General features: G+C 34.7%; 9 protein-coding genes across 13 annotated transcripts; 7 read left to right on the top strand and 2 right to left on the bottom strand.

The window, feature by feature from the left end:
* Nucleotides 1-782: 782 nt before the first annotated feature.
* On the bottom strand, nucleotides 783-6,087 carry LOC131134432 (post-GPI attachment to proteins factor 2-like). 4 transcript variants are annotated; one of them, XM_058079716.1, is made up of 7 exons: nucleotides 5,840-6,087; nucleotides 5,712-5,761; nucleotides 4,031-4,204; nucleotides 3,704-3,953; nucleotides 2,850-2,956; nucleotides 1,275-1,383; nucleotides 783-1,190 (listed from the first exon to the last, which is right to left on the bottom strand). In XM_058079716.1, exons 3-7 carry the CDS (start codon nucleotides 4,190-4,192, stop codon nucleotides 1,060-1,062), a joined length of 759 nt encoding a protein of 252 aa, XP_057935699.1. In that variant the 5' UTR covers nucleotides 4,193-4,204; nucleotides 5,712-5,761; nucleotides 5,840-6,087; the 3' UTR covers nucleotides 783-1,059. The 4 variants fall into 4 exon arrangements, with proteins under 4 accessions (XP_057935699.1, XP_057935700.1, XP_057935697.1 ...); XM_058079717.1 differs by lacking the exon at nucleotides 5,712-5,761; XM_058079714.1 differs by lacking the exon at nucleotides 5,712-5,761 and having other exon boundaries at nucleotides 5,836-6,087.
* Nucleotides 6,088-6,130: 43 nt separating this feature from the next.
* On the top strand, nucleotides 6,131-17,428 carry LOC131134431 (neuronal acetylcholine receptor subunit alpha-10-like). Of its 2 annotated transcripts, none has more exons than XM_058079712.1 (5): nucleotides 6,131-6,272; nucleotides 8,969-9,114; nucleotides 10,792-10,946; nucleotides 12,401-12,933; nucleotides 15,781-17,428. In XM_058079712.1, the coding sequence occupies exons 1-5, from the start codon at nucleotides 6,194-6,196 to the stop codon at nucleotides 16,404-16,406; spliced, it is 1,539 nt and encodes a 512-aa protein (XP_057935695.1). In that variant the 5' UTR covers nucleotides 6,131-6,193; the 3' UTR covers nucleotides 16,407-17,428. The 2 variants fall into 2 exon arrangements, with proteins under 2 accessions (XP_057935695.1, XP_057935696.1); XM_058079713.1 differs by having other exon boundaries at nucleotides 8,969-9,087.
* Nucleotides 17,429-19,964: 2,536 nt separating this feature from the next.
* Nucleotides 19,965-21,181, top strand: LOC131134902 (olfactory receptor 3A3-like). Its single transcript, XM_058080588.1, is given in 2 exon segments — nucleotides 19,965-21,009; nucleotides 21,156-21,181. Coding segments are annotated over 2 exon segments (1,071 nt in total).
* Nucleotides 21,182-23,768: 2,587 nt separating this feature from the next.
* LOC131134903 (olfactory receptor 6N1-like) lies at nucleotides 23,769-24,713 on the top strand. The gene has a single exon (XM_058080590.1). It carries the CDS (start codon nucleotides 23,769-23,771, stop codon nucleotides 24,711-24,713), a length of 945 nt encoding a protein of 314 aa, XP_057936573.1.
* Nucleotides 24,714-27,839: 3,126 nt separating this feature from the next.
* Nucleotides 27,840-28,830, top strand: LOC131134523 (olfactory receptor 52E8-like). Its single transcript, XM_058079910.1, has one exon. It carries the CDS (start codon nucleotides 27,840-27,842, stop codon nucleotides 28,803-28,805), a length of 966 nt encoding a protein of 321 aa, XP_057935893.1. The 3' UTR covers nucleotides 28,806-28,830.
* Nucleotides 28,831-37,026: 8,196 nt separating this feature from the next.
* On the top strand, nucleotides 37,027-37,977 carry LOC131134904 (olfactory receptor 52K1-like). The gene has a single exon (XM_058080591.1). The coding sequence runs from the start codon at nucleotides 37,027-37,029 to the stop codon at nucleotides 37,975-37,977; it is 951 nt and encodes a 316-aa protein (XP_057936574.1).
* A 1,742-nt stretch (nucleotides 37,978-39,719) lies between these two features.
* On the bottom strand, nucleotides 39,720-44,800 carry hmgb1b (high mobility group box 1b). Its single transcript, XM_058080582.1, has 5 exons — nucleotides 44,590-44,800; nucleotides 43,329-43,484; nucleotides 43,098-43,243; nucleotides 41,669-41,843; nucleotides 39,720-40,289 (listed from the first exon to the last, which is right to left on the bottom strand). Exons 2-5 carry the CDS (start codon nucleotides 43,473-43,475, stop codon nucleotides 40,146-40,148), a joined length of 612 nt encoding a protein of 203 aa, XP_057936565.1. The 5' UTR covers nucleotides 43,476-43,484; nucleotides 44,590-44,800; the 3' UTR covers nucleotides 39,720-40,145.
* wdr95 (WD40 repeat domain 95) lies at nucleotides 43,637-63,652 on the top strand. The gene is given in 18 exon segments (XM_058080592.1): nucleotides 43,637-44,461; nucleotides 46,565-46,633; nucleotides 47,811-47,952; nucleotides 49,800-49,853; nucleotides 52,021-52,098; nucleotides 53,196-53,261; nucleotides 54,511-54,744; nucleotides 54,804-54,877; nucleotides 55,000-55,092; nucleotides 55,156-55,201; nucleotides 55,422-55,468; nucleotides 57,547-57,664; nucleotides 57,741-57,810; nucleotides 57,876-58,116; nucleotides 58,379-58,484; nucleotides 59,147-59,229; nucleotides 59,231-59,293; nucleotides 63,481-63,652. Coding segments are annotated over 17 exon segments (1,755 nt in total). The 5' UTR covers nucleotides 43,637-44,461; nucleotide 46,565.
* b3glcta (beta 3-glucosyltransferase a) lies at nucleotides 63,539-120,047 on the top strand. The gene is made up of 15 exons (XM_058079025.1): nucleotides 63,539-63,771; nucleotides 73,678-73,721; nucleotides 82,648-82,687; nucleotides 96,892-97,001; nucleotides 99,050-99,126; nucleotides 99,479-99,590; nucleotides 101,298-101,434; nucleotides 101,523-101,586; nucleotides 103,235-103,366; nucleotides 105,155-105,224; nucleotides 106,872-106,985; nucleotides 115,847-115,946; nucleotides 116,227-116,346; nucleotides 118,538-118,682; nucleotides 119,610-120,047. Exons 1-15 carry the CDS (start codon nucleotides 63,711-63,713, stop codon nucleotides 119,769-119,771), a joined length of 1,488 nt encoding a protein of 495 aa, XP_057935008.1. The 5' UTR covers nucleotides 63,539-63,710; the 3' UTR covers nucleotides 119,772-120,047.
* The last annotated feature ends 3,585 nt before the right edge of the window (nucleotides 120,048-123,632 follow it).

Raw genomic sequence — 123,632 nt, forward strand, 5'->3', positions numbered from 1 at the left:
AATACTATTATATTTAATTATATCATATCATATTATATGATATTATAATATAAAATAATATAATATATAATTATATTATATTATATTATAATTTATATTATTATATTATATTGTATTATATAATTATATTATATTATAATATTATAATATTATAATATATAATATTATATAATTATATTATATTATAATATTATAATATATAATATTATATAATTATATTATAATTTATTATTATAATAATAATAATATGTATACCTTGTATTTAATAATATTATATTATTATAATAATAATAATATGTATACCTTGTATTTAATAATATTATATTATATTATATTTAATAATATATTATATTATATTATATTATAATAATAATATATATACATTATATTTAATAATATTGTATTTAATTATATCATATCATATCATATGTTATCATATCATATAATATAATATAATATTATATAATATAATATTATATAATATTATATTATATTATATTATATTATATTATATTATATTATATTATATTATATTATATTATATTATATTATATTATATTATATTATATTATATTATATTATATTATATTATATTATATTATATTATATTATATTATATTATATTATATTATATTATATATTATTATATTATATTATATTATATTATATTATATATTATTATATTATATATTATTATATTATATTATATATTATTATTATTATAACATATTATTATCCAGTTTCAACAAGGATTACATTTAAAACAAGAGAAATCCCAATAAATAATGTGTGCTCTCCATTCTGCAATATGTATGTATTTATTGAAGTTTTTGATAATACTGCCAAGAACGGTCACTGTGGTACAAAAGTTGACATTTACATTGACGTGACACACTGTAATGTAAACCAACAAGCGGGACATGGAACCTCGCCTCACATCCACGTTGTTGTCTGGATTTCATCATAGAAACACGGAGCAAAAAGGCCTTCCATGTCCAAACCTTTGGCACCAGGCAGAAGGTCCATCTTGATACCTCCTACTCTTTTATGAGTCTCTAGTCAGAAAGCGTTGTCTTCTGAAGACGAAATGACCATCATCTCACGACCCCCGAAGTCCCAAACGGCCGTCAGGTGGAAGGCCATGTTGGAGAAGACAATGAGATACTCAAACAGAGCGAAGAACGTGTAGACTGTGGAGAGATTAATCGCTTGTCATTTTTAATCGTCTTTAACCTTTAATAATAATAATAATACTTATTTAATTTAATACTTACTCCCTGACTGACAGTACAGGTTGTGTTTGATGTAAAAGAAGCCGGCGAAAGCGCAGAAGCAAACGTTGAGAAGTAAAAAACGGACTTTCCAATGATGAGATTTAGCATCCTGGGACACAAAAAGGAAAACAACTGTAAAATAATTTTTTTAGCTTTTAGTTCTGTCAACATTTTGTGCGTCAGGTCAACAAAATTTTGCCAAAAGTTGCTGATACGTTCTGTAAAAAAATCCAAGTTGACTCAACTTAAAAAAAAAATTTCAACCCCGCTGCCTTAAAATTTGGATTAAATCTAACAAATTATTTCACGTTATTTCAACACACAATTAAGTTTCTCCAACTTAAAAGACCAAGTTCACGTGACTTATTGATTTGTATAAAAATTAAATTAAATTAAGTCAAGTCAAGTCAAGTCAAGTCAAGTCAAATCAAGTCAAACTAAACTAAACTAAACTAAACTAAACTAAACTAAACTAAACTAAACTAAACTAAACTAAACTAAACTAAACTAAACTAAACTAAACTAAACTAAACTAAACTAAACTAAACTAAACTAAACTAAACTAAACTAAACTAAACTAAACTAAACTAAACTAAACCAAACCAAATTAAATTAAATTAAATTAAATTAAATTAAATTAAATTAAATTAAATTAAATTAAATTAAATTAAATTAAATTAAATTAAATTAAATTAAATTAAATTAAATTAAATTAAATTAAATTAAATTAAATTAAATTAAATTAAATTAAATTAAATTAAATTAAATTAAATTAAATTAAATTAAATTAAATTAAATTAAATTAAATTAAATTAAATTAAATTAAATTAAATTAAATTAAATTAAATTAAATTAAATTAAATAAATAAATAATAATAATGGTCAAATAAATAAATATTTTTGTTGTAAAGAAGAAGGTGATACGTTCTGTAAAAAATTCCAAGTTGACCCAACTTAAAAAAATTTTAACCTCGCTGCCTTAAAATTTGGATTAAATCCAGCAAATTATTTCACGTTATTTCAACACACAACTAAGTTTCTCCAAATTAAAAGACCAAGTTCACAAGATCTTTTAATTTGGAGAAACTTAATTGTGAGTTGAAATTACCTGAATTAGACGAATTAGAAAAAGTGAGTTGAGATGACTTGAGTTCTATTGTTCATACAACAAAATATGTATTTGACCTAATAAAGATGTTAAAATTTAATTTAATTTAATTTAATTTAGTTTAGTTTAGTTTAGTTTAGTTTAGTTTAGTTTAGTTTAGTTTAGTTTAGTTTAGTTTAGTTTAGTTTAGTTTAGTTTTAATTTAATTTAATTTAATTTAATTTAATTTAATTTAATTTTATTTAATTTAATTTTATTTTATTTTATTTTATTTTATTTTATTTTATTTTATTTTATTTTATTTTATTTTATTTTATTTTATTTTATTTTATTTTATTTTATTTTATTTTATTTAAAAAGAAAGTTCCAAAAATTTTTAAGTTGAGTCAACTTGGATTTTTTTTACAGTGCACACATAAGAAATAATATAAACAATCAGAGAGGGGGGGAGGGGGGTGGTTGCTTACCTCAGGATTTAACGAGTACTTCTTAATGGCCTTCCATAAACGACACGTTATCAGCATGTTGATCAGCGAGCTTAAAATGAAGAGGATGAATCCTTCCTTGTGGACAACTTAGATATGAAAGATATGAAAACATGAAGTATCAACATAATTCCATAACATTTTCTTTAGCTTTTAATGTATGCATACTTTATATGATAGAAGCACTCAACTGCATGGGTGTACAAAGTGTGGCACAAAAGCTGTTTTTGGTTCTCGCTCATTTTCTAGCGGCTCTGCATATTCTAAAAATAACATAAATGAAGTATTATTGAGATATGTTATTAGACAGAGCTGCACGTTGGACGAGTGGTCGGCATGTTGGAGACACCGGGATCGAATCTCAGCTCTGTGTGGAGTTTGCATGCGTGGCTTTTCTCCCCCCGTTCCAAAAACATGCTAAGTTAATTAGCCACTCCAAATTGTCCATAGGTATGAATGTGAGTGTGAATGGTTGTTTGGTTGTTATATGTGCCCTGTGATTGGCTGGCCACCAGTCCGGGGTTGACCCCGCCTCTTGTTCAGCTAACCCTAATGGATGATATTTGCATTAGCTAGGCTAATGTGTTGAGGTTTTCAGCATATCCTGTAATGTCCATACAACAACAACAACATGCTAACTGTAGCTAAGTAAATAGCATGAAGCTAAAAGTATAATTTGACTAAAGACTAGGGAAGCTATACTTTGTTTTAGTAGTATTTTGTTTCTTTACAGTGAAAATGTTACTGTCGTGTACATTGTACTGGCAACAGTTTGACCCTGGAACAGACTAATTCAGTGTTTTTGACTTTCCATTTGTAATTGTGTAACTACTCACAGTACGTCTCTCTGGATGACACGTATGAAAGGAGCAGAAGTCCCAGGTTTTCCAAAACGGAGAAAGCCAGACTCAAGTAAGCGAGCGACCTTTCGGGGAACCTGGAAGTGAATCGCATCTTGTAGAACTTGAAGTAAATAAACGCCACCAGGAACCTCGGCGCTGAGTGCAGGCCAATGCAGAAACGCCATATGTGGCATTCGGGGCTCTGACTGATGGAGGCACTGATGGACGGCAGGTAGTTCTGAACCTGAAGAAACACCCAAAGATGATACTTCATCAGCAAACAACACGGACGTACGCCATTTTTTTAGTTGAAGTTCTTACGTGGCAGTGTGTGTACGTGGATTCATCGAAGTGATAAACAGAGGAAATAAGGACACAGGTGATAAGGCCCAGCAGTGGGAGGCACACGGTACACAGGACAAACGTGGTGAAGGAGATCCTGATGATGAGCGGCCTCTCGTGGTCGTAGGAGCCTGGTATCATCTTGATGTGGTTCTGGAACAACGACAACATCTGATTTATTATTATAATTATTATATCAAGTAATTATTACTCCGCTACGCTACTTGAGTGAGTTTTGGGAGTTTGTATTCGGAACCCCTGAAATACCAGCATTGTAAAAAAAAATTCAAGTTGACTCAACTTAAAAAAAATTGTAACCTTGTTGCCTTAAAATTTGGATTAAATCTAGAAAATTATGTCAGGTAATTTGAACTCACAACTAAGTTTCTTAAAAGATCAAGTTCACGTGATTTATTGCTTTTTCTTTTTCTTTTTAAATTAAATAAAATTAAATAAAATTAAATATAAAAAACTAAACTTAACTAAACTAAACCAAACCAAACCAAACCAAACCAAACCCAACCCAACCAAAATCAAATCAAATCAAATCAAATCAAATCAAATCAAATCAAATCAAATCAAATCAAATCAAATCAAATCAAATCAGATTAAATTAAATTAAATTCTAACATGGAAAATTTAATTTAATTTAATTAATTAATAAAATTTTAACATGGCAAATTTAATTTAATTTAATTTAATTTAATTTAATTTAATTTAATTTAATTTAATTTAATTTAATTTAATTTAATTTAATTTAATTTAATTTAATTTAATTTAATTTAATTTAATTTAATTTAATTTAATTTATTCATTCATTCATTTGCTACCACTTTTCCTCACGAGGGTCGCGGGGAGTGCTGGAGCCTATCCCAGCTGTCTTTGGGCGAGAGGCGGGGTACACCCTGGACTGGTGGCCAGCCAATCACAGGGCACATTAATTTAATTTAATTTAATTTAATGCTTTTCCTCACAAGGACCGAGGGTGGAATTGAACCCTGCTCTCCTAGCTGTGAGTTCTGCGCGCTAACCACTGATTTTGTCTAATTAGCTCAATTTCAATTACATTGAAATTAATTGAAAACGACTTGATGACTTGATTTACATTGTTGATACAACCAAAATATTTGGTTATTTTATTTTATTTTATTTTATTTTATTTTATTTTATTTTATTTTATTTTATTTTATTTTATTTTATTTTATTTTATTTTATTTTATTTTATTTTATTTTATTTTATTAGGAAGTGAACAAATGTAACAGTTAGTGATTGTAAAAGTACCAGATGGAGGGGTAGGATTTAATAAGCTTTGCTTCTTCCTACTCCTTTTGGACATGTGGAACTGGGAACTGATTATGGGATGCACTCAATTGGAATCTGATGCATGTTCAAATGAAATAAAACCATTACCAAATATATAAATACCTTATTAGTAAATAAATGAATATATATACAAACTATAACAGGCTATGACTATGATACAGTATGGATATATACAGGGATATAAATGACTATAGTATGGCTATTGCAGATTATACACATTATAAACAGTATGAACTATGAATATGACAAGCTATAATAACAGTAATATGTACAGTTAATGAATATTAATGCACATATTGTCAAAAACTGAGCCTTCTTGCATTGGATCTCGTGTACCTAATGAAGTGGCCTTGTAAAGATGGCTTCCATTGCGCTGATGGAGCTGACTGATGCAGGAAAAAAGACACGCACATTCTAAGGCATCACACGAAGAGACAAGAACAGAAGAACACGTTCGCACCCACTAGATGAGAGTCCAGTAATCCCAGTAGAGACGAGGCGCCAGTGGAATCCTTTGCAGCAAACCAGCAGCCTAAAGGAGGATGCGCTCAGGTCACGTGATAATAATACACGCGTGACCGAAGACTTATCCCATTCAAATGTGGCAACAAGATGAGTGGTTTTGATTTGAGGAGGCGCGGGAGCTGTCCTCGGTGCTGAAGCCAACAATCGATGGTGGCGGTGAGGCTACCCGTGACGTTCTTGCAGGCTTCCTGCCCCGCCTCTCCGGGCGCTGCGAGTTCACACACAAAACGCACCTCCGTGTGATGTTGCGCTGCTGTTTTTTGGCTTCTATGTTATTATTGTTATTTTAGTGAATGTCACATGGTTTCATCATGAAACGACTGGATTCCTCTACTTTATTTTGCTTGTTGCTTTGTGTCACAGGGTTGCCAGGTAAGTTTTAAAGCCGTTTTATCCTACAATGATACAATTAATGGAGATTTGTCCAAAACAACTAAAGAAAATATAATACAAATAATTATTTTCGTAATATTTTCTACATATATATACATATAATAAGCCTGCTCAGGCTTGCTCATATGTGAAAAACAGTAATTTATCATATATAAATAAATATTATACAAATAATAATTATATAATATAATATGAAATGCGTGTACTCACAAAAATATTTTTACTTAAACATTTTTTTTTTACAAAAATCAGACCTTCATAATGAACAAGCGTTTTTAAGACAAAAATAGAATGTAAATTCTACTTATATATATACGTATATATTATATTAATTATGTATTATATATATATATATTAATATTATATATATAAATAAAGGCTTGCTCATATGTGAAAAACAGTAATATATCATATATAAATAAATATTATACAAATAATAATTACATGATATAATATGAAATGCGTGTACTCACAAAAATGTTTTTACTTAATTTTTTTTTTTTACAAAAATCAGACCTTCCTAATGAACAAGCGTTTTTAAGACAAAAATAGAATATAATTTCTACTTATATATATTATATTATATTATATTATATTACTTTATATTATATTTCTTTATAAATTACATGAATTTATAAAATTTTTTCTTTAAAACGCTTGTTTATTAGGAAGGTCTGATTTTTGTTTTAAAAAATTATGTAAAAACATTTTTGTGAGTACACACATTTGATCATTAATACATTGCATTCAATTGATGGAAAACATAAAAATATTAGGTAAGTTTTAAAGCCGTTTTATCCAATAATGATACAATTAATGGAGACATTTGTCAAAAACAAATAAATAAAATGTAATACAAATATTTATTTTTGTAGTATTTTCTATGTGTGGATTATATGTAGATTTAATGCCCAATCTAATTTAAAAAAAAGTGCAATTAATTAATTTATGCGATATTTACTTTAATTTCTGTAGCTTTAAAAAAAATACCCACAATAATTTTCTTGATAATAATTTCACAATCTTTCTCAAAGAGTCCAGTCCTATCCAATGCATCTGCAGACTTGCATCCATCTGTTGAGGGATTTCAACGCCATCATAATCCCTACTGTGGGCCTTCTTTGCATCTCACTCGGAGCTTTTAGCGCATCTGCGATTCACAGAAAACATCTGGCTCATCCACATGTCCGAATCCAACCTCTAGTCCATGTGCTCTCATTGTTTTATTTTTATTTTATAGTTTACATTCATATTTAAAACAGCATCTTTTTATGTGTCATTTGGAATTGATATGAGATGTATCATTTAATATAAATAACATGCTGAAGGCACTTTAGATACTCCTTGGCAAGCTCCGGGAAAAGTCTGCTACTTTGTTGTAAATGTCTGATCACTTCCTGGTTATCCTGGGAATATCATCCTTCATCTTGTCGGGCAAATTCCTAAATCCATTCATTCATTCAGCACAGCATAAAAGTATGCTGTATACGTAAGTAAGTCTATAAGTAAGAAGTGCGTTTTATTGTCGAATTGGCAGAAATAATAACATCACATTTTTTACATAATTTCCGATGTACTTTTTTGTTAAATTTTGAACGTTGTAACTAATTTATGACTGTGTTATAATCTTGTATTACTTCAGAAATACTACTTATTTTCATGAGTTCAAGGCAATGAATAATGTATTATGGGAAGAACTTAGTTCAGTTACTTATTGGTATTGTATATTTCTTAGCTACCTTTGAGTGTTAAGTCGCTGTGTGATGATTAAGTATTTTAGTAATAATAATAATACATTTTATTTGTATAGCGCTTTTCAAAATACTCAAAGACACTTTACAGAAGAATGGAGTTGAATAAAAGCAAGTAAACGTAAAGTAAAAGATACATTAAAATACAACATTAATTCGTTAATACACAGTTAAAACATGAGAAAAGTGGGGCGGGGCACTTTTATCTTACAGGAGTGAGTCAGACTATTATTTTGAGTAACGTTAGTTCAGGTACTTATTGGTATTGTATATTTCTTAGCTACCTTTGAGTGTTAAGTCACATTGCAACTAATTTATGACTGCGTCATAATCTTGTATTACTTCAGAAATACTACTTATTTTCGTGAGGTCAAGGCAGGGAATAACGCATTATGGGAAGAAGTTAGTTCAGGTACTTATTGGTATTGTATATTTCTTAGCTACCTTTGAGTGTTAAGTCGCTGTGTGATGATTTAGACTTTTAATAATAATAATAATAATAATACATTTTATTTGTATAGCGCTTTTCAAAATACTCAAAGACACTTTACAGAGGAATGGAGTTGAATAAAAGCAAGTAAATGGAGTAAAATATACATTAAAATACAACATGAATTTGTTAATACACAGTTAAAACATGAGAAAAGTGGGGCGGGGCACTTTTATGTTACAGGAGTGAGTCAGACTATTATTTTGAGTAATCCCCATTATGTCGACAAACAGTGAAAAACTACTAGCATGAGGCGGCTATCTAACTCAGAAAACAGAGAGACTTCAAGAGTTCTTGTATAACATTCAGATTGATTTGCAAAATTTCAAAAAGTTCAGTTTTCCTTTAAAATTACGTACTTTTTAATCATTAAATTCAATGCAAATGTACAAATACTTTTTGTATAACATGTTTTATTTATCGTGTTCTCACAGCTAGCCGGTGCGCTCACAGCAAATATGCACAGAAGCTCCTGACCGATCTGTTCGCCAACTACACGAGTGCGCTGAGGCCGGTGCAGGACACCGACGACATACTGAACGTCACGCTGCAGGTCACGCTATCGCAAATTATCGACATGGTAAAATCCAAAAAGGGTACACAGTAGAATTAGTAGAAAAAACCCACTAAACTACACATAATTGACAGAAAAATATTCAAGACTGAACAGCACCTCTGGTGGTTGGAACCTAGTACTGCACTCATTTTGCTATACATGCTTTAATTATAGCTAAGGGACATTTATTTACCGAAGCCATTGTTGTGTTATTTGGTGACTTTATTTGAGGAAATTCTTAGTTAATAGACTAGGCCAGGGGTCGGCAACCTGCGGCTTCAGAGCCACATGAGGCTCTTTGGTTATTTTCTGCATGAATACATTACATTGTTTATGGGAGCTCTATGGGCAATTTTACTTTACATATTATGTACTGTTTATTGGCTGTTGGAAGATAAGGTAGCTAGCTAGCAAGCTACACTTCCAAGTCCTCAATGGAGCATCGCTGGATATTCTTCCAGGTGGCTCCATTTTACAGTTTTGAGTTGCAACAATGTTTTTTTTTTTTTAATATTTTTTTATTTCGAACATGAAAAACATCCAAAGCACAAAAAACAACCAAAATCATTCATTCATTTATATATTTGGGATTGGTTTAATTTCATTTGAACATGCATCAGATTTCAATTGAGTGCATCCCATAATAAGTTCCCAGTTCCACATGTCCAAAAGGAGTAGGAAGAAGCAAAGCTTATTAAATCCTACCCCTCCATCTGGTACTTTTACAATCACTAACTGTTACATTTGTTCACTTCCTGCTTTTATTTTATTTTATTTTATTTTATTTTATTTTATTTTATTTTATTTTATTTTATTTTATTTTATTTTATTTTATTTTATTTTATTTTATTTTATTTATTTATTTTTTATTTTTTTAATTTAATTTAATTTAATTTAATTTAATTTAATTTAATTTAATTTAATTTAATTTAATTTAATTTAATTTAATTTAATTTAATTTAATTTAATTTAATTTTTCATTCATTCATTTTCTACCGCTTTTTCCTCACGAGGGTCGCGGGGGGTGCTGGAGCCTATCCCAGCTGTCTTCGGGCGTAAGGCGGGGTACACCCTGGACTGGTGACCAGCCAATCACAGGGCACATATAGACAAACAACCATTCACACTCACATTCATACCTATGGACAATTTGGAGTGGCTAATTAACCTAGCATGTTTTTGGAATGTGGGAGGAAACCGGAGTACCCGGAGAAAACCCACGCATGCACGGGGAGAACATGCAAACTCCACACAGAGATGACCGAGGGTGGAATTAAACCTGGGTCTCCTAGTTGTGTGGCCTGCGTGCTAACCACTCGGACGCAATGCAGCCTAACCAGTAATATTGTTGATCTAAATGCCCTTACATGCTAAACAGATTTATTTAATTTTATTTAATTTTATTTTTTATTTATTTTTAATTTAATTTTATTTTTTTAATTTTATTTTTTTAATTTAATTTTATTATTTTATTTTATTTTATTTTATTTTATTTTATTTTATTTTATTTTATTTTATTTTATTTTATTTTATTTTATTTTATTTTATTTCATTTTATTTCATTTTATTTCATTTTATTTTATTTTATTTTATTTTATTTACTATGGGTACCATAGTAAGTGTCAATATAATGATAGGCCCACTCCTAACTGGTCAATGTGTTTTTCCGTTTAATCCCATCAAATGAACAATGTCTTGCAGGACGAGCGAAACCAAATTCTGACCGCTTACTTGTGGATAAGGCAAGTCTGGCTGGATGCACATCTTAAATGGAGTAGAGACGACTACGATGGCCTCGATACCATCCGTATACCTAGCAGTTATGTATGGAGACCTGATATTGTCCTATATAACAAGTAGGTCGGACTGGTGTCGAGTTACCATGTTGTTGTCAGTACAAAAAAGGCACAAGATGGACATTGAAGGAATTATTCATGGGAGTCTGTTTTTATGGCACCGGTAAATGTCATGATAAAAAAAACAAAAATACAAAAAAAACACAATAATAGTAATATGTTGATTTTATGTAGAGATGACATAGCGGGCCGAAATGGAAGCGTCCTGATGCTTATTATTATTATTCTTCTCCTCTGTGTTCTTTTCACATATTGGTAATGGTAATGGTTTTATTATTAATAAGCAAAGCTTATTAAATCCTACCCCTCCATCTGGTACTTTTACAATCAGTAACTGTTACATTTGTTCACTTCCTGCTTTCCTAATATAATTTAAGTTTTTATTTAATTTTAATTTTAATTTTAATTTTAATTTTAATTTTAATTTTAATTTTAATTTTAATTTTAATTTTAATTTTAATTTTAATTTTAATTTTAATTTTAATTTTAATTTTAATTTTAATTTTAATTTTAATTTTAATTTTAATTTTAATTTTAATTTTGAGCTAGGCTCTGGGCAAGGCTGGGCCACATCAGGTTTTCCAAAAAAAAAAAAATAACACATTTATTAAAAACAGAAAAATATACAAACTTTTTCAGTGCTTTGGTTCCGATTTTCCACAATAAAAGCTCTGATAAAACATTCCACTGTTCTCAAATATCTTAATTTTTATTTTTCTGCACAAAATAAGATGAAAAATAAATAAACAAATCAAGAATAAAGAAAATCAATCAATCAGTAATAAATAAATATAATAATAATAAAAGCCCTAATAGAGCCGTGTAGACATGACAAAACACGACTATAGTCACATTTATACTCTTTTTATTTACAACATATTGCGCAACTGCAGGGTCTTGAGACACATGCTAACTCGCAAACTAGAGAGCTAGCGACCTAAACGGTAGCCTTCAAGTTATTTCCTTTCAACTTAAATAGCCAAAAACTTACCACTTCCACACGGATAGGGAGGATAACTATTAACAGTTATTTAACCTTTAACATGAACATTAATCAAACGTAATAATTTTTTCTGGGTACATGATACCATACAGCATCCATATCAAACTTTAACATTAAACTTTCATATCAAGGCGGGGGCCTCAAACTAGTGTCCTGCGGGCCACATTTGGCCCACGTGTTTGAGACCCCTGATCTACTTCCTGTGTTCTGAGGAGCTCCATTTTAGAAGAAAAAGTTATTTTTTGCTTCTTTGGACTTGATTAGAATCAGACGTGCATTACCGGGTTGTCATAAAACAGATGCAGAAGCTGAGGAACGAGTTCAATCCCCCGAAAGAGTGTGGACCCGTCCCTCAGTGGGTGCACTTGTGCCTTTTTACACAATCCCAAATATTCAAAAGTGCCGTGAAATTGAACTGTCTTCTACTTGATGGATATTTCTTGACTTCTAGCGCTGATGACCACTTCACGGGTTCCATGGACACCAACGTGGTGATCCGCCATGACGGTCAGATCACATGGGACTCGCCGGCCATCACCAAAAGCTCCTGCAAAGTGGACGTGTCTTTTTTTCCCTTTGATGCTCAGCAGTGCAGGTTCACATACGGTTCCTGGACCTACAACGGCAACCACTTGGACATCCTGAACGCAATGGAGAGCGCCGACCTTGCAGACTTGGTGGACAACGTGGAATGGGAGGTGCTGGGAATGCCGGCCAAGCGGAATGTGATTCTTTACGGATGCTGCGCCGACCCGTACCCGGATATCACCTACACCTTGAAACTCAAAAGAAGGGCGTCATTTTATGTCTTCAACTTATTGATACCCTGCGTCATGATCTCGTTCCTGGCTCCTCTGGGTTTCTACTTACCTGCTGACTCCGGAGAGAAGGTGTCGTTGGGTGTTACGGTGATGCTGGCGCTGACTGTGTTTCAGCTGTTGGTTGCGGAGATCATGCCGCCATCGGAGAATGTACCGCTCATTGGTAGGCAAAAGAGTCATTACTGTTGTGTAGTAATAATAATAATAATAATAATAATAATAATAACTGGAAAATTCCAGCGGAAATTTTGATGGGCTTGCCACCTGTGCTGTGAACCTCGGGCCCGGTGCGCCAACGGCTACCGTGCTAGCACCTAGCAAGACAGCCTCAAGTACCGAAAAGGTTGATGCAGTCCCATAGTGTCCCCACATCATGCCATTGTCTATCTGCCTTTAGAAATTAGTAAATTAGCTAAAATGCTAACATGCTAACGGCTACCATGCTAGCACCTAGCAAGAGGGCCTCAAGTTTAGAAACTGCCAAGGTTGTCCTATAACCTCCCTGCATCATGCCATGTGTGTATTTGCCTTTAAACATGAGTAAATTAGCTTAAATGCTAACATGCTAACAGTCATCATGCTAGCACCTAGCAAGAGGGCCTCAAGTTTAGAAAGTGCCAAGGTTGTCCTATAACCTTCCTACATCATGCCATGTGTCTATTTGCCTTTAGAAATGAGTAAATTAGCTAAAATGCTAACACACTAACAGTCATCATGCTAGCACCTAGCAAGAGAGCCTCAAGTTTAGAAACTGCCAAGGTTGTCCTATAACCTTCCTACATCATGCCATGTGTGTATTTGCCTTTAAACATGAGTAAATTAGCTTAAATGCTAATATGCTAACAATTAGCATTTAGCCACAGGGAGAGTTGAGAAGTTTATCTCAAAAACGAGCCGTTAATCACGTTTCTACGTGGTCGTATGGCTGAGCTACAAGACTGTGCAAGCAGCAGTCTATGGGCTTGCATTACTGAGCAAGCCCATAATAATAGCTAAACATCACAAGGAATAACAATATGGGCTTGCTCGGTAATGCAAGCCCATAGACAACTGAGCAAGCCCATAATAATAACTAAACATCACAAGGAATAACAATATGGGCTTGCTCGGTAATGCAAGCCCATAGACAACTGAGCAAGCCCATAATAATAACTAAACATCACAAGGAATAACAATATGGGCTTGCTCAGTAATGCAAGCCCATAGACAACTGAGCAAGCCCGTAATAATAACTAAACATCACAAGGAATAACAATATGGGCTTGCTCAGTAATGCAAGCCCATAGACAACTGAGCAAGTCCATAATAATAACTAAACATCACAAGGAATAACAATATGGGCTTGCTCGGTAATGCAAGCCCATAGACAACTGAGCAAGCCCATAATAATAGCTAAACATCACAAGGAATAACAATATGGGCTTGCTCGGTAATGCAAGCCCATAGACAACTGAGCAAGCCCGTAATAATAACTAAACATCACAAGGAATAACAATATGGGCTTGCTCAGTAATGCAAGCCCATAGACAACTGAGCAAGCCCATAATAATAACTAAACATCACAAGGAATAACAATATGGGCTTGCTCAGTAATGCAAGCCCATAGACAACTGAGCAAGCCCATAATAATAACTAAACATCACAAGGAATAACAATATGGGCTTGCTCAGTAATGCAAGCCCATAGACAACTGAGCAAGCCCGTAATAATAGCTAAACATCACAAGGAATAACAATATGGGCTTGCTCGGTAATGCAAGCCCATAGACAACTGAGCAAGCCCATAATAATAACCAAACATCACAAGGAATAACAATATGGGCTTGCTCGGTAATGCAAGCCCATAGACAACTGAGCAAGCCCATAATAATAACTAAACATCGTAAGGAATAACAATATGGGCTTGCTCGGTAATGCAAGCCCATAGACAACTGAGCAAGCCCATAATAATAACTAAACATCGTAAGGAATAACAATATGGGCTTGCTCGGTAATGCAAGCCCATAGACAACTGAGCAAGCCTGTAATAATAACTAAACATCACAAGGAATAACAATATGGGCTTGCTCAGTAATGCAAGCCCATAGACAACTGAGCAAGCCCGTAATAATAACTAAACATCACAAGGAATAACAATATGGGCTTGCTCAGTAATGCAAGCCCATAGACAACTGAGCAAGTCCATAATAATAACTAAACATCACAAGGAATAACAATATGGGCTTGCTCGGTAATGCAAGCCCATAGACAACTGAGCAAGCCCATAATAATAGCTAAACATCACAAGGAATAACAATATGGGCTTGCTCGGTAATGCAAGCCCATAGACAACTGAGCAAGCCCATAATAATAACTAAACATCACAAGGAATAACAATATGGGCTTGCTCAGTAATGCAAACCCATAGACAACTGAGCAAGCCCATAATAATAACTAAACATCACAAGGAATAACAATATGGGCTTGCTCGGTAATGCAAGCCCATAGACAACTGAGCAAGCCCGTAATAATAACTAAACATCACAAGGAATAACAATATGGGCTTGCTCAGTAATGCAAGCCCATAGACAACTGAGCAAGCCCGTAATAATAACTAAACATCACAAGGAATAACAATATGGGCTTGCTCAGTAATGCAAGCCCATAGACAACTGAGCAAGCCCGTAATAATAACTAAACATCACAAGGAATAACAATATGGGCTTGCTCAGTAATGCAAGCCCATAGACAACTGAGCAAGCCCGTAATAATAACTAAACATCACAAGGAATAACAATATGGGCTTGCTCAGTAATGCAAGCCCATAGACAACTGAGCAAGCCCATAATAATAACTAAACATCACAAGGAATAACAATATGGGATTGCTCAGTAATGCAAGTCCCATAGACTGCTGCTTAGCAGCAAGCCCCATAGACTGCTGCTTAGCAGCTTAAATAGACTTTTCTATTTATGGGCTTGCATTACTGAGCAAGCCCATAAATAGAAAAGTCCTGTTTCTTGTGTCTACAGGAAAGTACTACATCGCCACCATGACCATGATCACAGCCTCCACGGCTTTGACTATCTTCATCATGAATATCCACCACTGCGGCCCGGACGCCAAACCAGTCCCCATGTGGGCCAAGAAGGTCATTCTACAGTACTTGGCGAGAATATGTTTCGTTTATGAAGTCGGCGAGAACTGCTTGTCTACTCGGGATGCTTCAGTAGTGAACCGCAACATGAACGGCCGAGTGGGGGCCTCCATGGAGGACCGTACGTTTGTAACGGAAAGGGGGCACGAGGAAGCCGGCTTGGATCAACTCATGAGTCCTGATGAGTCCTCGATGGGCGTCAACCCTACTAATCACTTCAACTTCTGGAAAAATGGTGCGTTTGTGAGTCCTGATTGTGAGGATTCGGCCGCCGGGATGAGATACCGGAAAGGCGGAGTCAGCGAAGTCAATAAAGACGAGAGATTGCTGATTCTGCCCAACGTTGAGTACATCGCCAACTACTACAAAGAGCAGAGGGCCACCCAGAAGAGGACTGGGGAGTGGAAGAAGGTGGCCAAGGTTTTAGATCGCTTCTTCATGTGGTTGTTCTTCATTATGGTCTTTTTCATGAGTCTTCTCATCATCGGGAAAGCCGTCTGAATCCCAGTTATTCATAATCCCGAAAAATCCTTTCCAGATGCTGGAACTGCTCCAATGAACGCCACGAATTCTCCGATTCACGAGTCTCCAGATGCATGGTTTCCAAAAGCACTCAGGAGCTTCATCTACCTCACTTATGTATATTTGTTGTCTTAATGCTGACTGAGCAATTTACCGCTACTAACCTTTCCACTTTCTCATGCATACTACATTATTATTATTATTAAAGTCATTCCAATCGCCCGCTTCCAATTAATGTCTCTTGTATTTGAGCATTTATGGTATTTTTTTCTATAGAGGACAATGGACGGCTTTCACCATCTTTAATGTTTAACCCTTGGATGCATAAGTGGGTCAAAAATGACCCGGTCAGGTTGTTTTCTTGAAATATCTTCATAATGAAAATTTTTTATCATTTCATATTCCTAGTATTCCTCAAAAAACATGTTTTTAATATCATGCCTAACACATTTTAACTTAACTTTTATGCATTTTAAGAAATTTTAAGAAATCTTAAATAAGTGGGTCAAAAATGACCCGGTCAGTTTGTTTTCTTGAAATATCTTCATAATGAAAATTTGTTATCATTTCATATTCCAGGTATTCCTCAAAAAACATGTTTTTGATATCATGCCATTCATATTTTTAACTTATCTTTTATACATTTTAAGAAATTTTCGTTTTTGTGTTACTACCCCAACCTTCCATAAGTGGGTCAAAAATGACCTGGTCAGGTTGTTTTCTTGAAATATCTTCGTAATGAACATTTCTTTATCATTTCATATTCCTAGTATTCCTCAAAAAACATATTTTTGATATCATGCCATTCACATTTTTAACTTAACTTTTATGCATTTTAAGAAATTTTAAGAAATCTTCCTTAAGTGGGTCAAAAATGACCCGGTCAGGTTGTTTTCTTGAAATATCTTCGTAATGAAAATTTTTTATCATTTCATATTCCAGGTATTCCTCAAAAAACCTATTTTTGATATCATGCCATTGACATTTTTAACTTCCCTTTATGCAACACACAATGGATCCTCCCATTTTCTATTGTTGTACGGGGTCATTTTCTTTTTCAAAGATGTAAAAAAGTGAAAAATGAAGATGTTTCTAACATGAAATCATTCTTGTGTGGTCCTAAATATAATACTAAATATCATACAAGTGATTATTCCTAACCAAAATGGCAAAATTGTCCTAAAAAGGCATTGATTCTAGTATGGGTGATTTTTGATCCACTTATGGAAGAGTGGAGGGTCCAGTCACTCGTGCATTTAAGACTTAAGTGGGCGTCTTGCGTGTCCTTGGGTCCAAAGGTAATTTCCAGCAGCAATTAGAAGGTCAAATCAATTATGGAAGCCACTTAGGGTCCATGATGTCCATACTGAGCCTCCTGGGAGGTACTATTAATTTTAAACTGGCCTTTTATGGGTATTCACTCTGTGTCCGTTGACACCGCGTATATTGACCTTGTGTTCTTTTCCAACTGTTATTTTGTTGTTGTTATGATCAATGCTCAAGCCAAGGGGCTAATTTAAAGTGTCATTTAAGGTTGACAAAACATGTTGTGACGCTCGGATGTCGACTTCCTTCCTCGGGGGTGTTGTTAAACAGTTGCCAAATAACAACGTCATTAACCACCAGAGGTTTGACAAGCGTACGGGGGAATAATTACAAACGCGAGACACTTAATAACAATAACAATATTTACTTCAATCCCACAGGGGCTCATTAATAAAGATGATGTTTTGACCAAGTAATGAGGCTGATGTCATAATCTCTTGAGTATAATAGTTGGCAGTGTAATATAGCCATATTATATATTTCAGTAAATGCATATCATCATTATAAAAGTGTTTTTTTTACACTTATTATATTGACAGCACATTATTTTTGATTTTTCTAGCAATATTTTTTAACATCAATTGATGGAATTATGTAATCGACGGTGCTTTTTACACATATTGCATGCAGTTTGACACATTAACAACAAACGTAACAACGTTTGTTGTTAAAAAAAAAAGGTGACTTTACCAATAGTTTTACATAATTAGATTGCACTAGTAATTTTTTTTTATCATTTTTTAAGAATATAGAAATATTATTATTATATATCCCATAATCAGTTCCCAGTTCCACATGTCCAAAAGGAGTAGGAAGAAGCAAAGTTTATTAAATCCTACCCCTCCATCTGGTACTTTTACAATCACTAACTGTTACATTTGTTCACTTCCTGCTTTCCTAATATAGTTTAAGCCTATTTTTGTGAAAAAAAAGTTATGATTTTTATTTTAAAAAATATTTTTTTTGTCAACTTCCTACTTTCCTAATATAGTTTTAAGTTGTTTTTTTAAATTTTTATCTATTTTTTATTTTATTTTTTCACGTACCAAAGTAGGAGGTGATATGACCATCCAATGACATAATGGGTACCATAGTAACTGTAAAATGTAAAAATGAGTACGTTTACAATCAGTAACTGTTACATTTGTTCACTTCCTGCTTTCCTGATAAAGTTTAAGTCTATTTTACATTTTTTTTAATGTTTTTAATTAAAAAACATTTTTTTATTTTATTTTTGTCAACTTCCTGCTTTCCTAATATAGTTTTAAGTTGTTTTGTATATATATATATTTTTTTCACATACAGAAGTAAGAGGTACTTCCTGCTTTCCTTCCTGCTTTCCTAATATAGTTTAGTATATATATATATATATATATATATTTTTTTTTTTATTTTTATTTTTATTTTTATTTTTATTTTTATTTTTATTTTTATTTTTATTTTTATTTTTATTTTTATTTTTATTTTTATTTTTATTTTTATTTTTATTTTTATTTTTATTTTTATTTTTATTTTTATTTTTATTTTAAAACCTACCCCTCCATCTGGTACTTTTACAATCAGTAACTGTTACATTTGTTCACTTCCTGCTTTCCTAATATAGTTTTTATTTTGTTTTTTGTTTTTATTTTAGTCACGTACCGAATTGCATAGAGAAGTATTGGATGACATTTTTAGCTAATTGCTTATTTTTAGCCTTATGCATTATTTTAGCTGTTTGAAGATGAACTATATCAGCAAGTTGAAGTATTTGTGATTTTAGAAATAAGGAGTTAGTATGTTCTCTGTAGGCGGCATTATGAATTATCCTTACTGACCTTTTTTGCAGTACATTTAGCGAGTGAAGATTGCTTTTATAGTTATTAGCCCATATTTCCACACAATAAGTAAGATATGGTAGAACCAGAGAGCAATAAAGAGTGTGGAGTGATTTCTGATTGAGAACAAATTTTGCTTTGTTCAATATTGAAATATTTCTGGCCACATTTATGTTGTATATTTGTAATATGAGGTTCATGTTCAGCTCATATTTTCATCTATTGTGATCCCCAGAAATGTATTTTCGTTCACTCTTTCAATGTCTTTCAATGAGACACACTCTTCTCATGTAACTAATATGATAATATTAATATATTATAATTTTTGATACGAGTGAGTGCTCACTAAAGTGCCAATGTTCCCATAGGAGGACGCTGACGTCAACATAACATTATGACGGCTTTAAAAGCACGCCACTGCTTCAGACTGACTGATTGTTTGTACTGCATTAGAATCTCGAATCATCTGAAAATGCTTAATGAATCTTTGGCGTTCGGCCCCTACGTGAGCCTGGACACCTTCGCCATTCCGCACGGAGGCAGGTACCCCATCTTTTTTCTTGGACTCTTCATTTATCTGTTTTGCGTCTTTTGCAACGTGACGTTGCTGAGCTTGATCATCCTGCGGCGAAACCTCCACAAGCCCATGTACTTCATCCTCTTCAGCCTCCCCCTCAACGACCTGATGGGCATCACCGCCATGCTCCCGAAGGTCCTGTCGGACATCGTCACCGAGACCAACCAGATCTCCTACAATCTGTGCGTGTTCCAAGCTTTTCTCCTGCACTTGTACGGCGGCGGGATTCTCTTCATCCTGGCGGCCATGTCTTTGGATCGCTACATCGCCATCTGCATGCCTTTACGCTACAGCGCCATCATGACCCCCAAAACGGTCGTATGCGTCGTCGCGCTCACGTGGGGTCTGGACTTCATCCTCATCGCCGCGCTCTTCTCGCTTCAAACCAGACTCCCTCGCTGCAAATCCGTTATCAAAAACGTCTTCTGCGATAATCCATCGCTTGTGAAGCTACGGTGCGGAAACGCCACCGTCAACAACGTCATCGGTCTCTTCGCCACGACGCTCATGCAAGCGATAAGCGTGTCGATTCAGGCTTTTTCATACGTGAAGATTCTGATCACTTGCTTGGTTACGAGGAGATCCGATGCCAAGAAGAAGGCCATCAACACGTGCGTGGCGCAGCTGGTGATTATTATCATATTCGAGGTTGTGGGCACTTTTACTATTTTGTCTCATCGATTCCAAAACGTGTCGAGTGATCTGCAAAAGATTATGGGCGTGTTGATATTTCTCATATCGCCGTTTTTGAACCCGTTGGTGTACGGGCTGTACACCAGCGAGATACGACAAACGATGCTCAGGGTCTTACAAAATAGACCCTCTTTCTAAAAAAAACAGGTTTCACTTTTGGGGCTGAGAGGTGGCCTCAAAATTTTTTTTTTTAAATATTGTTCGCATCTAAAAAAATTTTTTTTGTTGCGTTACTGATATTTTCTTTAATGCTTTCATTTACTTTAATGTATTTTTTTATTATGTGTTTGATTTATTCATCTGTTATTCAAACAGCCCTGCTCTTGTTAGAATCATCATAGTAACCATGTGATGTAGGTTCATGTAACTGGTCAAGCATAAGGAATAAACCACTATAACACTATGTAGGGAGGGGAAGGGATAAAAAATACAATAAAAAAAATGTAATAAATAAATAAAAAAATAAAAGAATATTGGAAGTGCAAGTGAAAAACACTGTAGTTGAAATAGCATAATTTGAGGTATTTTAACTCTTAGATGCATAAGTGGGTCAAAAATGACCCGGTCAGGTTGTTTTCTTGAAATATCTTTGTAATGAAATTTTTTTTATCATTTCATATTCCAGGCAGTCCTAAAAAAAACATGTTTTTAATATCATGCCATTCACATTTTTAACTTAACTTTTATACATTTTAAGACATTTTAAGAAATCTTCCATAAGTGGGTCAAAAATGACCCGGTCAGGTTGTTTTCGTGAAATATCTTCGTAATTAAATTTTTTTTATCATTTCATATTCCAGGTATTCCTCAAAAAACATGTTTTTGATATCATGCCTTTCACATTTTTAACTTATCTTTTATACATTTTAAGAAATCTTCCATAAGTGGGTCAAAAATGACCCGGTCAGGTTGTTTTCTTGAAATATCTTTGTAATGAAAAATTGTTATCATTTCATATTCCAGGTATTCCTCAAAAAACATGTTTTTGATATCATGCCATTCACATTTTTAACTTATACATTTTAAGAAATTTTAAGAAATCTTCCATAAGTGGGTCAAAAATGACCCGGTCAGGTTGTTTTCTTGAAATATCTTTGTAATGAAATTTTTTTTATCATTTCATATTCCAGGTATTCCTAAAAAAAAACATGTTTTTGATATCATGCCTTTCACATTTTTAACTTACCTTTTATACATTTTAAGAAATTTTAAGAAATCTTCCATAAGTGGGTCAAAAATGACCTGGTCAGGTTGTTTTCTTGAAATATCTTCGTAATGAAAAATTGTTATCATTTCATATTCCAGGTATTCCTCAAAAAACATATTTTTGATATCATGCCATTCCCATTTTTAACTTCCCTTTATGCAACACACAATGGATCCTCCCATTTTCTATTGTTGTACGGGGTCATTTTCTTTTTCAAAGATGTAAAAAAGTGAACAATGAAGATGTTTCTAACATGAAATCATTCTTGTGTGGTCCTAAATATAATACTAAATATCATACAAGTGATTATTCCTAACCAAAATGGCAAAATTGTCCTAAAAAGGCATTGATTCTAGTATGGGTGATTTTTGATCCACTTATGGAAGAGTGGCGGGTCCAGTCACTCGTGCATCGAAGGGTTAAAGAATATTTTTCAATTTTTCTCTCACATACTTTTATTTTTCAAACAGTGATGTTTTTATATCCTTGTTAGCTTGTGATGACTGGTGTGGTTTCTTCTTTTGTACTGGACTATGTACATAGGATGACTCGTAATGAATTGGGACTAGATAAGTCTTGACTTCTTCCCACTCCTTTTCGAACATGTGTACGTTTATATAAACATAGGTATTTTTATTTGTATTTATTTTGGTTGGTTTGTTGTGCTTTGGATGTTTTTCATGTTTGAAATAAAGAAGAAAAAAAGTGTGATATTTTTTTTAAATTTTCCAATGAGTGTATTATGAAATACTTCATCTTTAAGTACCTGAATATGGACTCAATTGAGAATTATATCATTGTAGATATCAAGTATTTGTTTGTTTTTGAGAGTAATTACTTTTATTGTTTTATGAGTTCTTATTGCACATTCTTGCACATTCTTTAACATGAACATTTGCAGGGTCGCTGTTGGAGCATCCGGGCACCTCCAGGACCTGGCGGGGGGGGGGGGGCGCTGGGGGGTCTCTGATCGGGGTCACCGGAACCTTCTTCAGCACATTCAAACACTTTCTATAGTCTAAGAAAATGGATATAAGGGTGATAACTAACATTATTTTCATTCTGTTTACATTTTGACATGCCACTCCACTCTGAGTATGCAGTTTATTTTTATTCTCTTTCAGGGGGGTCCCTACTACATGGTCGTGCAACTCTAAAAGGGGGGGGCTGTATTTGTTTGTTTTTGAGAGTAATTACTTTTATTGTTTTATGAGTTCTTATTGCACATTCTGGCATATTCTTGAACATGAACATTTGCAGGGTCGCTGTTGGGGCATCCGGGCACCTCCAGGACCTGGGGGGGTTGCTGGGGGGTCTCTGATCGGGGTCACCGGAACCTTCTTCAGCACATTCAAACACTTTTTTATAGTCTAAGAAATAATAATAATGGATATAAGGGTGATAACTAACATTATGTTCATTCTGTTTACATTTTATTCTAACACCAGAACACAGCTGGGATAGGCTCCAGCATACCCTTGTGAGGATGCTACAGAAAACGGATGGCGGTTGCTTAGAAACCAGATTGCATCACAAACAGAAGAGGTTGTGTTGGTTAATCTCATGGGTTAGCATCTGCGAATAAAAGACGCTAAGGCGGTCGCGGTGTCTTACCAACTGCGGTGCAGTTGAGGATAGGCCAGGTGAGGCGTTTGAGGAACCAATTCCCTGCATGATGATGAATCTTGCACATTGCTAACGAGTCGATTTTTTTTACAGGCATGACGGACACCAACGCGTCTTCTCAGTGGTTGTTGCTGCAATCGCTGGAATTGTCTTGGATTCAAGTCTATCCATCGTTTGTGTTTGGCGCTTTAACTTATCTAATTATTGTCGTTTGCAACTTGCTGGTGACGGCGACCATCGCCATGAACAAGAAGCTCCACAAGCCCATGTTCATCCTGCTCTTCAACTTGCCTCTAAGCGACCTGCTGGGAGCTACGGCTTTCTTCCCGCAATTTTTATTCAGCATCCTCTCGCACAATAGACTCATTTCTACCGACGCGTGTATGCTACAAGCGTTTCTTATTCACGTCTACGGCACGGCAAATTTGTTAACTTTAACCGCCATGGCGTACGACCGATATATCGCTATATGTTCGCCTTTGAGGTACCACGTTATTATGAGTCCAAAGAAGCTCGTTAAAATTATATTTTTTATCTGGTTCATCGATTTATCCATGATGGCCGTCCTGTTTGCGTTGTTCGCACGGCTCACGTTTTGCAGTCGTAAAATCGTGGATTTGTTTTGTAACAATCCGTCGCTGCTGAAGCTGACTTGCGAGGACAATACCGTGAACAACATTTACGGTTTGGCCGGCGTGGTTTTTCTGCAAGGCGGCACTTTATCGATAGTGATATACACCTACGCGCAAATACTTCGAGTGTGCGTTATGACTAATAATACGGACACGCGCAAAAAGGCGATACAGACGTGCGGAACGCATTTGACCGTTTTTGTCATCCTGCAAGTCAATACCGTTTTCACGCTGCTGGCGCACAGGATTGAAAGCGTCTCGCCGCCAATGAGGAGGCTGCTCGGTTTGTCTGTTTTAGTCTTTCCGCCTTTTTTGGACCCCATGATTTACGGGCTGAAACTCACTGAGCTGAAGGAAAGCATTCACTTCGTTCTAAGAAAGACGCTAAGCAAATTGCGTCGGAAGTGAATAATTCAGTGTATATACACAAATATCCATATATATGCATACTTATTATATGTATGAATTAGTGATATGTCGCCATCATGAATGAGCCATCGTGTTTATCATCTGATGTGTCGACACGAAGCAAAAGTGTCACGGGAAGGTTTACACCAGGGGTGGGCAAACTACGGCACGGGGGCCACATCCGGCCCACCAAGTGTTTGAATACGGCCCGCCCAATCTTTCCAAAGTATTTAATTTAAACTCAACATACAAGCTGGCATCATGGCCTGAGCCAACCTTTTGATGGTTGTATCAATTTCGTTGTTTGACATGGTCTGTTGTTTACAAAGTGCTCCTGAAAAACGAGACACAAGCACATAATAATAAAAAAAATTAAAATAATAATTATTATATTATTATTATAACTATTATGATTATTATATTTATTATATTAATGCTAATTATTATATTAATTATATATAATAATATTGTTATATTTGCATATTTTACATAATAATAATATAATAATTATTATTTTAATTTTATTTTAATTATTATAATATTTTATTATTTTTAAAATATTTTAATATAAATATAAAATAATAAATTATAATAGCAGATTGCATGACAATTTTACAGATACAATAATACCAGGTGGACTGTTACGTGTAAAATATATAGTCTGCCCCCCCCCCCCCCCCCCCCCAATCATATCAATGCAGCCCGCGAGTCAAAAGGTTTGCCCACCCCTGGTTTACACGCATAATTAAGCTGGAAATGTACGGTGCGCTGTACTTATATTATATACTTATATTATAAGTACTTATATTATATTTATACTGTATTTACTTATGTGATTATTTTTAATTTATTATTGTTTATTTATATCACAAGTAAGGAAAATTTTGGCATTTACAATTTCTTATCTTCCTCTCTAAAAAGAAAGAAACGTGTTAATATAACAAATAATAAAATCCCTAATAATAATAATAATAATAATAACCCTAACTATAAATAAAACTCTTAAGAAGCACATGGGAGTTAAAAATAATGAGACTCTAAAGCAGGGGTCTCAAACACGCCAAATGTGACCCCGCACAGTGGAGTTCCTCAATCCACCTTTACCTCAGAGACCCATCAACCAGTTCATCATACCAGATACGTGACAAAGACAAAGACAAAGGTTGCTGTGATCTTCTGTTTGTGAATATTTGATTTTGGTGGTCCCCCCCCCCCCCCACCCCATTTACAATATATAATCTGACTGGAAAGCTCCTGTGGTTCTGTTTCATTCACACCAGTTCAGACTCTTAAGAACCTTAAGAACTATTCTTCTGTATTTAGTCAGCCTAAGATAACCCCGCACCACATATCCTTCCATCCATACATCCATTTATCCATCCTTTCATCCTTCCATCATCCTTTCATCATCCATCCATCCTTCAATTATCCATCCATCATCCTTCCATCCATCCTTCCTTCCTTCCTTCCATTATCCGTCCATCCTTCAATTATCCATCCATCCATCCTTCCTTCCTTCCTTCCATTATCCATCCATCCATCCTTCCTTCCATCCATCCTTTTATCCATCCTTCCACCATCCATCCTTCCATCCATCCATCATCATCCATTCTTCCATCATCCATTCTTCCATCATCCATCCGTTCATCAACCCTTCCATCCTTCTATCTATCCATTCTTCCATCCATCATCCTTCCATCCGTTCATCAATCCTTCCATCCTTCTATCTATCCATTCTTCCATCCATCATCCTTCCATCCATCCTTTCACCATCCAGCCATCCTTTCTTCCATCATCCATTTATCCATCCATCCTTCCATCATCCATCCATCCTATCATCCATCCTTCCATTATCCATCCATCGATCAATCCTTCAATCTATCCATCCATCCATCCATCCATCCATTCTTCCATCCATCCATCCTTTCATCTATCTATCATCCATCCATCCATTCATCCATCCTTTCATCCATCTATCCTTTCATCCTTCCATCAATCCATCCATTCATCCTTTCATTTATCTATCCACCCATCCATTCATCAATCCTTTCATCCATCCATCAGTCCTTTCATCCATCCATCAGTCCTTTCATCCTTCCATCCATCCTTCTATCATCCATCCATCCTTCTATTATCCATCCATCCATCCTTTCATCTATCTATCTATCAATCCATCCATCCTTTCATCTATCTATCTATCAATCCATCCATCCTTTCATCTATCAATCCATCCATCCATCCTTTCATCTATCTATCCATCCATCAATCCTTTCATCCATCCATCCATCTATCCTTCCATCATCCATCCTTTTATCCATCCTTCCATTATCCATCCATCCATCAATCCTTTCATCCTTTCATCTATCTATCCATCCATCCATCCATTCATCAATCCTTTCATCTATCTATCCATCCATCCATTCATTCACCAATCCTTTCATCCATCCATCAGTCCTTTCATCCATCCATCTATCCTTCCATCCATCCTTCCATTATCCTTCTATCTTCCATCATCCATCCATCCATCCAAGTGAAGATTGAAACCCAAATCTTCCTGATGTCCTGACCGTGTGTCCAACATTTATTTATTTTCTGCTATTTATTTTACAGTGCATGTAAAGGTACTGAGTGTGTGTGTGTGGGGGGGGGGGGGGACATGGGGGGGTCTCTCCAGGAGTGCTATGAATAACAATAATCACAATTATCAACAAAAAAATCAAACATTATAAAATTAAGTTTATTGTATCTTATTTTCTACTTGAAATAAGAACCCATAATAATTCACATAATAATTCATTTGACTTTATTTTATTTTCTACTTGAAATAAGAACCTTTAATAATTCACATAATAATTCATTTGACTGTATTTTATTTTCTACTTGAAATAAGAACCTTTAATAATTCACATAATAATTCACCCTTTGCCTCTTTGCCCCATGTGGGTGGCCATAGTGAAAAATATCTTCCCCTTGGAGGCCCCTGGAGCCTTCATGGGTGTCACTCACCTCATCTCCTCTTATTATATAAAGCAGACGGTCTTAGTCGGTGTTTGATCTGTGTGGCGATGACATATCCGATATATTCTATATATTCTATATATTCTATATCCTATATATTCTATATCTATGGAGAGCCTGCACAACGTATCTTCTGCTGTAACGTTGGAGAGCTTCAACATACCGCCCCAGGGCGTCATACCCGCCTTCCTCTTCGCCAGCCTCAGCTACATGATCATCCTCCTCTGCAACCTCATCCTCATCTTCACCATCGTCCTGAGCAAAAACCTGCACCAGGCCAAGAACCTTCTCCTGCTCAACATGCCCATCAACGACCTGATTGGCTCGTCGGCCTTCTTCCTGCAACTCATCAAAGAGATCCTGACCGACAGCAGGAGCATCCAATACTCGCCGTGCGTCACGCAGGCTTTCTTCATCCACGTCTACGCCGCCGCCACCGTGCTCATCCTCGCCGCCATGGCGTACGACCGCTACGTCGCCATATGTTTGCCTCTGAAATACAACGCCATCATGACGCACGCGCACATTACGAGAATAATCGCCGCCGTCTGGGTGACTTGTCTGCTGATGATGGCGGCGATCTTCTACTTGCTGCTTCGTTTGCCTCGTTGCCGCTCCAAGATCTCGCAACTGTACTGCGACAACCCCAGCCTCCTGAGTCTCGTCTGCGCCAGCACGGCCGTTAATAACATTTTCGGGCTCTGCACGGTGGCGTTCACTCAGTTGTTCGTCAACGGTATGATTTTATACACGTATCTCCACATCCTGGTGGCGTGTTTCCGGTCCAAGCGCTCGGACACGAAAGCCAAAGCTCTGCAGACGTGCGCCACGCATTTGTTTGTCTTTCTGCTGCTGGAGTGTCTCGGACTTTTCACTATCATCTCGTACCGAGTGAAGGAGATGACGCCGAATTTGCGGAGATTCATGGGGTCTTTGACTTTGATTTTCCCGCCAACGCTCAACCCCATCGTTTACGGACTGAAAACTCGAGAGATCCGTGAAAATGTCGTGCGTTTTTTTAGAACAGTCACCTCATCCCGGTGCAGGAATAGGATGTTACATCCCTCATGTTGAACCCTGAACGCATCACTTAAATGTACTTCCATTGTACAGTATTTATTTGATTTTTTTTTAATTATTTATACATATTTTTGTCATTTTAATTTTTTTTACTTTGTTGTCAAACTCACTGATTTTCATTTATTAATCATTTTGTGCAAATATTATGTCATTGTCAACTGTTCCTGCTGTAAAGCCTGGCAGAGACAAAAAGTCCTCGGTTTGTTTTTCTCCAACCTTTTGTTTGAAAAATACAAAACGAAAAAAATTAAAATAAAATAAAAAACATAAAAATAATAAATAAAAAAATAAAATAAAAATATAAACTATATTAGGAAAGCAGGAAGTGAACAAATGTATAAGGAGAAATATGATCTCAGGAAAAATAAAAATAAATAACTTCAATTATTATAGGAAAGCAGGAAGTGAACAAATATTTCAATACTGAACAAAGCAAAATTAGTTCTCAATCAGAAATCACTCCACACTCTTTATTGCTCTCTGGTTCTACCATATCTTACTTATTGTGTGGAAATATGGGCTAATAACTATAAAAGCAATCTTCACTGGCTAAATGTACTGCAAAAAAGGTCAGTAAGGATAATTCATAATGCCGCCTACAGAGAACATACTAACTCCTTATTTCTAAAATCACAAATACTTCAACTTGCTGATATAGTTCATCTTCAAACAGCTAAAATAATGCATAAGGCTAAAAAATAAGCAATTAGCTAAAAATGTCATCCAATACTTCTCTATGCAATTCGGTATGTGACAAAAACAAATTTTTAAAAAATAATAAAATAAAATTAAAAAAACAATTTAAAAGTAAAAATTATATTAGGCATACAATGACATAATGGGTACCATAGTAACTGTAAAATGTAAAAACTATTACTTTTACAATCAGTAACTGTTACATTTGTTCACTTCCTGCTTTCCTAATATAGTCTTAAGTTGTTTTTTTATTTATATATATTTTTTTCACGTACCGAAGTAGGAGGTCATATGACCATACAATGACTTAGTAACTGTAAAATGTAAAAAATTATTACTTTTACAATCAGTACCTGTTACATTTGTTCACTTCCTGCTTTCCTAATATAGTTTAAGTCTATTTTTAATTTTTTTTAAATGTTTTTAAATTTTTTAAATGTTATTTTTGTCAACTTCCTTCACCCTTTCAATGTCTTCACAGTCTATTTGTATCGAATACCAAAATGACCTCAACTACAAACAAACAAGTTTGCTTTTAAACTTTAATAATGATATGGAGTGCATGATAAAGTAAAGAAGAAAACCAACTTTGACCACGGGGTCACTTATTAGCAAGGAAGCAACAGAACCAATGTTGTAATGGCGCTATGGAGGATGATGCCATCTTTTGGTGTTGATAGCAAAACTACATCGGAGGTTGCCTACAGCCACAGTTTTTTGTTTTTTTTTTACTTTTTATGTCTTTTAACACACTCATCGACATAAAATGGAAATGGTCTTATTTCTACAATGTAGCCTTCATAAAGATTTACAGAATACTATGAAATTTATGTTTTTATTAGGAAAATTCCATATTCACAAATCCAAAGTCATGTTATGTAAGCCAAATATAATCAAAAACAGAAAAGCAGTGAAAACATTTCATACATTGGAGAACGTTCTAAAAACAATTCATATGAAGAACAAGCTTAAGTGACATGTTTTCTATTTTTATTTTGTTCTTTTTATTTTCATGCAATATCCCTCGTACATTCCTTTCTTTATTTACTTTTTCTTATGTTATTGTTGTATAGAATTGCACTTTTATCTTCCTATAATTCTGCTTATATTGTTTTAAACTGTTTCGTAATTGAAGTTTGTAATAAAATATATATTTAACCCTTTAAAAAAAAGCCTAGCAGAGCAATGTAATATTGGTCCGTGTGGCAACACGTCGCTGATTGCCTGGTTCCTGTATTATTATTCCGCTAAGATTTTTCCAATGTAAAAAAATCGTGCTGTTGCTCAAAAAAGGTTGAAAATCACTGCTTTAACTTATGGTGGACTTATTGGGGGACTGCATGAATAGAATTAACCACTAGATGGAGCCAAAGTCAAAACGATATGATTATGAAATCTTCATTTGGATGTTTTGCTTCCCCCTTTTGGCCGTTTGCGGAAGGAGAGGTATCGAGTGTAAACTTTGGTATAAAAATAAAGTTTCTTAATGAAACTCGGTATGAGTCCATACGTATAAATGACACGACTGTGGTCGATAACAAGCTTTTTATTGCACAACAATAATGGCTACTGTCGGTAGTAACCACACCGCTAAAACTACAGCCGGCAACTCAATCGTACTTCCTCAACAACGACATGGTGCATTCACAGTCACCCGGAACAGTCAGACACTCAAGAGCACAGCATGTCAACATGAACACGTCAGTATATTTAACTACTTCATTCTTGTAATACTGCTGTATATTCGTGTGCTTTTCAGGGTTAAAACATAGTAATCAGGATTGCATGCGTGCACATCTGAATCCGGATTGAATCACTGAAATGAACATGAATTATGAAGTGAATTTGGAAATGAGCGGTAAAAAAACGGATTGTAGTGCTTGGTTACCGGTACATAATTCATCCCGGAACCATTGATAGGGAGTGGTTTCCACCCGGAGGGGTGTACGCGAGGCACAGGAGTTTTCCATCTTCTTCCTGTTGTGTTTGCGAATGTTTGTGAAGAAAATAAAGTTTTCTCCCAAATTCGACACTCCGCCTTTTTCAGGATTTTATTTTCTATGAGTGTAATGACTAAATGTGTCCTTGTGGAAACGGCGATTTTACACAAAATTGGTTCCGCCTCGTTAACCTATATGCAGCTAGGTAGGAACCAAAAACGAACATAGGGAGGAACTTTAAACTGACATTAAACGCTCACTGAGAGGCAGTTACAATCTTGAAAAATGCACTTTTGACATGACGTGTTGAAACAACCCAGTGGGCGCCCAAATGTAATTAAAAAATAGTCTTTGGACATGTTGTTGTCATATTTAGCACCATAAGGGTAAATATGTTATTGATATATTATTGTTATTAATTATTACTTTACAAAAAATAGTAATAATGGACAGCAAGACATCATTGCTTGATGATCATTGCAATGAAGTCTGTAAAATTAAATCATTTAAAAAAATGGTTAATTATAATGATGAGAATGGTAATATTAATGATGGTAATAATGATAAAGATTATAACAATAATGATAATAATATTACAAAGATAATAATAAGAGGGGAAAACAAGACTGTGGCATGAACATGATTATATCTTACAAAAAGGGGTAGGCATTTATAAGCTTTTGCTTCTACCTACTCCTTTTGGGCTTGTGATCAGATAGTTGAATACAAATGTAAATAATGGAAAATAATAAAATAAATAAATAATAATAATAAAAAAAATAATAAAAAAACATGATTATATCTTGCAAAAAGGGGTAGGCATTTATAATCTTTTGCTTCATCCTACTCCTTTTGGGCTTGTGATCAGATAGTTGAATACAAATGGAAATAATGGGAAAAAAATAATAATAAAAAAATAAATAATTACAAAAATAATAAATAATAATTACAAAAATTAAAAAAAACATGATTATATCTTGCAAAAAGGGGTAGGCATTTATAAGCTTTTGCTTCTGCCTACTCATTTTGGGCTTGTGATCAGATAGTTGAATACAAATGGAAATAATGGAAAATAATAATAAAATAAATAAATAATAATAATAAAAAAATAATAAAAAAACATGATTATATCTTGCAAAAAGGGGTAGGCATTTATACGCTTTTGCTTCAGCCTACTCCTTTTGGGCTTGTGATCAGATAGTTGAATACAAATGGAAATAATGGAAAATAATAATAATAATAAAAATAAATAATAATAAATTTAAAAAAATAATAAAAAAAACATGATTATATCTTGCAAAAAGGGGTATGCATTTATAAGCTTTTGCTTCAGCCTACTCCTTTTGGGCTTGGGATCAGATAGTTGAATACAAATGGAAATAATGGAAAATAATAATAATAATAAAAAAATAATAAATAATAATAAAAAACATGATTATATCTTGCAAAAAGGGGTAGGCATTTATAAGCTTTTGCTTCATCCTACTCCTTTTGGGCTTGTGATCAGATAGTTGAATACAAATGGAAATAATGGAAAGTTATATTTTCATTCATGTAAGAAATGCACTGTAATGTTTCATATATTTGCCCTAATAAAATAAAAAAATAAAAAACATGCATGTCTATGTAGTTGTTGTCTCGTTTTCCCTATTGGGCCTTGAGTGGAACAACACTGTGCCCCGCATGCGTCATATCTTAGTAAATGTTTGTCTTCCTCTTTGCTCATTATGGTAATGACTTGTTTGTTTGTGAGCTGTTGCTGTTACATAGGAAAGACATGTCAAACTCAAGACTCCAGAGGCGACACTAAAGTCTGTTAATGAATCTCAGGGGACGGAGCCGAGCTTCCTCGCGGAGTAAACAGCTACCGGTGTGTTTTGCAACACTTTCAACACCATCCAAGTGATCTCGATTACATCTCAGATACAAAATGGAGCACACTTGACGTTAATAGGAAAATAACCGCATGGAAATGAGTGATAGCACTAAAAAGATGCTTTGATGATAATAGATTGTCCTTGAACTTAAATAAAACTAAAATCATGCTGTTTGCTAACAGCAGAAAGGACACGCACCAGCAAATACAAATAGACGCTGTAGACATTGAAAGGGTGAAGGAAAATACATTTCTGGGGATCACAATACATGAAAATATGACCTGAACATGAACCTCATATTACAAATATACAACATAAATGTGGCCAGAAATATTTCAATATCGAACAAAGCAAAATTAGTTCTCAATCAGAAATCACTCCACACTCTTTATTGCTCTCTGGTTCTACCATATCTTACTTATTGTGTGGAAATATGGGCTAATAACTATAAAAGCAATCTTCACTGGCTAAATGTACTGCAAAAAAGGTCAGTAAGGATAATTCATAATGCCGCCTACAGAGAACATACTAACTCCTTATTTCTAAAATCACAAATACTTCAACTTGCTGATATAGTTCATCTACTGCTTTGGTACGGGACAAAAATTAAATTAAAATTAATAAATTATTTAAAAAATTAAAAAATAAATAACTAACTAATAACTAATAACCTAACCCAATTATAACCCAAAATTAAAATTAAAATTAAAATTAAAATTAAAATTAAAATTAAAATTAAAATTAAAATTAAAATTAAAATTAAAATTAAAATTAAAATTAAAATTAAAATTAAAATTAAAATTAAAATTAAAATTAAAATTACTTAAATTATATCAGGAAAGCAGGAAGTGAACAAATGTAATTGAAAGGGTGAAGGAAGTTGACAAAAATAAAATTTAAAAACATTAAAAAAATTTAAAAAAACACTTCAACAACTTAAAACAACTTAAAAACAACTTAAAACTATATTAGGAAAGCAGGAAGTTGACAAAAATAAAATTATTATTTAAAAAAAATAAAAAACATTTTAAAAAAAAATTAAAAATTGACTTAAACTATATTAGGAAAGCAGGAAGTGAACAAATGTAACAGTTACTGATTGTAAAAGTACCAGATGGAGGGGTAGGATTTAATAAGCTTTGCTTCTTCCTACTCCTTTTGGACATGGGGAACTGGGAACTGATTATGGGATGCACTCAATTGGAATCTGATGCATGTTTAAATGAAATTAAACCATTACCATTACCATTACCATTCCAGTAGTACTTCACTGCCAGGGAGTATCAAACACGGGACATTGAAGGGTGGAAAAAATATTTATTATCTGATAAGAAAAAAAAATGTACCTTGACGGTCCAGATGGCTTCCAACATAACTGGCATTCAAGTAGATCCCACCTGAGATGTTTTCTACCCGGTACCGTAGAGGGGGGTTCCGTGGAACACTGGAGCTTCGGGTGGTGCAGGGTCGTCAAACGGTGGCTGGTTACATGCAGATGTTGCAGAGGGTATCCCTCACGACTGAGGGTCCTGGTCTGTGTGGTAACAGCTGTGTTTTTCACCGGGACAATGCTGCAATTCTCAATGCTCTCTTAACTCTGAACCCCATGACGCCACTTCCTGTCCACACCCCCGGAACACATTGACAGCAAAACACACAAGCACGAGTCGTTAAGTCTTAAATGGCTTATTTTCAGTTATTTTGTCGACAATATTGGGTAATAGGAGACTGAAATGTGACTATAGGGGTGTTATTTCATGTCTGGGGTCTCTATTTAGGAGGTCATCAACAGGTTTTCTATGCTTTGACTACTAAAATATTCATATTAAAAGTAGGGCATCCTCAGTGGAAATTCTGTCTGGACCCACTGAATATAAACATAAACAAGGGATTACTATATACTATGTACTATATATTATATACTATATATTATATACACATGTACTCATCCTGTGCTGCAGTAGTCAGTGACAATACTGTGATGGCGCACACGCCTACTGTATTAAAGGCCCAGTACCAAGAGACCAGCATTAAACACAAGGGATAACACCACCAATCAATTTCAATACACAGTGGGGGGGGGGTCCTCAACACTTCTTCACGTCACCCCTGGGGGGTTTATAATTCATTAGGATAATTAAATCAGTGTTTGAATGCTTTTACTGTACTGCTTCTTTCATTCCTTCTTTATCTTGAGCATCACCAACTCTAATGGTTTATAAAAAAATACATCAAATATACTCTAAATATGTTTTTGTTAGCGTATCAGTTACATGCAGTGGTATTATCTTATTAGGATAATTACAAATGAACAGTAAAATAAATGAATGGTAATGGTAATGGTTTAATTTCATTTGAACATGCATCAGATTCCAATTGAGTGCATCCCATAATCAGTTCCCAGTTCCACATGTCCAAAAGGAGTAGGAAGAAGCAAAGCTTATTAAATCCTACCCCTCCATCTGGTACTTTTACAATCACTAACTGTTACATTTGTTCACTTCCTGCTTTCCATAATATAGTTTAAGTCTATTATTTTTTTTAATTTAAATGTTTTTTATTTAATTTTTTTATTTTTGTCAACTTCCTGCTTTCCTGTTTTTTTTTTTATTTTTATATATTTTTTTATTATATTTTTTTCACATACCAAAGTAGGAGGTGATATGACCATACAATGACATAATGGGTACCATAGTAACTGTAAAATGTAAAAATGAGTACTTTTACAATCAGTAACTGTTACATTTGTTCACTTCCTACTTTCCTAATATAGTTTAAGTTATTTTTTTATTACATTTTTTTTATTTTATTTTTGTCAACTTCCTGCTTTCCTAATATAGTTTTAATATATATTTTTATTTTTTTATTTTATTTTTTTCATGTACTGAAGTAGGAGGTGATATGTAAAAATAGGTAAAATGTAAAAATGAGTACTTTTACAATCAGTAACTGTTACATTTGTTCACTTCCTGCTTTCCTAATATAGTTTAAGTCTATTTAAAAAAAAATTTTTAATGTTTTTAATTAAAACAATTTTTTTTGTCAACTTCCTGCTTTCCTAATATAGTTTTAAGTTGTTTTTTTTTTATTTTTATACATATTTTTAATTTTTTTATTTTATTTTTTTCACGTACCAAAGTAGGAGGTGACATGACCATACAATGACATAATGGGTACCATAGTAACTGTAAAATGTAAAATATAAAAATGAGTACTTTTACAATCAGTAACTGTTACATTTGTTCACTTCCTGCTTTCCTAATATAGTTTAAGTCTACTTTTTTTAATGTTTTAAATTTAAAAAAAATTTTTTTATTTTTGTCAACTTCCTGCTTTCCTAATGTAGTTTTAAGTTGTTTTTTGTTGTTGTTTTGGTGTCAACAACAACAGGTGTATAAAAAAAAAATCTAATATACTCTAAATATGTTTTTTGTCAGCATATCAGTTACATGCAATGTGTCAACATCAAGAAACGTCAATCCACCGGGTGGAGGTGGGTGGGGTGGGGGGGTGGGGGGGGTGCTCACATAAAATAAGGTATCAACGGAGGGTTTGAGCAGGTGAGGCGACACTCAGGTGAGATGTTGCAGGATGAGCCTGACAAGGTGTGGCACGTTTTGTCGCTTTGGTTTGAAACACGCGACGACGACGACGTATGTTCTCTTTGCAGATCCAGATCCAGATCTTGAAGATCCAGGGAAGATGCTGTCCACCAACGTGACCAGGATTAGACACTTCATTCTCCTTGGATTTCCAGGCCTTCCTGCAATGTATTACACTCCCGTGTCCATCTTGCTTCTGGTTGTCTTCCTCGCCATCGCCGTGGGGAATATCTTCATTTTAGTCATCATTAAGATGGACCGGATGCTTCAAAAGCCGACTTATTTGATCTTCTGCCACTTGGCTCTCTCCGATTTAGCATTCGGGACCGTTACCCTGCCGAAGATCATATGGAAGTACTGGTTAGGCGATGGCGTCATCGCTTTTTCCACTTGTTTTGTTCAGATGTACTTTGTTCACTTCCTGGGCGCCACGCACTCCTTCATCTTGATGGTGATGGCGTTGGATCGCTTCTTGGCCGTTTGTCTCCCGTTACGCTACGCCACCGTCTTCACCAACGCCGCCGTGACCGTGCTGTGCGGGGCGTCCTGGGTGATGCCCATTTCCTGGATGGTGGGCATCGTATTGGACGCGCTGACTTTGCCGTACTGCGACTCCAACTTAATCGTTCAGTGCTACTGCGACCATATCGCTATCACGGCGTTGGCGTGCGAGAACGTGTACAAGGTTCAGATCGTCGCTTTCGGGCTCGCTATGTTCAGCCTGCTTTTCCCGCTTGCGTTTGTTATCTTTTCCTACTTTTTTATCATCGTGACCGTAATGAGGATGTCCAGCGGCGTCGGGCGCAGGAAGACGCTGTCCACGTGCACACCGCAGCTGCTCGTCACGTGTCTTTACTACATGCCCAGGTGCTTCGTGTACGTGGCCAATAACGTGGGCTTCACCTTCAGCGCGCCCATTCGGATCATCATGGTCATGACGTACAGTCTCTTGCCCGCCGCCATCAACCCGGTCATCTACTGCTTCAAAACGCAGGAAATTAAGGAGAAGCTGAAAAGGAAGTTCTACAGAAGGAAAACAGGAGCACAGTAATGGCTAATTATAATTCTAATTTATATTCTTTCTTTTATTATTAGCTTTGTTAATCATTTGATTTTAGGTAATTTTTAGGTAATTTTTAGGTAATTTTTAGGTAATTTTGCTCGCTTTTTTACTTGAATGTTAATCAGCTACGATGCACTTTTTTTAATGTAATTTAACGTTTTAACGTAACATGGCAATAATATTCTTTCTTTTATTATTAGCTTTGCTAATCATTTGATTTTAGGTAATTTTTAGGTAATTTTTAGGTAATTTTTAGGTAATTTTTGGGTAATTTTTAGGTAATTTTTTAGGTAATTTTGCTCGCTTTTTTTACTTGAATGTTAATCAGCTATGATGCACTTTTTTAAATGTAATTTAATGTTTTAACATAACATGGCAATAATATTCTTTATTTTATTATTAGCTTTGCTAATCATTTGATTTTAGGTAATTTTTAGGTAATCTTTAGGTAATTTTTAGGTAATTTTGCTCGCTTTTTTACTTGAATGTTAATCAGCTACGATGCACTTTTTTTTAATGTAATTTAACGTTTTAACGTAACATGGCAATAATATTCTTTCTTTTATTATTAGCTTTGCTAATCATTTGATTTTAGGTAATTTTTGGGTAATTTTTAGGTATTTTTAGGTAATTTTTAGGTAATTTTTCTCGCTTTTTTTACTTGAATGTTAATCAGCTATGATGCACTTTTTTAAATGTAATTTAATGTTTTAACGTAACATGGCAATAATATTCTTTATTTTATTATTAGCTTTGCTAATAATTTGATTTTAGGTCATTTCTAGGTAATTTTTAGGTAATTTTGCTCGCTTTTTTACTTGAATGTTAATCAGCTGCGATGCACTTTTTTTAATGTAATTTAACGTTTTAACGTAACATAGCAATAATATTCTTTTATTATTAGCTTTGCTAATCATTTGATTTTAGGGAATTTTTAGGGAATTTTTAGGGAATTTTTGGGTAATTTTTAGGTATTTTTAGGTCATTTTTAGGTCATTTTTTAGGTAATTTTGCTCGCTTTTTTTACTTGAATGTTAATCAGCTATGATGCACTTTTAAAAATTTAATTTAATGTTTTAACGTAACATGGCAATAATATTCTTTATTTTATTATTAGCTTTGCTAATCATTTGATTTTAAGTAATTTTTGGTAATTTTGCTCGCTTTTTTTACTTGAATGTTAATCAGCTACGATGCACTTTTTTTTAATGTAATTTAACGTTTTAACGTAACATGGCAATAATATTCTTTCTTTTATTATTAGCTTTGCTAATCATTTGATTTTAGGTAATTTTTAGGTAACTTTGCTCGCTTTTTTACTTGAATGTTTATCAGAGCTTTTCTTGTAGAAAATTGGAACAAAAGCGAAGATTTTTTAAATTTTTTTGTTTTTCATAAATGCGTTTTTTTTTTTTTTTTTTTGGGAAAACCTGAGCCTAGCTCCAGTGGCCCCCCATGTAAATTGAGTTTGAGACCCCTGAACTAAATGCATGGCAACACTTGCTTTAATCTAATTTTCAAGGTTTTTAAAATAATATATAGTATATTAAATATAAACTCTATTCAGCAGAAAGGACAATGAAGTAGCGGAGGGAAGCCATGCATCCATTTTTATGCGTCTTATCCTTATTAGCGTATGATTGACTTCACCGTAAAAAACATTCGCCACAACATTAACCTAGCATGTTTTTGAAACGCGGGATTCCAACGAATGACTTCTTAAAAGAACAAAAAAACAGAAAAACATTTATTCAATGAAATAGGACATTCTGGAATGTCGACAGCTGCACTTCATAGTGGTGTGGTATTCAAATGACAATAAAAATACAGGATGGCACATGAAAAAAGTGACAAATAAAAAAAAAACAATACCTTACAATCAACTCAGAAGTCTCATTTTTGAGTGGAAACACCTAAAGACTAATACTGTCCTGCCCACGGAGACGGCAGTGATAAAGAAGGACCACCAGAGAAGTCCCAAAAGGGAAGATATGTGGTTTTGTTTTTGTTTTTTTGTTTTTTAACACTGTACAGTACATCGTAAAAACATTAAATATACACATTATTGACGTCAACGTGGTGGCTGGAGTACATTGTGGTTGGTTATACGGCATCGACCAATCTCAGGCCCCCGCCCCTCCCTCCCTCCCTGACAACTACTCATCCTCCTCGTCGTCTTCATCGTCGTCTTCACCCTCTTCGTCTTCATCCTCCTCGTCTTCTTCATCGTCATCTGCCGCGGCGGCGGCTGCAGCAGAGCCGGAGTCTACTTTGCCCTTAGTGCGGTAGGCCACGATGTCCTGTGGGAACGCAGTTTTTTTTTTTTTACTTCGAAAAGTAATGGTAATGGTAATGGTTTTATTTCATTTGAACATGCATCAGATTCCAATTGAGTGCATCCCATAATCAGTTCCCAGTTCCACATGTCCAAAAGGAGTAGGAAGAAGCAAAGCTTATTAAATCCTACCCCTCCATCTGGTACTTTTACAATCACTAACTGTTACATTTGTTCACTTCCTGCTTTCCTCATTTAATTTAAGTTTTCTTTTGTTTTCATTTTATTTTTTTTTACAATCAGTAACTGTTACATTTGTTCACTTCCTGCTTTCCTAATATAATTTAAGTTTTTTTTGTTTTGTTTTTTGATTAATTAATTTTACAAATTTTTATGTTATAAATTTATTTATTTTCATTTAAAAAAATTTTTTTTAGTTTATTTTAGTCCCGTACCAAAGTAGGAGGTGATATGAGCATCCATTACTTTTACAATCAGTAACTGTCACATTTGTTCACTTCCTGCTTTCCTAATATAGTTTAAGGTTTTTTTTTGGTTTTTATTTTATTTTTTACAATCAGTAACTGTTACATTTGTTCACTTCCTGCTTTCCTAATATAATTTAAGTTTTGTTTTTATTTTATTTTTTTACAATCAGTAACTGTTACATTTGTTCACTTCCTGCTTTCCTAATATAATTTAAGTTTTTTTTTTGTTTTGTTCTTAATTTGTTTTACTAATTTTTATGTTATAAATTTATTTATTTTATTTTATTTTTTATTTTAGTCCCATACCAAAGTATGAGGTGATATGAGCATCCAATGCCATAATGAGTACCATATTAAGTGTCAATATACTTCTTCTCTTAGCTAATTGCTTATTTTTAGCCTTATGCATTATTGTAGCTGTTTGAAGATGAACTATATTTGTGATTTTAGAAATAAGGAGTTTGTATATATTTGTAATATGAGGTTCATGTTCAGCTCATATTTTCATCTATTGTGATCCCCAGAAATGTATTTTCCTTCACCCTTTCAATGTCTACAGCGTCTATTTGTATTTGCTGGTGCGTGTCCTTTCTGCTGTTAGCAAACAGCATGATTTTAGTTTTATTTAGGTTCAAGGACAATCTATTATCATCAAAGCATCTTTTTAGTGGGACCATTTCTTCTCTGACCTTTCTAATGATTTTGTCTGTACTCCCTACGGAACAAAAAGCAGTGGTATCATCCGCAAATAATACCAAATAATACCAGCTTTAAGTCTTTGGTAACTTTGGAGATATCATTGATGTACAAGTTGAACAGTTTTGGCCCCAGTATTGACCCCTGGGGAACTCTGCGTAATATTTATAATATAGATTTCCCACAACAAGCGCACCCAAACCCTTCGCTCTGCGCTCACCTTGTCGTATTTCTCCTTCAACTTGGCCGCCTTCTTCTCGTACGGCTGCTTGTCCTCCATGGACGAGCCGTTCCACATCTCTCCCAGCTTCTTAGCTGTGTCGCCGATGGACAGCCCCGGATTCTCGCCCTTGACCTTGGGGCGGAAGTCGGCGCAGAAGAGGAAGAACGCGGACCTGCGTGGCGGCACAGAAGAGACGCTGAGTGAGCGTTCTGGGATCAGAGTCAAACAGAGGTGCTGTTGAGTCTCAACTAGATTGATAACGGCAAAGGCGGGAACGAGCTGTGTGAAGGAAGCTTCCGTTTAGGATCAGTTCCAAGTGTTACTTTTCCAATATTCCCAACAGATGTTAAAAAAACATTAAAAAAATAAATCTATACTATAAAAATACACTCTTTTAACCTCTGCACCACTTTAAACACCAAAGGAGAGCATTTCAGTAGCAGGGCAGGAAACAGTAAATAGGCGTTAGCTGCATGCTTTCAATGAAGGTAAAATAGTGACATCTGGTGGACAAATTGAAAAATACATACTTAAGGCAAGCAGTCAAATAAAAAATTTAATTTAAAATCATTAGCCTCTGGCAAATTTGACCTGTATTTTCAAAAAGGCACACACAGAATTCTAAAAATCACATTATTATTATAAAAGCCACATTTTTTAAGTTTAAACTCACAAAAATGGAAATATCTGGTCCACAAGGAAAATATTTCATATGTGATTTTTTTTCTATTATTCTTTTATATTTTATGAATGGAAAATGTATGTAAGTATGTCAGAGCATATTGCAAATCACAGCTACGACAAATTTATTTTTACATACATATTTTAAAATTGCAAAAAAAAAGAATATTTATTGTCATTGTTATGATACAACAAAATTAAAGTGCATACCAAAACACGCAATAAAAGTGCAATCATGAATCCAATAGATGTTTGTAAAAACATATTTGTAATTATCTTTTAATTAATCTTAATTCTAAATGATATTTATTATATTCATTATTTTTTTTATTTTTTTTTTAAGTTTTAAACTTAAACTTAAGTTAAACTTAAACTAAAAAATGGAAATATCTGGTCCACAAGGAAAATATGTAATATGATTTTTTTATATTATTCTTTTATATTTTATGAATGGAAAATGCGTGTATGTATGTCAGAAGCGACGGCTCGTATTTCACTCTCTTGGGTTTGTTAGTGACTTCTTAGAATTGTAAAAATGTCTAAAAACAAAAAAAAAATACTGTGAAAAAAATAAAAACAACGACACAGGACCGTGTCCCCAAGGTCACTTAAAGCAAATGTGTCCCAAGTGTTACCCACGGCCATTTGCGGCCTGCAACTTTGTGGAAATATAATTTAAGCAAAAGGGCACATGTCAACCCCCGGGGTACCGTTTGTGGACTTGCTGTTAATGAAGTGTACTCACGGTGGTCTCTTAGGGGCATTGGGGTCCTTAAACCGCTTCATCTTCTGCCCCTTAGGCGGGATGTAATTCTTCATCTCCGCCTCATAACGCACCTTGTCCTGCTTGGCCATATCTTCAAATTTACCTTTCTCCTTCGGGGACATCGTCTGATAACATTTAAAAACGAAATATCAGTTTTGCAACAATATAAATGTTAACATAAAAGATGTAATATGGAATAGACGCCTCTACCTTCCATCGCTCTGAGCATTTCTTGGAGAACTCTGCAAAGTTGACGCTGGCCTCGGGGTGCTTCTTCTTGTGCTCCTCTCGGCATGTTTGCACAAAGTACGCGTAGGAGGACATCTTGCCCCGGGGCTTCTTTGGATCCTTGCCCATCTTTTTATGCTGAACACAAAAAGAATAAAAAGGATTGTGATTCAAATGCACGTCTACCTAGACCGGAGGGGCACAGGCAATATGTAAATGTGGGCCATCGTCTGGTCTTTGTCTATTGTTTAATGCGGATGGAGAGGGAGGAGTTGGTGGGGGCTGACTGATTATCCTTTGTACATAACGGACCACCATGATGCTGCAATATTAATCACAATTTACACATTTTTATAATTTAAAAGCAACGTTGCTACTTAATAGACATCATGCGTGTAGGTGCGTTTTAGAAGGACGTGAAAAAAAAATGTTGCCGGTATTATTAGTAGTTAATGAAGACATTAGCATTAGCTCCGCCTTACGCTTAAGCGCTGGCTTTGTGTCCTCCAGCTTTATTAGCATCGGTGCTAGCTGTTAGCACACAAGCTAACCAACCTGTGATTAAAATGGCCTCCGGCGTATTAGCATCGGTGATAGCAGACATGCTAACACTAAGCGGCGACTAAAATGGCCTCCGGCGTATTAGCATAGGTGCTAGCAGACATGCTAACACCAAGCGGCGATTAAAATGGAGAATAAACCGCTTTAATTCGCCGTGTTCACACTATAGAAGGTGGAAACGACAGCAGAGCCTGTAATAAGCGGTTTACTACGGTCACATCCTTGTTGGCGTCACTGCTAACATCAAAAAGCCATTACTGCCGGGCTAGGCTAGGCTAATATAGCATGCTATGTTAGCGCTCGCTCGCTCGCTAGCATGCTATATTAGCCTAGCGAGCGCTCCATAGTGACACAATGACGGACGTTACGCTGACCCACAGCGTGTGTTGACATTGTGAGGGAGGAGTCACTCCCTTTCCCCTCACTTGAGTCCACGCTCCCGTGGACCATATAAATGTCGCGGACATCCGCAAAGACAAGTGACAAACACGCACGCATGCAGATGTGCGACGCTCCTTGCTAGCATCCTTCCTATCCTGTCGCTGTCATTCAAAGTAAGCCCGTTCATTCACACACAACTTAACCTTGTATGTGCGGCACAACGCATTGCGGGTTCGCACACGTACGCTCACTTTTGCACACAAAACCCGCAACAAAACCCAAGTTGTCAAATGACGCTTACCGCTGGAGGACAGCTGCCGTGTCGCTACGTCTCAAGACAATGGGACAAAAAAAAAAGCACGGTGAGTGCGCAGGGGTGCTTGTGTGTGTTTATCCTGATTGTTAGGAGCCTGACTGGCGGACATTGGCTGCAGCCGAGCGCCGGTAGTGTCTAATTGGGCAAGCACACGCTTCCACTGATGGGACGGTTGGTTGTCTGCAGCTGGACAGTATGGCGCTAAACTTGAATGGCAAACAGCGGCAAGGCTATAGTCAACTTTTAGGGCTGCAAAACGCGTGCAAACCAAAAGAGAGTAGTAAGAGTATGATCGTAAACCGAGTAAATCACGTGGTATTATTGTGATACGATTGAAGAAATTGCGCCGGTAAAGCAAACTATAATTTATTTCAATTTCCCTCAGAAATGCCAAAAAAGGATACAGAAAAAGCAACAGAGGAGGGAAGAAATTAATTAAAAATGTGGGTAAGTACGTCACAGCACCCCTAGTGGCTATGGATGACATCACAGCAATTACACTTTAAAAATAGAAAAGAACAGAAGAATAGAATATTTATTGTCATTGTTACAACGAAATTAAAGTGCATACCAAAACACACAATAAAGTTCAATCATGAATCCAACATATTTAACATATATTACATATTTTCCTTGTGGACCAGATATTTCAATTTTTGTGAGTTTAAAACGTAAATTAAAAAACTTAAAAAATTAAATTATGAATATAATAAAAATAGAATTATTTAGAAATAAGGTTAATTAAAAGATAATTACCTTAAAAATTATGAATATAATAAAAATAGAATTATTTAGAAATAAGATTAATTAAAAGATAATTACCTTAATCTTAAAAATTATGAATATAATAAAAATAGAATTATTTAGAAATAAGATTAATTAAAAGATAATTACCTTAAAAGATAATTAATTAATTAATTAATCTTATTTCTAAATAATTCTATTTTTATTATATTCATAATTTTTTTAATTTTTTAGTTTTAAACTCACAAAAATGGCAATATTTGGTCCATAAGGAAAATATGTAATACATGATTGTTTTTCTATTATTCTTTTATATTTTAATGACAGGAAAATGTATGTAAGTATGTCAGAGCATATTGCAAATCACATCTATGACACAAATTTATTTTTACATATATATTTTAAAATCGCAAAAAAAAGAATAGAATATTTATTGTCATTGATATGTTACAATGAAATTAAAGTACATACCAGTGCATACCAAAAAACACAATAAAGTTTAATTATGATTCAATAGATGTTTGTAAAAACATATTTGTAATTATCTTGTAATTAATCTTATTTCTAAATAATTATATTTTTATTATATTATTTTTTTTATTTAAAAAAAGTTTTAAACTCACAAAAATGGAAATATCTGGTCCAGAAGAAAAATAAGTAATATATGATTTTTTTCTATTATTCTTTTATATTTTATGAATGGAAAATGTATGTAAGTATCTCAGAGCTTATTGCAAATCACAGCTACGACACAAATTTATTTTTACATACATATTTTAAAATTGCAAAAAACCTAATTATTTAAAATCATGTTTTAATTTTTTTATATTTTTGTTTTTTCCCCTAAAGTATTAAAATCTTAAAATGTTCACGAAAGTAATAACCTTAAAACATTTCATACAATAGGCTCCAGCATACGCTCACAATCCTAATGAAAATAAGTGTCACAGAAAATGGATGGATGGAACATTTCATACTCTCCTATCAGTAGCTTGTGAGCAGCCTTGATGTGGAAGCGACTTGCGTCTTGCAAGTGACGGCTTGTATTTCACTCTCTTAGGTTTCTTAGTGACCACCTGCTCCTCTCAGGTGTAACATGACGAGCGTCCACATGTGACGTCTGCTGTGGTTGACACGACAACGAAGGACATTTGCTAACACAACTCAACTGTTATTCTTCTTACATTCGTTTTTTACATTTTTTTGTAACCACTAGGATGCCCTTGAGGGGAACGACTCGCTCTTCATCCGCATCAGGAAGATTGCAAAGCCAAAAAGTTCCCAGGTAATCTTCTTTTCTACTGTCCTCGATTATTTAGTTCATTTGCATCTCCTGTCATTGCTCTGTATTATTTATAATCTCTCAGGACGCGATGTTGCGCAGCAAATTGGAGTCCAGATTAGATGTTTACTGTTGTCATGACGACACCGTGGCTACCTGTGGCAACTAGTATTGCAGCTACTGCCATCTTGTAGCGCGAATGAAAACCACATCCGGAGGTTGCCCACAGCCACAGCTGCTACTGGCTGTTAATGACAGACCCTGGTGGTTATTTTATGGACTATGCACCCGGCAACTACTGCGGTTAATTGAATAGAGGTGTTAATTATTATTATAATAATACCCTTTTTTGTTCATTTGTGGATGTATTAATTTATTATTTTAAACAAATCTTTAAATTTTATTTTTGTGATTTTTTTTCTCGTAATATTTTATGTAATATTATGACTTCACCCCAAAATATTTTGACTTTATTTTTATAATATATCCCCCAACCTAACACCCTTATTGTACATTTATTATTTTTGTTTTCCAATTTTTGAAAAAAAAAAATTTCCCCCAAAAATTTTGATTTTTTTTTTCCCCTCATAATATAACGACTTTCCTTGTAAGACTACCTTTTTTATTTGTTATTGTGATAATTTTTTTCCCAAACAAAGTTTTCCAATTAAAAAAAAAATGAAAAAAAAATTAATTTTTTTTCCACATTTTTTTTAATAATAATATATAACGACTTTCCTTGTAAGACTACCTTTATTCATTTGTTATTGTGATAACTTTTTTCTCTTCATATTTTGACCTTATTCTTGTAAAATTACTGCTCGTCTATATTTTCTGCAGTTTTTTGTTTTCCTATTTAATTGTATCAGAATAAAAAAAACTGCTGTCCAAATGGCCCCTGGGCCGCAGTTTGGACACCCCAGCATTAGCCCATCTATGTTCGTCACTCCTCCACATTTTGTGTCTTTGCACATTGCTTGCTACTTTGCGTTATGTTGACAATCACTGAATATTGATTAATCTATTGATTAATAGACAATCACTGAATATTGATTAATCTATTGATTAATAGACAATCACTGAATATTGATTAATCTACTGGTTAATAGACAATCTCTGTTACTGTGCAGGACAATCTCTTCGTGTCACAGTAACCCACACAACCTTTACATTCTCCCAGCATTCCCTCCGAATTCGGGCGCTTGGGGTGCTCATGCTACCCGGGTGACGACGATAAGGAGGAGCGGCTGGGGCAGAACCGGCGAAGACGCTCGCTCTCCGGGGTGCAACACCGAGCCATCGATCCCGCTCTCAGCTTCAAGGTTCAGACTCGATAGAAGCCAGTGTGACCCTTTTAAATGTCAACTAAACTGACCTTCTCTTGACAAGGCCTCCATTATGTAACGCTATTGATTGACAGTGCCTGTTTTAGCCTCAAGGTGTCACTAACGTCACAGTCTTCTACCTGAGCAGTAGGGCGAACATGAAGCCAGAGTGATTCAATAAATCTCCCTGGTGATCTGTTTTACTTTCAGTTTTACTTTCAGAACAATACATCCCCAGGATGAGGATCATTATGTTTTGCACCAAAGATTTAACCTTCCTCTTGTGTTAGCTTTCTGGTATCATGTCTTATGTTAACAGGTCGGTTTTGACCCGTGTATTAAATCAGCTATAAAATACACTAAAAACAATAAGTTACCATCAAATTTGCTTCTCATGTCTTGGTTACCTTCCTAGGCTTCCTCATCCATGAAAATGTTGCTTTTAATACTTTTGGTGTGGGCATGTAGGCCTTTTTTTGTCCTTTTTTTTTTTACCCCTCCATTTCTATTTCCAAAATCGTACTTCGGTATGAGGTGCATTATTTAAAAAAAAAACAAAAAACCTTAAACTGTATTATGGAAAGCAGGAAGTGAACAAATGTAACAGTTAGTGATTGTAAAAGTACCAGATGGAGGGGTAGGATTTAATAAGCTTTGCTTCTTCCTACTCCTTTTGGACAAAAAAAACCCCAAAAAACTTAAAGCTATATTAGGAAAGCAGGAAGTGAACAAATGTAACAGTTAGTGATTGTAAAAGTACCAGATGGAGGGGTAGGATTTAATAAGCTTTGCTTCTTCCTACTCCTTTTGGACAAAAAAAACAAAAAAAACTTAAAGCTATATTAGGAAAGCAGGAAGTGAACAAATATAACAGTTACTGATTGTAAAAGTACCAGATGGAGGGGTAGGATTTAATAAGCTTTGCTTCTTCCTACTCCTTTTGGACAAAAAAACCCCAAAAAACTTAAAGCTATATTAGGAAAGCAGGAAGTGAACAAATGTAACAGTTACTGATTGTAAAAGTATGGTCATATCACCTTGTACTTAAAAATAAAATTACACTTTTTTTTTTAAAAAAAAACAACTTAAAACTATATTAGGAAAGCAGGAAGTGAACAAATGTAACAGTTACTGATTGTAAAAGTACCAGATGGAGGGGTAGGATTTAATAAGCTTTGCTTCTTCCTACTCCTTTTGGACACGTGGAACTGGGAACTGATTATGGGATGCATTCAATTGGAATCTGATGATTTTTCAAATTAAAAACATTTAAAAAAAATGTAAAAATAGACTTAAACTATATTAGGAAAGCAGGAAGTGAACAAACAAACAGTGTTTGAGACCCCTGAAATAGAGTTTCCTGTCAAAGTCAAAAAGCCTTGTTGCATTAAACAAATGTTATGTGATTCTTTTTATGCATTAAAATGTAAAACGGGTCGGTGCCGACCCAAACACAAGAGGAGGGTTAAACATCACAAGATTTAAACATGGCGATACTGCAAATATTGGATATCAAGTGAATACAGGGCATTAATGCTAGTACTGTACTGATTTTAGGCAAAATACATATTTTTATTCAAGAGCAAATATAAACACAAGTTGCATTAAAACTACATTAAAACTAAAGGTGTTTTAATTTGTGTTTTTAAGCACTCAGACATTGCAGTCAACTGCGTGGTGAGTAGATGGAGTGGAGTGGAAATGTAATTTTCCAAATGTAATTTAGATATTAGTTCTACCGTGCCGCTCAAGCATGTAACTAGAAATGATTCCACATGCATGATGGATAATGTCCAATGTTATCTCCTAATGACTTTTTTTTTTTAATCCCTCCCCACGGCAAGATTGATGAAAGCATATCGCTTGATTGCCTCCAGAAGATGAAACTGGCATTTGAGGTATGCATCTTGTAAATACGCTGCAGTTTATTTGTTTTATAAAAAGTACATTTGATTTTTTTTTTTACTTTTTAAAAGGAATTCGAAAAAGACGGATTGAAGTCCATTGATGTGAAGAGTTTTGTCCACATCGTAAAGAAATGTTTGCCAACCATGGTAAGACTCTGGTATTGTAATTTCCCCTTCAGTATCTGTACCCAATCGCGGTCATCCAAGACAAGGTCAAGGTAGAATGGAGCGTGAGGTTGACAGATGGATCTGCAGTAATCCGGACCGTCGAGCTTGATGGCAAAGTTCTCAATTTAAAAGGAATTCGAAAAAGACGGATTGAAGTCCATTGATGTGACGAGTTGTGTCCACATCGTAAGGAAATGTTTACCAACCATGGTAAGACTCTGGTATTGTAATTTCCCCTTCGGTATCTGTACCCAATCGCGGTCATCCAAGACTAGGTTGAGGTTGAATGGCTGGCGGGTATATCTGCAGTAATCCGGACCGTCGTAATGAAGATAGAGCTGAGCTTGATGGCAAAGTTCTCAATTTAAAAGGAATTCGAAAAAGACGGCTTGAAGTCCATTGATGTGACGAGTTTTGTCCAAATGTTTGCCAACCATGGTAAGACTCTCGGTATTGTAATTTCCCCTTCAGTATCTGTACCCAATCGCAGTCATCCAAGACTAGGTCGAGGTTGAATGGCTGGCGGGTACATCTGCAATAATCCGGACCGTCATTATGAAGATATAGCTGAGCTTGATCGCAAAGTTCTCAATTTAAAAGGAATTCGAAAAAGACGGCTTGAAGTCCATTGATGTGACGAGTTTTGTCCACATCGTAAGGAAATGTTTACCAGCCATGGTAAGACTCTCGGTATTGTAATTTCCCCTTCAGTATCTGTACCCAATCGCGGTCATCCAAGACTAGGTCGAGGTTGAATGGCTGGCGGGTACATCTGCAATAATCCGGACCGTCGTTATGAAGATACAGCTGAGCTTGATCGCAAAGTTCTCAATTTAAAAGGAATTCGAAAAAGACGGCTTGAAGTCCATTGATGTGACGAGTTTTGTCCATATCGTAAAGAAATGTTTGCCAACCATGGTAAGACTCTCGGTATTGTAATTTCCCCTTCAGTATCTGTACCCAATCGCGCTCATCCAAGACTAGGTCGAGGTTGAATGGCTGGCGGGTATATCTGCAGTAATCCGGACCGTCGTTATGAAGATACAGCTGAGCTTGATGGCAAAATTCTCAATTTAAAAGGAATTCGAAAAAGACGGCTTGAAGTCCATTGATGTGACGAGTTTTGTCCAAATGTTTGCCAACCATGGTAAGACTCTCGTATTGTAATTTCCCCTTCGGTATCTGTACCCAATCGCGGTCATCCAAGACTAGGTCGAGGTTGAATGGCTGGCGGGTATATTTGCAGTAATCCGGACCGTCGTTATGAAGATAGAGCTGAGCTTGATGGCAAAGTTCTCAATTTAAAAGGAATTCGAAAAAGACGGCTTGAAGTCCATTGATGTGACGAGTTTTGTCCAAATGTTTGCCAACCGTGGTAAGACTCTCGGTATTGTAATTTCCCCTTCAGTATCTGTACCCAATCGCGGTCATCCAAGACAAGGTCGAGGTAGAATGGAGCGTGAGGTTGACAGCTGGATCTGCAGTAATCCGGACCGTCATTATGAAGAAACAAATTCGAAAAAGACGGCTTGAAGTCCATTGATGTGACGAGTTTTGTCCATATCGTAAAGAAATGTTTGCCAACCATGGTAAGACTCTCGTATTGTAATTTCCCCTTCGGTATCTGTACCCAATCGCGGTCATCCAAGACTAGGTCGAGGTTGAATGGCTGGCGGGTATATCTGCAGTAATCCGGACCGTCGTTATGAAGATACAGCTGAGCTTGATCGCAAAGTTCTCAATTTAAAAGGAATTCGAAAAAGACGGCTTGAAGTCCATTGATGTGAAGAGTTTTGTCCACATCGTAAAGAAATGTTTGCCAACCATGGTAAGACTCTCGGTATTGTAATTTCCCCTTCAGTATCTGTACCCAATCGCGGTCATCCAAGACTAGGTCGAGGTTGAATGGCTGGCGGGTACATCTGCAGTAATCCGGACCGTCGTTATGAAGATAGAGCTGAGCTTGATGGCAAAGTTCTCAATTTAAAAGGAATTCGAAAAAGACGGCTTGAAGTCCATTGATGTGACGAGTTTTGTCCACATCGTAAAGAAATGTTTGCCAACCATGGTAAGACTCTCGGTATTGTAATTTCCCCTTCAGTATCAGTACCCATTCGCGGTCATCCAAGACTAGGTCGAGGTTGAATGGCTGGCGGGTATATCTGCAGTAATCCGGACCGTCGTTATGAAGATACAGCTGAGCTTGATCGCAAAATTCTCAATTTAAAACAAATTCGAAAAAGACGGCTTGAAGTCCATTGATGTGACGAGTTTTGTCCACATCGTAAGGAAATGTTTACCAACCATATTAAGACTCTCAGTATTGTAATTTCCCCTTCAGTATCTGTACCCAATCGCGGTCATCAAAGACAAAGTCGAGGTAGAATGGAGCGTGAAGTTGACAGGTGGATCTGCAGTAATCCGGATCGTCGTAATGTACCGATCTACAGTACGTATGTGTGCACACTCACCAATGGTCATGAGTGTGGGGTCGTGACCAAAATTGCCGATCCAATCGGTCAAAATGAGTTTCCTCCGACTCACCCTACGAGCTCGGGCGGGATGGTGTTTGGGAGGAGGCCCCGGTCATGACCTAGGACGCATTGAAGAGACTATGTCTCACAACTGGAGATCGGGAAGTCTCGGATTCCCAATGGAAATTACTGCCCCTAAGACCTGGACCTAAATAAGCTGGGGAAAATGCAATGGAATCGATTCCATACCTCTTTCAAACCAGCGGTACTCCCTATCCGGAATATCGTTTTTTTATTTTTTTAGATGCAAATGAACTGCTGGTCCAGGCCCAAATAAACACGGTGCTACGTCGTACCACACGTTTCTGTAAGAGTTGTTTGGTCTCTCCAACGTAGGGGCCATTACACTCCTTGCTACACTGTATAAATAACATTGCTGAGTTTGCGCTTTGTAATGCATATGATAAGGAATCAAATTAGTTCCTTCTTATCAGAACATGGTATCCTAAACATTTCCCAGTCGGGTCTTATACCTGGAAATAGTACTGTGTCAGCAACCACAAAGACTGTGAATGACATTGCTCATGTTTTGGATAACAAACTTGATTGTGTTGCCCTTTTATTGATGTTTGAGGGTTTCACCTTCAACAGATTTGTTCATTTTCTTTCTTTTGTTCCTTGAATTTCACAGGACCAAGTGTTGATTGGAGGGTTATTTAGGAAGATTGATTTCTCAGGGAAAGGAACCATCTCATGGGTAAGCAATATCTAGTAATGTAATGTTTTGGAACACCAGAAATGAACCAAAAACTTCTTACTCCACTGTAGTACTGTAGTCAATTACCTGATTCCTGATGCTAAGCGGAGGTATCAAAGTAAAATATACTGAGGGACTTTAAAAACACATCATTGCCCCACAGTAAATAATCGTCTCCCTGCATGGACCACTCCTTAAAATCACTGGAGCTTGGTGGTATGTCTCAAAAGGGAGTAACTATTGAGTATTACTATCCAGCAATGTACCATTAGGATGGCCTGTAAAAGACCAACACAAATGGTGTCATTCGTTCAATGTTTCTCGATGCCACGACTAAGTACAGATACCAGAGACCAGGCGATGGACATGCTGATGGCAGGGATGCGGTAGCCAGACGGATGGGAGTTCTCGATGCCACGACTAAGTACAGATTCCAGAGACCAGGCGATGGACATGCTGAGGGCAGGAATGCACCGGGATGCGGTAGCCAGACGGATGGGAGTTCTCGATGCCACGACTAAGTACAGATTCCAGAGACCAGGCGATGGACAGACGGATGGGAGTTCTCGATGCCACGACTAAGCACAGATTCCAGAGACCAGGCGATGGACAGACGGATGGGAGTTCTCGATCCCACGACTAAGTACAGATTCCAGAGACCAGGCGATGGACATGCTGATGGCAGGGATGCGGTAGCCAGACGGATGGGAGTTCTCGATGCCACGACTAAGGACAGATTCCAGAGACCAGGCGATGGACATGCCGATGGCAGGAATGCATCGGGATGCGGTAGCCAGACGGATAGGAGTCTTCCAGAACAATTAGCCGCCTCCACACACGTTTTCACGACCGACTGCGACCAGATCGATTGTGATCGATTCTGAACCGCTTCACAGACTTCACAGTTGCACAGAACCAGGGACTTGGACGACCGTAGGTTTGGTTCGCTGAAGACTCCCGTAGCATGGTGTACGACCATACCATACCATACTCAGGGGCAGTTGAGTGTGTTGCACTCAAAACACGTAAACTACAAATCAAACCCCATGGTCTTAAGGAACGGACACAACAAAAATTCCGTTTTTAAAGTCCCTCAGTGTATTACTGAGGTGGTACTTTGTGAAAAAAACAAAGAACCACGAGTTTAAATGATTTCCGGTTCTTATTTTTTTACTTCTGCGGTCACCAATGACCGCCGAATGACCGGAACGTCACCAATGACTGGGTGTTTGGACAATGTCCTTCACAGAGCAACTTCAGTGCACACATGCTGCAGGAGTACAAGGAAAAAGAGGAGCGATCAAGACGGAGCACACGCGTCGCTTTCGGACTTCCGGCCACCGTTAGAACGAGACGCCACGCTGCCAGCCCTGTGGTCAAAATCCACAACATCCCCGACGGCGTTGTTATGACATTGCAAGAAGATGGATCCGTTTCCTGCTGGAGTCCTCAACTTCACCCTTTGAGAACCAAACACATGTTTGTACGTTTTAACTTCACGATAAAAAATGTAAAAAGTATTGAATTTTTATTGTTTGTCAGAGTGATGCAACCAGGAAGTGGGCGAGTGACTTCACGCTCATGACTGACTTTAACAAGCTGATCATTGCCACAGGGTAACATGCTGTGAAATGGAGTAATTCATTAGACAGTAAAATGAGCGGCTGAGCACTACGTTTTAAATTCCTGTCGTTCTTCATTTTGATGGCCTTTTTTTTTTTTTTTTGTTACATCGCAGCGACAGAGAGCTACAACTTTACGAGTTGTCCACGCTGGAACCTTACTGCCAAATCAATGCCCTGGACACAGTCCCACTGAGTCTGGACTACAGGTATAAAACACAACACAAATATGACATCAAAAATCTGAGGGGGTTTTTTGTGTTTACTTACAGCTACTTAGGTCCTGACCAATGCTGCGTTATTTACGGAGACATCAACGTGAGTCTCAATGGAACCTAATCATTTGTCTGTTAATTAACAGTTAGAATTTATTTTTTATTTATTATTATTTATTATTATTTATTATTATTTATTATTATTTATTATTATTTATTATTATTTATTATTATTTATTATTATTTATTTATTTATTTATTTATTTATTTATTTATTTATTTATTTATTTATTTATTTGTATGTTTGTTATGTCTGTTTTCAGGGATGTGTCAATATCATTTCAATATCCGCTGTTGAAGATACCCTCAGGTAATAAACGGCAATTAACGTCTAAACCACATTTTTTAACCTGAAAAAAACTTTTTGACTCGCATTGATATGACAAAATTTACGGGGGGGGCGACTATATATTTTACACGTAACAGTCCACCTGGTATTATTGTATCTGTAAAATTGTCATGCAATCTGCTATTATTATTTATTATTTTATATTTATATTTAAATATTTTAAAAATAATAAAATATTAGAATAATTACAATAAAATTAAAATAATAATTATTATATTATTATTATGTAAAATATGCAAATATAACAATAATATTATATATAATTAATATAATAATTAGAATTAATATAATAATTATAATAATCATAATAGTTCTAATAATAATTATAATAATCTAATAATAATAATAATAATAATAATTATTATTATTATTATTATAATTATTATTATTATTATGTGCTTGTGTCCCTTTTTTCAGGAGCACTTTGTAAACAACAGACCATGTCAAACAACGAAATTGATACAACCATCAAAAGGTTGGCTCAGCCCATGATGCCAGGTTGTATGTTGAGTTTAACAACGTATGTTGAAATACTTTGGAAAGATTGGGCGGGCCGTATTCAAACACTTGGCGGGCCGGATGTGGCCCCCGGGCCGTAGTTTGCCCACCCCTGGTCTATACTGTATAAAAACCACCAACACAGAATAAGGGGATTGAACCCAGCAATTGGCTACCAAAGTACGTAACAGCTGTTACACATTTTATGCTGCCCGTACTATTTTCCAGCCTTTTTTCTGTATGAAAGGCACCACCGTCTGAGGTATTAGATGGTGCCTCCTTTGAGGTTGCCTGTAAAAGACAACATTTCCCACCTTTTTTCCTGCCAGTGTCGCTTTTCTGTATAAAAGGCACCAACATGGAAGAGCAATTTTGCCTACGAGTTAGTGTTAGCCATCTAAGCCTGCCTGTAAGTGACTTATAACATTTTTCTGTTTTGCTGTTCTGTATAAAAGGCACCAACACAAACCAGGGGGACCAAGTCCAACTGGCATTTTTGCGGTTTTTGACCTTTTATATAGCCTGTAAGATTCTACATTTTAACGTTTTTCTGTTCTGCTGTTCTGTATAAAAGGCACCAACATGGTGGACAGCCTAGATGTGGCAGTTTTCCACCATTTGAGGTATTAGATGGTGCCTCCTTTGAGGGTGCGTGTAAAAGACAACATTTCCCACCTTTTTTCCTGCCAGTGTCGCTTTTCTGTATAAAAGGCACCAACATGGAAGAGCATAACAATTTTGCCTACGAGTAAGTGTTAGCCATGTAAGCTGCCTGTAAGTGACTTATAACATTTTTCAGTTTTGCTGTTCTGTATAAAAGGCACCAACACAAACCAGGCATTTTTGCACTTTCTTAGGTAGTACCATTATGACCTTTTATATAGCCTGTAAGATTCTACATACAAGTAAGTGTTAGCCATGTATGCCATGTAAGGTGCCTGTAAGTGACTTGTAACATTTTTCCTTTTGCTGTTTTGCTGTTCTGTATAAAAGGCACCAACACAAACCAGGGGCACCAAGTCCACCTGGCATTTTTGCGCTTTCTTAGGTAGTACCATTATGACCTTTTTATATAGCCTGTAAGATTCTACATTTTCCCACCCTTTTTCCTGTGTCACTATTCTGTATAAAAGGCACCAACATGGAAGAGCATAACAATTTTGCCCACGAGTAAGTGTTAGTCATCCAAGCCTTCCTGTAAGTGACTTATAACATTTTTCTGTTTTGCTGTTCTGTATAAAAGGCACCAACACAAACCAGGGGGACCAAGTCCAACTGGCATTTTTGCGGTTTTTGACCTTTTATATAGCCTGTAAGATTCTACATTTTCCCACCCTTTTTCCTGTGTCTCTATTCTGTGTGAAATGCACCAACACAGAATAGGGGAGTAGCCACAGTATCCCATTGCTATTCCGTATAAATGTCACCATGATGAAAGAGAGGTGACCACTTTTACAGTGTCGGTAAAGGCTGCCATTTTTCAGCCTTTTTTATTCTGTGTAAAAGGCACATCATGGAATACACTACATTTGTTCCTGTAGGTTATGGAATAAATCTCCAAAGACCGGAAGGATGCCCAATATCGGTATTGACACCGCAACGCTTTCGCCAGATGTAAAGTTTGTGCGATGGAAGGTTCATCAGGATTGGGTGACGCAGGTGAGCATGTTTATGTTTTTTTTTTTTTTTTTTTACGTCATTAAATAACAACATGATTTCTTTTAACCACGTTCAGGTCAAATACGTTCCAAGTTTGAAATCTGTCATCTCGTCATCAAGCGAAGACGCTTCATCCCTTGTGATAGGTACTAAAAATATACTTTCTAATAATAGCCGTTGACATTTCGTGAAGAACTTTTTGCTTCCGAAGGCTGCTTGCTGCCTCAAACTGATGTCCAGCAGGAACTGAGCAAAATCCGAGAAGCCTGCTACGAGGGAAAAAACACAAAGGACCAACTGAGCCGGACGCCACAGCTCCGAGCGTCATGTGACCACACGGTGTTTGCCATTCACAAAGGGGTGGAGACTTTTGACCTTTGCGAGAAGAACAGCTTGCTGGTTACTGGAGGAATGGACCGACTCGTACGCATGTGGAACCCTCATTCTTCTAGGTGGGGTTATTATTGCATCATAATCGATTCTAAAACAGTATAACTCTTGGTTATTCCATCAAATTAATAACATGTTTAACAAAGCACACCAGACCCAACTCAAAAATCAGTACATTCTTCCTTTGCCCCTTTCTCACAGCTACATAAAGTTCTTTGGAAGTCAACCAAGTCTTTTTTTGTGTATTACTGACAACAAACAAAAAAACTGGGATAAAAAAAATGCAAGGTAATACATTTAAAAGCTTTGTTTTTTTTCTTTCAGAAAGCCGACTGGAATTCTGAAAGGTCACGTTGCTCCCATCGCCTACCTTTGCATCTCAGGGGAAGACGCTCGAATCTTCTCGGTTTCTGTAGACAACACAGCCAAAGTGGGTGCACAATTGCTTTTTATTTCTCATATAGGCCAGTGGTGTCCAAAATGTGGCCCGATTGCCATTTGCGACACACAGATTGTGTTTTATTGGCCCGTGGTAAATTGTAGATTTTCAAATTGAACCAAATCACTCAGCAAAAATGTGAAAAAATAGACAAAAAGTGCAAAATATAAAAAAAGCTGAGATGTTGATACTAATTACGAATAATAAAACAAAGCCTTGTCTTGTACACATATATTTTTTTAGCCGTTTTACAAAATAAAAATACGTAAATAAGACATAATATATAGTCACATTAGCTATTTTTTGTTTTGGATTTTACTTGTTGTTCTGTATAGTACTTCCTGTGGTATCTATTGTCTCATCAGTGTAACATTACTGACACCCAGTGACCAGTGTAGAGTACTACATAACATCTTTCAATGTATCTACACAATATTTGTTTTTCTGTGCATGTAGTTATTTTTATGCGTGAAAATTAAGCAAATAAATTAGCTTAAATGTGTGTATTTTTAGACAAATATGCAATATATTAAAAAAAAAAAAACCTGATACAAACGTGATAGAATGAAGCCGCAAAATCGAAACACGTCAACAAAAGCTTAAAGCTGACAAATGAACATTTGAATCTCTAATTTCCTTCACTCTTGTTTCAGATCTGGGCGATCCAGGAGCAGTATTGTCTGTTTACAGCAGAATGCAAAGAAAATGGCGTCCGCGGTGACATAACGGCTTGCCTTGTCCGCTGCGAGGTCACTCTACATTGCGACTGACTCTTTGGCTGTGCTCGCTCTGGAGACCAGGTGTGTTGCACTTTAATCTATTTTTATTTTTATTTTTATTTTTATTTTTATTTTTATTTTTATTTTTATTTTTATTTTTATTTTTATTTTTATTTTTATTTTTATTTTTATTTTTATTTTTATTTTTATTTTTATTTTTATTTTTATTTTTATTTTTATTTTTATTTTTATTTTTATTTTTATTGCATCAGATTCCAATTGAGCGCATCCCATAATCAGTTCCCAGTTCCACATGTCCAAAAGGAGTAGGAAGAAGCAAAGCTTATTAAATCCTACCCCTCCATCTGGTACTTTTACAATCACTAACTGTTACATTTGTTCACTTCCTGCTTTCCTAATAGAGTTTAAGTTTTTTTTAATTTTAATTTTAATTTTAATTTTAATTTTAATTTTAATTTTAATTTTAATTTTAATTTTAATTTTAATTTTAATTTTAATTTTAATTTTAATTTTAATTTTAATTTTAATTTTAATTTTAATTTTAATTTTAATTTTTTTTAGTCACGTACCGAAGTACGAGGTGATATGACCATATAATGACATAATGGGTACCATATTAACTGTGAAATGTAAAAATTAGTACTTTTACAATCAGTAACTATTACATTTGTTCACTTCCTGCATTCCTAATATAGTTAGTAAGTTTTTTATTTATTAATTTTTTTATCAATTTTTTAAAAGTTTAATTAATATAATTTAATATAAGCTGGCGCAACTTTTAATTTTAATTTTAATTTTAATTTTAATTTTAATTTTAATTTTAATTTTAATTTTAATTTTAATTTTAATTTTAATTTTAATTTTAATTTTAATTTTAATTTTAATTTTAATTTTAATTTTAATTTTAATTTTAATTTTAATTTTAATTTTAATTTTAATTTTAATTTTAATTTTAATTTTAGAATGTGTGCATGATGCTGTGTCGCTGTGTGACAATATCCTTATACTCGGTTCTGTGTGAAAGGCAAAGGTGTGTAAATGTCGGCTGGACTGTCACAGCTCTTGCGCGTCTATTTTCCTGGACCAGGGCCCTAATAGCACCTCAGAAACTGTAAAAGTTGGTTATACAGGATGGACATCGTCTGTGTGTAAGGTCAGAGGTTAGATCACGGAAACAACAACAAGAATCAGTCTTAAAGCGCCAGAGCTCAGCGAGAGGATTCACACACGACTTGATAAACCCATAAACCCACCAAAGGGCCCTGCAGTGATAACGCCGACATGTCCGAAACACCAAAGCTACGCCGCACACCGCCTGCCTACACGATTCTCCTTGAATGTCAAGTAAACAACTCCTACACTGCGGCGAGACTCCCTGAAACGGCGTGGCTCATTTGGAATGACACTCCAACCTTTCCACAATTCTTACAATGCTTACGACAAAAACAGTCAAAGCTGCAGTTAGTAGCCTCCATTTTGTTGTCTCTAGGCACCTTTGGCCAATCACATGTCTGGAATGTCCACATCACGTCTTCCCGGAAGCATCCCGCTGTTCCTTACGAGGTCTTGACTCATCCTCTCAGCATGCCAGACTGGGAACTTGTCAATGGAGCAACATCTGATTCCGTCAATTATATTGCACAAGGAATCAAACTCAGGGGGGAATTAATGGGAATTAATGGGAATTAACTGATATTGTTAATTTTTTTTAAATCAAAAATACATACAATATATTCCAAACTCGCTTCCTCAGCTGAACCCCGCAAACGTAATAAACCACAAACAAATCTGCAGCTTTGAATGTAATAATCCCGCAAATGTAATACATTTCCCACAAATATGTAAAAATGGAGTAACTTTTAACTGCACTTTTTAAAACTGCATTTTCATCTTTTTAAGCTTAAAACTGCCAACTGAAGAGTAAAAAAAAACAAAAATATATTTAACTTCAATTTTTAAAACTGCATTGTCATCTTTTTAAGCTTAAAAATGGTAACTGAAGAGTTAAAAAAAAACCTAAAATATATTTAACCGCAGTTTTATAAAACTGCATTTTCTTCTTTTTAAGCTTAAAACTGCTAACCAAAGAGTAAAAAAAACTAAAATATATTTAACTGCACTTTTTAAAACTGCATTTTCATCTTTTTAAGCTTAAAATGGCTAACCGAAGAGTAAAAAAAAACTAAAATATATTTAACTGCACTTTTAAAAACTGCATTGTCATCTTTTTAAGCTTAAAAATGGTAACTGAAGAGTTAAAAAAACCCTAAAATATATTTAACCGCAGTTTTATAAAACTGCATTTTCTTCTTTTTAAGCTTAAAACTGCTAACCAAAGAGTAAAAAAAAAAAACCTAAAATATATTTAACTGCACTTTTTAAAACTGCATTGTCATCTTTTTAAGCTTAAAATTGCTAACTGAAGAGTAACAAAAAAACAGAAATATATTTAACTGCACGTTTTAAAACTGCATTTTCATCTTTTTAAGCTTAAAACTGCTAACTGAAGAGTAACAAAAAACAAAAATATATTTAACTGCACTTTTTAAAACTGCATTGTCATCTTTTTAAGCTTAAAACTGCTAACCGAAGAGTAAAAAAAACTAAAATATATTTAACTGCACTTTTTAAAACTGCATTGTCATCTTTTTAAGCTTAAAACTGCTAACTGAAGAGTAAAAAAAACCTAAAACATATATAACTGCACTTTTTAAAACTGCATTTTCATCTTTTTAAGCTTAAAAATGGTAACTGAAGAGTTAAGAAAAACCTAAAATATATATGTGTAACAACCCACATGGAAAGTCGAAGAAATATTCCATCCCCAAATTAATATGAAATATTTTCATGCATGCTGGCCATGTGGATACACACGAACACACACACACACACACAACTCTGCAAACAAAAATAAACAGTGGCAGAAATATTGGAATAACGTGATGTTGCATCATGGGAAATGCATGGCAAATTGCATTTTGCACAGTCCACTGTGTACAACGTCAGTGAGGCGTTTCATCATCATTAAAATGCAGCGCTTTATCATCCTTTTGCACACGTTCACCTTCACAGGAGCGTGCAGCCATAAATATATATATTATATATACACGGTATATAGATATGATTATTACAGTTGGGTACATTTGACTTGTATTTTTCAGACCATGGTAACCACCTGGACTGATGTGGGCTGCAAACTATAAAGTGATGCTTTCATTTCAGTCAACACACTCAATGGGGGACGTCTGAAACCTGTACATACGTATATCTCACAAATATACTATTTCATATCATATTTCATCACATCCCAAATATCTCAGAACAGCCCAAAAATAAACGGCACCAAATTTGTACTGACAGGTGTCACTCTCCTTCCTGAAACGTAAACAATGTATGTTTTTATTTATTTTTCTCCTGCTTGTGTAACTCTTTTACCCCCCCAAAAAAGTTACACATATGCATATGCACACGTGGTAATAAAAATAATACTGTATAACTATTATGTTTGGATCATTTTATTCCGGTGCTAAGTATATAAAATATATTTAACTGCACTTTTTAAAACTGCATTTTTATCTTTTTAAGCTTAAAACTGCTAACTGCAGAGTAAAAAAAAACCTAAAAAATATTTAACTGCATTTTTTTAAACTGCATCTTCATCTATTTAAGCTTAAAAATGCTAACTGAAGAGTTAAAAAAACTAAAATATATTTAACTGCACTTTTTAAAACTGCATTTTCATCTTTTTAAGCTGAAAACTGCTAACTGAAGAGTAAAAAAAAACGAAAATATATATTTAACTGCACTTTTAAAAACTGCTAACTGAAGAGCAAATACATATATATATATTTAACTGCACTTTTTAAAACTGCATTTTTATCCTTTTAAGCTTAAAACTGCTAACCGAAGAGTAAAAAAAAAACGAAAATATATTTAACTGCACTTTTTAAAACTGCATTTTCATCTTTTTTAGCTTAAAACTGCTAACTGAAGAGTAAAAAAAACTAAAATAAATTTAACTGCACTTTTTAAAACTGCATTTTCATCTTTTTAAGCTTAAAACTATCTGCTAACATAAATATCCTATGCAAAAATATATAGGAATTAAACTGTAATATATGTATTTACTCCAATTATTAATTTAACTCCAATTTTCAATCATATCAGATTATCATTAATTATAAATTTGATAATAAAATCATGAAAAATACATGATAGAATAGCGGTGAAGTTCCCTTGTCTGCCAGGCGATCCTCTCCTGGACAGCAGAGGGCGCCCCTGAGCTGCAGACGTCAAGTGACGAGGCCTCCCCCAACAAGGAGAAGAGAACAGAGAGGAGGAATCCCACTCCTCCTCGTTTTCCCGTGGAAGTGTCGGGGAGAGCAAAAACAGCCTCCGATGTTCTTTTCCGCCACATAGCCCGAACACGGCGAGGTGTGCGGGGCGCCGGCATTGGCGACAACTCGACTGTTCGACAATGCTTCGGAACCGCCGACACGTCGGACACGGAGCGGCGGTGACGGTTCTGCTCTTCTTTGGTAAGTGGCCACCTTACTTTTCCTACTATCTATGTGTTTGTTTGTTTACCAGTGTGTGTTCTGTGGTTAAGAAGACGTGACAATTCCATTTGGTGCCCATGTTTTGTCCAGAGTTCCACAACTAAGCTGTCATTGTCGCTTCCAGCTTCCTGAGAAGTTGCAGGAGACCAAAATAAGCGTACCCAGTAGCCGTAAAACTCACACATTTATCTCCAACCACACAAAAATGTCAGCTTCTCAAAACCTGCTGCTAAAATATCATATATGAATCAATTACACTTCTTTAAAGCTACTGAAACATGCATATCAAACATTAATGTGCAACATTATTTTCATGTCAGATTTCCAAACATAACTCGCATGCAAGATACTCAAGCCAAAAGCTTAAAAAACTGTCAGGTTCTCAAAAGCAGCTGTAGAACTATCATATATTTTATTATTATTATTATTTGTATATAATGTATGTAATATTATTTTATATTTTTTTAAATATTTTTTTCCTGTTGCCACTTTTCCTCAAGCCAAAAGCTTAAAAAACTGTCAGGTTCTCTAAGGCAGCTGTAGAACTATCATATATTTTTATTATTATTATTTTTTTAGTTTTTATTTTTTTAATTTCTTGTATTTTTATTTTATTTTATATATAATATTATTTATTTTTATTATTTTTTAAATATTTTTTTTCCTGTTGCCACTTTTCCTCAAGCCAAAAGTTTAAAAAACTGTCAGGTTCTCAAAAGCAGCTGTAGAACTATTTTTTATTTTTATTTTTATTTTTATTTTTATTTTTATTTTTATTTTTATTTTTATTTTTATTTTTATTTTTATTTTTATTTTTATTTTTATTTTATATCCAATATTATTTTTTATTATTTTTTTAAATATATTTTCCCTGTTGCCACTTTTTATTATTATTATTATTATTATTATTACTATTTTTATTATATGTCATATATAATAATTATTATTATTATATTACCTAAGGGAAATTATTATTATATGATGATAATAATTATGATATATAATAATAATAATAATAATAATAATAATAATAATAATAATAATAATAATAATAATAATAATAATAATAATAATAATAATAATAATAATGGCAACAGGAAAAAATATTATTATTATTATTTTATCTTTTTTTCCTGTTGCCACTTCAGTCACTTTACCCGGAAACAAGGACACCAAACAGATTGATTGATTGACATGTCAGATTTGAGAACACACTCAAGGCAAATATTAAATATGCAGCCCCCCCCCCCCCCCCCCCCCCAACACACAAGAGGTAATTGAGGTCATTTTAGTCATTTAAGATTGCCATTCTAAAATGTTTTACAATATAAAAAGGATATTTTAAGGGTTAAAATTGGTAACTTTACTTTACATTGGGGGGGTCTTCGGGGGGGGGGGTTAATGCATTTTGGACCCAATCCTCTGGCGTCATGTGACTCCTCCAACTACTAAATACTGTACAACTATGCAAATTTTACAGTAGCATCCTGATTGTCTTAGCGACTGTCCTTACATCCCATGATCATGTGTGTGGGGTGGAGTGTAGTGCGGTGGGTTTGTGGGTGGGTGGGTGGGTGGATGGGGGGGTTGGGTGGGTGTGCTGTGCCGTGCTGCACACTCTTGCGTGGCTGCAGCTGTGGAGGGAGTTGCAGCAGCAAACCATGTGGAATAGATAGCAGCTGAATGGAGGAAAAGAGGAGTCACACTGCCCTGCAAGCACTGGAAATGGAATCATGTTAAGAAACGACAAAAGGAAAAAAAAAAAATTAAAAAATACAGAGGCTTTTTTTTGTCATGCTAAAATCACCACACAGCAACTTAACAGTCAAAAGGTAAGCTTGGAAATATACAAGACAAGTACCAATACAATTTATAAAACAAAAAAACACATTTTTAAAAATCTTCCCACAATGCATTATTCCGAGCAGAGCCATTCATTGGCTAATTTATTGCTATCTATAGCAGCTAGCTATATATTTTTGTCGAGCTACTCAGCCATGTTCCCGTGAATGTGGGAGGAAACTCTGGTTTCCTCCCACATTCCAAAAACATGCTAGGTTAATTGGCCACTCTAAATGAATGAATGCCTCAGATAGAGTGCTAAAATCACCACACAGCAACTTAACAGTCAAAAGTTAGCTACGAAATTACCAATTTACCAAATTACCAATTACGTACCAATACAAGTTATAAAACAAAAAAAAAACATATTTTTAAAAATCTTCCCACAATGCATTATTCCGAGCAGAGCCATCCATTGGCTAATCTATTGCTATCTATAACAGCTATCAATATATATTTTTGTCGAGCTAAATATGTTCCAAAAACATGCTAGGTTAATTAGCCACTCCGAATGAATGAATGCCTCGGATAGAGTGCTAAAATCAGCACACAGCAACTTAACAGTCAAAAGTTAGCTCGGAAATTACCAATTTACCAAATTACCAAATTACCAATTAAGTACCAATACAAGTTATAAAAAAAACCAAAAAACATATTTAAAAAAAATCTTCCCACAATGCATTATTCCGAGCAGAGCCATTCATTGGCTAATCTATTGCTATCTATAACAGCTATCTATATATTTTTGTCGAGCTAAATATGTTCCAAAAACATGCTAGGTTAATTGGCCACTCTAAATGAATGAATGCCTCAGATAGAGGGCTAAAATCAGCACACAGCAACTTAACAGTCAAAAGTTAGCTACGAAATTACCAATTTACCAAATTACCAAATTACCAATTACGTACCAATACAAGTTATAAAACAAAAAAAAACATATTTTTAAAAATCTTCCCACAATGCATTATTCCGAGCAGAGCCATTCATTGGCTAATCTATTGCTATCTATAACAGCTATCAATATATATTTTTGTCGAGCTAAATATGTTCCAAAAACATGCTAGGTTAATTAGCCACTCCGAATGAATGAATGCCTCAGATAGAGTGCTAAAATCAGCACACAGCAACTTAACAGTCAAAAGTTAGCTCGGAAATGACCAATTTACCAAATTACCAATTAAGTACCAATACAAGTTATAAAAAAAAAAATCTTCCCACAATGCATTATTCCGAGCAGAGCCATTCATTGGCTAATCTATTGCTCACCCAACAAGAGCAACAAGAGAATGAATGAATGCCTCAGATAGAGGGCTAAAATCACCACACAGCAACTTAACAGTCAAAAGTTAGCTACGAAATTACCAATTTACCAAATTACCAAATTACCAATTAAGTACCAATACAAGTTATAATAAAAAAAAATCTTCCCACAATGCATTATTCCGAGCAGAGCCATTCATTAGCTACCTTAAGCTACCTTAACAAGCATAATGTAAACAAAATGCGAGCACAGTTTGACCTTTGTTGCTGTCATTTAAACGAGTAGTTGTAATACAGCACTGCCACCCACAGGACTGGAGTTGAACTGTATTATTATTAAATATTGCCTTTCATGATTTTTTTTGATTGGCTCATCTAATCTAATTCTCGCAGAAGAAGGGACGCTCTTAACGAATGCAAAGACGGAAACCATTTCCTAATTAATGTCTGTGAGTTTTTTTTGAGCGCAATATAGTGTTTGCTGGCACGGTGCTTGGTCTGCATGCTTTAGAAACGGCCTTTTATCTTAATGAACACACTCTGGTTCCTCGTTCCTGTTATATGGAGACAAGGGAGTCACCGCCGGTTCTGGCGTGGAGGCAAACATGTGTTGAATATTCATGATACCGGCAGGAAGCGGTTGGGAATGTGTCCACTTATAGGTGACGCTTGGAGACGGTCTGTGGTTTCTATGCGTTCGCCGCCATGTCGGAGGCTTCCCCTCCCTGTTGTGGGCTCGGATGCTAACATCTGGACCACGCTCCCAACAGCCTGTCGTCTTGGCAGAAGAATTGATTTGACGTGAAAGTCCCACTTTCATTTTTAAAGATAAAACTCTGCATAGTCATTAGCCACGTTTACATGAGGAGTTTTTCCTCTTTACAAATAACCTTTCCGGGCGGCACGGTGGTCTAGGGGTTAGCGCGCAGACCTCACAGCTAGGAGACCAGGGTTCAATCCCACCCTCGGGCATCTCTGTGTGGAGTTTGCATATTCTCCCCGTGCATGCGTGGGTTTTCTCCGGGTACTCCCACATTCCAAAAACATGCTAGGTTAATTGGTGACTCCAAATTGTCCATAGGTATGAATGTGAGTGTGAATGGTTGTTTGTCTATATGTGCCCTGTGATTGGCTGGCGACCAGTCTAGGGTGTACCCCGCCTTACGCCCGAAGACAGCTGGGAACCCCCCGCGACCCTCGTGAGGAAAAGCGGTAGAAAATGAATGAATGAATGAAATAACCTTTCCGAAAGCAGGGGTCTCAAACTCGCGGCCCGCGGGCCAAATGCAGCACGCGAGACGCTACTTTGAGGCCCCCACCTTGATACCAAAGTTTAATGTTGAAATGACAGCTTAAAGCTGTGTGCACACCGGACACATGATTTTGCCCCGCCCATACTGTTACCCTACCCTGTTATGCTTTGGATTAGCATTGAAGCTAAAGGCTTATGACGCTGGGTACAAATAAATGCAGGAATAAAACGGAAAATACATGTGAAGATAAAGCATCTCATCAAACATGTTGTTAAAGTTACGACGCTGCTTCCCAGATGGAACTGAGTACGATGCTAACTTGCTAATTGGGTCAAATTATTAAGTTTCATTCATGTTCATGTTAAAGGTTAAATAACTTAATAATGTACATTTGAATCGGAAAAAAATAATTTTTCTACCAACTGTATGTGGTTTCTTATTTGCTGTTTTATTATTATTTTACTTATTTATTACTGATTAATTGATTTATTGTCTTTATTCTTAATTTATTATTTTTTTTAATCTTATTTTGTGTATAGAAAAATAAAAATTAAGATATTTGAGAACAGTGGATTGTTTTATCAGATATTTTTGGTGTGGAAAACCGGAACCAAAGTACTGAAAAAGTGTAGGGTATAGCAGAAGCAAAAGTATTGAAGATTTTTTTTATTGATTTTTTTCCAGTTTTTAATAAATGCGTTTTTTTTGTTGTTTTTTTTTTTAAAACCTGATGCGGCCCGGCTTCACCCAGACCCTAGCTCCGGTGGCCCCCCAGGTAAATTGAGTTTGAGACCCCTGGTATACATGGAAAGGAATATTCCAATCGCGTGTCTACATGCGCCGTTATAATCAACCAGAATAGTCAATAGGGCATGCCCAGTAAAACGTAAACATCAACATCATGTGATACCGACTTCCTCGAGTTTTTCTTCCGCTTGTTGGAATAACTCCGTATTGCCAGTTTTGAAATTTAGTTTGAATCAAAAACAAACTTTCCGCAGCAGTCCAGTGCCGATTGCTAGCCTCCATTTTTTAAAATTTCCTCTTGTGTTAGCTTTCTGGTATCATCTCTTATGTTAACGGGTGGGTTTTGACCCGTGTATTAAATCAGCTATAAAAGAGCTATCGAGTTATTTCCTTTCAACTTAAATAGCCAAAAACTTACCACTTCCACACGGATAGGGAGGATAACTATTAACAGTTATTTAACCTTTAACATGAACATGAATCAAACTTAATAATTTTTTCTGGGTACATGATACCATACAGCATCCATATTATTAGAGCCCTGTAGACATGACAAAACACGACTATAGTCACATTTATACCCTTTTATTTACAACATATTGCGCAACTGCAGGGTCTCGAGACACATGCTAACTCGCAAACTAGAGAGCTAGCCACCTAAACGGTAGCCTTCAAGTTATTTCCTTTCAGCTTAAATAGCCAAAAACTTACCACTTCCACACGGATAGGGAGGATAACTATTAACAGTTATTTAACCTTTAACATGAACATGAATCAAACGTAATCATTTTTTCTGGGTACATGATACCATACAGCATCCATATCAAACTTTAACATTAAACTTTCATATCAAGGCGGGGGCCTCAAACTAGCGTCCTGCGGGCCACATATGGCCCGTGGGCCGCGTGTTTGAGACCCCTGACCTACACCTTGCACACTTTTTATTCAAAGCGCTTCGTTTCAATTTTCCACCATTACATCCTTGATTGAGTTCAAAGTTAAATGATTCCCAATCGTGTTATATTTTAATTGCATTCGACATCTGATGCCGGTAATTAGAACTTGAGTAGAATGTGAAAGAATTTTTTATTTATTTTTTTTTAAGCCGGTAAAATCAGCCGCCTGGCCTTGCAGCTCGATAGCGATAGCAATCAAGAGTGGAAGCAAACAAGTTGAGCTCGTGGGTCAAGGACGTGATTGGATGGAGTTGCTGCCATCTGCTTCCCTTTTCCTGTGCGTCCTCTCAAACATATGGATAGAAAATGGAATACTTGGGGAATATTATGCAATCTTGGTGTCCACTGGGAATATGCAATTATCGATTTTTTTAGCTATTACGTTCAATGTTTAGTTTTTTGAATTCCTGGATTTATAAGTGTTGTATTAACCGGGCTCGACAAGAGTTTTTTTTTTAAGCGGTTCTTGTTGGGTGTTGGTAAAACACGGACTACATAATTCCGTAACAACGCTAACTGCTACCATGCTAACAACCTACGAGAATGTTGCTTCAATGTACATTTCCTAAAATGCTGGAATTCAATGATATACCTCGGCCATGACCTCTGCGACCCCACCCCTAAATAAAAAAAAATTAAAAAAAAAAAATGCATGTCCCTCTGATGGATTCATTCCTGATCCTATCCATCCTGGTCACTCCCAATGAGAACCTCGGCATCCTCATATCTGCTACCTCTAGTTCCGCTTCCTGTCTTTTCCTCAACATGCAATGTCCCTCTGATGGATTCATTCCCGATCCTATCCATCCTGGTCACTCCCAATGAGAAGCTCAGCATCCTCATATCTGCTACCTCTAGTCCCGCTTCCTGTCTTTTCCTCAACATGTAATGTCCCTCTGATGGATTCATTCCCGATCCTATCCATCCTGGTCACTCCCAATGAGAAGCTCAGCATCCTCATATTTGTTACCTCTAGTCCCGCTTCCTGTCTTTTCCTCAACATGTAATATCCCTCTGATGGATTCATTCCCGATCCTATCCATCCTGGTCACTCCCAATGAGAACCTCAGCATCCTCATATCTGCTACCTCTAGTCCCGCTTCCTGTCTTTTCCTCAACATGTAATGTCCCTCTGATGGATTCATTCCTGATCCTATCCATCCTGGTCACTCCCAATGAGAATCTCATCATTTTCATATCTGCTACCTCCATTTTTTTTAATTTAAAAAAGGAATTCAATAATATGCAAAATGATGAAATTTGTGCAATTTAATGTGAGGATCTGGACCTAACAAGACTTGACGCATTTTAATTTTATTTAACATTCTCGTAGGTTGTTAGCATGGTAGCAGTTAGCATTGTTAGATTTTTGATTTGTCGCCATACTACCAAGATTAGTTTAAAAGGCAAAGCCTAAAAGCCAAAAAGTCGGTCTCAAACGGCAGGCAAGCGGTTCGAGATTTAAAATTTCCACATTAATTTTTTTGTTTTGTTTTTGCTTTTAACTTTTGGCTACGCTTTTGCATTTTTTTTTTTTTACGCCCTCAAGCATGCTTGGAAGTCAACTCTGAATAATAAATGAAGCTCGCTTTCAATGTGAATGATTGGAATAATATCTGACCAAATGACTGCACGCTGGGTTATAAAAGCCAGCAGCTCCAGGAGAAATATGTGTATTCTTATTAGACACTTTTATTACTATAACTGTGGCCGACTCGGCTGCATAATGAACGTCTGCAGGCTCGTTCCTGGAAAAGAGCTGTTTTTATGTCTTAATCAAGGCACTGGAGTTCCCCTCTAATGGACGCCGCAGCACTTCTACTTTCTCAGCACCGGGATCTAATAGAGGTCAAAATTCTGTCGCGTACTTGTTGGCATGGAGTCTTGATTTAATAACCTAGCAGCGTTTGCTGGCGTTTTTGGTGCATTGATTTCTCGGGAATCAACCCTACGAGGATGATCGGGATTGATGACAGCGTAATTGGAAATAATCTCATCATGGCAGTGATGGATGAACGGAGTCTAGGCCTGTTTATTAAAAAGAAAACACTCAGTTTGGTGGAATAATAATTTGATTAGCTCTGTTTTTACAAGGTATATAAAACTGTGGTGAGACCAGCCATGTTGTTTGGTCTAGAGACTGTGGAAGCGAAACTACAGGTAGCAGATATGAGGATGTCGAGGTTCTCATTGGGAGTGACCAGGATGGATAGGATCAGGAATGAATCCATCAGAGGGACATTACATGTTGAGGAAAAGACAGGAAGCGGAACAACTAGAGGTAGCAGATATGAGGATGCTGAGGTTCTCATTTGGGAGTGACCAGGATGGATAGGATCAGGAATGAATCCACCAGAGGGACATTACATGTTGAGGAAAAGACAGGAAGCGGAACTAGAGGTAGCAGATATGAGGATGCCGAGGTTCTCATTGGGAGTGACCAGGATGGATAGGATCGGGAATGAATCCATCAGAGGGACATTACATGTTGAGGAAAAGACAGGAAGCGGAACTAGAGGTAGCAGATATGAGGATGCTGAGGTTCTCATTGGGAGTGACCAGGATGGATAGGATCAGGAATGAATCCATCAAGATAGACATTACATGTTGAGGAAAAGACAGGAAGCGGAACTGGAGGTAGCAAATATGATGCTGAGGTTCTCATTGGGAGTGACCAGGATGGATAGGATCACGAATGAATCCATCAGAGGGACATTACATGTTGAGGAAAAGACAGGAAGCGGAACAACAGGAGGTAGCAGATATGAGGATGCTGAGGTTCTCATTGGGAGTGACCAGGATGGATAGGATCAGGTATGAAAGACAGGAAGCGCAACTAGAGGTAGCAGATATGAGGATGCCAAGCTTCTCATTGGGAGTGACCAAGATGGATAGGATCAGGAATGAATCCATCAGAGGGACATTACATGTTGAGGAAAAGACAGGAAGCGGAACTAGAGGTCGCAGATATGAGGATGCTGAGGTTCTCATTTGGGAGTGACCAGGATGGATAGGATCGGGAATGAATCCATCAGAGGGACATTACCTGTTGAGGAAAAGACAGGAAGCGGAACTAGAGGTAGCAGATATGAGGATGCTGAGGTTCTCATTTGGGAGTGACCAGGATGGATAGGATCACGAATGAATCCATCAGAGGGACATTACATGTTGAGGAAAAGACAGGAAGTGGAACTAGAAGTAGCAGATATGAGGATGCTGAGGTTCTCATTGGGAGTGACCAGGATGGATAGGATCAGAAATGAATCCATCAGAGGGACATTACATGTTGAGGAAAAGACAGGAAGCGGAACAACTAGAGGTAGCAGATATGAGGATGCTGAGGTTCTCATTGGGAGTGACCCCGATGGATAGGATCAGGTATGAAAGACAGGAAGCGGGACTAGAGGTAGCAGATATGAGGATGCCGAGGTTCTCATTGGGAGTGACCAGGATGGATAGGATCGGGAATGAATCCATCAGAGGGACATTACATGTTGAGGAAAAGACAGGAAGCGGAACTAGAGGTAGCAGATATGAGGATGCTGAGGTTCTCATTGGGAGTGACCAGGATGGATAGGATCAGAAATGAATCCATCAGAGGGACATTACATGTTGAGGAAAAGACAGGAAGTGGAACTAAAAGTAGCAGATATGAGGATGCTGAGGTTCTCATTGGGAGTGACCAGGATGGATAGGATCAGGAATGAATCCACAAACAAAAACTCTCAACTTGTCTTTTTTAGCGACCTAAAAAGCATTCGGTGTGTTGACAAAGCCAAAACTTGACAAAAACTTTGTTGACATGATCTAACTGATTTTCCCTGCAGGTCACATCGTCTTAGATGCTGGCGGCTCGGAAAAAGCCTCACAGGTAAGAAAACTGCTTTTTTGGGAACAAAGTTGATGGTTCACTCGCTTGTTTGTCGAATGGAGACGTACTCGTTTTACACGTTAATTACCTGCTCAGAGCTACGCTTCAGCCCGGTGCCCCAAATTACTTCATTACGAGTCTCGGCATCAAACGTGTCATGTGCTTTGCGGCTCTCCCTCTTGCGCTGTTCTTTTTTTTTTTTTCCCCCCCCTCACATCTGAGTAACTTTTTGTGTTTTCCCGGCTTTGGCATTGGCTGCTCGCTATAATAAATAATAAACGCGTTGAGTTGCTCTTCTGCTTCTGCTTGCTGTGAGACATGTTGACAGCGAGCCTCCTGGCAGGGGCTTGCTTAGCAAGGCAGGGATGGCAATTTACCGCCTGGTTTCTCTCTGATCTCGGCCAAAGAGATTTGACTTTGTCTCGATGAAGTATGAACTAGCCGACACACCGTGTGGCGGGCATCGAGCCCACCACTATAACACCTACGCCATCGGGTGGAGATATATTTGGAGCTTTGGTGCTTTGCTTTTCCATTGTCATGGTTCCACGATTGATTCGAATTTCGGGTTTCAACTCAGGCTTATGACATTGCATTGCATTTGAAGGCGTGCCCATAAAATTGTAACGGATAAGAACCCTACCGATGGTGTAATGCATCCACAGGCGAATAATAAACTTCGTAGAATGTAGAAGAACTGTCCTTAAATCCAAAGAAGGACTACTGCCACCAAAAGAAAGACCTAGGCAAGAGTGACAGTGGTTGGCGGAGAGTAATGCCTATTATTATTATATTATATTAATATATATTATATATATTAATTATTTTGAAGAGCTCGACAAAATTTTAGGCTACCGACACCGCCGAGTCAGCTCGCGGGGGTGAGTATAATGCGAGCACCTACACACCCGAAGCCTGTAAGAAAATGAAATTGGTGTCAGAGTCAGTTCAGGTTCCGCCCGGTTGCGAACTGACTCCAGCGCCAACACCAAAGTTCGCTAGAGTGGAAAATAGTAATGGTAATGGTTTAATTTCATTTGAACATGCATCAGATTCCAATTGAGTGCATCCCATAATCAGTTCCCAGTTCCACATGTCCGAAAGGAGTAGGAAGAAGCAAAGCTTATTAAAGCCTACCCTTCCATCTGGTACTTTTACAATCACTAACTGTTACATTTGTTCACTTCCTGCTTTCCTAATTTATTAAATTAAAATTTTATTTTATTTTATTTTATTTTATTTTATTTTATTTTATTTTATTTTATTTTATTTTATTTTATTTTATTTTATTTTATTTTATTTTATTTTATTTTATTTTATTTTATTTTATTTTATTTTATTTTATTTTATTTTATTTTATTTTATTTTATTTTATTTCAGGAGGTGATATGCGCATCCAATGACATAATGGGTACCATAGTAAGTACGCAATACAAATCTGCAGCTTTGAATGTAATAATCCGGCAAATGTAATACATTTCCCACAAAATTAATTAAATTTTCCGACTGCAAACGTAATACTGAATTTCCTGCAAATGTAATAACTATTACATTTGCAGGAAATTATTCTTATTATTATTATGTGGGAAAGTGAAAAACTGTAAAAGTAATAACTTCCCCCAAATGTAATATGAGACTTTGTTGTTGTTGTTTGTTCTTTCTTCTTTTAATGAGGGAGAAGGTGTAGATGTCATTTGGAGGATTTTAACAGGATAATTCATTTTTTTCTTTTTTTTGTGGAAAAAATATTTCAATTAAAATATTAAAATAGGAAGAAGCAAAGTTTATTAAATCCTACCCCTCCATCTGGTACTTTTACAATCAGTAAGTGTTACATTTGTTCACTTCCTGCTTTCCTAATATAATTGAAGTTATTTATTGATTAATTTTTATTAATTAAATGTGTATTAATTTAAAATGTAATTTATTAAAATTTAAAAAAATGTCATTAAAAATAATTAATTTTAATTTTAATTTTAATTTTAATTTTAATTTTAATTTTAATTTTAATTTTAATTTTAATTTTAATTTTAATTTTAATTTTAATTTTAATTTTAATTTTAATTTTAATTTTAATTTTAATTTTAATTTTAATTTTAATTTTATTAGGAAAGCAGGAAGTGAACAAATGTAACAGTTAGTGATTGTAAAAGTACCAGATGGAGGGGTAGGATTTAATAAGCTTTGCTTCTTCCTACTCCTTTCGGATATGTGGAACTGGGAACTGATTATGGCATGCACTCAATTGTAATCTGACGCATGTTCAAATCCCCAAATAAAACCCTGACCATTTATTAAAAGAAAGTAACAACACTCGACCAGTTTGTGAGTCACTAAGAGAGTTTGTGTGGTGTGAAGACGAAGGAGACGAAGGACGGTTCTGGTGGCCAGCAGCAGATACCCGTTTTTCATCATACCGCTCTTCTTTCATAATGATGGATTGCTTTTCCATCGAGCAATAAATGTACACAATCAAGAAGCAGGCGGCGATGTCGTTCGTCTCGACCTTTTCAGTACATCTATTCTTAGACTCGACTGACCGCAAAAGACGGAAAATAAATGACCTAAATAAAGTTTTGACCCTGACATGTGGCAGCAAGAGGGGTGTTGCTAAGTTACCGAATGATGTAGCATTTTGTGTACGTGTGTGTGTGTGTGTGTGTGTGTGTGTGTGTGAGATGCACACTACTTTAATGTGAATTAATGAGGATTCCCGTAACACTCGTTGCATGCTAATTGCTGATAGAAGGGACCACACGTTTCATTTCACGTGTACTACTTTGTTACACCTGCATATTTCTCACCCCATCTACAAAAAAAATTTGACCCGCCTCTTTGTTTTATTTATTTATTTTTTTTTTTTTACATTTCCTAAACTGGAGGCCAACACAAACAAATTATGGAGGAATGCACACTTTTAGGTCATGGTCGTGCTCCAGTTTAGTTTAGTCTTGGCTGCAGCCGACAAACAGGACCCTGAATAATTACATGACATAATTAACGTCGGGGTTATTAACGTCGTAGCTTTGTCAATTTGTTTCGGTTTTAATCTTCTTACGTGTTTTTTTTTTAGTTATTGTTTGTTTGGAGGTCATTGCGCTGAAGGTTGAACAACACAGACTTGACGACATTAACCAAGCTTGAGTGGGTTAACACAGGTTAGAATAAGGTTACAATAAAATGAGTTGTGGACTCCTATAGAGCAGCTACACACAATAACCAAGCTTGAGTGGGTTAACAGGTTCGAATATAATAAAAACTATTATGCTCATTTTTCGGCCCTTTGTATTGAGTTGTGGACTCCTATAGAGCAGCTACACACAATAACCAAGCTTGAGTGGGTTAGCACAGGTTAGAATACAATGAAAACTATCATTCATTTTTCCGCCCTTTGTATTGAGTTGTTGACTCCTATAGAGCAGCTACACACAATAACCAAGCTTGAGTGGGTTAACAAGTTAGAATACAATAAAAACTATTATTCATTTTTCGGCTCTTTGTATTGAGTTGTGGACTCCTATAGAGCACCTACACACAATAACCAAGCTTGAGTGGGTTAACAAGTTAGAATACAATAAAAACTATTGTGCTCATTTTTCAGCCCTTTGTATTGAGTTGTGGACTCCTATAGAGCAGCTACACACAATAACCAAGCTTGAGTGGGTTAACAGGTTAGAATACAATAAAAACTATTATGCTATTTTTTCCGCCCTTTGTATTGAGTTGTTGACTCCTATAGAGCAGCTACACACAATAACCAAGCTTGAGTGGGTTAACAAGTTAGAATACAATAAAAACTATTATGCTCATTTTTCCGCCCTTTGTATTGAGTTGTGGACTCCTATAGAGCAGCTACACACAATAACCAAGCTTGAGTGGGTTAAAAGGTTAGAATACAATAAAAACTATTGTGCTCATTTTTCGGCCCTTTGTATTGAGTTGTGGACTCCTATAGAACAGCTACACACAATAACCAAGTTTGAGTGGGTTAACAGGTTAGAATACAATAAAAACTATTATGCTCATTTTTCGTCCCTTTGTTTTGAGTTGTTGACTCCTATAGAGCAGCTACACACAATAACCAAGCTTGAGTGGGTTCACTTCAGGGGATTCTAATTTTGACCGCTTTTCCAGTATACCAGCATAAAAACAATGTTCAGACATGTGAGGTAATTAGCTAATTAGCAAATTTGGAGTTGAATTTACATTTAAATGTGTAATTAGTTTTCATATCTGGATGTGATTGAAATCAGTGTATTAATTGCTAATGCTAATTAGCAATCTAATGCTAATAGCCAATAAATTTTGAGTTGAATTTACATTTAAATATGTAATTAGTTTTCATATCTGGATGTGGTTGAAATCAGTCTATGAATTGCTAATGCTAATTAGCAATCTAATGCTAATAGCCATTAAGCACAGGGCATGTTGAGATAAAACGCGTTGGGGAAAAACAAAAAAACAAACAAAAAAAACTGAAAAGTGTCTTCTTTTTGTCACATACACCTCTTTGAATAATGGCACAAAAATATGATGCTAATAATAATAATACAAAATAATGTGAAAATATGATAATGACAGTATATAAACAGTATATAAAATGTACTTTAATAACATGTATCTGAATTATGTGCATGTTATAATTAGGGTAGTTGAGGTCAAAATAATTATATTATTATTAAAATATGCAAAGGTGACTATAGGGGTGTTATTTCATGTCCAGGAGGCTCTAATGATGTAAAAAACACATTTTTGTGAACAGGCTTTCTATGTTCTAATTACGAAAATAATACATTTCTAAGTAGTATTTAAGTAATTTCTAATTGTAATATGTAAAGGTGACTATAGGGGTGTTATTTCATGTCCAGAAGGCTCTAATAATGTAAAAAACACATTTTTGTAAACAGGTTTTCTATGTTCTAATTACGAAAATAATACATTTCTAAGTAGTATTTAAGTGATTTCTAATTGTAATATGTAAAGGTGACTATAGGGGTGTTATTTCATGTCCAGAAGGCTCTAATAATGTAAAAAACACATTTTTGTAAACAGTTTTTCGATGTTCTAATTACAAAAATAATACATTTCCAAGTAGTATTTAAGTAATTTCTAATTGTAATATGTAAAGTTGACTATAGGGGTGTTATTTCATGTCCTGAAGGCTCTAATAATGTAAAAAACACATTTTTGTGAACAGGTTTTCTATGTTCTAATTACGAAAATAATACATTTCTAAGTAGTATTTAAGTAATTTCTAATTGTAATATGTAAAGGTGACTATAGGGGTGTTATTTCATGTCCAGAAGGCTCTAATAATGTAAAAAACACATTTTTGTAAACAGGTTTTCTATGTTCTAATTACGAAAATAATAAATTTCTAAGTAGTATTTAAGTAATTTCTAATTGTAATATGTAAAGGTGACTATAGGGGTGTTATTTCATGTTCAGAAGGCTCTAATAATGTAAAAAACACATTTTTGTAAACCGGTTTTCTATGTTCTAATTACGAAAATAATACATTTCTAAGTAGTATTTAAGCAATTTCTAATTGTAATATGTAAAGGTAACTATAGGGGTGTTATTTCATGTCCAGAAGGCTCTAATAATGTAAAAAACACATTTTTGTAAACAGTTTTTCAATGTTCTAATTACAAAAATAATATATTTCCAAGTAGTATTTAAGTAATTTCTAATTGTAATATGTAAAGGTGACTATAGGGGTGTTATTTCATGTCCAGAAGGCTCTAATAATGTAAAAAACACATTTTTGTAAACAGTTTTTCGATGTTCTAATTACAAAAATAATACATTTCCAAGTAGTATTTAAGTAATTTCTAATTGTAATATGTAAAGTTGACTATAGGGGTGTTATTTCATGTCCAGAAGGCTTTACTAATGTAAAAAAACACATTTTTGTAAACAGGTTTTCTATGTTCTAATTACAAAAATAATAAATTTTGAAGTAGTATTTAAGTAATTTTTAATTATAAGCCTACTTCACGGAAATTCACATATTACGGTCGAAAAAAAGCAAAGAAGAGCGACAAGGGAAAGTTCGCCTGTAGCTCTAAACGTGTTATTATTAACATTATTTGTCACCTACTACGTTACTACTCTCTCCAACAGCATCCATTACAATTACATGCAAATGCATCATGGCCAATTATGCAAATTGACCGATGACATCATTACACAACTTGAGCTACAGTATATTAGACCGTTAGTACGAATAAGAAAAATGTAATTCAAGCGTTGATATCTATAAGATGAGGCCGTCGGTTTCTGTTGCCACCTACCGTGGCTGGCGTGATGCTTGTTGCTATGGTTACAGCCCAGCACCCTTCGTTTAATCACGGCCCTAATTTACCTTGACTTGGACGTGTATAATTACTCATATGTTATGCGGCTAATAAAGCCGCTAGAGTGATGGACTGTGACAAATAACATCAGCTAACATAACATCGCCCCTGTGTAAATATTTCCATATACTGCTGAGGTGCGGCATGCAAACAGGATGTCAGAATCCATATCCAGTGATGCTGATAGCGCAGGTTGGCGCTTTAGGAGGCGACAAAACGCGTTCATGCATTAATCTCATTTTGGAACCCCTTGAAAGTAAAAAAAAAAAATTGCATTTTTTAGTAATTTTATTCCATTATTATTATCAACGTGAGTATTATCCACCATGCAAAGACCTGCTCGTGTTTGGAAGTATCTCACAAACCCTGCAACCTTCAGTGGATCTCGCCATCACTCCACACAAAGCTAATGTGACCTGACACATCTGCACTGTGTGTGTGTGTGTGTGTGTGTGTGTGTGTCCCTGGGCATGGATTGTGGCTCAAGGTATGAGCTTTATATATGAAGAGCTTCCAAAGCAAAGGTTTAGCGGTTGCTGGCTTGGAGGGCATCTTTGGTTACGTAACTTTTTTTTTTTTTTTGTGGTTTTTCGAGGAGTTAGAACACACTCACTTCCTCTGACAGACTTGTAGTCAAAGGAAAGAAAAGTAATAAAATCGAAATGTCCAACAACATGAAAGTAGGTGTGAGGATACGTAGTTAGAAATCTGCAAAATACACAAAACCGTATTTGCTTTTGCTTAGGTTCAGGGTACTGAAGTACTTCATTTTGCTCCAGCACTGCCCTAAGTCCCCTTTCGGGGAAAATGTATCTCCTGACAAAGCTTTTTTTACTTCATTGTTGTTACAAATGATGCTGCTGGAAGCCCAGCCAAGCCACATTTAACTGTCATTATCTGGATGGCCTTCAAACTTTGTGTTTTCAGAAACACAATTTTTTTTTTTGAAGTGATGAAATGTTTCTCATGTGACTGAAAAGTCAACTTTAATGACACATGGAACTGTACATGTTTGTTTATGGCTTTTTGGAAGCTAATTTTTCGACTCCTGAATCACACAAATAGAGAATTTATAATTTCATTAGAACATGCATCAGATTCCAATTGAGTGCATCCCATAATCAGTTCACAGTTCCACATGTCCAAAAGGAGTAGGAAGAAGCAAAGCTTATTAAATCCTACCCCTCCATCTGGTACTTTTACAATCACTAACTGTTACATTTGTTCACTTCCTGCTTTCCTAATATAGTTTTTTAATTTTTTAATTTTTTTATGTTTTTATTTATTTATTTATATATTTTTTTTTTTGTCACGTAGCAAAGTAGGAGGTGATATGAGCATCCAATGACATAATGGGTATTTTTTAAATTTTTTAATTTTTTGATTTTTAGATTTATTGATTTTTTTAATTTTTTGATTTTTTGATTTTTTAATTTTTGTCACGTACCAAAGTAGGAGGTGATATGAGCATCCAATGACATAATGGGTACCCCTCCATCTGGTACTTTTACAATCAGTAACTGTTACATTTGTTCACTTCCTGCTTTCCTAATATAGTTTAAGGTTTTTTTTGTTTGTTTTTTGTTTTTAATTTATTTTAATTATTAAAAAAATTTAAAAAAATAAAAATTTAAAAATTACCCATTATGTCATTGGATGCTCACATCACCTCCTACTTTGGTACGTGCCAAAATTTAAAAATTTAAAAATTTAAAAATTTAAAAATTTAAAAATTTAAAAATTTAAAAATTTAAAAATTTAAAAATTTAAAAATTTAAAAATTTAAAAATTTAAAACAATGGTTTAATGGTAATGGTTTAATTTCATTTGAACATGCATCAGATTCCAATTGAGTGCATCCCATAATCAGTTCCCAGTTCCACATGTCCAAAAGGAGTAGGAAGAAGCAAAGCTTATTAAATCCTACCCCTCCATCTGGTACTTTTACAATCACTAACTGTTACATTTGTTCACTTCCTGCTTTCAAATGAAACTCTAATTGTAACATCCAATGTACCCTCCAATTATTTGCAGTGACTTTGTTCAAATCCTCAAAAGGCCGCAGCAACATGCTGATGCAGCCGTACGTCATCGTAAATCAAAACAGGCCTCCATTTTTTATTTTTTTTCATTATCTATTAATACTACCGCCGCTGCTTTCGCTCCAGCTCCTGCACCGTGTCGTTCTTCACAAAAGTTTCCCTTTTCTTAAAAGGCACAAGCAAAGAAAGATACATCTTCAAAGTTTGCTCGGCTTGTGATTGATTTGCTCGTTGCCTCCGTGGTCTGCTGCACGCGCTCGCAGCTTCAGAGTGTCGATTGCGCAGCTGGCACAGAACACATACGCTAAATTAGCGGGGGGAACTAATGGCGTGGCGTAACCGCCATTAATTCTCCATGTCACCCACAGGGCTTCTTAATTAGCCGTAGCAATAGTCAATATTTACACATCATGTTTGTGATGTTTCGTTGGAAAGGAAGCGTTTGTGTCGCTTGTTATCATGTGAACTTTTGTTTTCGCAACTCTTGTTTGCTTAAATAATTAAAGCCGCTTCTCTCTTTTTCAGAGTCGGGAAGATTCGCATGGGATCGCCCGCAGGCAACTCGGTGAGTCTAATAACAAAAGGGAAGCAAAAGAACAAAACAAAAATCTGAAGGAAGCCCTTTGTTCCACACCCCCGAACATGACTGGGAGAAGGCTGGTGGAGCCGAGACGCTTTAACCCTTCGATGCACGAGTGACTGGACCCCGCATTCTTCCATTTTTGACCCACTTATGGAAGGTTGGGGTAGTAACACAAAAAATAAAATTTCTTAAAATGTACAAAAGATAAGTTAAAAATGTGAATGGCATGATATCCAAAACATGTTTTTTTAGGAATACCTGGAATATGAAATTATAAAAAATTATGAAGATATTTCAAGAAAACAACCTGACCGGGTCATTTTTGACCCACTTATGGAAAATTTCTTAAAATTTCTTAAAATTTCTTAAAATTTCTTAAAATTTCTTAAAATTTCTTAAAATTTCTTACAATTTCTTACAATTTCTTACAATTTCTTCCAATTTCTTCCAATTTCTTAAAATGCATAAAAGGTAAGTTAAAAATGTAAATGTCGTGATATCAAAAACATGTTTTTTGAGGAATACCTGGAATATGAAATGATAAAAACTTTAATTATGAAGATATTTCAAGAAAACAACCTGACCGGGTCATTTTTGACCCATTTATGGAAGGTTGCGGTAGTAACACAAAAACTACAATTTCTTAAAATGTATAAAAGGTAAGTTAAAAATGTGAATGGCATGACAACAAAAACATGAATATGAAATGACAAAAATGTTTAATTATGATGTATTTCAAAAAAACAACCTGACTGGGGTAGTAACACAAAAACTAAAATTTCTTAAAATGTATAAAAGATAAGTTAAAAATGTGAATGGCATGATGTCAAAAATATGATTTTTGAGGAATACCTGGAATATGAAATGATAAAAAATGTTTCATTATAAAGATATTTCAAGAAAACAACCTGACCGGGTCATTTTTGACCCACTTATGGAAGGTTGGGGTAGTAACACAAAAACTAAAATTTCTTAAAATGTATAAAAGATAAGTTAAAAATGTGAACGGCATGATATCAAAAACATGTTTTTTGAGGAATACCTGGAATATGAAATGATAAAAAATGTTTAATTATGAAGATATTTCAAGAAAACAACCTGACCGGGTCATTTTTGACCCACTTATGGAAGATTTCTTAAAATTTCTTAAAATGTATAAAAGGTAAGTTAAAAATGTGAATGGCATGATATCAAAAACATGTTGAATATGGAATATGAAATGATGAAATTTCATTTTTGACCCACTTATATGCATCTAAGGGTTAAGCAATAAAATCAGCACACTTTGTTAAACGCTAGTATTTCAATCTATTTTGAAATGTACAGAAGCCTGGTTTATTTTTATTTTTTTTATATAGTTTTGCTGAAACCAAAGTTTGACATTCCTTCTAACTATTTTAGTTCATAATTTCATAACCACATGCACCCAAGTGGATTATCCAATTGTGTTACTTGTGCTCTTAATCAAAAGCATTGCTGTTTAATTATGCCTTTTCAGGATAATGAAATATATTTCCCTTGTTATTTTATTTAACACTTCATAAATTGATTAAAACCTTAGCTATGGGAAATAATGCGGATGTATGAAATGTAATGAAGTTTAATTTGTACACGGGAGTGAAGTACTGTTAAATTTTTGAGAGTAGAATTGTTCTTTTTTGAATTGCTAAATTATTTAATCTCATCGCCGCCACAGTTTGGCAGCTGTCAGAAATGTCTCCCGTAAGTAGCGTCCCACTTCGGGCGGGGTGCATGTCCCACCGCTATATTAGACCATTTTTTCTTTTTTTACTCTATTTTTTATTGTTCAGCTTCTATGAGTTTTTCATTCTCACTGCAAATGCAATCGCAGCAAACTTGATGAGGTTCTCGTTTATAGCAGATTAAAAGAATGAGGGGGTGGTGAGAAAACGATGCTATCCAACACCAACCAAGATATTTGCCTTTTTTTTTTTTTGCACCGGTCTTGTGAAGAGCATTGCTATCTATAAGAGGAATAAATGCCCTGGAATACCTTTATACACAAAAAATAATCCAATTTCACTGCAAGCTGCCCATCACTATCAAACATTAATAGAAATAACTGAGTTATTTCATAACTGAGTTATGTGAAAGCACTGTTGGATCCACTATATATAATATTATAATATATGTAATATTACTATTATAGCACATTCCTAACATTTTTAGGGCCTTAACACATAAAACACCGAAATGTCATTTATTATATACATTTTATTTATATAGTAAATAAATTAATGTATTATATAAATAAATGTTTATTAATTTATTACACCCGAATGAGGAAAATATGCATCTTTGTAATGAGTTTTGAAAAAAATCGTATTTTCTGTGAGACCGTATACTAGCAAGAGTACTCGATCAAGTCCGCTTTTTCTCCTCTGAACTACTTTGATACCGCAAAACTTCCTCCAAATCTGGAAGTCAATAAAAAAAAAAACTTGTTCAAATTAAGAAAGATTCAAGAGTTTTTTTCCTTATAAAAAATAAAAATAAATCAATAAAAATAAATCAATAGAAATAAAATCAATAGAAATAAAATCAATAGAAATAAAATAAATAGAAATAAAATAAATAGAAATAAAAATAAATAAAATAAATAAAAATAAAATAGAAATAAATAGAAATAAAATAAATTGAAATAAAAAAAATAAATATAAATAAATAAATAATAAAATAGAAATAAATACAAATAAAATAAATAAAAAGTAAAAATAAAAGTATTCTCATGACGCTAAAGGTTGCCGACCCCTGTTCTACACGGTCCGATCTTGTCAAAAATGTTCAAGTGGGTTTAGCATAGGACATTATATAACAGCATGGCCACCTTGAGATCAGTGTCAATCCTCATTGTCATAACTACCTTCTCACGGGTGGTCATAAAAGACAACGACTTGCTTACTCCCGGTGGAACGAATCGAGTACACATCACATCCACAGCAAGTTAACGCATTGCATAAATCAACTTCTACGTGGGCAATAAACAACAGCTAAGTGCTAAACATAACGCGTAAAAAATATTTATAAGTGCCGCAAGGCATGCCGGGTAGTCCATTTATATATATATAAAAAACATGTCCCGAGTTTAATTATAAAATATTAGCAAAATTGAATTTGATCTTTTCCTATTTAAGTTCTTTCAGCGAATGCTCAGATATGACGTAACACACAGCTCCAGACGTTCTTCACTTTTAAAAATGGAGGCCAGCATGTTGCCCAGAGGACCAGGTTAAGATGGTTGGCAGACCTAATGTGGCCGACAGGCGGCAGTTTGCCCACCCCAAGCTTGAATCCTCTCCAGATTTTAGAAGTTGGCTTAGGTCATCACTCAGTGTCACCACCTACTGGTGGAAGTGTATAACCACTTCCACATCTTTTATGGGGGTGAGGTCACCCTCTGGTTTGCGACTGTGGGTGTCCATTCATTCATGGCGTTCAATAATCGATGGCAAACATCTGTTTCAGACAACCTGATTTCCTTCCAATTTTTCCTTATAAATAAAAATAAATAAAAATAATGATAATAATGATAATTTCCTTCCAATTTTTCATTAAAATGAGAATGAAAATTAAAAGAAAAATTAAATTAAATTAAATTAAATTAAATTAAATTAAATTAAATTAAATTAAATTAAATTAAATTAAATTAAATTAAATTAAATTAAATTAAATTAAATTAAATTAAATTATAAAATAGAAATAAAATAAATAAAAAGTAAAAATAAAAGTATTCTCATGACGTTATTATATAATTATCATTTGTCATTACATTATATTAAATGTAATATTAAGAATTCACTCATCTTTTTTCCCTCGCACTTGACTCATTTGGACAGTGACATTTCCCGAGGAAAGCTGAAGATAAATCGTCCACACTTGTTCTCCTACTCGGCAATTATAAGTCTCCATTATTAATCAAGGAATGTCTGATTGAAAGTCACCTCGCTTGGACTCTTTTTTTTCTTTTCTTTTTTAAATAGCTACCTCAAAGTCCTCGCTATTGAAATGTTTTTTTATGATTCAATATCATTTCATGCACAACAATGTACTCAATTCCCAGCTGTGTTTAAATCATCATTTCCTGTATAGCGAAGATACCGTCAGTTTGTCTCCATGATGCGGGTCGGTGAGGTGACAAAGATTATTTCGTGCGGTAATCTTCATGATGTTTGGATGGCCGTGGAGTCATATCTGCAGCGTATGGAAATGAGACATTGACAGTCTCCATCACGTGTAATTACGGTTCGGGAGCGAAGACGATGGAGTCTTGGCAGCATCATTGTTCTCACTTTTTCACCGCATGGCCCCCCCGCTTTGCACATTTAGACTTCAGAACACATTTGTCGTTTCAAATGAGGAGTCCTGTAGCGAGCACAAGTGTGGTACTTGTACACAATCCGGGTTGTCCTCCATCCTTGGATGCTCGGTTTAGAAGAGAAATAAACGTCGGGCATTTTTTCAAAAATGTTAATGGTTCCAGCTTGGAGGTGAACACCTCATTCCCAAAGAAAAGAGCCAATCCCAATGAATATATAATGGGATTCCCAGGGGTGGAATATTCCTTTCCCCAATCCGATTGAGGTATCTTGTACCCGCTCAAACGGGAACGTTGTGTTTTTCTTCTTCTGTTGTTTATTGGCGGTTGGCAAGCAGTACATAGTACATTAGCGCCATCTGTGGAACAGAATCTAAACACTTTATATACGACATTCACCAGTCCAGTTTTTATTAAAATATAAAAAATAAATAAATAAAACATTTTTAGAATTTTTTAAAATATTTTAATAAAAAAATAATATAAAATGAATAAATAAAAATATATATAATATTAATATTTTAATAAAAACCTAAATAAAATACATATATTTTTTTAAATAAAAAATTTAATTAAAAAAAATATACATATAGATATATAAAAAATGTCCCGAGTTTAATTATTAAATATTAGCAAGATTGAATTTTATCTTTTCATATTTAAATTGATCCCGGGTTCGAGCAATCGGCACTGGACTGCTAAGGAAAGTTTGTTTTTGATTCAAACTAAATTCCAAGACTGGACGAAGGAAAAACTGGCAATACGGAGAAAAACCCGGGGAAGTTGGTATCACATCATGTTGATGTTTACGTTTTACTGGGCATGCCCTGACTATTTTGCGGCGCATGGAGACAAGAGATTGGAATATTGCTTTCCATGTATACCATTTTTCAGTTTTAGGAAAGATTCCATTCAGAAAGAGGACAAACTCATATAAACGTGGCTACGAGGGTGGCCGAGGGTGGAATCGAACCCTGGTCTCCGAACCACTAGACCGCCGTGCTGCCCCCTGACTTAAATTGTTCGGTAAAAATTGTTTTCAATTGCTCTTTAAGTCTCCTTAGGAAGAGGGTTCAGTTATTTATTCCTCCCCCTTCTGTTATTGTTTGCTATCCTCATTAAAATATGAAATCCTACAAATGTTTGGGTGGTTTTAGTTCAAGCAGACGCTGTTTTTTCAGGCGCAAGTTTTGACAAATTCTCGCCCTTTTCAAAGAAACCCGGAGAAAATCCACGCATGCACGGGGAGAACATGCTAACTGGGTGGAATTTAACTCAGCTGTGAGGTCTGCGCGCTAACCACACGACCACCGTACAGCTTGATATAAATTCATATTTAATGTTATCATTATTATTATTATTATTATTATTTTGTACATGAATGTGAAAAAAGTGTAAAAAAATGATCTTAAACGAGCAACACCAGATACTCGGTTAAAAATGGTATACCTTTAAAATGCAACACTGAGGGTTCCTTGGGGGTCTAAAGTCAAAAAGCCTCGGTCACCTTGGAGCAGATGAATTCACAGGAGGATTCAGGAGGAGAAAAATACTGTGTTCCTTCGACCTCCCGACTCCTTTAATATTCCGGTGAAAGAGCTTAGGAGGGGGGGGGTGGGGGGGAAGACATTGAGATATATTGAATGAAACGAGACACAGGAGGCCTCGTCCTCCTTCTCATCTTCTCAGAGTGTGGAGCCTTCATCCTAAGACCGCCGATGTCTGGCCTCTGGCAAACTCAGTCTGCTCGCCATCTCCGCGTACGAGGCTCGCCACCCCCCCCCGCCCCCCTCGGCGTGATTAAAAGGATCAAGGGCGCCAAAGTGAAATATGTTACGCGTTTGTAGGCGTGTGTATGTGTGTGTGTGTACATATGCCGCACCGCCTGCAGCCTCTTTGCCTCATTAACACAAATCAATGATGACACTTCCTTCCAGCGACGGGCACGGAGGATGACGAGGAGGAGGCGTGGAGGGCGCTCCTGTCATCTTCATCAGCGCGCCGTGCAGGTGTGTGGAAAGGTTTCATTACGCGTCTTTTGACGTCTCAATGTGAGCATTATGCAACCCGCGTACGGAAGAGAATCTCGGGAAGCACGAGGTCGCGTCAGGAGGAAGTCGGCATCTCCTCAAGAGCATCCAGAAATCTTGTGTCAGCACCTTGACTAAAGGTACTAACCAGGAAAATAAATTTGTCAAAACTTGCGCCTGAAAAAACAGCGTCTGCTTGAACTAAAACCACCCAAACATTTGTAGGATTTCATATTTTAATGAGGATAGCAAACAATAACAGAAGGGGGAGGAATTAATAACTGAACCCTCTTCCTAAGGAGACTTAAAGAGCAATTGAAAACAATTTTTACCGAACAATTTAAGTCAGGGGGCAGCACGGCGGTCGAGTGGTTAGCGCGCAGACCTCACAGCTGAGTTAAATTCCACCCAGTTAGCATGTTCTCCCCGTGCATGCGTGGATTTTCTCCGGGTTTCTTTGAAAAGGGCGAGAATTTGTCAAAACTTGCGCCTGAAAAAACAGCGTCTGCTTGAACTAAAACCACCCAAACATTTGTAGGATTTCATATTTTAATGAGGATAGCAAACAATGACAGAAGGGGGAGGAATAAATAACTGAACCCTCTGCCTAAGGAGACTTAAAGAGCAATTGAAGTCAGGGGGCAGCGCGGCGGACGAGTGGTTAGCGCGCAGACCTCACAGCTCGGAGACCAGGGTTCGATTCCCACCCTCGGCCATGTTCTCCCCGTGCATGCGTGGGTTTTCTCCGGGTACTCCGGTTTCCTCCCACATTCCAAAAACATGCTAGGTTAATTAGCGACTCCAAATTGTCCATAGGTATGAATGTGAGTGTGAATGGTTGTTTGTCTATATGTGCCCTGTGATTGGCTGGCCACCAGTCCAGGGTGTACCCCGCCTCTCGCCTGAAGACAGCTGGGATAGGCTCCAGCATACCCACGACCCTCGTGAGGATTAGCGGTAGAAAATGAATGAATAATAATAATAATAATTACCACTGTTATTATTATTCCTGATACTACTATTCCTTTACCACTACTTCTACAAATACTACTACTAATAATTATGTTCTTTGTTACTCATTATATTTCAATTATATTTTAATGAGATTTTATGTTTTTTTCTTCGATAGCATTGTAGTCTACGTTATGCTTTAGACCAGGGGATCTCAAACACGCGGCCCGCGTGCCAGATGTGGCCCGCAGGACACTAGTTTGAGGCCCCCGCCTTGATATGAAAGTTTAATGTTAAAGTTTGATATGGATGTTGTATGGTATCATGTACCCAGAAAAAATGATTACGTTTGATTCATGTTCATGTTAAAGGTTAAATAACTGTTAATAGTTATCCTCCCTATCCGTGTGGAAGTGGTAAGTTTTTGGCTATTTAAGTTGAAAGGAAATAACTCGAAGGCTACCGTTTAGGTGGCTAGCTCTCTAGTTTGCGAGTTAGCATGTGTCTCAAAACCCTGCAGTTGCGCAATATGTTGTAAATAAAAAGAGTATAAATGTGATTATAGTCGTGTTTTGTCATGTCTACAGGGCTCTAATAATGCTTTGTTCATTTTAATCTGAAAAAAATAATTTGAATAATAATTTTAAATTTTTTTAAATAATTTTATTATTTGCTGTTTTATTATTATTATATTTATTTATTTATTTATTACTGATTGATTGATTTTCTTTATTCTTGATTTGTTTATTTATTTTTTTGGAAAACCTGATGCGGCCCAGTCTCACCCAGACCCTAGCTCCAGTGGCCCCCAGGTAAATTGAGTTTGAGACCCCTGCTTTAGACATTCCCATGCATACCGAAAATGAGTTTTTAGCAATCAAAGGAAAATGTTTTCGATGTCATCCCTGACCGACACGTGTTTTTGTCTTGTTTGACACCAAAGCCGATTGAAATATTGAATGCACCTTCGTGGCCCATGCAGCATGGTCAGTCACGAGTGGCGAGATGGTGCCAGACTGTGATTTTCACCTGAAAGGGAAAGGACACAATAGAAGATAACGGAAAAGGAAGGACGCTCACAGGAATTTTCTTTTTTCTCCATGCAGTTTGAGGAATAATCGAAAGCCATTAGTATTGAGCCGAGGCCGGGGAATTCAGTCTTAATTTGTTTCTTTATTCTTTTGCCCCTCAACCCTCCTTTGCCTCGACACCGAGCACACTTTTATCTATACAACGAGGGATTGGGAAATGGTTTATCTGATTTGCCTGTCAGTCTCTGCTGTTGCCGGCTTTGCTGATGTCCCGCGCGCTGGCATGGACGCTATCTCACCCGTGAGCAGAAAATGCACTCACGCACGGCAAAGTCGGTCATTTAGCAAGCTCAGCAGAAGGACATTTAGAGGTGGCTGACGGCGGATTTGCTCTCTAAGCTTGACTTTTGCCAAAGGTTGGCTCCTTTGGGAGACGCAGAGGCTAAAGTTTAGTCAGAGGCGGAATCGACCGACGTTTTTGACCCTGGTTTTGCCGTCTGAACCTGACTTTTTGCGGTTTTGTCTATTGTTCTATTTTCTCTTTGTTCTCTTTATACCTTTTTCCGTTCTTTAGTAATCATCAGTAGTTTCAGGGAAATATCAGTTCCCGACTAAAATACAAGAATGAAGAGTCTTGAACCAGTCATGATGTGCTATATATATCACTATATTGACACTTACTATGGTACCCATTATGGCATTGGATGCTCATATCACCGAGTACTTCGGTACGGGACAAAAAATTACAAAAAAAAAAACAAACCTTAAACTGTATTACGGAAAGCAGGAAGTGAACAAATATAACGGTTACTGATTTAAAAAATGTAAAAAAATAATTTTTAATTTTTTTTTAAACAATTTTAAATTTTTTTAAACAATTTTAAACAATTTTAAACAATTTAAAATTAAAAAATACAAAAATAAAAAATTTAAAAAATAAAAAACAAACTATATTAGGAAAGCAGGAAGTGAACAAATGTAACAGTTCCTGATTAAATTTTTTTTTTTTTAATTTAAATTTTAAAAATACAAAAATAAAAAAAACTTAAACAATATTAGGAAAGCAGGAAGTGAACAAATGTAACAGTTCCTGATTAAATTTTTTTTTAAAAAAATTTAAATTTTAAAAATACAAAAATAAAAAAAACTTAAACAATATTAGGAAAGCAGGAAGTGAACAAATGTAACAGTTAGTGATTGTAAAAGTACCAGATGGAGGGGTAGGATTTAATAAGCTTTGCTTCTTCCTACTCCTTTTGGACATGTGGAACTGGGAACTGATTATGGGATGCATCATTTATCCATTCGTTGTCAGCCTCCTCGTTCTATTTTTTTTTTGATTGCTCACACCGAAGGACGTCTTTGCAGCAGAATCCTAAACACAGCAGAGCACTCCTGTCATAGAGCGTTTTTGCCGTTGGTAGCTTAGCTTTTCTCAAAATGCGGCCCCTTGAACTGTCTTGTTGATTAGCCCTGCCGTCGGCAGCGTTGTAAAGCTTGGCTTTAATCGCATACCCAGGAGGAAGCATGTTTGAAAAGACCTCTTCTGGAAATTACCATCATGATTCCCAAGGAGGTACGACTATTCTTGTAAACAATTCTTGTTCTTGTGAACAATAGTCGTATTTGTCTGCACGGCCGCGGTGTCGTAGATTTCTGTCACTTCCGAGATGAGCCTCTCGTCGTCCGTTCTTTAGTAATCATCAGTAGTTTCGGGGAAATATCAGTTCCCGACTAAAATACAAGGATAAAGAGTCTTGAACCAGTCATGATGTGCTATATATATCATTGGATGCTCATATCACCGAGTACTTTGGTATGGGACAAAAAATTACAAAATGGAAAAAAAAAAAAAAACCTTAAACTGTATCACGGAAAACAGGAAGTGAACAAATGTAACAGTTACTAATTTAAAAAATTTTAAAAAAATTTAAATTAAAAAATTTTTAAATTTAAAAATTTTAAAACATTAAAAAATAAAAAAAAACCTAAATGATATTAGGAAAGCAGGAAGTGAACAAATGTAACAGTTACTGATTGTAAAAGTACCAGATGGAGGGGTAGGATTTAATAAGCTTTGCTTCTTCCTACTCCTTTTGGACATGTGGAACTGGGGAAAAAAAAAACCTTAAACTATATTACGGAAAGCAGGAAGTGAACAAATGTAACAGTTACTGATTTAAAAAATTAACAAACTTAAAAAAACTTAATTTAAATTTTTTTTTAAATTTTAAAAAATTTTAAAATTTTAAAAATAAATAAAAAATTAAAAATAAAAAATTTAAAAAACTTAAACGATATTAGGAAAGCAGGAAGTGAACAAATGTAAGTACCAGATGGAGGGGTAGGATTTAATAAGCTTTGCTTCTTCCTACTCCTTTTGGACATGTGGAACTGGGAACTGATTATGGGATGCATCATTTATCCATCCGTTGAAAAGACCTCTTCTGAAAATTACCACCATGATTCCCAAGAAGGTACGACTATTCTCTACAAATGATTACGGACTATCCGAACTGCCTGTCAAGAGCAAAAAAAAAAAAAACAAGACATCTCTATTGCTTTTTCTCCGACTCTGCTCGTCGGTATCGCCTCCCACCCCCCTGCTGTAAATCCCCCCAAGAAAAGCTGTTCCGTTTGTCAGCGTCATTCCAGCTAGCCAGGTGCAGTGCAGACTCTGTTTAGATTGGAGCGTCGGCGTCCCTCTTTTCGGGGTTGTCATCTGTAAACGCGCGGAGCCAAAGACAAAATGACAGATCTGTTTTGTTGCCTTTGGTTCCGTTTGGATTGTACAAGGCGTGGGAGCCGCGGGGGTTTAATGTGGACTTGTTTGTGCAGACCCAATGTCATTCATCACTGAGCAGTGTCACTATTGCCCGCCTTTAAACGGGTGTCACATGAAGATGAATTGTGGCCGGCGAGCTGGCTTAATGACAACAATGATCTCAAAGCCGCAGCGCAGTCATGTGTGACGGTGTGCACGGCGCAATATGCGCTGAATTCCGATGACATCACATCCACACAACAGTCATAATACGAAAACAATTCCAGAAAGTTTTCTAATTCAGTAACGATAACAACCAGTAATCCACCACCGGTAGTCGGTCTTCGGTTTACCGTTTTGGGGTTACAAAGCCATAAATTTAAATGTAAAAATATCCATAAACGCAAAACTAGCTACAGTGGATGCGTCACGGAAGAATACATTGCATGTTTAATATTGGTCACCTGACCGACCGACGCGGTGTCGTCGATTTCTGTCACTTCCGACATAGGCCTCCATTGTCGTCCATTTTTTCATCAGAAAACAAAAGTTTCTTTATACCTTTTTTCCGTCCGTAATTATCAGTAGTTTCGGGGAAATATCAGTTCCCGACTAAAATACAAGGATGAAGAGTCTTGAACCAGTCATGATGTGCTATATATATCACTATATTGACACTTACTATGGTACACATTATGGCATTGGATGCTCATATCACCTCGTATTTCGGTACGTGGCAAAAATAAAATAAAAAATAAATTTAATTAATTAATTTTTAAAAATACACTTAAACTATATTAGGAAAGCAGGTAGTTCACAAAAATAACATTTAAAAAAATTAAAAACATAAAAAACATTTTTTCAAATAGACTTGAACTATATTAGGAAAGCAGGAAGTGACAAATGTAACGATATGTAATGATATATATATCACTATATTGACACTTTCAATGGTACCCATTATGTCATTGGATGCTCATATCACCTACTATTTCAGTACGGGACAAAAAATTACAAAATTTAAAAATAAACAAAAAACAAAAAAAAACTTAAATTGTATTACAGAAAGCAGGAAGTGAACAAATATAACGGTAACTGATTAAAAATTTGTGTGAATGTGCATATGTTAATATTTTGACACAATGCTAACCTTCTGCACGTTACACTCCTCCATGCTCCAACACGTTACCCTTGCTGTTGAGTGTGTTCATAAAGATAAATACAAATAAATAAAAGAATTCTTTTTAAATAATTGAACTATGAACTATTTCACAATTTTCGAGTTTGTGCATATTTGTGTGAATGTGCATGCTTTAATTTTGTTGACACAATGCTAACCTTCTGCACGTTACGCTCCTCCATGCTCCAACACATTACCCTTATTGTTGGGTGTGTTCATAAAGATAAATACAAATAAATAAAAGATATTTTTTTATAATTGAACTATGAACTATTTCACAATTTTCAAGTTTGTGCATATTTGTGCGAATGTGCATGCTTTAATTTTGTTGACACAATGCTAACCTTCTGCACGTTACGCTCCTCCATGCTCCAACTGTTGAGTGTGTTCATAAAGATAAATACAAATAAATAAAAGATATATTTTTTTATAATTGAACTATAAACTATTTCACAATTTTCAAGTTTGTGCATATTTGTGTGAATGCGCATGCTTTAATTTTGTTGACACAATGCTAACCTTCTGCATGTTACGCTCCTCCATGCTCCAACACATTACCCTTACTGTTGAGTGTGTTCATAAAGATAAATAATTTTTTTTTTTATAATTGAACTATGAACTATTTCACAATTTTCGAGTTTGTGCATATTTGTGCGAATGTGCATGCTTTAATTTTGTTGACACAATGCTAACCTTCTGCATGTTACGCTCCTCCATGCGCCAATACATTACCCTTACTGTTGAGTGTGTTCACAAAGATAAATACATAAATACAAATAAATAAAAGATAATTTCTTAATTCGCGCTGTAATTTGCTGGCGACCAGTCCAGGGTGTACCCCGCCTCTTGCCCCAAAGACAGCTGGGATAGGCTCCAGCACCCCCCGAAAGTGAAAAGCCGAACTGTGGACGGTTATGGTGTCGCGTTAAAAACATAAAATATAAAATGTGAAAACGTGTTTTCTGTAGCTTTTCAAAAAAGAGAAATGTTGTTATTATGCTGTTCAAACCACCATAAAGTTGATCCGAGGTTGATTGGAAAAGCTGCTCTTTGTTAACCTCTAGACCAAAGGTGGGCAAACTTTTTGACTCGCGGGCCGCATTGATATAACAACATTTCCGGGGGGGGGCAGACTATATATTTTACACGTAACAGTCCACCTGGTATTATTGTATCTGTAAAATTGTCATGCAATCTGCTATTATTATTTATTATTTTATATTTATATTTAAATATTTTAAAAATAATAAAATATTATAATAATTCAAATAAAATTAAAATAATAATTATTATATTATTATTATGTAAAATATGCAAATATAACAATATTATTATATATAATTAATATAATAATTAGCATTAATATAATAAATATAATAATCATAATAGTTATAATAATAATATAATAATTATTATTTTAAATTTTATTATTATTATGTGCTTGTGTCTCTTTTTTCAGGAGCACTTTGTAAACAACAGACCATGTCAAAAAACGAAATTGATACAACCATCAAAAGGTTGGCTCAGGCCATGATGCCAGGTTGTATGTTGACTTTAAATTAAATACTTTGGAAAGATTGGGCGGGCCGTATTCAAACACTTGGCGGGCCGGATGTGGCCCCCGGGCCGTAGTTTGCCCACCCCTGCTCTAGGCTGTTGTGGAACTTCAGAGGAATCAAACATTTCTCACGACTGGACCGTGACATTTACGTTTTCTCCTAGCCAATTAAGCTCTTGATGTGTTGCTTATTATGGCCTGTAATGGAGATTAGTGGAAGTGGCCTCGCTTATTCCCAGCTCTTATCGTTCCTGCCTGCGGCAAGAAGGTCATCGATCGCTTTTGATCCTTCCGGAGCAGGAGTCTAACGTCTCGGAACTTTGTGTGTCCCCGCAGACCTTCAGGATATCGTGTTTGTCATCCAGAGTCAAAGCAACTCCTTTCACGTGAGGCGGGCGGAAAAGCAAAGGGCGGATTTACTGCAGCAGGCACGCGCTCAGTCAGAGGTAAGATTCCAAATGGTATCTCCTTTTTTTTTAAATTTCAGCACATTTATGCCACTTTTTTATTTATGAATATTATTTTCATTCAGACCAAAAAGTAATGGAGCTATCTGTGGGAGATTATTATGTAAAAATACAGTTTAATTGTTTTTTAATTAAAAGAAAGGAATTTTTTTAATTAAAACCATTAAAACAAATTTTTAAATAGACTTAAACTATATTAGGAAAGCAGGAAGTGACCAAATGTAACGATATGTAATGATATATATATCACTATATATATCACTATATTGACACTTACTATGGTACCCATTATGTCATTGGATGCTCATATTTTATTTATTGATTTAAAAATTTTGAAGTTTTGAAATTTTGAAGTTTTGAAATTTTGAAGTTTTGAAATTTTGAAATTTAAACATTCAAAAATTCAAAATTTTTAAAATTTTAAAAATACAAAATTACAAAATTACAAAGTTAAAAAAATCACAAAATAAAAAAAAAACTTATATTAGGAAAGCAGGAAGTGAACAAATTGTAAAAGTACTGGAGGGGTAGGATTTAATAAGCTTTGCTTCTTCCTACTCCTTTTGGACATGTGGAACTGGGAACTGATTATGGGATGCACTCAATTGGAATCTGATGCATGTTCAAATGAAATTAAACCATTAACATTACCAAGTTCACATTGTATGTCAATGCAGATGTTAGCTCATTTGCATCTAAAATTGTGTTTGTAATAATAATAAGCCATAATAATAAGCTGTTTACGTTTCATGAGGTGTGACATCTTATCCGTGTTTGGTCAACTTATATGTGTTGGTGTTGGGAATACGTAACGAGGTGTTATACTCAGGGGAATTAAGGCAGCTGAAATATGTCAAATTTCACGAGAAATAATAAGAAAGATACACCCCCCCTCCCCAATACCTCTGCTCAACTTAAAAACTGTACCGTGCATAAAAATACAGATTTTAGTTTATTGAAGAAATCCAGGCTGTTTCTGTGCTTTGATGTGATGTCAACACCCCCCTTCCTAATTTGGGAGCATTAGCAGCAACTTTTACTTCATGGGAAATGATGGCAGCTGGCGAACGCTTGTTTTAATGAGCATGCGTCCTTTTTAAATTGACGCTAAACTTAATTTAGTGTGGCCATTTTTAAGTCAATGTAACATGCACAAAGTGTGTGTGCCCTTATGGAAAAAAATATATTGCAGTATATTGGCAAATATTATGCAATATATTAGGAAATATATTTCCATATATGGGATCTTATGTTTATATTTTCAAATATATTTAAAATAAATATATTTAAAATTTAAAATTTAAAATTTAAAATTTAAAATTTAAAATTTAAAATTTAAAATTTAAAATTTTTAAATTTAAAACATTTAAATTAAAAAAGATTATTTAATTTTTTTTGTCCCGTACCAAAGTACTCGGTGATATGAGCATCTAAGTGTCAATATAGTGATATATATAGCACATCATGATTTTTTTATTTTATTTTTTTTTTAATGTATGAATCTGCTGGATAGAAATAACCAAAAATTAAAGTAAAATATAAAATATTAAGGAGAATATTTGCTTTTTTTTTGTTTCCTTGATTTTTATTAGACAAATTTGAGGATTTTTTTGCACCACTCTACAAAAACTTAATAGATAAAACCCGAATAATAATAATAATAATGATAATAATACATTATAATAATACATTATTATTATTGTTATTATTCGGGTTTTATCTATTAAGTTTTTGTAGAGTGGTGCAAAAAAATCCTCAAAATTGTCCAATAAAAATCAAGGAAACAAAAAAAACAAATATTAATATTAAATATTAATATTTTATATTTTACTTTAATTTTTGGTTATTTCTATCCAGCAGATTCATACATTAAAAAATCTTTAATGATAATAATACATTATAATAATACATTATTATTATTATTATTATTACGGAAGATGTAGTCACTCATGCAATGTAAAATATAAAATATTAAGGAAAATATTTGCTGAATATTTGTGTTTTTTTGTTGTTGTTGTTTTTTTCAGAAACCACCAGTGGTTTTGCTGCTCCACAGTTTATCCGACAACGAAGGAGACTGGAGTATCCTTCCTCTGCTGCCTTAGTGAGTACCCCTGAGCTCGTGATCGGCGTTATACGAAGATAATCAGCCATCCGGTGGTTGACGTTTGAGTGCTCGTCCCACACGGACAGGCCACTAAAATCGTACAGCTTGTACGATTCCGCCATTGACATTTACTCGTGTCATCGACAAGATGAATCCATACACTCTCGTTCCGGAACAGAGATGTCTCGGTGCTTGTGATGTTTGTGTGGAAACGCGCCTCGGGGGAAATCCGCTCTCGCCTTGAATTTGACAGGCCGGGCGCTACTCAGCGACGCCTACATCGAAATTAAGCATTCCATTTGTTCCGATTCTGATTTAAAAATGTTTTTTTTTTTTTGTATATCCTCAGCTTATCTATCTCCTTCGGGAAGAATTCCTCCTGGATTCTGTTTCTGGAGGAGGAAACCGACGTGAAAATGACGAGGCTGGTTCAAGTCCTCGCAAAGTTTGACAAAAATAAAGTAAGTCTCCAATTTCTTCTATTTCCGTTTGCTCAAAAAAAAAATAAATAAATAAAAATGAGCCAGCAGGTAGAAAGCGATGTGAGCTGGGTTGATCATCTGCTCAATTAAGAGATCTGCCATCTGCTCGGCTGAGGCGGCTCACGGTGAAAACCGACAAACGTGTCACTCACGTCGCCGCTGTAGTGCTAATTTCAGTCTCTGGATACGTGATTTTTAATTATATATCGCTTCTTAGATTGTTACCAATAAATGCATATGCTTTAAAAGTGTATTTCATGATATGGTTTAAGTTCCGTAGCTTTATATATAATACTCTATATACTACTGGTAATAATAATAGGAGGATTTTTTTGTTTCTATTCACACAAAGATGTTAAATATTAATAAAATAAAAATCAAGGAAACAAAAAAAAGAAAATATTCTCCTTAATATTTTATATTTTACTTTAATTTTTGGTTATTTCTATCTAGCAGATTCATACATTAAAAAATCCTTAAAAATCTTTAATAATTAGAATGCGTCTTCTGAATGGTATTTGGATTTTAGTTTATTGAGTTAGCTCATTTAGCCATTTTTCTGTTTGAAAAGTAGAATTTGCTTTAAAAAAAAAAAAAATAAATGGCCGTAGCCAAACACAAATCAGTGTTAATTAATTTGGAAAAAACCATGTGACCATGATTTAAAAAGTTATTAATTATTTTTGTAGAGTGGCGCAAAAAAATCCTCAAAATTGTCCAATAAAAATCAAGGAAACAAAAAAAATATTCTATTCACACAAATATGTTAAATATTAATTAAATAAAAATCAAGGAAACAAAAAACAAAAAAAAAAGAAAATATTCTCCTTAATATTTTATATTTTACTTTAATTTGGGTTATTTCCATCTCGCAGATTTATACGTTAAAAAATCCTTTAAAATCTTTAATAATTTGAATTTGAATGTGTCTTCTGGATGGTATTTGGATCAGAAGACGCATTTTAATTATTAAAGATTTTAAAGGATTTTTTAATGTATGAATCTGCTAGATAAAAATACCCCAAATTAAAGTAAAATATAAAATATTAAGGAAAATATTTTGTCTTTTTTTGTTTCCTTGATTTTTATTGGACAATTTTGAGGATTTTTTTGCACCACTCTACAAAAACTTAATAGATAAAAACCCGAATAATAATAATAATAATAATAATAATACTTTATTATTATTACGGAAGATGTAGTCACTCATGCAATTCCAGCTGCATTTGGAAAATAATAGGAGTGTAAAAGTCACTATAGGGGTGTTATTTCACATCTAGATGGCTTTAATAATGTTAAAAAAACTATATTTAGAAAGTTATAAACAGGTTTTCTATGCAACAATTATGAAATTATTAATTATTATTATTAATAATTATCTATTAATGAATCCTACTAATTTGTAGGCAATTCTGGAACCAACAAGAGCCGATTGTATTTAATAATTTTGGACAAGAACAAGTAAAAAATATATTCATATGTCTCACCGGCTGCACGGTGGAAGAGTGGTTAGCGCGCAGGCCTCGCAGCTAGGAGACCCGAGTTCGATTCCACCCTCGGGTTTGCATGTTCTCCCCGTGCATGCGTGGGTTTTCTCCCGGGTATTCCGGTTTCCTCCCACATTCCAAACAGACCCCGGTATCATATAATGCTAATGCTAATGACCTTATCCCACTATTCCATCAGGAATGGTTTCTCGGGAAGCCCCTCCATGACGAGGAGTCCACCATCATCCATCACTACGCCTTCGCAGAGAACCCCTCTGTCTTCAAATACCCCGACTTCTCCGCCGCTTGGGCCTTAAGCATCCCCCTGGTGGTGCGGTGAGTGCGTGACACTTTTTCGGGTTTGATTCCGCGATCTGAGATGTCACACTCAGCCAAGTGTAACGCGGTCATTTCTTATTTTAAGGCTCGCCGACAAAGTCAGAGAGGAGCCGCTGAAATCCGACTTCACCATTGACCTGAAACACGAGGTGAGATGGAAAGTTGATTGACACTTTCTGGTAAAGTGGTACTGGTAAATGTTATCCTGGGATGTACCAACTTGTGTAAAAGCTGTCTTAAGTTGCCGTGGAAACAGAATCAACGTTTCAAACTCTAAAATGAATGCAAGGAAACGCATGTTGGGGTTTTAGATGGGCCAGTATGACATGACCTCGTGTTATTGGTAATGGTAATGGTAATGGTAATGGTAATGGTAATGGTAATGGTAATGGTAATGGTAATGTCCAAAAGGAGTAGGAAGAAGCAAAGCTTATTAAATCCTACCCCTCCATATGGTACTTTTACAATCAGTAACTGTTACATTTGTTCACTTCCTGCTTTCCTAATATTATTGCAGTTATTTATTTCTTTATTTAATAAATTTCTGTATTTTTTAAATAGATTTTTTATTTTTTTTATATATTTTTAAAAATAATTTAAAAAATACTTTTTAAAAAATCATTTGTTTTTATTTTTTAAATAATTTTAAAAAAATTTAATTTAATTTTTTTTCATTTGAACATGCATCAGATTCCAATTGAGTGCATCCCATAATCAGTTCCCAGTTCCACATGTCCAAAAGGAGTAGGAAGAAGCAAAGCTTATTAAATCCTACCCCTCCATCTGGTACTTTTACAATCAGTAACTGTTATATTTGTTCACCTCCTGCTTTCCTAATATCGTTTAAGTTTTTACTTTATTTATTTATTTTTTGTATTTTTTTTTTAATTTTTAGATTTTTTAATTTTTTTTGTTTTTTGTTTTTTATTTGTTTTATTAATTTTTAATTTATTTATTTATTTATTTATTTATTTTTTTGTGGTGGTATGAGCATCCAATGCCATAATGGGTACCATAGTAAGTGTCAATATAGTGATATATATAGCACATCATGACTGGTTCAAGACTCTTCATCTTTGTATTTAGTCAGTAACTGTTACATTTGTTCACTTCCTGCTTTCCTAATGTTATTTTTATTTTTATTCTTTTTCTCAGGACTCAGAGGTGCACTACTTTTACCATCAGTAACTGTTACATTTGTTCACTTCCTGCTTTCCTATTTTTATTTTTATTTTTATTTTTTTACTGTTACATTTGTTCACTTCCTGCTTTCCAAATATAGTTTGTTTTTTAATTTTTTGATTTTTAAATTAAAAAATAAAAAAAATTAAAATTTTAAATTTTAAAAAATTAAAAAAATTAAAAAAAAAAAAGAATTAAAGAATTAAAAAATTTAAAGAATTAAAAAAATTAAAGAATTAAAGAATTAAAGAATTAAAGAATTAAAGAATTATTAAATTTTAAAATTTAAAGAATTAAAAAAATTAAAAAATTAAAAAATAAAAAAAATACAAAAAATTAAAATAAAGTATTAAGAATTAAAAAAAATAAAATTAAAAAAATAATAATAATTTCATTTTTTTTGTCCCGTACCAAAGTACTGGGTGATATGAGCATCCAATGCCATAATGTGTACCATAGTGCGTGTCAATATAGTGATATATATAGCACATCATGACTGGTTCAAGACTCTTCATCCTTGTATTTAGCAAACATCAACTGCTTGTATTGTTTCTTGAATTGCCTCGTCATTGTGCATCGTTTGACTTCCTTACTCAACCCATTCCATGATTGCAGGTGGCCTTGTACATTTGGGACAACGGCAACGGTCCACATCTGACCGCCGTACCCGAGCTCTGCACTGAACCCGAGGACTCTCCAAGGGCTGACTTCTGCGCCACGACTCTGAGCGCCCAAACTCCGCCCTGTGTGAGTATCGCCCTTCCCCATCCAAGCACATTTTCCAACAGGAAATTTAAAGCCAACGTGATCCACTTACGGTATTCCAGCTTCAGGCATAACCTTGAATGTTCCCGCTTCCGTATATGTCACTAAGAGAGTGTAGTTGCAAGTACTGTTCCAGTTTATGTTCATGTGTGGACTTTTATATTTCATTAGCCTCCTACTGGATCTTTTCTTATTTACTATTATCTCCACCAAAGGCTCTGCTTGGATTAGATCTCATTCCGAGGAAATTGCATTTCGCACACACACACACACACACACAAACACACACACACACACACACACTTGTATCAATGTTGTCTCCACAGCTCAGACGGATACGCTTGATTAATGAGACACGCTTAGGCTTTAATATTGATCTGGCGTATGCTGCTTCCTGTTTACGACAAGATAGAAGAGAAAAAAAGATCCACTCGGCTTCATGTGTGAAGAACCGGTTATTAATTCAAGGCGGCCTTTTGGCTACGAATGTTTGATGGGAGTTTGACGTGATTTTGATTGACTAGCGGGAACGTTTTCTAATTATTCGAATATTTAAGAAAGGAATGACAGTTTTTTTTCTCGTAGATATATTCTATTATTTAATAATAATAGAATCACCTCGTACTTTGGTACGTGACATAAATAAAATTACAAAAAAAAACCTTAAAATATATATTTATAAAAATTATATATTATATTTAAAGCATGCGTTTCAATGCCTTATTCTTCCAAACACAATTTAAAATTTAAAATTTAAAATTTAAAATTTAAAATTTAAAATTTAAAATTTAAAATTTAAAATTTAAAATTTAAAATTTTAAAATTTAAAATTTAATAATTTAAAATTTTTTAAAATGAATAATTTAATAATTTAATAATTTAATAATTTAATAATTTAATAATTTAATAATTTAATAATTTAATAATTTAATAATTTAATAATTTAATAATTTAATAATTTAATAATTTAATAATAATTAAATTTACCTCGGCAACCCAAACTGATAACTGTTGTGTCAAATAAATAATAAATAATAAATAATAAATAATAAATAATAAATAATAAATAATAAATAATAAATAATAAATAATAAATAATAAATAATAAATAATAAATAATAAATAATAAATAATAAATAATAAATAATTTAATTTCAAACAAATAATAACAACTAAAAAATAATAAAATAAAAATGTATTTAAAAATTCAAAAAATTATATTAGGAATGCAGGAAGTGAACAAATGTAACAGTTACTCTTATAGTTGCTCTTATAGAGCAGCTCCACACAATAACCAGCACAGAAAGCTTTCTAGATATTCCAGAATCTGCACATACCATATTTTCTGGACTATAAGTTGCTCCGGAGTATAAGTCGCACAAGGCCAAAAATTCATAATTAGGTGGAAAAAAACATGCATAAGTCGCGTTTTTTGCGGGTAATTTTATTTACCTCTTGACCAAAACAGACATTACGTATATTATATTGACACTTACGGTACTTATGGTACAACAACCTGACCGGGTCATTTTTGACCCACTTCTGCATCTAAGGGTTAAAAACCACATAGGTAGCTGAGCGGGTGTGTTTCCCTGCTAGCATTATCAGCCTGCAAAAGTGCCTTTTCAGCTTGGAGGACGCAAGCCCAACCATCGTCAACTTCTCGACACACAATAACAGCCTGCAAACTCAATCTCCCGGCTTTGTTGCATTTGAAATCCAACTCTGTGATTCCATTTTCATGATTCATGTCTGTTATTTTCACAAAAGGGGGAGCCGGTGAATAAAGAAAATGTCTTTGTGGCTGTGAAAACGTGTAAGAAGTTCCACAGTGAAAGAGGTGGGTGCTCTATGTGATATCTATTCAGATACATGACACATATTGATTGCTTTGTAGTTCATTTGGCCAGGAGCAAGGCATTAATAAGACGATTTTTAATAATCGGCCTAATAGCCCATGAGTCAAGAATTTGCATATTTCAGCAAATTATATGAATTTATTTCAGAATTAAGCATTTTAAAGCATAAAAGTGGATAAATAAAGCCTAATAGAAATATAAGGCATTAATAAGCCGATTTTTAATAATCGGCCTAATAGCCCATGAGTCAAAAATGTGCATATTTCAAATAATTGTATGTATTTTTTTCCAGAATTAAGCATTTTCAAGCATAAAAGTGGATGAATAAAGTCTAATAGAAATATAAAGCATTAATAAGCCGATTTTTAATAATCAGCCTAATAGCCCATGAGTAAAAAATTTGCATATTTCAGCAAATTGTATGTATTTTACCCCAAATTAAGCATTTTAAAGCATAAAAGTGGATAAATAAAGTCTAATAGAAATATAAGGCATTAATAAGCCGATTTTTAATAATCAGCCTAATAGCCCATGAGTCAAAAATGTGCATATTTCAGATAATTGTATGTATTTTTTCCAGAATTAGGCATTTTCAAGCATAAAAGTGAATAAATAAAGTCTAATAGAAATATAAAGCATTAATAAGCCGATTTTTAATAATCGGCCTAATAGCCCATGAGTCAAAAAATGTTTCAAAAATTTCAGCAAATTGTATGTATAACCACTCAACCGCCATAACGTCATAATAATAATCATAATAACAACATGGGCGACTGTTGCCGCCATAACCCACGACAAGCTAAAACTCAACATTTGATTCCTGTCCGTCACCCATTCTGCTTCCCTACAACACATTTACTGCGACACACAATAATATTTAAAAAAACATATTTAGAAAATAGTAACAGATTTTCTATGCCATAACTAGGAAAAAATTGCATTTAGAAAAATTGAATCCTACTTTGAGGAAATTCAGTTATCACAGTGGGGTCTGAAATTATTATTATTATTTTTATTTTATTTTATTTTATTTTATTTTATTTTATTTTTTTATTTTATTTTATTTTATTTTATTTTATTTTATTTTATTTTATTTTATTTTATTTTTATTTTATTTTTTTTATTTTATTTTATTTTATTTTATTATTATATTATAATAATATTATAATATATTATATACATTATTATAATTATTATTTTATTATTTATTATTATTATTTATTCTTTTTTATTATTATTATGCAGTTATAAATACTGCAAATAAATAAATCGCTCATGCCTTAAATAACCTTTATTATGTGTGTCCATTATGTCCATTATTGTATGTTTTCCTGCCATTTTTCATATTTTGGTGACCTTATTTAGCTGCATAAGAAGTACAATATATGAGCCGACTTCCATGATACGTAAGCGTGCATCAAGAAGCTTATTGAAATGTCACAGGTTGTAAACAGAATCTACAGAGTCTCGCTCTATTCCCAGAAGGCTGGCAAGAAACTCATTTAAAAATGTCACATCGAAATTACGTCGCACCTCGCACGACAACATCAAGTTATTTTCCTGCGGGTTGTTTTTCAAGCAATTGATAAGACTATTTCCCGTGATAAAGTTATGTTTCTTTATCATAGTTCCCGTCATCAAGAAGACCTGGGAGCGGGATGCCGTGTATCTGGAATACTACAGCGACCACGCCGATCCGGCACTACCCACCGTTAATTTAGGGGTGCCCAACACCGAGAGAGGTAAGAGATTCTTTTGCAATTTGCAATTATGCAGCCTGTCATGCATCAGATTCCAATTGAGTGCATCCCATAATCAGTTCCCAGTTCCACATGTCCAAAAGGAGTAGGAAGAAGCAAAGCTTATTAAATCCTACCCCTCCATCTGGTACTTTTACAATCACTAACTGTTACGTTTGTTCACTTCCTGCTTTCCTAATATAGTTTAAGTGTTATTTATTTATTTATTTATTTGTCACGTACCGAAGTAGGAGGTGATATGACCATACAATGACATAATGGGTACCATAGTAACTGTAAAATGTAAAAATGAGTACAATCAGTAACTGTTACATTTGTTCACTTCCTGCTTTCCTAATATAGTTTAAGGTTTTTTGGTATTATTTAATTTTTTTTTTTAATTGATTTTTAGTTTTAATTATTTATTTTTATTTTATTTTATTTAAAATTTTTTAAAATTTTCCTTTTCTCCATGCTAGCCCGGGCATGCCCATATAAGACATGGTTTGGCTTTTCACTAACTTTCCCAGAAAATTGTTCACCATCACAAATTGTATAGCTATTTTTATTTTTAAATTAAATAGTTTTATTTAACCTGGGCATGCCCATATAAGACATTGTTTGGCTTTTCACTAACTTTCCCAGAAAATTGTTCACCATCACAAATTGTATACATATTTTTATTTTTAAATTAAATATTTTTATTTAACCTGGGCATGCCCATATAAGACATTGTTTGGCTTTTCACTAACTTTCACAGAAAATTGTTCACCATCACAAATTGTATACCTATTTTTATTTTTAAATTAAATATTTTTATTTTATTTAACCTGGGCATGCCCATATAAGACATTGTTTGGCTTTTCACTAACTTTCCCAGAAAATTGTTCACCATCACAAATTGTATACCTATTTTTATTTTTAAATTAAATATTTTTATTTTTATTTAACCTGGGCATGCCCATATAAGACATTGTTTGGCTTTTCACTAACTTTCCCAGAAAATTGTTCACCATCACAAATTGTATACCTATTTTTATTTTTAAATTAAATATTTTTATTTTTATTTAACCTGGGCATGCCCATATAAGACATTGTTTGGCTTTTCACTAACTTTCCCAGAAAATTGTTCACCATCACAAATTGTATACCTATTTTTATTTTTAAATTAAATATTTTTATTTTTATTTAACCTGGGCATGCCCATATAAGACATTGTTTGGCTTTTCACTAACTTTCCCAGAAAATTGTTCACCATCACAAATTGTATACCTATTTTTATTTTTAAATTAAATATTTTTATTTTTATTTAACCCGGGCATGCCCATATAAGACATTGTTTGGCTTTTCACTAACTTTCCCAGAAAATTGTTCACCATCACAAATTGTATACCAATTTTTATTTAACCTGGGCATGCCCATATAAGACATTGTTTGGCTTTTCACTAACATTCCCAGAAAATTGTTCACCATCACAAATTGTATACCTATTTGTATTTTTAAATTAAATATTTTTATTTTTATTTAACCTGGGCATGCCCATATAAGACATTGTTTGGCTTTTCACTAACTTTCCCAGAAAATTGTTCACCATCACAAATTTTATTTTTATTTTTATTTTTATTTTTATTTTTATTTTTATTTTTATTTTTATTTTTATTTTTATTTTTATTTTTATTTTTATTTTTATTTTTATTTTTATTTTTATTTTTATTTTTATTTTTATTCTCAGGACTCAGAGGTGCACAGTATCCGTGTTTGCCTCCAATGTGTCTGCAGTCGTCTTGGCTTTTATTACAGAGTCATCCTAAAGATAAAAATGGATGCAATTGAAGCACCCCCAAGATCAAGCTAGCATCTCCCCAGGAATTATCGCTGCAGAAGCCAAGCTCTCACAGCCTGAGCTCCTCCTTCCTCCCTGCATGTTTGGATGCTCGTTGACAATTTGAAGTCCTGTCAGAATATTTCAGCTCTTGCAATTTATTGTAGCCTGCAGTGATGTTTACTAATTCAGAAGAGTACCTGCAGAACATTCCGGTTCCCGTGTCCTACGGACCTACAAGGTGAGGGCTTTGCCTCAGGGGGGGCCTCCAGGCAAGACTTTTGTTGCCACTGTCGAAACAGGTTCTCTTTCGCAGTCAGCCGTGTAACCACATTGTGTGGAGCTCTACACGCTTTCTCTGGTCTGCCTGAGGCTGAGGCCAAATGATTCCAGACAACAGATAGCTGGCGGTGACTAAAAGACCACCGAAGACCTTCGCTATTGCACCTTAATAGGATGATGCATGGGCTGCGGTCACTTTGGAAGAGAGGAGGGGGGGCGGGGGGGTGGAATCTTGATGGAGGAAGAGCGGTGCAATCTGCAGCCTGTCGTCCGTGACGGTGTGCAGGCTAACGAGCGGAGCAGGTCTGAGTCCTGGGCTCTGCTGGGTCTCGACGGGCTGCGAGCCGTCCAAGCGTGTCTTCTCTCACGTGGGACTGTCTTTTTAAAGTTGCTTCAAACTCTCAACCATGTTAGTAGTAAAAGTAATGGTAATGGTAATGGTAATGGTAATGGTAATGGTAATGGTTTAATTTCATTAGAACATGCATCAGATTCCAATTGAGTGCATCCCATAATCAGTTCCCAGTTCCACATGTCCAAAAGGAGTAGGAAGAAGCAAAGCTTATTAAATCCTACCCCTCCATCTGGTACTTTTACAATCAGTAACTGTTACATTTGTTCACTTCCTGCTTTCTTAATATAGTTAAATTTTATGTTATTACTTCCTGCTTTCCTAATATAATTTAAGTATTTTTTTTATTTTATTTTTATTTTTATATTTGTTCACTTCCTGCTTTCTTAATAAAGTTAAATTTTATTTTATTACTTCCTGCTTTCCTAATATAATTTAAGTATTTCTATATTTTTTTTACATTTGTTCACTTCCTGCTTTCTTAATAAAGTTACATTTTATTTTATTACTTCCTGCTTTCCTAATATAATTTAAGTATTTTTATTTTTTATTTTTTTGTTTTTATTTTTATTTTTATTTTTATTTTTATTTTTATTTTTATTTTTATTTTTATTTTTATTTTTATTTTTATTTTTATTTTTATTTTTATTTTTATTTTTATTTTTATTTTTATTTTTCAATTTATTTGAACATGCGTCAGATTCCAATTGAGTGCATCCCATAATCAGTTCCCAGTTCCACATGTCCAAAAGGAGTAGGAAGAAGCAAAGCTTATTAAATCCTACCCCTCCATCTGGTACTTTTACCATCAGTAACTGTTACATTTGTTCACTTCCTGCTTTCTTAATATAGTTAAATTTTATGTTATTACTTCCTGCTTTCCTAATATAATTTAAGTTTTTTTTTATTTGTTCACTTCCTGCTTTCTTAAGAAAGTTACATTTTATTTTATTACTTCCTGCTTTCCTAATATAATTTAAGTATTTTTATTTTTATTTTTATTTTTATTTTTATTTTTATTTTTATTTTTATTTTTATTTTTATTTTTATTTTTATTTTTATTTTTATTTTTATTTTTATTTTTATTTTTATTTTTATTTTTATTTTTATTTTTATTTTTATTTTTATTTTTATTTTTATTTTATTTTTGTCACATACCAAATTTCATAGAGAAGTATTGGATGACAATTTTAGCTAAGTGCTTATTTTTAGCCTTATGCATTATTTTATTTGTTTGAAGATGAACTATATCAGCAAGTTGAAGTATTTGTGATATCCAATATCCTCCAATATCAAATGAATGTGTCATTGTCGCCTTTGGCTGGCGTTAATGTATCCATTTATTATTATTAATAACAATAATGGATGTCACATGAACAGATTACATGTCCCTTTGAGCCTTGGGGAAAAAAAAAAACGTCTGAGTCACTAATCTTGCAAAAAAAAAAATCGAGTTTAACGCATACAGACATGCATCACTTCCTGCTGTCTGCTGTTTTTTCCAAGAACCTGCAGCTCCATGCTAATGATGGCCGGGAGCATCCCCGGAGCGTTCAAACAGTCAACAGGCACCAACGTGTCACCGCCGCGCTGTCACTCGTGTTTTTATATTTATTATTTCTTCACTCATTCGTAATGGCGAGGCCAAACATATCATTAATGTATTCACACGTGAAATGGAAAGCGCTGATGTCAACTTGAGGTCAGGAAAAGTGAAAGCGCTTAAGCGGGATGACGGACGGCCGGGAGACGAGCTCTTCGATGCATAATTCAGCAGCCTTTGAAGGAATACGCATCAGCAAAATTCAACACGGTTTCATCTTAAAGGTGGCAAAAAAAAACAAGTCAACATTGTATTTATTGATATTATATAATCCGCATCATCTGGAAAAGGTCATGTCAGTTTATAGTTGGTGTACAATTTCTCCAGAAACAATCCACGGCGATTGTCATGCACGTCAGACCTGAGAATTCCCGTTTTTTTTGTTTTTTTTTTGAACGAGATGTTCACTCCAGCAAAAAAAAATAAGCTATCAATGTTTTTTTGTGGCTTAGGTCTTTTTTCTTGGGTTGTGTCGCAAAAAAACAAAACCACAGAAAAAGATTTGGTCACGCCCTGAACTTAGTCTCACAGGATTTGACAGTCACTGACCTTTTAAAAAGAAAAAAATTAAAAAAATTTAAAAATAAAAAAATATATATATATATACATGGTAATGGTAATGATTTTATTTCATTTGAACATGCATCAGATTCCAATTGAGTGCATCCCATAATCAGTTCCCAGTTCCACATGTCCAAAAGGAGTAGGAAGAAGCAAAGCTTATTAAATCCTACCCCTCCATCTGGTACTTTTACAATCACTAACTGTTACATTTGTTCACTTCTTGCTTTCCTAATATATTTTTTTTAATTTTTAAATACATTTGTATTTTATTATTTATAATTTTTTAATTGTTGTTTTTTATTTTATTTTTTTTATTTTTATCACTTCCTATTGTTTTTTTTTTTTATTCTTATTCCCAGGACTCAGAGTTGCACAGGCCTCCACCAAGTCCAAACAATTAAATCCTACCCTTCCATCTGGTACTTTACCATCAGTAACTGTTACATTTGTTCACTTCCTGCTTTCTTAAAATAGTTAAATTTTCTTTTAACTTTTTAATACTTCCTTTATTTTTATTTTTATTTTTATTTTTATTTTTATTTTTATTTTTATTTTTATTTTTATTTTTATTTTTATTTTTATTTTTATTTTTATTTTTATTTTTATTTTTATTTTTATTTTTATTTTTATTTTTATTTTTATTTTTATTTTACATGTCCAAAAGGAGTAGGAAGAAGCAAAGCTTATTAAATCCTACCCCTCCATCTGGTACTTTTACATCAGTAACTGTTACATTCGTTCACTTCCTGCTTTCCTAATATAGTTTAAGGTTTTTATTTTATTTTATTTTATTTTATTTTATTTTATTTTATTTTATTTTATTTTATTTTATTTTATTTTATTTTATTTTATTTTATTTTATTTTATTTTTGAGCATCCAATGCCATAATGGGTACCATAGTAAGTGTCAATATAGTGATATATATAGCACATCATGACTGGTTCAAGACTCTTCATCCTTGTATTTAGCAAATTTATTTTATTTATTAATTTATTTTAATAATTTTTAGAAAATCTTTTTTTTTAGTTTTTAAAATTTTTTGTCACGTACACATTTTGTCACAACATAATGGGGGCAAAGAAAGTTGCTCAAGGTGAGAAACACTATTGGATTCGATCTTGCCAAAATGTCCGTCCAAAAAGTCCGTCCATTGTCATTTCTAATGATTTCACCTTGTTTTCTGTGTGTAAAACTGCAGTTTTTTTTTATAACATATACTTTTTGTTAGTTTTTGGAACTAATTCATTGTATTTTGATGATTTTTCCAAAGGTTAAAATTGCTTAAGTTTTTGTTTTTTAGCCTTATGCATTATTTTAGCTGTTTGACGATTAACCGATTAACTAATTAACTAATCTGTTCTTGGAAGACAATCAGGACCCCAACCACTTCTGCCTGATGCTTGCCTTTTTAGGCAAGTTAGCTTTCCCTCAAACCTGAGCAAACATTCCTTGAAAACCATCTCTCTGCGCTAATCCAGGCATGCCCATATTAGACTTCCCCAGAAAATTGTTCACCATCACAAATTGTACACATTTTTTTTTTGTATTTTGCTTTTATGCGACCGTTATTGCAACCAACATTGTGCTGTTTAGGATAATATTTAGTAATTATTTAATAATATAAAAATATTTAATAATTTAATAATGTTTAGTATAATATTTAGTAATTATTTAATAATATTAAAAATATTTAATAATTTAGTAATATTTATAAAAATAAAAATACTCAATAAAAACATGCTAGTGTATGGCAAGATATCTGATAAATACAATGGTAATTTATTTTTTTTTTATTAAATCATGAAGTTGTTTTTGTGTCGTTGCAACTCGCTTCCCTTTGTGGTGACAAGCAGCGCCTCCACCGCCCCCCCCCCCCCCCCCCCCCCCCCCCCCGGAGGTGATCTTACTAGCGTGTTTGTGTATTTTTTTATTTTCCAGTAAATGCAAGCAACACCGGTACTGACATTTAATGACAGCTACCTTGAGGCACACCAACATGGAAGCCACCGCATCTTCCCACGGGCTTCAAACGTCAGTCAAGCTAGGCGCTCTAACTAGAAACCAGGTTGCCAGCCTCGTCTGGAAGATTCGGATTTTATTCCTGTCAGCAGTTCAAGGTGTCCTCTCTTATTCTATATTCAGGTACCAGGTAGAAAACACCTTGGGTGCCACATAAATAATACAGTAAGGCCTCTGTACTATATTCCCTGTGATGCCTGCCACGGGGGAGCTGACGTCTCTGCAGCACCGACGGCGTGCACGTACTTCAGATGCGATGATTCTACCAACGGAGTCCTCATTTGGTAGAGCGGTTTTGGTCCTACTTGGCTCAAGTTCAGTTCAATTTTGGTCAGAAATCACGGAATTAACAGATTCAAACTGCGCCCAACATAAAAACATTAATTAATTTATGCAATTTTTTAACCCACCGACCCGTTTTACATTTTAATGCATAAAAAAATGCATCAAGGCTTTATTTCAACAAAATAAAAACAAAAAAAATAATTTTTACTACATTTTAAAATGGTCTGGTTGAAATTATGACCACTGTATTGTTAGGGTCGGTTTCGACCTGGTTATAATAATATGACTATAAAGCAGGGCGGTGGTCAAGTGGTTAGCGCACAGACCTCACAGCTAGGAGACCAGGGTTCAATTCCACCGTCGGCATGTTCTCCCGGGTTCTGGTTTTCACTCTGGTTTCCTCCCACATCCCAATGGTTGTTTGTCTATATGTGCACTGTGATTGGCTGGCCACCAGTCCAGGGTGTACCCCGCCTCTCGACAGAGACAGCTGGGATAGGGACCCTCGTGAGTGAGTGAGTTATTTGATTTGAACATGCATCAGATTACTGTTACATTTGTTCACTTCCTGCTTTCCTCATATAGTTTTTTTTTTTTTATTCAGGTTATTGGTGTTTACATGGTCGCGCCCAACCGGGTTATTGCTAATATTGTGGTTATGATGGTTCTATTTGACTGCATCCCCCGACCTTGCACCACAGACTACCAGACTATTTTATTTTATTTTATTTTATTTTATTTTATTTTATTTTATTTTATTTTATTTTATTTTATTTTATTTTATTTTATTTTATTTATTTATTTTTCTTTTTTTATTTTACGTGTCCGAAAGGAGTAGGAAGAAGCAAAGCTTATTAAATCCTACCACTCCATCTGGTACTTTTACAATCACTAACTGTTACATTTGTTCACTTCCTGCTTTCATAATATAGTTTAATTTTTTTTTTATTCAGGTTATTGGTGTTTACATGGCCACGCCCAACCGGGTTATTGCTAATATTGCGGTTATGATGGTTCTATTTGACTGCATGTAAACGTCTGCGTCTGTCTTTGTCTTCAGGTCACTGGTAAAACAGTATCTGTTACATTTGTTCACTTCCTGCTTTACTAATATAATTTTTTTAATTTTTAAATACATTTTTATTTTATTATTTATTAGTTTTTAATTGTTTTTTTATTTTTATTTTTATTTTTATTTTTATTTTTATTTTTATTTTTATTTTTATTTTTATTTTTATTTTTATTTTTATTTTTATTTTTATTTTACGTGTCCAAAAGGAGTAGGAAGAAGCAAAGCTTTTTAAATCCTACCCCTCCATCTGGTACTTTTACAATCACTAACTGTTACATTTGTTCACTTCCTGCTTTCATCATTATAAAACAAAATTTTAATTCGGGTTATTGGTGTTATTGGTAATTTTTTTAATTTTTAATTTTTTATTTTTTATTTTTATGATGGTTCTATTTGACTGCATGTAAACGTCTGCGTCAGTCTTTGTCTTCAGGTCACTGTGGTAAAACGTAAACGGTTACATTTGTTCACTTCCTGCTTTCCTAATATAATTTTTTGAATTTTTAAATACATTTTTATTATATTATTTATTTATTTTTATTTTTTTATTTGTTGTAATTTTTTATTTGTTAAATTTATTTTTTTTTTTTAATTTATTTTTTTATTTATTTATTTTTTTATTTTTTTATTTTACGTGTCCAAAAGGAGTAGGAAGAACCTTTTACAATTTACAATTGTACTTTTACAATCACTAACTGTTACATTTGTTCACTTCCTGCTTTCCTAATATAGTTAATTTTTTTTTGTTTTTATTCGGGTTATTGGTGTTTACATGGCCACGCCCAACCGGGTTATTGCTAATATTGCGGTCATGATGGTTCTATTTGACTGCATGTAAACGTCTGCGTCTGTCTTTGTCTTCAGGTCACTGTGGTAAAACGTTCGCCATCCTGAAACGATTCCTCAGCGGCGACGTCCCGCGGACGCAGTGGCTTGTCATCGTGGACGACGACACGCTGATCAGGTTCTCAATGTTCTCAGTGTCTCCATGCACTCAAAAAGAAAAATAAAATACCCAGAAAATGAGCCCGGGGATCACTTTGGTGTGAAGCGAGCCAGGCCTCACACTGCGGAACATCTTAAAAAAATCCGCTTTCACTTTGGATCTGTCAGCTTGCTCCTTCATGTGGAAGTCCGTGCACGTGGAATCGCGCCTGAGGGATTATTTCCACACATTTATATATATTTTTTTTATGTGTGTGTGTGTGTGATGATGAGTTTGATGTGCGTGCGTTTTCCCGCAGCCTCCCCAGACTGCGAGGCTTGCTGAGCTGCTACAGCCCGTCAGAAGCGGTGTGTCTCGGGGAGAGGTACGGCTACGGCCTCAGCCAGGGAGGTTACAGCTACATCACGGGAGGCGGAGGGTGAGTTTGACGCTTTATAACCATGAAAGATTTTATAACGGCAGCCGCCGTCCAGCTCAGGGACCGCCAGATGTATAATGGAAATCCTGTTATCTGTCATTTTAAAGATAAAGCGCTTCAATTTGCTTCTCGCCTGCGGACGTTTTTAGTGTGGAGCCACAGTCGGTTGGCGAGTGCATAGTGATAATCGCACAGAAAAGTTGAACACAAAAAAAAAGCTCTGGGATGAACTCAAACTCCCTTTGGGAATATTGGAAATAAATCATCTCTTTCAGAGTTAAACCTTCATGAACACTGAATGTTCATTCAAGTGTAAAAAGAAGTAAAAACCAATCGATTTCTTTTCTGTGGATTTTAAATAAAGACATACCACTGCTTTTTGTTCCGTAGGGAACACAGATGAGAGAAGAAATGGTCCCACTAAAAAGATGCTTTGATGATAATAGATTGTCCTTGAACCTAAATAAAACTAAAATCATGCTGTTTGCTAACAGCAGAAAGGACACGCACCAGCAAATACAAATAGACGCTGTAGACATTGAAAGGGTGAACAAAAATAAATTTCTGGGGATCACAATAGATGAAAATATGAGCTGAACATGAACCTCATATTACAAATATACAACATAAATGTGGCCAGAAATATTTCAATATCGAAAAAAGCAAAAATTAGTTCTCAATCAGAAATCACTCCACACTCTTTATTGCTCTCTGGTTCTACCATATCTTACTTATTGTGTGGAAATATGGGCTAATAACTATAAAAGCAATCTTCACTGGCTAAATGTACTGCAAAAAAGGTCAGTAAGGATAATTCATAATGCCGCCTACAGAGAACATACTAACTCCTTATTTCTAAAATCACAAATACTTCAACTTGCTGATATGGTTCATCTACAAACAGCTAAAATAGGCTAAAAATATGATACGGTACGTGACAAAAATTTAAAAAAAATGTAAAATTAAAAAAACAATAATAATAATAATCAATGAAATAAAAATTAATTAAATAAAAATTTATTAAATTAATTTAAAAAAATGAACAAAAAACGTAAACTTATATTAGGAAAGCAGGAAGTGAACAAATGTAATGGTTACTGATTGTAAAAGTACTCATTTTTACATTTGACAGTTACTATGGTACCCATTATGTCATTGGATGGTCATATCACCTCGTACTTCGGTATGTGACATTTTTTTTAATTAAAAGTTTTAAAAATAAAAAAACAATAATAATAAAAATAAAAAAAATAAAAATGAATAAAATAAAAATGTATTAAATTTTTTTTTTTTTTTTTTTTAAAAACTTAAACTATGTTAGGAAAGCAGGAAGTGAACAAATGTAACGGTTACTGATTGTAAAAGTACTCATTTTTGCATTTTACAGTTACTATGGTACCCATTAAGTCATTGGATGGTCATATCACCTCGCACTTCGGTATGTGACATTTTTTTTAATTAAAAGTTTTAAAAATAAAAAAACAATAATAATAAAAATAAAAAAAAATAAAAATGAATAAAATAAAAATGTATTAAATTATTATTTTTTTTTAAAAAAACTTAAACTATGTTAGGAAAGCAGGAAGTGAACAAATGTAACGGTTACTGATTGTAAAAGTACTCATTTTTACATTTTACAGTTACTATGGTACCCATTATGTCATTGTATGGTCATATCACCTCCTACTTCGGTGTGTGACAAAAAAAATTAAAATAAAAAAAATAAAAAAACAATAATAATTAAAATCAATAAAATAAAAATTAATAAAATTAAATGAATTAAACTAATTTAAAAAAAAAAAAATTAAACTATGTTAGGAAAGCAGGAAGTGAACAAACGGTTACTGATTGTAAAAGAACCAGATGGAGGGGTAGGATTTAATAAGCTTTGCTTCTTCCTACTCCTTTTGGACATGTGGAACTGGGAACTGATTATGGGATGCACTCAATTGGAATCTGATGCATGTTTATTACCATAACCATAAACGAGGGTTGAGGGACCGCTTGGTTCCTCAAGATGCATTGAATTTTGAACACATTCACATTTTCCTTTATTGCTGTTCTTTTAGTTGTAAATCAAATGATGCATAATCCAGCTTTAAAAGACATATATATTATTTCCTGGCCTTGCCCTAACAATTTGAGGTGTGTGTGTGTGTGTGTGTGTGTGTGTGTGTGTGTGTGTGTGCAGCATGGTGTTCAGCCGTGAGGCGGTGGTGCAACTCCTGAATAGCGGCTGTAAATGTTATAGCAACGACGCTCCGGATGACATGGTGCTGGGAATGTGCCTCAACGCTCTAGGAATTCCTGCCACGCACAGCGCACTTTTCCACCAGGTACCACAAACACACCAGCTGCTGAGCGTTCATGTTAAATCAGGGGGTCTCAAACTCAATTTACCTGGGGGGCCACTGGAGCTAGGGTCTGGGGTGAGGCTGGGCCGCATCAGGTTTTACAAAAATAAACAAAAAAAAAATGCATTTATTAAAAACAGAAAAATATACAATTTTTTTCAGTGCTTTGGTTCTGATTTTCTACAATAAAAAAAATATATATCAAATATTAAATATTAATTTTTTATTTTTCTGCACAAAATAAGATGAAAAATAAATAAACAAATCAAGAATAAAGAAAATCAATCAATCAGTATTAAATAAATATAATAATAATAATAAAACGGCAAATAATAAAAACTTAAGGAAACACATATAGTTGCTGGGTAGACAAATTATTTTTTCATTATTATTATTTTTTATTTACAACATATTGCGCAACTGCAGGGGTCTTGAGACACATGCTAACTCGCAAACTAGAGAGCTAGCGACCTCAACGGTAGCCTTCGAGTTATTTCCTTTCAACTTAAATAGCCCAAAAACTTACCACTTCCACACGGATAGGGAGGATAACTATTAACAGTTATTTAACCTTTAACATGAACATGAATCAAACGTAATATTTTTTTCTGGGTACATGATACCATACAGCATCCATATCAAACTTGCGCGGGCCTCAAAGTAGTGTCCTGCGGGCCACATTTGGCCCGCGGGCCGCATGTTTGAGACCCCTGTGTTAAATGTTAATTGCAGCAAATGTGCGCGAAATAACTTCTTATTTTAGTCAAGAGTCAGTCATTGAGTGTACTAAGTCCGGTATAATCCTGCACTTTAGTCGCCCCGCCATTGATTTGTGCCGTGTGTGTGTGTGTGTGTGTGTGTGTGTGTGTACTGATATAGTAGATCAGTGTACTTTATCCTACCTCGCAGGCCCGGCCGGAGGACTACGCCAGAGACTTCCTCGCTCACCAGGTGCCCATTTCTTTCCACAAACACTGGAACATCGACCCGGTGGCCGTTTTTAACAAATGGCTGACAGACGGGGCCAAAAACTCAGCAGGACTTAATCGGAGCATTAAGACGGAACTATGAAATACTTCAAATATGGCCTGTGTGAATGAATATGTTTGTGTGTTACTCATAGAAATGTTATTAAAGTGCGTATGTGATTGCATGTGGTTATGTATGAGTGCATTCAGTGTATGTACCATACGTATATTGAATATGAACACATCCTGCATACAGGAAGATATGATATCTTTCTGTAGTGTTCACAAGGTGCCATTAATGCTGTACAATCTATTTTGAAATAAATGTGGACATTTTTTGAAGTTGTGTTGTTAATTATGGGTTAAAATAATTAAAATTAAAATTAAAATTAAAATTAAAATTAAAATTAAAATTAAAATTAAAATATAATAATAGTAACAACAGTTAGTTAACAACAACAACAACCACAAAGATCATTATTTTGTCTCATATTACATTTGGGGGAAGTTATTACATTTAAAATTAAAATTAAAATTACAATTACAATTACAATTACAATTACAATTACAATTAAAATTAAATTAAATTAAATTAAACTTAAAATAATACAAATATAATAATAAAATATAATAATAGTCATAATAATGTTATTAAAACAATTGCAATTATCACAATTATGTTATCTTTTTAAATTACAAATAAATTATAATTTAATAATTAAAGATTAATTTAACGTATTCAAATGATACTCTTTGAATAATATTTTTTCCACAAAAAAAATAATTATCTTGTTAAAATCCTCCAAATGACATCTACACCTTCTCCCTTATTAAAAGAAGAAATAATAAACAACAACAACAACCACAAAGATCATTATTTTGTCTCATATTACATTTGGGGGAAGTTATTACATTTACAGTTTTCCACTTTCCCACATATGGAATAATTTCCTGCAAATGTAATAGTTATTACATTTGCAGGAAATTCAGTATTAAGTTTGCAGGAGGCAAATTTTATTACGTTTGTGGGAAATTTATTACATTTGCGGGATTATTACATTCAAATAAACAAAATAAATAATAAAATATAATAATAATAATAATATTTTTATTCAGCCGTTTTGGTGATTTGAATTTTCTCCGAAGTGACATCCATTAGTGCGCAGTTGCATCATCATCTTGTTGCCTCTCGCACAACAAACTTATGATTATATTGTTGGTATTGACATTTGTGTTTTATTGCCAAACACTGCGAGGCAGCCTTTATTTTAGTTGTCAGAATATATAAAGGGGAAACAGAAGGGGGCATGGATGCGAAGCCTGTGGGACGCCAGCTATAACAGTATTCTTTTTAAGCTCTTTTTTTAAACACAAGTCTTTTATTTACTTACTTTTATTTACTTATTTATTTACTTTTTACTTTTATTTACATGCTGGTTTACATCAGCCTCCTTTGAATGAAGTTATAGAAAATAATAATAATAATTGCTGCACAATTTCAAAAGAGCGAAGATGGTGGCGAGTGCAGACAGATCAATTCCGTTGTTATCTGTTAATTACAAAAGTGGTGCAAAATTGTTCACTGGGGAAATTTCACTGATGCTATTCCATTAAAGTATATTTTGCTGATACGGAACATTCTGTATTTCCAGGCAGTGACGGAAAATGCAGCCAAGACTGGCAAGTTATTCACATCTCGATAACGATAATCATAGCTTCCAATATGAACATAATCCAAACAGCAAGAACATTAACCCTTCCATGCACGAGTGACTGGACCCTCCACTCTTCCATAAGTGGATCAAAAATCACCCATACTAGAATCAATGCCTTTTTAGGACAATATTGCCATTTTGGTTAGGAATAATCACTTGTATGATATTTAGTATTATATTTAGGACCACACAAGAATGATTTCATGTTAGAAACATCTTCATTTTTCACTTTTTTACATCTTTGAAAAAGAAAATGACCCCGTACAACAATAGAAAATGGGAGGATCCATTGTGTGTTGCATAAAGGGAAGTTAAAAATGGGAACGGCATGATATATATGAAAAATATGAAATGATAAAAATTTTTCATTATGAAGATATTTCAAGAAAACAACCTGACCGGGTCATTTTTGACCCACTTATGGAAGGTTGGGGTAGTAACACAAAAACTAAAATTTCTTAAAATGTATAAAAGTTAAGTTAAAAATGTGAATGGCATGATATCAAAAACATGTTTTTTGAGGAATACCTGGAATATGAAATGATAAAAAATTTTCATTACGAAGATATTTCAAGAAAACAACCTGACCGGGTCATTTTTGACCCACTTATGGAAGATTTCTTAAAATGTCTTAAAATGTATAAAAGGTAAGTTAAAAATGTGAACGGCATGATATCAAAAACATGTTTTTTTAGGAATACCTTAAATATGAAATGATAAAAAAATTTCATTATGAAGATATTTCAAGAGAACAACCTGACCGGGTCATTTTTGATCCCCTTAAGGAAGATTTCTTAAAATTTCTTAAAATGTATAAAAGATAAGTTAAAAAATGTGAATGGCATGATATCAAAATATGTTTTTTGAGGAATACCTGGAATATGAAATTATGAAAATTTTTTATTACAAAGATATTTCAAGAAAACTACCTGACCGGGTCATTTTTGACCCACTTATGGAAGGTTGGGGTAGTAACACAAAAACTAAAATTTCTTAAAATGTATAAAAGATAAGTTAAAAATGTGAATGGCATGATATCAAAAACATGTTTTTTTTAGGAATACCTGGAATATGAAATTATGCAAATTTTTCATTATGAAGATGTTTCAAGAAAACAACCTGACCGGGTCATTTTTGACCCACTTATGGAAGATTTCTTAAAATTTCTTAAAATGTATAAAAGGTAAGTTAAAAATGTGAATGGCATGATATCAAAAACATGTTTTTTGAGGAATACCTGGAATATGAATTGATATTTTTTTTTCATTATGAAGATATTTCAAGAAAACAACCATTTTTAACCCACTTATGCATCTAAGGGTTAAAAACTCGACTCGTTTCAGAACAAGCTGTAACTTTGATGTACTTTCTGCCAGAAAGTATTTGGACTCCAGGAAAAGTGAAGTATATTCTAAGAGGATTATTTTGATTGGTGTGAAGCGAGCGAGACTGTGTAATCTTGCAGACTCCACTTTTCTCCTCTGTGGAGCGTTTAAGTGGCGCTCCGACGTGGCTTGAGGTTATATTTAGCATCATATCACGTCACACGCTGCACCTGATTATGTTACCCAAATCCACCTGCGGTAAAATCACCATATGGTTGAACTCATTTTGCGGCTCTGCTCTGTTTTATTCATGTTAGGTTGGATTTGACCGCAGTTAATTAGTGCACATCCTGGGAAGAACCTCTGGCTCGGAATGGAATTTACATTTATTAGAAATATTCTGTAACATGGGCTCCATCACGCTATCTAATAAGTCCATTTCCCATGTAGATGGGAGATGTGTGGTCTGGGTTATTTGCTGCAGATATGCTTAACATGATGCATTAAGGAACATCACGTTTGCACAATTCAACATGTCCGACAGAGAGCTAATTTAACCTTACCCTTCCATTACTAATAATTCATTCACAATATAGCTTTTACATGTTGATATATTCAATAAGGAAAAAGTGACAAAAAGACAAATATTTGTCAAAAAATAGGAATACATTGTGAATAATAAATAGAAACCAATTGGAATAAATGGAGAAATTAAATTATGACTAAATCAAAAAAAATTGCGCACAAAAATACCAATACTACAGTCAAGATTTGGATTGAATCGCAGTTCCGCAGTACAGTAATAAACTCTCGTTTATTGTGGTTAATTGGTTCCACATTCATTTTTCGGGTACGCGAATAATTCACACCTGCAATAAAAGCCTGTTGTTTTGGCGATTGCGTGCCTCACCAAACATTACAGTG

This window comes from Doryrhamphus excisus, chromosome 8 (genome assembly GCF_030265055.1).
Source record: "Doryrhamphus excisus isolate RoL2022-K1 chromosome 8, RoL_Dexc_1.0, whole genome shotgun sequence".
In the NCBI taxonomy this organism is placed as follows: Eukaryota; Metazoa; Chordata; class Actinopteri; order Syngnathiformes; family Syngnathidae; genus Doryrhamphus; species Doryrhamphus excisus.

Excerpts from the sequence above, each read along its gene's own strand:
- LOC131134432 (XM_058079717.1), bottom strand. The coding sequence starts at position 4,192 with ATGATACCAGGCTCCTACGACCACGAGAGGCCGCTCATCATCAGGATC. Across the intron at positions 3,954-4,030 it reads CCACGTACACACACTGCCAC|GTTCAGAACTACCTGCCGTC; the intron begins GTAAGAACTTCA and ends GTGTTTCTTCAG. Across the intron at positions 2,957-3,703 it reads GTCATCCAGAGAGACGTACT|TTGTCCACAAGGAAGGATTC; the intron begins GTGAGTAGTTAC and ends TTCATATCTAAG.
- LOC131134431 (XM_058079712.1), top strand. The coding sequence starts at position 6,194 with ATGTCACATGGTTTCATCATGAAACGACTGGATTCCTCTACTTTATTT. Across the intron at positions 6,273-8,968 it reads TTGTGTCACAGGGTTGCCAG|CTAGCCGGTGCGCTCACAGC; the intron begins GTAAGTTTTAAA and ends GTGTTCTCACAG. Across the intron at positions 9,115-10,791 it reads TATCGCAAATTATCGACATG|GACGAGCGAAACCAAATTCT; the intron begins GTAAAATCCAAA and ends AATGTCTTGCAG.
- LOC131134903 (XM_058080590.1), top strand. The coding sequence starts at position 23,769 with ATGACGGACACCAACGCGTCTTCTCAGTGGTTGTTGCTGCAATCGCTG.
- LOC131134523 (XM_058079910.1), top strand. The coding sequence starts at position 27,840 with ATGGAGAGCCTGCACAACGTATCTTCTGCTGTAACGTTGGAGAGCTTC.
- LOC131134904 (XM_058080591.1), top strand. The coding sequence starts at position 37,027 with ATGCTGTCCACCAACGTGACCAGGATTAGACACTTCATTCTCCTTGGA.
- hmgb1b (XM_058080582.1), bottom strand. The coding sequence starts at position 43,475 with ATGGGCAAGGATCCAAAGAAGCCCCGGGGCAAGATGTCCTCCTACGCG. Across the intron at positions 43,244-43,328 it reads AATGCTCAGAGCGATGGAAG|ACGATGTCCCCGAAGGAGAA; the intron begins GTAGAGGCGTCT and ends AAATGTTATCAG. Across the intron at positions 41,844-43,097 it reads AATGCCCCTAAGAGACCACC|GTCCGCGTTCTTCCTCTTCT; the intron begins GTGAGTACACTT and ends GCCGCCACGCAG.
- b3glcta (XM_058079025.1), top strand. The coding sequence starts at position 63,711 with ATGCTTCGGAACCGCCGACACGTCGGACACGGAGCGGCGGTGACGGTT. Across the intron at positions 73,722-82,647 it reads GCTCGGAAAAAGCCTCACAG|AGTCGGGAAGATTCGCATGG; the intron begins GTAAGAAAACTG and ends TCTCTTTTTCAG. Across the intron at positions 101,587-103,234 it reads CCATTGACCTGAAACACGAG|GTGGCCTTGTACATTTGGGA; the intron begins GTGAGATGGAAA and ends CCATGATTGCAG.